The 107,302-nt window shown below is 44.4% G+C and overlaps 2 protein-coding genes across 5 annotated transcripts; one reads left to right on the top strand and one right to left on the bottom strand.

Moving 5' to 3' along the window:
- Positions 1-13,303: 13,303 nt before the first annotated feature.
- Positions 13,304-66,269, bottom strand: LOC109901661 (amyloid-like protein 1). 2 transcript variants are annotated; one of them, XM_031837998.1, is made up of 17 exons: positions 65,990-66,269; positions 29,265-29,444; positions 26,913-27,042; positions 23,850-23,962; positions 21,783-21,973; positions 21,348-21,706; positions 20,458-20,585; positions 19,857-19,931; positions 19,571-19,729; positions 19,006-19,134; positions 18,677-18,776; positions 18,164-18,331; positions 17,993-18,016; positions 17,822-17,886; positions 17,376-17,441; positions 17,078-17,221; positions 13,304-16,116 (listed from the first exon to the last, which is right to left on the bottom strand). In XM_031837998.1, the coding sequence occupies exons 1-17, from the start codon at positions 66,053-66,055 to the stop codon at positions 16,018-16,020; spliced, it is 2,196 nt and encodes a 731-aa protein (XP_031693858.1). In that variant the 5' UTR covers positions 66,056-66,269; the 3' UTR covers positions 13,304-16,017. The 2 variants fall into 2 exon arrangements, with proteins under 2 accessions (XP_031693858.1, XP_031693857.1); XM_031837997.1 differs by having other exon boundaries at positions 13,304-16,119; positions 65,990-66,265.
- Positions 66,270-67,312: 1,043 nt separating this feature from the next.
- Positions 67,313-101,679, top strand: st14 (ST14 transmembrane serine protease matriptase). 3 transcript variants are annotated; one of them, XM_031837994.1, is made up of 20 exons: positions 67,313-67,654; positions 68,526-68,745; positions 84,158-84,305; positions 84,906-85,066; positions 86,790-86,860; positions 87,168-87,337; positions 88,323-88,358; positions 88,938-89,169; positions 90,985-91,124; positions 91,239-91,342; positions 91,835-91,944; positions 92,105-92,235; positions 92,845-92,949; positions 93,962-94,069; positions 94,407-94,520; positions 94,921-95,040; positions 95,597-95,777; positions 97,310-97,578; positions 99,977-100,113; positions 100,283-101,679. In XM_031837994.1, the coding sequence occupies exons 3-20, from the start codon at positions 84,209-84,211 to the stop codon at positions 100,442-100,444; spliced, it is 2,448 nt and encodes an 815-aa protein (XP_031693854.1). In that variant the 5' UTR covers positions 67,313-67,654; positions 68,526-68,745; positions 84,158-84,208; the 3' UTR covers positions 100,445-101,679. The 3 variants fall into 3 exon arrangements, with proteins under 3 accessions (XP_031693854.1, XP_031693853.1, XP_031693855.1); XM_031837993.1 differs by lacking the exon at positions 68,526-68,745; XM_031837995.1 differs by lacking the exons at positions 67,313-67,654; positions 68,526-68,745 and adding an exon at positions 83,937-84,025.
- Positions 101,680-107,302: the final 5,623 nt, after the last annotated feature.

Raw genomic sequence — 107,302 nt, 5'->3', positions numbered from 1 at the left:
AAGTAGCCTAGTGGTTAGAGCGTTGGACTAGTAACAGAAAAGTTGCAAGATCGAATCTCTGAGCTGACAAGGTAAAAATATGTTGTTCTGCCCCTGAACAAGGCAGTTAACCCAGTGTTCCTAGGCCGTCATTGAAAATAAGAATTTGTTCTGAACTGACTTGCCTAGTTAAATGAAGGTAAAACAAACAAAAATGTTCTGTCGTGCCCTGTTCATGACTATCTTGGTGTGCTTGGACCATGTTAGTTTGTTGGTGATGTGGACACCAAGCAACTTGAAACTCTCAACCTGCTCCACTACAGCCCCATCTATGAGAATGGAGGCGTGCTCGGTCCTCTTTTTCCTGTAGTCCACAATCATCTCCTTTGTCTTGATCACATTGAGGGATGGCGTAGCAGTGCACACGTGGTTTGTCGTCCTCTCGTTTACTTTTTGTATGTATATATATTTTTGTGCTCCTTCACTGAACCTCCTTCACTCACGCCGACAAACTTACCCTAGTAAAATTGACTATCTTACCGATCATCGACTTTGGTGATGTCATCCACAAAATAGCTTCCAATACTCTACTCAGCAAACTGGATGCAGTCTATCACAGTGCCATCCGTTTTGTTACCAAAGCCCCTTATACCACCCACCACTGCGACCTGTATGCTCTCGCCGGCTGGCCCTCGCTACATATTTATCGTCAGACCCACTGGCTTCAGGTCATCTATAAGTCTATGCTAGGTAAAGCTCCGCCTTACCTCAGCTCACTCGTCATGATAACAACACCCACCCGTAGCACCCGCTCCAGCAGGTATTTCTCACTGGTCATCCCCAAAGCCAGCACCTCCTTTGTCTGCCTTTCCTTCCAGTTCTCTGCTGCCAGTGACTGGAACGAATTGCAAAAATCTCTGAAGCTGGAGACTTACATTTCCCTCACTAACTTTAAACATCAGCTATCTGAGCAGCAAACCGATCGCAGCAGCTGTACATAGCCCATCTGTAAATAGCCCACCCAATCTCCCTACCTCATCCTCATATTGTTTTTATTTACTTTTCTGCTCTTTTGCACACCAGTATCACTACTTGCACATCATCATCTACTCATCTATCACTATGGCCTATTTATTGCCTTACCTCCTCACGCCATTTGCACACACTGTATATAAACGTCATTTTATTTATACTGTGTTATTGACTGTACGCTTGTTTATTCCATGTGCAACTCTGTGTTGTTGTTTTTTGTCTCATTGCTTTGTTTTTATCTTGGCCAGGTCGCAGTTGCAAATGAGAACTTGTTCTCAACTAGTTTACCTGATTAAATAAAGGTGAAATAAATACAAAAAAAATGTAAAAATTAATTAAAGGTTGTGGTTGTTGTCCTGGCCCCACATGGCCAGATCTCTGACCTCCTCCCTATATGCTGTCTCATCATTGTCGGTGATCAGGCCTACCACTGTTGTGCCGTCAGCAAACTTAATGATGGTGTTGGAGTCATGTTTGGCCACGTAGTTGAGGGGCCCCAGTATTGATAGGCACCAGTGTTGAGGATCAGCTTGGCAGATGTATTGTTGCCTACCCTTACCACCTGGGGGCAACCCATCAGGTAGTCCAGGGTCCAGTTGCAGAGGGAGGTGTTTAGTTCCAGGGTCCTTAGCTTTGTGATGAGCTTTGTGGGTACTAAGGTGTTGAACGCTGAGCTGTAGTCAATGAACAGCATTCTCACATAGATGTTCCCTTTGTCCAGGTGGGAAAGGGCAGTGTGGAGTGCGGTTGAGATTGCGTCATCTGTGGATCTGTTCGGGCGGTATGTGAATTGGAGTGGGTCTAGGGTATCCGGGATAATGCTGTTGATGTGAGCCATGACCAGACTATAAAAGCACTTCATGGCTACCGACATGAGTGCTACGGGCGGTAATCATTTAGGCAGGTTACCTTCGCTTCCTAAGGCACAAGGACTATGGTGGTCTGCTTGACACATGTAGGTATTACAGACTCAGTCAGGGACAGGTTGAAAATGTTAGTGAAAAATGTTAGCTTGTCCCCTATCATTATACAATGTGACAGGATAATCAACTCATCTAATGGAGACAGCGGAAAAGGTCGAGCTGGTGACCATCGTAGAGACAGTGCAGCATCAAGAGGACTATCTCACCAGACTCGGCAGCACCATGGACAGCGTGCTGGCAACCGTCCTGCGTTTGGAGGGGAATGTGCAGTCCCTCTAGTCTCCAGCGCAGGTTTCGGTTCCGGCACCAGCCCTCACAGCACTACCTGCCTCCGTCCCATCTGAGCCGGTCCGCAGAATACCCCTGTCCCTCCTGGAGCGCTTTGACGGCGCGCCAGCAAGATACAAGGGATTCCTTCTGCAGGGCAACCTTTACCTCGCTCGCTATGCCGAGACTGTCCCTGGGAGAGACAGGGTTGCCACCGTCATCTCGGCACTGACTGTATGGGCCCTGGACTGGATGGGCTGCGGTCTGGGAAATGGGCGGACACGAGATCGAGTCCTATGAGCGCTTCACCCTCCTCTTCCGCTCTGTGTTTGATCATACTGTCGAGGGCCGAGAGGGGGGTGAGCGCCTACTCCGACTACGCCAGGGATCTAGGACCGTCTCGCTCTGGAGTTTGCTCTGGAATTCCGGACAAAGACCTGCGAGGAATCCGGAGCTCATGGCTACACCTGCTCTTTGGCCAGAGCCGATGAAGGTGGGCTCTGCACGTTTGCCCGAGGCAGAGTAGGAGAAGGAGGAATCTGGGCCTCTGTTCCTATTGTATAGAAACTCAGGCAGGATGCAAGATCTCCTCTCCTTTTCTTTCAACTCAACCAGTGTGTTTTCCTTGGTTCCACTACAGTCACCCATTCTGGTTTGAGGCCTGGATAATCATCCAATAGGCACAGGACTCGTACATCACATCACTGTTCCCGTTTCTCTGCTGACCCAGGACACTCATTTAGAACAGATCCCCTTTTTGATTATAGACACCCCCACGCACCTCATTGTTTTAGGTCTCCCCTGGTTGAGTTGGCATAACCCTGTTATTTCCTGGTCCGAGGGGAGACTGCTGGGTTGGTTGCAGGAGTGTCAGGCGAGGTGTCTCGTGGTGTCTGTCAACACCACTACGGTGGAAAATCCGGACCATGCCCCTCAAGTGGAGTTACTGGAGGAATGCCAGGATCTGCACTGGGTTTTCCCTAAGACCCAGGCTACACACTTGCCTCCTCATCGCCCCTGGGACTGTGTCATTGACCTGCTGTCTGACGCATCCCTCCCGAGAGGACATGTCTATCCCTTCTCCTATGCGGAGACCGAGGTCATGGAGACCTAGGTACAGGAGAGCCTCGGTTTTATCCACCCCTCTATGTCACCAGCCTCCTCAAGCTTCTTATTTGTTAAAAAGAAAGGTGGGGGACCGCGGCTTTGCATTGATTATCGAACTCTGAATAAAGCCACAACTAAGTTCAGCTACCCTTTACCCCTCATCCCAACCATCATCAAACAAATGCATGGGGCCCAGTACTTCACGAAACTGGACTTGAGGAGCGCCTACAATCTGGATGATGGCCTTTTCCACATCCACGGGCCATGGAAAAGACTGGGAAGACTGTTTGAGCATGATCTATATGCTCAAAACCAAATAATGTGGTGGACATTTTACTCAATCAGGATATTAACTTTAGTAAAGGGAGTTGGTCATCCCACCCACAAAGTGAGTAGAGTGAGAGCCCACTGAGTGGAGTGAGTCTCTGGGTTATATACTATATAGGTGTGTTATGACGTTGGCCTCTTTGGGTATAGCAAGCCCTATCCCCCTCTCCCTGCCTCCCCCTTGCCTCCTTCAACAAGGTTGCTGCGGTCAGAGAGACGTCACAAATTCCTGAGGATCTCCTCATGGACACACAGTATAGAGAGAGTAGATTTTCATGGAGAACAAAGGAATTCCTTCCACCTCACAGAACTTGAGGTACGAACAAATTTCATGTTCCGGAGAAAGTATAAAAGATTGATGAAAAATCCAGCTACGAACTGGTCCATTTGTCACGACTTGGGGAAGCTCATGGGAGACGGTGTGGCCACATTACCATAATGCTGTTTATATAATAGCCTCAGATATGAGGTTGACATCTAATTGTTGTATAAGATGAATGAGTGAGTATGATACTGTTTGTATAATTGTGTAATATGATTTTGGACTGTTTAATGAAGAAAAATACAATTCCCTTTTGATTTGAACTAAATCATAGGACCGCCCCTGAGCCCAGTTAGGGTCAGACATCCTGGGACAGCCCCTTTCGGCCCTTCCCCCCACTCGGGTTTGTGATCAGCAGACCGAGCTTACCTCAATTACGAGATGGCTAAAGGTTGCAGACCATGTTTTTCTCCATTAGGAGGGGGACAAAGGTTGTAGACCATTGCTGATTCTTTTAACCATACCACGTGGTTAAACTCTTAGTCTATCGATACCGACAGAATAAGAACAAGTATTTGATACTAATTACTAGTCTGCAGCTAGGAATTCGGTATCATTGAACGCGATGAACGACAACCGCCGAAACGAATGTCACTCTGAACTGTCCCCTCTAACCACAACCGAGAGAGAGAGGGAGAGAGATGGACAATTCTACAAAAGACAAACTTTTCACCAGCGATCAAGACGACACACTGAGCGTAAATACATATATATATATATAGATTGCAATTGTTCCCGAATGAGTGAGCGTTCATGTGTAAAGGATTAGCATTTCAATTGTTATAATTATCACTCTGTAGTGACTTCTTAGTTGACCCCCACTTCCCCTTTTGTCTAACAAGCCGCCATGCCGGTTTAGCCCACAAGGGCACATTCTCATTTCATTACATTTACCTTGTTTGTTTGTTTGTTTATGCATTTCTGTGAATTACTTAGTTAGTAATAAATAAATTATTTAAGACAATTGATGTATGGATGTCTCATAGTGAAGACTGGGTTCGTGCAGATAACCAACAATTTACAACGTTTGGAATGAGACTAACATGAGGTAAAGTAAATAATTCATTAATTCGAAGACTAATTGATCAGATAAAATATCTGATAAGTTATTTTAGGAAATGATAACTTTGTAATCTGAATATTTTTCCTTGGTGCCCCGACTTCCTAGTAATTACGGTTACATGATTAATCAGTCTAATCACGTAATAACTAATTATAGAGAATCTTTGATAAAAACTATCAGTCTTCAGTTAATGATAGTAAAGACACGACAGGTGCAACATCAGAGATGACGTTGCAATGGTTCTAGACACCAACCCCACACATCCTGTGCCAGACATTGGCCCCAAATATAAATATCTTGTTGTTTTGTTCACTACTAAGAACTTAAAAGGACATTTGTTGTTACTTAGTCTGCACCTTGCTGAAAAGGGAACTAGGGGAGAGAACAATCCCCCCAAGGCCCAAGGAGGGGGTGACTGATGCACAGACATTGTGGAGACAAGTGATTGGTTCCCCATTAATCACGCCATCCCTTCACATGGTTCGCAATAGGTAAAGACACATTTACATATGGAAACAACGTTCCCTTCTGACCACCTTTGCACTATTCTCTTTCTGATATTCTGCACAGCAACAGGGACATGTGATAGACAAGCCTGACTTCTCCCCTCTCTGGGTCCCAGGTGACTGAGGCCCATATGAGGGAGGAAGTGCAGTTGGCAAGACCAGAGTCAGAAGGGAGACAAGAGTTCAACAGTTCAATCATATAAGCATATTCTGCAGATAATACATCTTCATTTTCTATGTTACCTAGCTAATTCTGATTCTCCTACCACATTGTATGTGTACTTATTTTAGCAAATGTTGTATCCAACAATACAGTTAAAATCACACACAGCGTAGGCTACAAACATATTACGCACCTGCTAAAATGTCTTATTGAACATACTTCTTTCCATAAGAAACATTATAGTTTGATTACATTTTAGTTAAATAAAGGTAATTCAAAAAAATTGCAACACTCCCTGATCTACTGGGTGAGCAGACTTCTATTCCAGCCCAATAATAATACACATTACTATCAACTCATTAGGTTTGATAAGGTGTGTTAGTGCTGGGCTAGAACATAAGCCTGCACACCCAGCATACATGAAGTAAAAGGATTGGCCTGCAACAGTTGTAATATGTTTGTAGCCTACGCTGTGTGTGACTTTTAACTGTATTGTTGGATACAACAACTGTTGTATCCAACAATATAGTCCCTGTACTAAAACTGATATTTCTTATTTGTTTTTGAAGTTACAAGCCTGAAACCTTGATCATAGACTGCTGACACCCTGTGGAAGCCATAGGAATTGCATCCAGGGAGCATTCACTTGCCCTTCTAAGAGGATGGTCTCTCTCAAAAAAATTCTGGTTGGTTTTTCTTTGGATTTTCTCCTACCATATCTATTGTGTTATATTCTCCTACATTATTTTAATATTTCTACAAATGTCAAAGTGTTTTCTTTCCAATGGTACCAATTATATGCATATCCTGGCTTCAGGGCCTGAGCAACAGGTAGTTTACTTTGGGTACGTCATTCAGGTGGAAATGGAGAAAAAAGAGGCCCAGCCCGAAGAAGTTCTAAACTCTCTCTCATTGTTCTATCTGTGGGGACACCATATTCCAACTGATGGCCAAACTCAGGTCGTACTGCATTATTTCTGACTCATGTGTAACGGATGTGAAATGGCTAGCTAGTTAGTGGTGTTCGCGCTAAATAGCGTTTGAAATCGGTGACGTCACTTGCTCTGAGACCTTGAAGTAGTAGTTCCCCTTGCTCTGCAAGGGCCGCGGCTTTTGTGGAGCGATGGGTAACGACGCTTCGTGGGTGACTGTTGTTGATGTGTGCAGAGGGTCCCTGGTTTGCGCCCGGGTATGGGCGAGGGGACGGTCTAAAGTTATACTGTTACACATGCACCAATTGATGTTGTTACTCATTTGACCAGAGAAAGTGAAATATTCCTTGATATTAAATTAGACACAAGATGCTAATAATAACAGCGCAAGCGTATCGGAACACTTTGCTTTACAGCTGCAGTACTGGTTGTAGGGGGAACGCGCATTGTTTTTTTTACAAAAATGTTTGATGATCGACTAGGAATTCCTCTGAGATGGACCAGTTGATCGCTACCAACTGGTTTGTGACCACAGGCCTAGATAAATAATAATGTATCAAATTTTTTTTGCTCCGAGGTGGCATAGCAGTTCAGACGTCTTTTGTCCTCGTCTTGTCGTGTCCTGTATATATATATATTTACAACTTTTTCACATACATTTTATTTTTATTTTCCATCAACTCATCTTCAAAACACTCTCCTGCAACCCGCCTCACCAATGTATATTTATAAAAAAGTATTATTTACCTCAGATCTGTAATCCTCCAAGAAGCTAGCCAGAAACTCCAGGAGGCTGGCCTGAAACTAGCCAGAAGCTAATCCAGAAGCTAGTTCAGAAGCTAGTTGGCTCCTTTACTGGCAAGTCATTGGTGTTCAGCTAACCACGGTTTGTGGTCATCGGCTACCCTTTGGCTCGAAAGTCTATCGCCAGTTCTGTACGGCGCAGCGCGGCTCGGAGCGGAGCATACCGGACCAATTTTTCTCTCCATGTCCCTGGATTTCGACTGCTCTCTGGACATTCATGCCCGGATCTCACAGCTAGCTAGCTGCTATCCGTGTGACTGTCGGCCTTCGTCGATTCCGGAGCAAACATCAATTGTTCCGGAGCTAGCGGGCTCCGTCAATCACTCCTGAGTTCCATCAATCGCACCTGGGCTGCGGTCGCCTATCCGGACCCGTTTTGCTGCCTTCGCGGAGCCCCACCGGGCCTTCACAACTGGACTGCCGACGTTATCTACCCGAAGGAGTTATTCGGCTGGCTCCTCCGTCGCGACGTTACCTGAACGCCCATCTGCGGCCTGTTTTCTTCTTGGGCCTCTATAACTATATCTATTGTTTTTATTTTTGTTGTTGTTGTGTGATTTGGATTGATCCCCTCTACCACACGGAACCCCACTAATCTACTGACGGAGCGCAGGAGGTGGCTATCAACAGACCTCCATCCTATGCTAGCTTGCTACCGATGCCCTGGCTAGCTGTCTAAATCACCAACCAACCTCTCCACTCACCGGACCCTTTTGATCACTCGACTAAGCATGGCTCTCCTTAATGTCAATATGTCTTGTCCATTTCTGTTCTGGTTAGTGTTTATTGGCTTATTTCACTGTAGAGCCTCTAGTCCTGCTCACTATACCTTATCCAACCTATTAGTTCCACCACCCACACATGCAATGACATCTCCTGGTTTCAACGATGTTTCTAGAGACAATATCTCTCTCTTCATCACTCAATACCTAGGTTTACCTCCACTGTATTCACATCCTACCATACATTTGTCTGTACATTATACCTTGATGCTATTTTATCGCCCCCAGAAACCTCCTTTTACTCTATGTTCCAGACGTTCTAGACGACCAATTCTCATAGCTTTTAGCCGTACCCTTATTCTACTCCTCCTATGTTCCTCTGGCGATGTAGAGGTGAATCCAGGCCCTGCAGTGCCTAGCTCCACTCCTATTCCCCAGGCGCTCTCTTTTGACGACTTCTGTAACCGTAATAGCCTTGGTTTCATGCATGTTAACATTAGAAGCCTCCTCCCTAAGTTTGTTCTATTCACTGCTTTAGCACACTCTGCCAACCCGGATGTTCTAGCTGTGTCTGAATCCTGGCTTAGGAAGACCACCAAAAACTCAGACATTTTAATTCCAAACTACAACATTTTCAGACAAGATAGAACTGCCAAAGGGGGCGGTGTTGCAATCTACTGCAAAGATAGCCTGCAGAGTTCTGTCCTACTATCCAGGTCTGTACCCAAACAATTTGAACTTCTACTTTTAAAAATCCACCTCTCTAAAAACAAGTCTCTCACCGTTGCCGCCTGCTATAGACCACCCTCTGCCCCCAGCTGTGCTCTGGACACCATATGTGAACTGATTGCCCCCCATCTATTTTCAGAGTTCGTGCTGCTAGGCGACCTAAACTGGAACATGCTTAACACCCCAGCCATCCTACAATCTAAACTTGATGCCCTCAATCTCACACAAATAATCAATGAACCTACCAGGTACCTCCCCAAAACCTTAAACACGGGCACCCTCATAGATATCATCCTAACCAACTTCCCCTCTAAATACACCTCTGCTGTCTTCAACCAAGATCTCAGCGATCACTGCCTCATTGCCTGCATCCGTAATGGGTCAGCGGTCAAACGACCTCCACTCATCACTGTAAAACGCTCCCTGAAACACTTCTGCGAGCAGGCCATTCTAATCGACCTGGCCGGGGTATCCTGGAAGGATATTGATCTCATCCCGTCAGTAGAGGATGCCTGGATATTTTTTTTAAATGCCTTCCTAACCATCTTAAATAAACATGCCCCATTTAAGAAATTTAGAACCAGGAACAGATATAGCCCTTGGTTCTCCCCAGACCTGACTGCCCTTAACCAACACAAAAACATCCTATGGCGTTCTGCATTAGCATCGAACAGCCCCCGTGATATGCAGCTGTTCAGGGAAGCTAGAAATCATTATACACAGGCAGTTAGAAAAGCCAAGGCTAGCTTTTTCAAGCAGAAATTTGCTTCCTGCAACACTAACTCAAAAAAGTTCTGGGACACTGTAAAGTCCATGGAGAATAAGAACACCTCCTCCCAGCTGCCCACTGCACTGAAGATAGGAAACACTGTCACCACTGATAAATCCACCATAATTGAGAATTTCAATAAGCATTTTTCTACGGCTGGCCATGCTTTCCACCTGGCTACTCCTACCCCGGACAACAGCACTGCACCCCCAACAGCAACTCGCCCAAGCCTTCCCCATTTCTCCTTCTCCCAAATCCATTCAGCTGATGTTCTGAAAGAGCTGCAAAATCTGGACCCCTACAAATCAGCCGGGCTAGACAATCTGGACCCTTTCTTTCTAAAATTATCTGCCGAAATTGTTGCCACCCCTATTACTAGCCTGTTCAACCTCTCTTCCGTGTCGTCTGAGATTCCCAAAGATTGGAAAGCAGCTGCGGTCATCCCCCTCTTCAAAGGGGGGGACACTCTTGACCCAAACTGCTACAGACCTATATCTATCCTACCGTGCCTTTCTAAGGTCTTCGAAAGCCAAGTCAACAAACAGATTACCGACCATTTCGAATCTCACCATACCTTCTCTGCTATGCAATCCGGTTTCAGAGCTGGTCATGGGTGCACCTCAGCCACGCTCAAGGTCCTAAACGATATCTTAACCGCCATCGATAAGAAACATTACTGTGCAGCCGTATTCATTGATCTGGCCAAGGCTTTCGACTCTGTCAATCACCATATCCTCATCGGCAGACTCGACAGCCTTGGTTTCTCAAATGATTGCCTCGCCTGGTTCACCAACTACTTCTCTGATAGAGTTCAGTGTGTCAAATCGGAGGGTCTGCTGTCCGGACCTCTGGCAGTCTCTATGGGGGTGCCACAGGGTTCAATTCTTGGACCGACTCTCTTCTCTGTATACATCAATGAGGTCGCTCTTGCTGCTGGTGAGTCCCTGATCCACCTCTACGCAGACGACACCATTCTGTATACTTCCGGCCCTTCTTTGGACACTGTGTTAACAACCCTCCAGGCAAGCTTCAATGCCATACAACTCTCCTTCCGTGGCCTCCAATTGCTCTTAAATACAAGTAAAACTAAATGCATGCTCTTCAACCGATCGCTACCTGCACCTACCCGCCTGTCCAACATCACTACTCTGGACGGCTCTGACTTAGAATACGTGGACAACTACAAATACTTAGGTGTCTGGTTAGACTGTAAACTCTCCTTCCAGACCCATATCAAACATCTCCAATCCAAAGTTAAATCTAGAATTGGCTTCCTATTTCGCAACAAAGCATCCTTCACTCATGCTGCCAAACATACCCTTGTAAAACTGACCATCCTACCAATCCTCGACTTTGGCGATGTCATTTACAAAATAGCCTCCAATACCCTACTCAACAAATTGGATGCAGTCTATCACAGTGCAATCCGTTTTATCACCAAAGCCCCATATACTACCCACCATTGCGACCTGTACGCTCTCGTTGGCTGGCCCTCGCTTCATACTCGTCGCCAAACCCACTGGCTCCATGTCATCTACAAGACCCTGCTAGGTAAAGTCCCCCCTTATCTCAGCTCGCTGGTCACCATAGCATCTCCCACCTGTAGCACACGCTCCAGCAGGTATATCTCTCTAGTCACCCCCAAAACCAATTCTTTCTTTGGCCGCCTCTCCTTCCAGTTCTCTGCTGCCAATGACTGGAACGAACTACAAAAATCTCTGAAACTGGAAACACTTATCTCCCTCACTAGCTTTAAGCACCAACTGTCAGAGCAGCTCACAGATTACTGCACCTGTACATAGCCCACCTATAATTTAGCCCAAACAACTACCTCTTTCCCAACTGTATTTAATTTTTATTTATTTATTTATTTTGCTGCTTTGCACCCCATTATTTTTTATTTCTACTTTGCACATTCTTCCATTGCAAAACTACCATTCCAGTATTTTACTTGCTATATTGTACTTACTTTGCCATCATGGCCTTTTTTGCCTTTACCTCCCTTCTCACCTCATTTGCTCACATTGTATATAGACTTGTTTATACTGCATTATTGACTATGTTTGTTTTTACTCCATGTGTAACTCTGTGTCGTTTTATCTGTCGAACTGCTTTGCTTTATCTTGGCCAGGTCGCAATTGTAAATGAGAACTTGTTCTCAACTTGCCTACCTGGTTAAATAAAGGTGAAATAAATAAAATAAATAAATATAAAAAGTCATAATTAAAGCCTAATAACATTACAACCAAAAAACATGTGCTGAGCCTGCTGACACTTTTTAATAAAAAATAAAAAAATTCCACTAAGATGAGTTTCATTTGAAACAGGTGAATTTAACTTAGTAGACAAGCAAAACCATTGTCTATGGTGTTTAAGACAATATTGCTGCCGAGGGTTGTCATTTGGCCTAGAATAAACAATAAAACCATAACCATGTTGACTTCCTGACATTGCAGATAGTTTCAGTCTGTGACATTTTAAAACTGGAATGGAAATTGAGGTGAAAGAACAGGATGTGATGTCATTGTGCTTCATGTTCTGATGAAACTAAATAGGTGTTTGGTTGATGAGTGGTTATGTTCAACTTCCTGCATAAACACATTTTCACAACACTTGAGGTTTTATTTCCTTAACTATCAACGCTGGTTTTATTTTGTACAAATATGAAAGTGGGTTTCAATCAAGACATCAAACCCCAAATATGGCAGCAAACTTTATAGTGTGGCATACAGTATAGATAGATACCTTCACCAATCTAGATAATAAAATAGGCTATACCCCGCCACAATAAAAGCCATACTTTACAACACTCCACTTTCATGTGGGTGGTGTGTTTATTAATGTGTTATTAGAACCATAGACTATCTCTCTGGTCATAGCTGTGACAGAACACATGTGTCTCTCTTGATGACTCCATTCTGGCTGGTATTATAACATCAAGACAACTATCCCATCCTGTAGTCAGAGGGGAAGAACAGTGATTCAAGAAACAGTGTTTGTGGGTCATTTGTAATTTTATTACAGTTTTAATTAGCTTAATCAGATCTCCATTGCTCAGATTTCTTGCACATTAATTACATTCTACATAGCTCAGGACAATTGGCCAAATTAGTCAGTTGTCTGACCTCTTCTAGAGCGGAGTATGTCTTTGGTCAAGTTCTGAATATCAGCTCCCTCATTCCAATCAGAGTATAGTCAAAACGGTGGGAGTTCACATTATATACAGTCAGTATCTGTCTGACATAGAACAATATTTTGTTCAGTTGTGCTTGGCGCCACACCATGGACAATTTAGACTTTTTTAATTTTTAAATTGAACATTTATTTAACTAGGCAAGTCAGTTAAGAACAAATTCTTATTTACAATGACGGCCTACCAGGGAACAGTGGGTTAACTGCATTTTTCAGGGGCAGAACGACAGATTTGAACCTTGTCAGCTCGGGGATTCGATCCAGCAACCTTTCGGTTACTGGCCCAACAATGCACTTTGACAGTGTAGGTCTACTGTATCTGAATTGCAGGTTAGACATTTAACCTCTTTACGGTGCCTTAAACAAGCTACTACATTTTTCATACAGTGAGAAAACATGACCCTCAATCCAATTGATAATTATTCAAATAAAAAATACATAATTACATCCAAAACACAGCATTGTAAAAGGCAATAATGCAGCAATTAAACTCTCCATTTAATTGTTTATATTTTCTCTGGTGGGGAGGGGAGGAAGGCCAACATAGAAGTATCTTAATCAAGAGAGGACATACAAATGTGTGTTCAGTCACTACAGTATACACCATTCTACATCTACTAAATGCTGGTAGGAAAACCTTGAGTCTTTGGGGAAACATAGGCAAGCTTATTCTCTTCTATGGTTTCAGTAGTATCGATACAAGGTTCAACTGACTTAAACTGTGAACGTACCATGTTTTCATTCACTAAACGGACCTGTACAAATTATACAAAGCCTATCTCAGCTCTCTAATGATCTTGATGCAGTAACCACAACCTGTGATTCCTACAATCCAAAAGCAATACATGGAAAATTCAAATTTAGTTCAAGCATTTGAACTCCTCTTCCCATATTCAAAGCAGTGTTTGAATAAAGAAACAGAACGGTTTGAGGTGATGAGGGTGAGTCAGCCACATCTCTCCTCTGATGTGATCAATAATTTACTCCCTCGTGTCGCCAGTGGTTTCATGGAGTACACAGCAGAACAACCTAGCCATGAGTTATAAATAAACAACAAACATCTAAGGATGTTTCAGGACTGGTGGTGTTTTACAAAGTGCTATTTTCAGAATTCTGAGAGTAGTGAAGGATGATTGGTTTTGGTTAGGATCCTCTGTAGTACAGTAGGCCAACAGTAGTTGGAGTTGACACTGTAGATTACGAAAAACCTCCTACTGTGTATGTGACCATCCAACACAGAGAACTCTCTCTGGTGCCAAAATCATGTAGTGGAAAATAAATTCAACATAAAACCCATCCAAGAGGCAACAATCAGCCATTGAAAAGTGGACAATCCCTTCTTATCTATATACAGTGAATGATATTGATCATAATAACGGTGACAGATACTTCAGTGAGACACAACACATCTCCCTAGTAGACTAACATTCAACTGGTGTTTATACAGCGTCTATATGGTCTGTATTGTATGTTCATCCTGCCTGAGACCGGCTATGTCCCAAATAAAGATTCAACTTGAATTTGAAGCAATAAACTGAAAATAACTCACTAAGGTGTGCCAGAGCAAATAGTGTGGTCCCACCCAATCTGAGCAATAGTCCAGTCCTCGGCATACCTCCTTTACATGCAACTGTTACCCAATATCACCATGTTGCCAACATCACTATGTTCCCTAATGCTAAAGTCCATTGCACCACAATAATGAATGACATCCCACTGTTCTCATTCAGACCTGCAAATAGTGAAAAGAGACATCCAGTGTTAAACTACAGTGAGATAATGAGGAAGGTATTGGATATGTAGCTTGTCTACTGATTACCGGTTAGTCCTTGGGGTTCTACTAGGGGAGTGATGCCCTACCGAAGAAATGGAGTCTCAACGTCTACCTAAAATACATTCAGTCAGAAGTTAACTGTATCGTCTTGTGCTGGTTTTTTACAACAGTCCGTTTTCAATCAGCCATGTTAGGAAAATGTTCTCTCTCTGAACAGCACAAGGTATTTATTTTATTTTATTCCATTACACTGATGCAAAATCATTCTAGAAATGTCTATTTTGAAGATGTTTTTTTTTTCTAAAGATATTTACACTGTCCATTTTAATCTGTCACATTTCCATCTTATCAAAAGCAAAGAACAGGAACAGCACAAAGACGGTAGCATCATACACCAAATCTGCATGCTTTCATTAAAACAATGGACTTCTCATTACTTTGTTACAATTTTTTAGGTAGCAGTCATTCACTTAACGAAACATTTGGTACATTAGTTCAATTATATAGTTCACATCGCATAGAACAGGCTCTGGGTGCCAGTTGTGTCAGATGCCACAGACTGAAGGATGAGGTTGGGCTTAATATCAAAAGATCACCAACCCATATTACTATGGATTGATAATATATGTGGGTGTAAGTAATAACTAAGTAACAACTAAGTTAATCAAGCTTCAACACCTCACATTCCCAACCTCCTCATCTCTGCTTAACCTTTACAACTGTGCCTGGCTTTGAAAGAAGATGTCCTACATTGACTCATGGAGGTGGGGTTGGCTTGGTGGTCATCATGTCAGAGTCATTGGAGCTTTAGATAGAGAACCAGTTTGTATGGAGATTTAAATCAGTTATACTATAATCAGACAATATTGTTTGTTCACATTTTACACCATTTATCTGAACTGGAATATAATGAATCAGAGCTGTAACACAATCCAACAAAGAATAAACAGATGACATACACAACAAAGCAAAATGCAGTGTTCAACATTGAGTCAGTTTCTGACAAATATCAATCCATTTTATTAAGAATAAGGGGGTCAACTCAAGCCATTCCAATGGTATTCCTATCCAAGCAGACAGGAGTGAATCTCTCCAAAGGAGATTATTGTTACACTGTGGCATTAATGTCCATCCCTTTATTCTAGACCAGAAGAGTAAGAGGATGGATCAGCTGGTAATACATCTCTGTTACTGGTTTACATTCCAAAACTGATGTGGGGACATGGTTGGTCAGAGGTTTGGGGCATATACCCCCTATTTGCTTGTCAAGTTACATTAAAGTGTTGGTCGTAATGATACATCTTAATACATCATAGGCGGTGTGACTGGGACCACCTCTAGGAGGGGGACAAGGAAAGGGAGCGCCTCGTGTGATTGGGCATGACCGGGAGGCCACACCCATCGCCTCAGTTCATTTGCTCAAAGAATTTGTAGGTGGGGTTTTCGTAGCCGTGGTTCTGCATCTTGTTTAGTTGGCGCTCCTCTGGGGTCAGCATGGGGTCAACCTGCTGTGAGACATGGCGGGTCAAAGGTTATACTGATACAGTACAAGTAAATGCTACGGTATAAGGAAGTGCTATCAGCAGGAAGAAGGGGACACTAATGTGCTATAAGCATAAAGTGCCTCTCCTACCTGCCGCTGCAGGGAATACCTGCCTACGAAAAGCCAACTGACATTTACTCCTGAGGTATTGCTCTGCTGCGCCCTCTATAGCCACCATGATTATGATTTGACCCTGCTTGTCATTTATGAACGTTTGAACTTCTTCAAAAATTATCTGGCCTTAATGGCCACATGCATCTCCACCCGATACAGCCAGAAGAGGGCTGACCACCTCTCAGAGCCTGATTCCTCTCTAGGTTTCTTCCTAGGTTCCTGCTTTTTAGGGAGTTTTTCCTAGCCTCTGTGCTTCTACATCTGCATTGCTTTCTCTCTGGGGTTTTAGGCTAGGCATCTGTAAAGCACTGTGACAACTGCTGAAGTAAAAATGGCTTCATAAAATACATTTGATTTATTGATTGTGTTTAGTTTTATTTTGCATACAGCTAGAAGCTGTACAAACAATCAACTAATCAACAATTTGTGTGAGTAATGGAACTGGAAGGGATGATAATAAAGAGGTCTACTGGACTGCGATTTACTTGATTGAACCAGGAAGGGCTCATTGAAATTTGAAATCTCTTTTTCAAGAGTGTCCTGGCCAAGATAGGCAGCACCAAGTCATTACACAATTACAGACAGACAACATGAAAAACTACAAGTAGTCTCGTAAAAACCATAGAATTCACAAGAGTATAACAAAATCATAAAACAGCAAATTAAAACATTGACAGGTCAGGGAATCAGCCTCAAAATCCTTCATCAGTGATTTAAAAACACCAATCGGAACAAGTTGTTCCAGTTTACAAGTTTTGGAAGCATCAAAGTGAGCAGGTGTTTGTTCTTTCTGATTCCCTGCCTCCTACCTCCACGATGCCGTGGCTGATGGTGCCATACGGCTTCCTGCGCACCAGCAACAGACTGATCACCATCACCATGGCGATGGCCACGGCAACCACCAGCAACCCCACCATGGCCCCGCGGTTGAACGTCTCCAGGGCGTCTGGTTGCTAAGGACAGAAACAGAAAAGGGGAAGAGAGGGCACAAAGAGGGGAAGATGGAGATATTAGAGGTTGATATCATCATGGGAATGACTTACAATACCACAAGAGGGGACGGGTCCGCCCAGCCCATCCAGACACTTATCTAGGTAGCAGACTCACCAGTTCATCGGTCTGGATCTCAGGAGACTTGAAGACCACCTGCTTGAGCTCTAGAGAGGTGTTAATCTAGAGAGTGAGAGCAAAAGTGAGAGAGGGGGTAATTTAATAGGTCATTACAGAGGAAGTACCACATAATTAAATAGAACACATTAACTACATCTCTATGGGAGTTGACTTCCTGCTGTGGGAGGATGTTATAGTAAGTGAGTAAAAATGTAGCAGTTGATCATGTGGAGGCTGCAGTGCGACACAAGCTATTTTTCCATATAAGCTTGAGGAGGTGAGATACAAAGTGGGTTGGGATGGAGGGAGAGAAGGAGAGATGAGATGATTGACAATGTGTCAGCATAACTCTTGGCTGTGTTGTAAACACAAGTGCAAGTAAGGATACCATGTCCGTAAAGTGATGTGTATGTTGGTAATATTTAAAAAAACGATTTTCTTACTTTCTCCTCATATTCATATGTGGGGCTTCTCTCAGATGTGGCATAGTCATACTCGTCTGTAGAGGCTGAGTGCAGAGGCAGAAAACACAGATCAACTTCAACGTTTCTGTCTTTGAAAATGACATTTTGAAAGACAAATATCAGATTTCATGTCCCTTCCCTTTAACTCACCTTTCTTAGTGTTGGGCTGTGGGTCTTGACAGGACAGAAACAATAGAGATAAATAAAATGTTAACCTACTGCTTGTATTCAAAGAAATTAATTAATTCCTGAACTATTTGAAGAGGAGACATTTTGTGTGTATGCGTGCATTCATGAGTGTGTGTGTGTGTGTGTCCATACCGATGCGAGGTGGGTAGGGCCTGTTCTGGAAGGCTCTCTCCTCCTCCTCCTCGTCATCCTTCTCCTCCTCACTCTCGGCAGGAAGCAGCTCCTCGGTGGTGCGTGTCTCAGAGAAGGACGTGGTCATGAGCTCACTGATATCTCCTCGCTCCGCCTTCACCAGCTCCTCTACAGGGAGGGAGAAACAAGTAGGTTTTAAAAACAGGAAAGCTTGATATACAGTAAAGTATCATGTATTTACGGTAACACTGCGTTATTTACACCTTATATACACCAATCCTTTTTTTTCTGATTGAGAGTTCCCTAGAGAAATGTCAAGATAATAATAACCTACTAATAGATCATGTGAACTTGGAACATGCAATGTCTTACAAAATACATCATGATAAATGCTAGCTTATATCTTTCTAAATGTCTTATGAAGGAATTAAAACATGAATATAAGGACAGGGGCAGTAACTCCACATCCTGGTCTACATGGCTAACAGGAGAGTAGAGAGGAGTGTAGCGTACGGATATCATCGTGCAGCTCCTCAGCCAAGGCAGGAACCTTGTAGAGTAATGCCAAGCTTTGGTTCATCCTCTCCTCAATCACATGGAGGTGGGTGTAGACCTGTAACCCCAAGAGATCAATGCTGGTTAGGTTCATTACAAGACAAAGCTCCCTCAGCTTTTTACCGAAACGGGCGCTGGGTAACACTTGTTTTTATTGTTTCAACTGCTGATTGCCCCTTTAAGAGTTATTTTATGAGTTCCCTTTTTCATGAAGCAGCATCACTGCTTAAGGAAGAGGTACAGTATCTTTTCATCCTAGTATATTCCGGTATATTTTCATTTCACACCTGGAACTTCATCTGCTCAGCCTTCTGGGGGTCGACGGCCTCAATGTGCTGGTAGTGTCTCAGAGTGTGTCTGCGGTCCTTCTGCTCTGCTGCCATGTATCGCTTCAGAGCCTGCAGCACCCGCTCCGGCTGTTGAGAGGAGAATGATATTATAGTCAGAGAATGGAGCGGGTGGAGAAGGTGTGGTAGAAATTATCAATACACTACAGTCCACTCATACTCTCTGCCTAACAAATATACACTGAGTACACCAAACATAAGGAACACCTTCCTAATATTGAGTTGCACCCCTCCCTTTGCCCTCAGAACAGCCTCAATTCGTCAGGGCATGGACGAATTGAGGCTACAAGGTGTCGAAAGCATTCCAGAGGGATGCTGCCCCATGTTTACTACAATGCTTCCCACAGTTGTGTCAAGTTGTCTGGATGTCCTTTGGGTGGTGGACCATTCTTGATACACACAGGAACCTGTTGAGTGTGAAACCCAGCAGTGGTGCAGATCTGTACAGTCATGCTCTCTGCCTAACAAAATGTAGATATCCCTGCTGCCCCTGCTGTCTGCGGACCTGAGGGGGCTCGGCCTGCACAGCGGTCAGGTAGCTCTCCAAGGCCAGTCTGCGGTTGTTGTTGAGGGTGGCCACCACGCGGGCCAGATGGGTCTCCACCAGCCTCTGTCTCTCCCCTGCCACCTGCTCCTCCAGAGTCTGCAACACAGACTGGAAATGCTGGGGGGAGAGGAGAGGGGATCATTGTTGTGTTAATAGGTGTATGAGTGTCCATCTCCCATATTTTCTTCCTTCTTTAATCCCCTTCTCCTTTCTTCCATCCCCTCTTCCTATTCCATCTTCTTACCTCATTAAGGGCCTGGCGGTCAGACTTGGGCAGGTTCTTGGACTGGTTGTCAGCCTCAGCCCATTCCTTCATGATCTGAAAAGGCAATGTGCGTTAACGTCATTCACAAACACACTCAGAGCCAAGTACTAATTTCCTCAGACAGGAATCCACCGAGGACCATTCTGATATTTAAAATGCTCCATATCTGCCTCAAACTGCAGCTACTAAAAAAAGTATGTCTGTTCTTGGGTATCCACTTGGCTTGGTTTACTAGAAGTAATCAGTGGGACAATCTCAATTGCATACTCCTCGCGTCCTCTCTCCTCGCAACCTTCTCAAAACCCATTGGATGAGAAAGCCAGCGGTCCCGCCCTCTGACCTTCTCCTCCAATGGGTTTTGAGAAGGAGTTGAGGAAAGAGGACATAAAGAGTATTCAATTGAGATTCTCCCAATATATTAATATTGCATTAAAACCTCACTTCAGGTCCCAGAGCAATTTGCCCCCATCTGTCAACAGTGGGTTCTGTAGGAGATCACAGATATGGAAACCACACAGCAGGCCTGGCTTCATCTCATTGGTTCGTTGCCTGTCCAAACCCACCTCTCCACCCACCTTACCTCATTGATGCGTTTCATTCGCCGCTCCTCCAGGTCCATCTTGGCACGCAGGAAGTTGGCGTGTTCGCTGTCGTCCCCTGGCATCTCGAAGTAAACATCCACGCCATCTGTGGGGTGAGGGGTGGGTACTACAGAGGAGAAGGAGGAGAGGGGGATAAGGAGAGGAGGGGAACGAGAGGAGGGAGAATAAAGGATGGAAAACAGAGAAGGAGAGAAGAGAGAGAGATGGAGGTACAGAAAGTGCAGCAGAATGAAAGACAGGGGAAGGATGAGGGAGACAGAAAGATATCCTAATCACTGCCATTACCCAGAGAGACAGAGAGCCAGAGAGCCATTGATCCAGATAGTAGGGTGAGTGGTCAGCATTATTGAGTTGGAGACGAGTAGTGCTGTAAATACATCAGCCAGCCACTCCTATCTAACTCCTATATCCAGCCAGACAGATAGGCATGGTGAGTGTGTGTGTGTGTGTACGTGCCCTTGCATGCATGCGTGTGTGTGTGTAATCATCCTTAGTCTATTACAGAGAGATAGAGTGTGAGAGAGAAAGTATTGGAGATGCTAACTGGGCACTACAGTTCATTCCCCAGTAAGTAAGAGTAAGTGGGAGATGGGAGAGTGATGTCAGCATTTACCCAATTTTTTTACTGCCCTGTTAACCACTCTAAGGGTAGCAACTACAGACTATTCCCTTACGGAGACTGGCCTTTAGAAAGAAAGATCCAGACTAGACACAGAACCCTTGACACTACTTAATACCCCACTTCCTATAAAGTTTATGCCCATTAAATCCTCTCAGATCTAGTTGAGAGGTGGTAAGTAGGGGCTAAAGATTGTTTCTGGACAGGGCAAAGATGTAACTGTGTGATAGAAGGTAGAGGGTTACTCACGGCTGTCTCCCCTGGTCTGGGGTGGGGATGTGGAGGGGTTGCGACCAGCCTGACCCTGGCCTTTCTCATAGTAGAAGGAGTCTGTGTAGTCAGTAGCCTGGTAGGGGCCAGAGTCAATGGAGTACTCATACTCCTCTTTCACTGCTGCTGCTTCTGCAACCTCCTGCTGCTGCTGCTCCTCCTCCTCCTCCTCATCCTCCTCCTCCTCCTCTTCCTCCTCTTCATCTTCTACTGCCTCCTCCTCCTCCTCCACCACCTGCTCATCCTCTTCCACCATCTCATCATCTTCCTCCTCCATGTCTGCCGCGTCCACATCGGTGTCAGGAGAGGGGCTTGTGGTGGATGTTGTCACTTTGACTCTGGGAATGGGGTACAAGGTCAAACATTATGATCATCATCATTATCACCACAGAGAGAAGGGGTAATGGGACTCACCCTGTGTTGACTTTGGCATGAGGGTTAAGGGCCTGGGGTCCTGCTGGGAGAACATCCCCTCCCTCGGTCTCCCCCCTGCCACTGGACCCGCCCCTCCCCGGGCAGCACACATACTCCACCCCACGGAAACGGTCGCTGCACGGCAACAGCATCCCATAACTATGCAGCTCCAGACTGTCTGCTGTGCAGGCCTGAAACAGAAAGAGAGAGGATGAGAAAAATATGTTAAAACATGAATCAAGTTGGAAAAGACCAAGGTGAACTAGAGAGACATCAGGGGTGTATAGAAAAAGAGAAGAAATGTGACTGTGATCAAAGGGAACTAACTAGCAGGAGGAATGGAACACGACGGGGAGTAACCTCTTCCTCAGCATGATGAAGGTGAGTTATAAAAACTACAACCTACATCACCTCCTTGGCCTCTAATAAACTGTCTCACCTCCCCGGCCTATAATAAACCACCTCACCCCCCCTGACCTATAATAAACTACTTCACCTCCCCGGCCTATAATAAACCACCTCACCCCCCCTGACCTATAATAAACTACCTCAACCCCCCGGCCTATAATAAACTACCTCAACCCCCCGGCCTATAATAAACTACCTCAACCCCCCGGCCTATAATAAACTACCTCAACCCCCCGGCCTATAATAAACTACCTCAACCCCACGGCCTATAATAAACTACCTCAACCCCCCGGCCTATAATAAACTACCTCAACCCCCCGGCCTATAATAAACTACCTCAACCCCACGGCCTATAATAAACTACCTCAACCCCCCGGCCTATAATAAACTACCTCAACCCCCCGGCCTATAATAAACTACCTCAACCCCCCGGCCTATAATAAACTACCTCAACCCCCCGGCCTATAATAAACTACCTCAACCGCCCGGCCTATAATAAACCACCTCACCTCCCCGGCCTATAATAAACCGCCTCCCCTTTCTTGTATGTAATAAACAACCTCAGCTCTCTTGCATATAATAAACTTCCTCACCCCCCCCTCCGGCCTATAATAAACTTCCTCACCCCCCCCTCCGGCCTATAATAAACCGCCTCACCTCCCCGGCCTATAATAAACCGCCTCACCTCCCCGGCCTATATTAAACCGCCTCACCTCCCCGGCCTATATTAAACCGCCTCACCTCCCCGGCCTATATTAAACCACCTCACCTCCCCGGCCTATATTAAACCACCTCACCTCCCCGGCCTATATTAAACCACCTCACCTCCCCGGCCTATATTAAACCACCTCACCTCCCCGGCCTATATTAAACCACCTCACCTCCCCGGCCTATATTAAACCACCTCACCTCCCCGGCCTATATTAAACCGCCTCACCTCCCCGGCCTATAATAAACCGCCTCACCTCCCCGGCCTATATTAAACCGCCTCACCTCCCCGGCCTATATTAAACCACCTCACCTCCCCGGCCTATATTAAACCACCTCACCTCCCCGGCCTATATTAAACCACCTCACCTCCCCGGCCTATATTAAACCACCTCACCTCCCCGGCCTATATTAAACCACCTCACCTCCCCGGCCTATATTAAACCACCTCACCTCCCCGGCCTATATTAAACCACCTCACCTCCCCGGCCTATATTAAACCACCTCACCTCCCCGGCCTATATTAAACCACCTCACCTCCCCGGCCTATATTAAACCACCTCACCTCCCCGGCCTATATTAAACCACCTCACCTCCCCGGCCTATATTAAACCACCTCACCTCCCCGGCCTATATTAAACTACCTCACCTCCCCGGCCTATATTAAACTACCTCACCTCCCTGGCCTATATTAAACTCCTCTAGCTGCTCTCTCTGCTGATACAGTATGGTACTGTATGTTACACTATACCCAGCTGGGTACAGTTAGCTTCCAGCCCCAGTCTTTTACTGCAGTTTAGTTATTGACTCAATTAGTCTATGCTAACTCTCTATAAAGAACCCAATTAAAACTTAAGAAATTAATTGAAAAATGAACATGTAATATAATGTATGCATAATTTAATTAACTCTAATATAATCTTAGTTAATATAATGTCGCTCCGCCCGCACCTCCTTGGCTATGTTGTGCCAGTAGACGTAGCTCTCACAGACATCCATCTGCTCCTGGTGCAGGAAACGGCATCGGTCTGGAACCAACAGGGCTTCACTCACATACTCACCCACTGCAGAGCGAGAGAGCGAGAGACTTGAACTAGAAAGGTTCAGTATTATAAGATAATGCCAACATTACAGTGCCTCTGCATTATTTGAGCTGAGGACAAGGTGGGGAGTGGAGATTGATCCAGAACAACAGGGTGTGCTGCTGCATGCAGTTCTACTTTCAATAGCTGCAGGCAGCCAGTCAGTCAGTCAAGGACAGAACAATGTGAAATATGCTTAATTTCAGATTTTCATTTAAGTCATTTGATTACATCGGTCACAATAGTGAAAAAAAATGTTTTTGTACTTTACAGACTCTAGAGAAGTTAAAGTTGTATTTATTAACAAATAATCCATATATTATGCATTATTCAGGTGTCAAGTATGATTCAAAACCAAATAAAATGTTATTTGTCACATGCGCCGAATACAGTTTTTAGGGCCTTCCGCTGACACCGCCTGGTATAGAGGTCCTGACTGGCAGGAAGCTTGGCCCCAGTGATGTACTGGGCTGTTCGCACTATCCTCTGTAGTGCCTTGTGGTCGGAGGCCGAGCAGTTGCCATACCAGGCAGTGATGCTCTCGATGTTGCAGCTGTAGAACCTTTTCAGTCTCCTGAGGGGGAAGAGGTTTTGTCGTGCACTCTTCATGACTGTCTTGCTGTTCTTGGACCATGTTAGTTTGTTGGTGATGTGAACACCAAGGAAGTTGATGCTCTCAACCTGCTCCACTACAGCCCCGTCGATGAGAATGGGGGTGTGCTCGGTCCTCTTTTCCCTGTAGTCTACAATCATCTCCTTTGTCTTGATCACTTTGAGGGAGAGATTGTTGTCATGGCACCACACAGCCAGGTCTCTGACCTCCTCCCTATAGGCTGTCTTGTCAATGTCGGTATGCAGGGGTAGATCTGGTTTATATTAGTTTTGGGACTCAGTCAAAGATGTAGACCTAGTTTGTAGGAGTACTGGAGATGAGGTGTAGGGGTAGACCTGTTTTACAGTTTATAAGTATTCAGGCTTCGGTACATTTAGACCTGGCTTAGTTGACTAATTGGGTTCAAACACAGGTGCAGACTTTACAGATATGTACATTGGAGCTGAAGTACAGGCGTAGATCTGGTTTATATGAATATTGGAGCTGAAATGCAGAAGTAGACCTTTTATAAATGTTTGAATCAATATTGGGTTAGATGTGCTGGTGTACACCTGATCTGTAAGAATATTGGGTTAGATGTGGAGGTGTACACCTGATCTGTAAGAATATTGGGTTAGATGTGGAGGTGTACACCTGATCTGTAAGAATATTGGGTTAGATGTGGAGGTGTACACCTGATCTGTAAGAATATTGGGTTAGATGTGGAGGTGTACACCTGATCTGTAAGAATATTGGGTTAGATGTGGAGGTGTACACCTGATCTGTAAGAATATTGGGTCTGAAGTACGAGTGTAAACCTGGTTTGTATTAATATTGAGGCTTGGGCACTGGGGTAGACCTGTTTTATATAAGTACGCACATGGATTTCCCTTGTTTATCTGAGGAAAGGGGTGTACACTCTTAGACAAAAAGGTGCTATCTAGAACCTAAAAGGTTTCTTTAGCTGTCCCCATAGCAGAACCCTTTGAATGACCCTTTTTGGTTCCAGGTTGAAAGATAAATTTTGGTTCCAGGTAAAACTATTTTGGGTTCCATGTAGAACCACTGAGCGTTCTACATGGAACCCAAAAGGATTCTACCTGGAACCAAAAAGAGTTTTCCTATGGGGACAGCCAAACAAAGAACCCTTTCGGAACCCTTTTTTCTAAGAATGTAGGGTTGTTTAACCCTACATTCTTAGAAAAAAGGGTTCCGAAAGGGTTCTTTGTTTATCTTTCAACCAAAACTCCAGGCTCATACAGACAATGGGTCTGGATGGACGTCTATTGGCCATTCAAATACTTTCTGGCAACATACCACTGTACTATGAGTTTATCTATGAAATTATTAGCGTATACAGGTCAGAGGTCACAGGACTAAGATATGCTAATTACAGGGTTGGGGTGTGCAGCGAATAGCTGGATATAGGTTACTGTTGGTGACTTGGGGAATACAGGCCTAAGGAAAATGGGTAAAAGGGCTGAGATCGGCAAGTATCAGGGATGAGATGTAAAGGATCTGGGGTCTATGAGTAACAAATAGGGCACTCGGGGCTAGGATATGGGTGTATCATTCAGGGCTAGGATATGGGTGTATCGTTCAGGGCTAGGATATGGGTGTATCGTTCAGGGCTATGATATGGGTGTATCGTTCAGGTCTAGGATATGGGTGTATCAGTACTTGATTGTATCAATATTAGGGTATTGGCACGTGGGTGTTAGGGTTGGGGGTAAGAGGGATGGGGTGTGTGGGTAAATGAGCTGAGGTATATGCAGTAGATATTGGGGCAAATGTCTGTTAATGTTATTATAGGCAGAGCACTATGTTCCCATCAGTCACAATTATTTTTTACATACCTTTCAATTACTGTAATTTTTTAAAAGCAATTTGGATTACGTGTTAGGGTTACTAATGGTATAAGATGTGCATAGTGGCATGTTTGGAAATATGTGGGGACAAGTGGGTTAAAATTCAACACAGACTGAAAGACCTTTCCACCATTTTAATAGAGTGAAGCCCTTTGGTGCACCTGACAAAGCTTTGACAATGGAATCCATTCATATGAACTATTAGACATACTATGTCCGTTTCTATTATTACTTCCCCGAGGCGGAATTTGAAAGCTACTTAACCATATCATGGAAATGACATGCTTTGTATTAAACATAATGATGACATGATGTTACTTAATATAATAAAGTTATCCTCCGATATGGGGTGGGTGATCATAGGGAAGTTGTGCAATGTTTTGAGTGATGTTTGTGTAGGGATATGCTGAAGATTAGAAGGATGATGATGATGATGCTGAGGGTGCAGACATTGCCGACGTGTTGTTCTTACCCTGGCAGCGGTAGGGCATGACGATGAAGGGGCGTGTCTGGCAGTGGCCCCAGCCCTTCTTACACCAGGCTGGGATGGTGACGGGGTTGGAGGACTCCTCCACATGGGAGATCTGTAGGGCTGGGTACATCTGGTTGGACAGATGGACAGATGGACGGACAGACAGACGGTGGGAGAGACAGACAGAAAGACATAGGGAGGGAAAGATGGATGGACGGACGATATGGACAGACAGGACATCAGGGAGGAGTTAGGACAAGAGAGAGGAGAGAGGAGGAGAGGGTAAGAGGAGGAGAGGGAGAGAGGAGGAGAGGGAGAGAGGAGGAATGGAGGAGGGAGAGAGGGAGTGAGGAGGAGAGGGAAGAAGGATAGCACAATCAATAGGGAGAAAGGTAAAAAGGAGAGACTCATGCAACGGTCTGAAACACTTTGGCACTAAGGGTCTATTTTCTGACTATGCAGGTCGTACACTGATATTCTCCTAAAGTTGTATGGAAAATTCCAGGCTGAAAACAAGTTGACCTATACAATCCCACTTCCAATTATTTCAATAATCCCAATTTCACATTTGACTACTTTCAATTAAAATGTAGGGCAATGGCATAAGCACAGTCCTATAATGAGGTTTAATGGATTGAGAAATGTATTTGGCACGCTGTCTGAGTGCCCGATCCACAGACGTTGAGGAAAAATAAACGCTTTTGTGGAAAAGCAATCACAGACGCATAATGAGCTGGGTAATCACATTACAGCCATTTCAACTGTGTGACTGCTGTTTTCTTTACCCGCCATGCTTCATTTAGCCACCAGGTGGCGCATGATGTCCTTTTATAAAAAATGGCTCCTTGCTCTTGTTTCAGAGGGGGAGCAGCGAGTCTCTAATCAAACCAAGGCTGTGGCTAGGCCTGGTACGCCATTGATGTGCCTTAAGTTTGGCATGCAGGAGACTTTCAGGAATTAGGGGGATAAACGTGGCAGGAGGAAGACCGATGGATGGTAGTATTAATATTCAGGAAATATCAATAAATATTTCCTCCTGACCACCATCACTCCACTATATATACGGAAATATATAGATTTGATAGAACAAGACAAACCAAGTGAGACAGATTGGGAGATTAGGGTTGGTTACTACTACTCCTATTTGTAATGTTGTGTGAGGTATCTAGCTATCTGTTGTTACAGCCTGAATTTAAAATGGATAACATTTTTTTTAAAATGTCACAGGCCTACACACATAACACCCCATAATGTCAAAGTGGTATGATGTTTTTAAATGTTTACAAATCAATAAAAAATTAAAACACTGAAATGTCTTGAGTAAATAAGTATTCAACCTCTTTGTTATGGCAAGCCTAAATAAGTTCAGGAGTAAAATCTGCTTAACAAATCACATAATAAGTTGCATGGACTCACTGTGTGGAATAATAGTGTGTAAAATTATTTTTGAATGACTACCTCATCTCTCTAACCCACACATACAGATAATTGTAAGGTCCTTCAGTCGAGCGGTGCATTTCAAACAAACACAGATTCAACGACAAAGACCAGGTTTTCTAATGCCTCACAAAGAAGGGCACCTATTGGTAGATGGGTAAATATACATATATCCCTTTCAGCTTGGTGAAGTTATTAATTACACTTTGGATGGAGTATCAATACACCCAGTCACTAGAAAGATACAGGTGTCCTTGTTTACTCAGTTGCCGGAGAGGAAGGAAACCACTCAGGGATTTCACCATGAGGCCAATGGTGACTTTAAAACAGTTACAGAGTTTAATGGCTGGGATAGGATACAACTGAGGATGGATCAACGACATTGCAGTTACCATATGCCACAATATTAACCTAATTGACAGAGTGAAAAGAAAGAAGTCTGTACGGAAAACATGCATCCTGTTCGCAACAAGGCACTAAAGTAAAACTGCACAAAATATGGCAAAGCAATTCCATTTTTGTCCTGAATATGTTTGGGGCAAACCCAACACAACACATTACCGAGTACCACTCTCCCTATTTTCAAGCATAGTTGTGGCTGCTCTGTGTATTCTTTTAATCATTTGCAAAAACATGTTTTCACTTTGTCATTATTGTGTGTAGATGTAAAAAAAAAAAAAAAAAACTATTTTTATATCATTCTGTATCACAACAAAATGTGGAATAAGTCAAGGGGTATGAATATTTTCTGAAGGCACTGAATCTACCACTATCTTTATATCCATAAACCTATCTAAAGTATCTACTCTCTACTATGCTATTGCAGCAGCATTGGCGATGAGCTGAGCATTACAGTGCAGTAATAGTGCAGTATGAGGTCGATCAGATAACCATAGCAGTGTTGTTGGCTCCTACCTCTTGGCAGTAGGACAGGATCTGGTTGGGCTCTGTAAAGCAGCCCTGGCGGCCCTGAGGGTCAGGCTCCCATTGGCCAGTCTCAGGGTTCATGTGCAGCAGCTGACGCCCACAGAACATGGCAATCTGCGGCTCGGCCACCAGGGGCCCCGGTCCATTCACCTCAGCCACGGCCAAGGCCTAGAGAGAGGGAGGTGGAAAGAGAAAAGACAAGTTGAGAAATAGAAAGAGTAATAGATGGAAGTAGAGAGGAAGGAAGGCGGAAAGGTGGAGGAAAATAAATACTTTGTTATGGTTGTCCTGAGAGAGAGAGTGTGAGTTCAATGTTTACTGTTCATGTTAACACATGTTTCCCATGCCAATAAAACCATTGGATTGAGAGAGAGAGAGATGAAGAGCAGTCAATACAAACAAAGTGGTGGGATAATATCGAGTTTGAGAATGAAGGACAGGACCTTAGATTAGTCTAAATGTACCAGCAGATATAGTCTCTCTGATCTATCTCCCAACACAGACAATGGCTTAGCTGCAGTGAGAGAGAGAGAGAGAGTGTGTGTCTGTGTATACATCGTTGTATGCATTGTGTGTGTGCCATATTTGTATAGAGAGAGATGGACTTTCAAGCTAATGCATATACCATTTAGTCTCACACACTGTAGCTACAGTGATAGAGAATATTGGCAGAAACAAGGATCAGAAAATATTTATACCAGATCATGCGTTGAGTGACACCCAAAGCCGATGAAAAGTCTGACTTATCGACTGACAAACTACACCCTGGTTTTGTTAGCAATGTTAAGAGTTGAGAATCTAAAGATAGGGTGGATAAACAGGAAGTGTACAACTATATACTGTAAAGCCTGCTCCCATCTGCCCCTCTTTTATCTTCATTCTACCACTCCCCTTTATTCTCTCCATCTCTCCCCTACTGTCTCTCTCCCTTAGCTCTTTCTCTTTTCCTCTCCCTATCTCCATCCTCTTCTCCCTCTCTCCTTCCTACCCTCAGCAGCCTGCTAGGATGTTGTTATTGATCATGGGATCCGTTCCATCTGCCTGCAGCCTGGGGGTCGGGCCCAGGGGAGGCACCATGGAAGAACAAACACCAGCCGGCCCCAGCCACGCTGCTCCCAGTCAGGTGTTAATACTGGGGGTTGGGCCCAGGGGAGGCACCGTGGAGGAACAAACACCAGCCGGCCCCAGCCCGCTGCTCCCAGTCAGGTGTTAATACTGGGGGTCGGGCCCAGGGGAGGCACCGTGGAGGAACCAACACCAGCCGGCCCCAGCCCGCTGCTCCCAGTCAGGTGTTAATACAAGCTCATTGACCGCCGGGCCACTTCAAGTACATTAACACACAGGAAAGGGAGGGAGGAGGGGAGAGAGTAGGAGAGCAAGGAAGAGGAAAGGAGGAGAGTCGAGGGGGGGGGCACACACAATGATGATGTACACACTGCAGGAGATAATCTCCCCAAACGTAGAGACCAAACATGCTCGTTTTCTAACACAAGCCGAGTATTATGACATCAATGCCTCACTAGGATTATTTTAGAAAGGGACAGAGGGATGGAGTTATCAGGTGTTGTGTTCACACATACAGTATACATAGCACATAGTCCTCTTTGGTGCAGAAAAAGTAGGGGAATATTTCAAAGACATGCTTGAACATCTACCTAACAAATCATTTAGCTCAGTCTTGCCATTCTTCTGGCTTAACAGCCAAGAGACACGTATAAAAACTAATATGGTGGAAAGTTCAAACAATATCCCTATCCACACTGAAAGTGGCAACCCAGAACCCATTCAACCCGTCTTATGACTGGCCCGACTGCTTTAATCTCCATAGACAGACAGGCGGACTGACAGGCAAGAAGAGCAACACTCAGCCTATTAGCATCAAGATGCCCAGGGGTAAGAGGGAGAGGAGAAGAGAGAGAGAGGATAGCAGGACGAGTGGCATCTGATCAAAGGGAAGCTCTGCCTCAGCCGAAAGCTGCTAAAATGTTTCAAGTTCTAATTGAAATGTATAATATCGGAAATAAATATATAGAAAACCCATGAATAAAAATACAATAAATATATAGAAAACCCATGAATAAAAATACAATAAATATATAGAAAACCCATGAATAAAAATACAATAAATATATAGAAAACCCATGAATAAAAATACAATAAATATATAGAAAACCCATGAATAAAAATACAATAAATATATAGAAAACCCATGAATAAAAATACGATAAATATATAGAAAACCCATGAATAAAAATACAATATATACAAAACCCCATGAATAAAAATACAATAAATATATAGAAAACCCCATGAATAAAAATACAATAAATATATACAAAACCCCATGAATAAAAACAATAAATATATAGAAAACCCATGAATAAAAATACAATAAATATATAGAAAACCCATGAATAAAAATACAATAAATATATAGAAAACCCATGAATAAAAATACGATAAATATATAGAAAACCCATGAATAAAAATACAATAAATATATAGAAAACCCATGAATAAAAATACAATAAATATATAGAAAACACATGAATAAAAATACAATAAATATAATAGGACCGGAGGAGTCTGAGCATTAGAGCCCCACTTTAGATATGAATGGAAACCATGATAATGAGTTCATTGGATTATAATGAAAGTTGTATGGACGTGGCCGAGCGAGGCCTTGAGGAAGTGGGTTTGGAGCTCCCGAATGGTGCAGACACCCAATTCATTTGGAGTTCAGTGATAACCTTAGCTCTGTACTTTGTTAATTAAAGTCTCTCTGAGTGACTGCTGGTACTGTACGTGACTTTAGACTCAACTCCCCATATACAGTAAGTGGACATAGAAACTGTTTGCATATTATTAAGAGTGGTGCTTGAGATGTTGAGTTCTGCTGAACTGGCAGCTTTCTGCGAGAATGTTATTGATGCGTGTTAAGGAAAGTGTGTGTGTGTGTGTGTGTGTGTGTGTGTGTGTGAATTAAAGAGCTTGCTTAAGCTACACACCTGCTGAGGTAGTGGTTAAATAGATGTCTCTTTGACTCAGGGAAGGTCAACGTCACAAAAAATACTTCTGGATATTTGAAAAGATGACCTGACAGCTCTGCTGTGCTCCAGCCCACACCCCCTGCTCTCTCCACTCCAACAGAAAATCGATGATGTACGCCTGCAACTGGATCGCCATGCTCCCTCCGCCCTCCGATCAATAGGAGCCCATTTGGAGCCAGATGGCCTGACCTCCAGCGTGGAGAGGAGGCTCTGCAGCACCTCAGCCAATCCCAGCTCTCCCTGATTCCCCACCAGATTAGATGGGCCTGCCGTGATAACAAATACTAATCACAAACACTCACTCACTCAGGGAATAATCACTCTGCATTTCACCATCACACAAGGACTGACATCACACCCTCTCAGTCTCTCCTACTCCTCCGTGGTGTGACTGCCACTCTAAAACGCAGTGTCTCAGTATGGCGCAAATTGGGAAAAATCACAGGTTTGATGGCATGAAAGTACCACTGCAGGCCATGATAGTCCAAGTTTAAAATGTTCCAATCAGAGCTCCGTTGCATTCAGTTCAGTAAATAAAAGCCCTGGCATATTTGCATTATAGTCATTTTGAAACTCATAATTCAAATTCTGAATTGACAACAATGCTAAAAAGGTACAGTATCTCTCAGTGTGTTCATAAATGCATGAAATCAGTCCATTTCAATAGAGACCCAGGAGAGACAAACTCTCCCACCCACACACAGACTCATTAAAGAAGCCTTGTATCTCTGTTGTCAGTGAATCAGACAGGCTGACTAACACTGTTGTTGACAGAAGGAACGGTACAGTTACATGCGTGTGAACAGGAACTAGCTGCCGTCACGCTGTCATTTACTTATGACAATTGTTTAGCACGCCTGTTCTACAGTCACCCAGGGCCTGTTCAATCTGGTGGGTTGCAGATAGAAATGTACTACATAGACCTGGCATGACAGTGTATTACACATAATATAATGTCACATCTATTCTATACAATGCACCTCTATCTGGAACATTTTGAACATCAAAATCTTAACTGTTTAGGTCCCTGTCAGGAGATGGATTCTATATGGCTGTGATTGGTTGGTCAGACAAGACAGCATGCCCTCTGCTAATTGGTCTAAATGAGTTTTAGGAGGAAGTACCAAAAGCCTGAATGAAAAGGTGCTGGTGTGGTCTTGGCGTTTGCCTTGGCACGCTAGGGGAATCTGCCAGCCAGTCACTAATCCTGTTTAAATGGTAAATCAGTCAAGTGTAGCCCCCACCTAACCAAGGCAGTCAACTGAGAAGATGCTTTTGCTAAAGGGTAGCAGGAATAGACCGCTAGAGCAAACACATTTCCAGGTGTAATTCATTTTTCTATATATTCAGTAGACTTTTAAAATGAGTCCTAATGGAATTGGAACTGATAATTAGTCTCACATAAAAAGTATGTTGTCAGTTTTTGACTCCTTTTAATTATCTCTCTAATAGTCTTCGTTCTCTGCTCAGTAGAAAAGCCAGCCTGGGTTCCTCTGTCTGCCAGGACGGGGGCTTTTCATTCTATTTCTTAGTCAATTAGGCTTAAGACCACTAAGACCTCTCTGCTGTGACCACAGTGGCGTGAGCCTCTCAAACAGACACCCCTGGCCAGCCGGCTGGCTGACTGGTCTGGTCGGCTGGCTGAGATGTCCTGATCCACACTGCTTCACAATAACACTTCCCAATCTGTTAACAATTGCCCAGCTCCTCCATGGAGAGAGAGAGAGAAAGAGACTGAGGCTGGAGAGGCTGAGACTGGAGAGAGAGAGAGACTGAGGCTGGAGAGAGAGAGGGGCTGAGGCTGGAGAGGGAGAGAGGCTGAGGCTGGAGAGGGAGAGAGAGGCTGAGACTGGAGAGAGAGAGAGAGGCTGAAGAGAGAGAGAGAGGCTGAGACTGAGTCTGGAGGGAGAGAGAGGCTGAGGCTGAGACTGGAGAGAGAGAGAGGCTGAGGCTGAGACTGGAGAGAGAGAGAGAGAGAGAGGCTGAGGCTGGAGAGAGAGAGAGGCTGAGGCTGAGACTGGAGAGAGAGAGAGGCTAAGGCTGAGACTGGAGAGAGAGAGAGAGAGGCTGAGGCTGGAGAGAGAGAGAGAGAGGATGAGGCTGGAGAGAGAGAGAGGCTGAGGCTGAGACTGGAGAGAGAGAGAGGCTGAGGCTGAGTCTGGAGAGAGAGAGAGGCTGAGGCTGGAGAGAGAGAGGCTGAGGCTGCTCTGTTCTGTACTTTCCCCCCTGGGCAAACCTTAATTGGACAGTAAAGGCCTGGATGTCTCCCAGAGATGTACAGTGTGAGCTGAGGTGTGTGTGTGTGTTTGAGAGGGGTGTGTGTGGTGCCCCATCCCCCACCCCTCTCCCTCCACCTCCTTCAAGGCCCTCCCTCTCTCGCTCCCCCCCTTCCCCCTCTCTCTCTCCCACAAATCACACCTTAGTGCTGAGGGAGCTAAACACAGTGGACAGGAGAGGAGAGCTCCCTAACTCTACCACTACACAGAGGCAAAGAGCCAGAGCCCACCTCATCATTAATAATTGCCTGTTGACACAAGCCCAGAGACATCGATTACCTTTTTGTCTTTTCCTGGTTCCTTACCTCTCTCTTGCTCCTCATTCTCCCCTGATATTTCCCTCTTTTTCTCCATCATCCACTAACTGGGGATGGATGGACTCTACTCCTTTCATGAATTGTACTCCCTCGTCCCCATGTTCCCTATTCTCCAAGGAAGAAAACATCACAAGGAGGTATTGAGCACAAAGGGCAGAGGGAAGCACAGCGGTCTGGGAATATCCTAGCATAGCATGAAGAAAAAGAGAGACAGCCATCCTCATTTCTCAGATATACCTCTGATAGGAGGTAATTAAGCTGCAATGCAGATGCATGTGTGTGACTGAGTACAGGGGAAAAATAAAGAGACCAAACGAAAACCATAATCTTGCCCATAAATATCTCTGTGTCAGCTGGGTTTAGCTCATGCCAGGCCAGGGCCTCCATCAAATGTACATATTCCTCTGGCATCGCCACGGCCCACCCCCTTGTCTAATTAAATATGCAGCACCTGTTCCCCCCTGCCTGCCTTTTGTTGCAGGATGACTTCATCCTCTGATATGATGCAATCTCCAAGCCCTACATGGCAAGGCCAGGCAGCGGAGAGGGAGGAGCCACTCCATCGTCTGTCAATCCCTTTAATCCATCAGATGGCCCTGCCATAAATGTTAGCTGAGCTGCACGTCTGACACGGACTCATCTAGCTCATCACTTCCTGTGTGTGTAAATCAATGCAGGGGGGGGGGGGGGGGGTAGCCTAATGACTCTGATCTAAGGTCAATTTAGTTCTCTTTCATCTAGTGGATAAGGTTAGGACTTGGGGAGGGTCAGCTGATCTTAGATCTGTAGCTAAGGGCTGTGTGTTGAGAGGACCATGTTAAGTCTATGTTCACACTGGTGTAATGATGTTGATGGATGTTCAGGGGGGGGGTCGGGTGGTGAACCGGAGACATGGGACCTCTGAGGGGTTAATCCCTTGGCAGTAGGGATCTGGGTTATTTCACCTGCTAATTTGCATCCCTCCTCCCTGAGGGCTGGCTGGCCGGGTGACACTGCAAGGGCGAGGCGCGCACACACACACACACCACACACACACCACACACACATATAAGCACACATATACACTGTGATAAATACTGTGCAAATGTACTCACACACACACGGATTAAAACACATTAATGCACATGAACGGATGCACAGAAATGCATGCACGCACGTACACACACGCTGAAACGCACACTTACAAACACACACACAGCCTGAAGCCTTGCTGTGCCTGTGGTTCTCTGCAGCACAGATGGTCAGAGAGTGGGTGGCTGCCGGGCCCTGCTGCCCCTCCCTCCCTTCCAACTTCCCTCTACCCTCTGTCCTCTCCCTCCTATCCCAATCTTCCTTCCCTCCCACCTTCCCTCTGCTCTCTGTAACCTCCCTCCCAATCCCCCTCCACTCTCTGTCCTATCTTTCCCTCCTAGACTATCCCTCCATCCCACCCACATCCATTTGATCTCGGTCCTTTCTCTCCCTCCCTCTCAATCACCCCTCCACTCTGTCCTATCCTATCCTAGACAACCCCTCCATCGCTACCACATTTTCTTTGATCTCTGTCCTCTCCCTCCCGCCCTTGGTCTCAATCCCCCCTCCACTATCATTCCCTCCTAGACTATACCTCCATCCCTCCCACATTCCCTTTGATACCTGTCCTCTACCTCCCAATCCCCCCTCCATTCTCTGTACTATCCTTTCCTCCAAGACTATACCTCCATTCCTCACACATTCCCTTTGATCTCTGTCCTCTCCCTCCCTCCTTCTCCATCCCCGCCTCAACTCTGTCCTATCCTTCCCTCCTAGTCTATCCCTACTTCCATCCCACATTTCCCTTGATCTCTGTCCTCTCCCTCCCATCCCTCCCTCTCAATCCCCCCTCCACTCTGTACTATCCTTCCCTCCTAGACTATCCCTCCCATATTCTCATTGATCTCTGTCCTCTGTCCCTCCCTCCCTCCCTCTCAATCCCCCCTCCACTCTGTCCTATCCTTCCCTCCTAGACTATCCCTCCATCCCTCCCACATTCCCTTTGATACCTGTCCTCTACCTCCCTCCCTCCTATCCATCTTCCTCCTATCATCTCAATCCCCCCCTCCACTCTCTCTCCTATCCTTCTCTCCTAGACTATCCCTCCATCGATCCCACATTCCCCTTGATCTCTGTCCCCTCTCCTTCTTTCTCAATCCCACCTCCATTCTCTGTAGTATCCTTCCTTCCTAGATTCTCTCCATCCCTCCACCCCTCCCACATTCCCTTTGATCTCTGTCCTCTCTCTCCCTCCCTCCTATCCCTCCCTCCTATCCCTCTCAATCCCCCCTCCATCCCTCCCACATTCCCTTTGATCTCGGTCCTCTCCCTCCACTCTGTCCTATCCTGGAGTCTCTCGCTCTCTCTCTCTCCTGATCTCTCCAGCCAGTCTGTCCCAACCCAGACTCCCTGCCCTCCCTCCCCTCCACACCTCCCCTCCCCTTACCACCACACCTTCCCTCCCCAAACCAAACCACACCTTCCCAACCCACACTCCCTTCACTCCCCACACCACACCTCCCTCCCCTTACCACACCTTCCCTCCCTCACCACACCTTCCCTCCCTCCCCTCACCACCACCACACCTTCCCGTCCCTCACCACCACACCTTCCCTCCCCAAACCACTCCCTTCGCTACCCACACCATACCTACCTTCCCCCCCCTTCCCATCCCTCACCACACCTTCCCTCCCTCACCACACCTTCCCTCCCCTTCCCTCAACACCACACCTTCCCTCCCTCCCCTTCACCACCACACCTTCCCAACCCACACTCCCTTCGCTCCCGACACCACACCACACCTTCCTACCCCACCCCTCCACACAAAGCCCCACACTCTGCTGTTGTTCCATCCCTATTGCTGGGCTCAGACTAAATGGTGAAATACATTTGGGAGTATTCATCATAGTAATCACAGTGTTTAAAATTTTATTGGCTTTTCCAGGGTCTCTTCCTCATCTGCCAGGCAGTCTGGGCCCATGATAATGAGAGAGGAGCATCAGGCACACAGGGATGCAGAGAGTCTGGTCTGGTGGAGCATGGAGACAGTTAAGGTGTGTGTCACAAATGGGGGCCCTGATCACAAATAATGCACTATATTTATAAAATAAATATATATAAAATACATTTGACTATATAGGGAATAGCGTGCCATCAACATCAACCCCCATCATCGCTCCATACTAATTAAAACCCCACTGCTAAATTGTTGTTGTTTCCAGTTTGTGTTAGGTACCTAACACACCAGCTTAGTGGCGGATTGGTAGGCCCTTAACCTGCTGTTCTTAACCCCCAATGTACACTACCTTTGCTGAATGGCCAATTTGACATGCACAAAAGAGATCCAATTTGACATGCACAAAAGAGATCCAATTTGACATGCACAAAAGAGATCCAATTTGACATGCACAAAAGAGATCCAATTTGACATGCACAAAAGAGATCCAATTTGACATACTCAATAGCGGACAAAAGTAGACATCATGCCAGGGATATGGTTAAGAGGCCACAGTTCAATAAAAGCTGTCAGGTTCCAGGCTAAGACGACAAAAGATTATTGCACTGCAAGAACGCACTTCCGATGAATTCAATCAATAGAACAATGTTTACTATGATCTTTGTGGGCTATACCTAGCCTTGTCTCAGGGTAGTACGTTTCTGGTCTGATATCCTCCGGTGGTGTGGGGGCTGTGCTTTGACAAAGTGGGTGGGGTTATATCCTGCCTGGTTTGCCCTATCCGTGGGTATTGTCGGACTGGGCCAGTGTCCCCCGACCCCCCCGGTCTCAGTCTCCAGTCCTGTCTTACCTGGTGTCCTGTGTAGAGGTCTTCACGGACCTACCTGTGCCTGAATACATGAGACACGATCCAGGAGCGTGTGGATCCAGAATTCTAAATGTCACAGATCTGGGTTGGATCTGATATGATTGTCTCATGTATCATAATTTTAACTGACTTGTCTGGAAAGGAACGTACAGATCTGAACGTGACTGCTGCAGTAGTGAGATAATTTATGCTGCTACTCTTGCTTTTCAAGAGAGTGGAGCGTGTAGCTTGTTGTTGTTGGCCAATCATTAGTCATCAAAGCTGCAATAAGCTACAGTCATAGAGCCTCAGTTTGTGGCAAAAGTTAGGGGATATTTAATCAATGGAAGATGGAATTACATTTACTAAATTAAAGTTCAAGGAGAAGGATAGGCTACAACCAACAGGTAGGCTGCTACCAAAAACCAACAGGTAGGCTGCTAGCAAAAACCAACAGGTAGGCTGCTACAAAAAACCAACAGGTAGGCTGCTACAAAAAACCAACAGGTAGGCTGCTACCAAAAACCAACAGGTAGGTGCTACTTAATATTCTGAAAGGAGATGTTTAACTGTAGGATGAGAAAATGCATGCAGACTCAATTAGCCTAGCTAGCTAATGATAGCTTAACGAGCTTCTCCCGATTTGATGCATTCAAGACAGATACTACGTAATCATACTGATGATAAATAACATAGCTATGGCAACTTTAAGTCTACTATAGCACGAGTCGGCTTGGTTGGTAGCCGTCTCTCCCTCCCTCTTCCCCGTGTCACTCACTCCCATTACAGCCCCTCCCCCGCCTGCTAGAGCGGCATCTCTCTCTCGCGCTTTATCAGCTCCGGTTAATAAAATAGCTTTTTAAAAAAAAGACTTTTCTGCTGCTTCCCTCTTTCAGATCAGGTCTGGATCTGACCATGTCTATACAGAATGGTTCTAGTTGTCCTCGGGTCCATTCGGAACTGGTCTCTATATTAAACTAATAAAATGTATGCATATCAGGTCCGGTTGGGAAAGCCTAAGGTCTATTTCGGAACGGGTCGAACTATAGTACTGTGTGATCTTAAGTATGCTCCATCTAATTCGGCCATCTTTCTCTCCCCTCCGGAGAACCTGAGCCCAAGGACCCCGCCTCAGGACTACCTACAGAAGATAATATGGACTTGGTCTTTACCAAGTAAGGCGATGGCAAGAGCAGCTCAAATAAGCAAAGAGAAAAGACAGTCCATCCTTACTTAAAGACATGAAGGTCAGTCAATACGGAAAATTTCAAGAACTTTGTTTCGTCAACTGCAGTCGCAAAAATCATCAAGCGCTATGATGAAACTGGCTCTCATGAGGACCGCCACAGGAAAGGAAGACCCAGAGTTACCTCTGCTGCACAGGATACGTTCATTAGAGCTACCAGCCTCAGAAATTGCAACCCAAATAAATTCTTCAGAGTTCAAGTAACAGACAAATCTCCACATCAACTGTTCAGAGGAGACTGCGTGAATCAGGCCTTCAAGGTCGAAGTTGAATTGCTGAAAAGAAACCACTACTAAAGGACACCAATAATGTCACGTTCTGACCTTAGTTCCTTTGTTATGTCTTTGTTTTTGTATGGTCAGGGCGTGAGTTGGGTGGGTTGTCTATGTTTCGTTTTCTATGTTGTGTTTTTGCGTTTGGCCTGGTATGGTTCTCAGAGGCAGGTGTCATTAGTTGTCTCTGATTGAGAATCATACTTAGGTAGCCTTTTCCCACTTGTGTTTCGTGGGTGTTTATTTTCCGTGTTAGTGCCACACGGGACTGTTTCGGTTTGATTACTTCACGTTTATTGTTTTTTGTTCGGTGTTCATTATTTTATTAAAAAACATGCTTTGGTCCTCACCTTCTTCCACCACAGACGATCGTTACAAATAATAAGAAGAGACTTGCTTGGGCCAAGAAACATGAGCAATGGACATTAGACCGGTGGAAATTTGTCCTTTTGTCTGGAGTCCAAATTGGAGATTTTTGGTTCCAACTGCCGTGTCTTTGTGAGACGCGGTGTGGGTGAACGGATGATCTCCGCATGTGTATTTCCAACCGTGAAGCATGGAGGAGGTGGTGTGATGGTGTGGGGGTACTTTGCTGGTGACATAGTCTGTGATTTATTTAGAATTCAAGGCACACTTAACCAGCATGGTTACCACAAAATTCTGCAGCGATCTGCCATCCCAACTGGTTTGGGCTTAGTGCGACTATTATTTGTTTTTCAACAGGACAATGACCCAACACACCTTCAGGCTGTTTAAGGGATGTTTGAGAAAGGAGAGTGATGGATTGCTGCATCAGATGACCTGGCCTCGACAATCCCCCGACCTCAACCAATTGAGATTGTTTGGGATGAGTCGGACCGCAGAGTGAAGGAAAAGCAGCCAACAAGTGCTCAGCATATGTGGGAACTCCTTCAAGGCTGTTGGAAAAGCATTCCATGTGAAGCTGGTTGAGAGAATGCCAAGAGCAAAGCTGTCATCAAGGCAAAGGGTGGCTATTTGAAGAATCTCAAATATAAAATATATTTTGATTTGTTAAAAAATTAAAAATTGGTTACTACATGATTCCATGTGATATTTCATAGTTTTGATGTATTCACTATTAATCTACAATGTAGAAAATAGTACAAATAAAGAAAAACCCTTGAATGAGTAGGTGTTCTACAACTTTTGACTGGTAGTGTATATAAAACAAAACAAAACTAACTCGGCATCTCTCCCTGTAATGGAGGATTGCTGTCTTTCCTTCAACCCAGAAATTAGTGGACACCTTACACAATCAAATCAAATAAAACATGGCTTTAGATCATCCTGGTAGAGGCTCATATTTATGTTATGCTGTGACATCATTGTCTCCCAGCGACCCGGACTTCATCCAACCAGATTACAGCGGTGCCCCATCCAGCTGGGCCCACTGGGAGCAGATGGTCTATAAATCACCCCGCCACCCCCCAGGTCACGTAGGGCCACAGCACCGGCCAGAAACCAGCCAAAAGCCACAGAGCAACATTTAATTTAATTTCAGCTGACACAAACATCAGAGAGTCCAGAGATGGAGAGAGTGGTCAGCAGGTATATAAACCAGTTCATGACGGTGATCATCATATTTTGGGGATTTTATTTTTATGGTGGCTACACCTCTTAGAAGTAAACCTACAGTGTGTATAATTTTTCTGAGTCATATTTGCACTGGTCTCTACATATACAAAATCACAGGTACTTAGTAGAAAAAGCCTTACTACTAGCCTACAGCTCCATTCTCTGAGCGACTGCTTTTCATCCTGACCTATCAGGCGGTGGCTTGGAGAATAGGCAGCACGTTAAGTCGTGACTTACAGTCGTCATCTCTCCTCCGCAAATGTCCCAAACTTCTCCTGAAGTCATGAGGCTGTGGTTGGCTGACAGAGTCCTGTCTCCCACAGACCAGGCCAGGTCCAGGAGCATATCACCCAACAGACTTGTAGGCATCTCCTCCACAAAACTCCCACATTCACACAGATGGGTTCACAGCCGTGACTCAAACACACACACACAGTATTTGTATCAATGCTATAGTGTAGGAGCACATTTGAATCATTCCACTCAATGTATCCATCTTCTGTCCACATTCGGTTTCTCCACTCCTTTTCAGTGGTTTGTTTATGCATTCATACACTAAGGGTTTTATCTAGATGTTTTCTTCCATTAGAGGCAAGGCTTTAGTCATTTTAAATATGGACTTAACAAGCACTAGTGCACCACTTTTGTTGTTATCCATTTGTTTACCTAATACTTTCTCTCCCTTTACTAAACAATAGAACAGAGACTGAAGACACAGCACGAGTCATCCTAACAGTCAATGAAACCCTTACAATTCAATCAACACAATAACTCCCATTGACACTAAAATGATTCATCTGCTCTGGAATGTTTCTTATTGAGAGGCACTCATTCCCAGACTTGTTATATTGACGGTTCTATTGTAGTCAGGATTTATCTTTAGAGAATGTAGTGATTGGTTGAAGAGAGGCCACCCCACCTCCTTTCTCTCTCCCCCTCTCTGACTCCCACGTCTTGACAGATGCGTTCTATCTCTGAGTCATGCACCTTCGTCACACTAGAAGTGGGAACCTACATGCGTACAGTAAGTGTTCTGATCTTCAAATATAAGGAGGTCTGCCCAGAATGTCCTCCTGTGCCAACGTCTCCACTGACAGTACGGAGGACCTTGGACTTTGAAAACTGAACTTGTCTAACTTTGCATTAGTAGGCTGTAAAATGTTCCTGTGGTTCAAAAGGAGACTTCCTAACATGCAAGTCCAGCAGTCAGTCAATACCCATCAGAAGCTCAACATCATATCCACTGAAATTCACATTAGATAACCTGGTCCACTGACACAAACCATGAAATGCAATTTCCATGTAACATACTGGTCGTCCATGACAATGAACATCACACTAGTAATGTCATCATGTTCATGCCAAGTGTTGTGTAACTCTTCCAGATGTGACAAAGGCCTCCCAGCTAAAGTATTACAGATGTAGGAGCTTAACTCTTTGTTGCTGAGAATTGTATAACATACTATATATAATAATACTGGTCAAATTAAGATCCGACATCTGAACCCTCAGGGGTTTAAGGAATCAAAGGCTTAGCTCTCGTTGGAGCTCCACTGCAGATCTCTATGACTGCAACACCCAACTGTCAACTCATCTGCCACCCAATCAGAGATTGAGCACTAGAGACTTCACTCAGCACCTGGCTGATTGCCTCAGATAAAGACGGGCAGTATGGAAAGCAGCCCCAACATGTCTCAAAAGACAATATTATCCTTTGTAAAAGCTCATCTAAAAAGCTGGTGTGCAACAGAGATGATATGTTTACTCAATATGTCAATGGTTTAAATTGCTAGATTCAATTATTGAACCATTGTTATATGATACCATGTAAGATGCTTCCAGCTGTCCAGAGACGTCAACTGAAAGTCTATTTCACGTTGGTTCAACTTCATTTCATTGAAATGACGTGGAAACATTGTGGATTAACCAGTGTGTGCCCAGTGGCTTGTCTGTCATTTTATTGCATGTGTGTTTTATGCCATGGCCAAGGTGACAAAATAACATCCCGACAGGGATGAATAATGCATAGGCCTAATACTAATCTAATGTTCTGTCCCTATTCAAATGAAACATCAAAAATATAAATCCATAGATGGTCACATAGTGAACCAATACAGTGTGGGCTTCAGCTAAACAGGAGAACCAGGCCTCTAGCTGGAAAGGACAGCAGTCAGGACAGGACAGCCAGTACAAGACAGGACAGCAGCAGCATCTCCTTTCCTCCTCGATTTGAGCATGGTGAATCATCCGCCCTACGTTTAACTGGCTGACAGACAGTCGGTGCTTAGAACTGGGTATGTTACCTGCCACTTTCCATCCCAGGTTATTGGAGATTAGGGAAAATGCGCAAGATTTCATAAAAACAATTTTTTTGGGGGGGGGGGGGCGAAACTAAGATTTTATTTAGGTCTTTCTTTAAAATAAAAAGGTGCATGAGTGGCAGAGCCATTATAGACTACTGTACAGGGGCCAGGTTTGAAAAGGTGCATGAGTGGCAGAGCCATTATAGACTACTGTACAGGGGCCAGGTTTGAAAAGGTGCATGAGTGGCAGAGCCATTATAGACTACTGTACAGGGGCCAGGTTTGAAAAGGTGCATGAGTGGCAGAGCCATTATAGACTACTGTACAGGGGCCAGGTTTGAAAAGGTGCATGAGTGGCAGAGCCATTATAGACTACTGTACAGGGGCCAGGTTTGAAAAGGTGCATGAGTGGCAGAGCCATTATAGACTACTGTACAGGGGCCAGGTTTGAAAAGGTGCATGAGTGGCAGAGCCATTATAGACTACTGTACAGGGGCCAGGTTTGAAAAGGTGCATGAGTGGCAGAGCCATTATAGACTACTGTACAGGGGCCAGGTTTGAAAAGGTGCATGAGTGGCAGAGCCATTATAGACTACTGTACAGGGGCCAGGTTTGAAAAGGTGCATGAGTGGCAGAGCCATTATAGACTACTGTACAGGGGCCAGGTTTGAAAAGGTGCATGAGTGGCAGAGCCAATATAGACTACTGTACAGGGGCCAGGTTTGAAAAGGTGCATGAGTGGCAGAGCCATTATAGACTACTGTACAGGGGCCAGGTTTGAAAAGGTGCATGAGTGGCAGAGCCATTATAGACTACTGTACAGGGGCCAGGTTTGAAAAGGTGCATGAGTGGCAGAGCCATTATAGACTACTGTACAGGGGCCAGGTTTGAAAAGGTGCATGAGTGGCAGAGCCATTATAGACTACTGTACAGGGGCCAGGTTTGAAAAGGTGCATGAGTGGCAGAGCCATTATAGACTACTGTACAGGGGCCAGGTTTGAAAAGGTGCATGAGTGGCAGAGCCATTATAGACTACTGTACAGGGGCCAGGTTTGAAAAGGTGCATGAGTGGCAGAGCCATTATAGACTACTGTACAGGGGCCAGGTTTGAAAAGGTGCATGAGTGGCAGAGCCATTATAGACTACTGTACAGGGGCCAGGTTTGAAAAGGTGCATGAGTGGCAGAGCCATTATAGACTACTGTACAGGGGCCAGGTTTGAAAAGGTGCATGAGTGGCAGAGCCATTATAGACTACTGTACAGGGGCCAGGTTTGAAAAGGTGCATGAGTGGCAGAGCCATTATAGACTACTGTACAGGGGCCAGGTTTGAAAAGGTGCATGAGTGGCAGAGCCATTATAGACTACTGTACAGGGGCCAGGTTTGAAAAGGTGCATGAGTGGCAGAGCCATTATAGACTACTGTACAGGGGCCAGGTTTGAAAAGGTGCATGAGTGGCAGAGCCATTATAGACTACTGTACAGGGGCCAGGTTTGAAAAGGTGCATGAGTGGCAGAGCCATTATAGACTACTGTACAGGGGCCAGGTTTGAAAAGGTGCATGAGTGGCAGAGCCATTATAGACTACTGTACAGGGGCCAGGTTTGAAAAGGTGCATGAGTGGCAGAGCCATTATAGACTACTGTACAGGGGCCAGGTTTGAAAAGGTGCATGAGTGGCAGAGCCATTATAGACTACTGTACAGGGGCCAGGTTTGAAAAGGTGCATGAGTGGCAGAGCCATTATAGACTACTGTACAGGGGCCAGGTTTGAAAAGGTGCATGAGTGGCAGAGCCATTATAGACTACTGTACAGGGGCCAGGTTTGAAAAGGTGCATGAGTGGCAGAGCCATTATAGACTACTGTACAGGGGCCAGGTTTGAAAAGGTGCATGAGTGGCAGAGCCATTATAGACTACTGTACAGGGGCCAGGTTTGAAAAGGTGCATGAGTGGCAGAGCCATTATAGACTACTGTACAGGGGCCAGGTTTGAAAAGGTGCATGAGTGGCAGAGCCATTATAGACTACTGTACAGGGGCCAGGTTTGAAAAGGTGCATGAGTGGCAGAGCCATTATAGACTACTGTACAGGGGCCAGGTTTGAAAAGGTGCATGAGTGGCAGAGCCATTATAGACTACTGTACAGGGGCCAGGTTTGAAAAGGTGCATGAGTGGCAGAGCCATTATAGACTACTGTACAGGGGCCAGGTTTGAAAAGGTGCATGAGTGGCAGAGCCATTATAGACTACTGTACAGGGGCCAGGTTTGAAAAGGTGCATGAGTGGCAGAGCCATTATAGACTACTGTACAGGGGCCAGGTTTGAAAAGGTATTAAAACAATGTCATAATAGACTTAGAACATCCAGATAAACATTTGATCCACTCATTCATGTGTGTTTCCTGTCAGGCAGCATCTCTGATCTATCAGCTTTCCTTTCCTGCTCTAGGCCTTGGTCCCTGCATCTCTCCATCTATACTGACATCTCTATTGACGTCTTTCCCCCCTCTCCCAGGAGATGTCTTCTGTTCTGCTCTGTCTCTCTTAAAACGGATGTGTCATTTTCTCCCCTTCACTACTCGACTACCCGCATACTTTCTCAGTAAATGGCTTTCTGAGTAGTTCTCTACATCTTACTCTGTATGCAGGAGGTTTTCCACAGCAGGGCTACTTGGCGCGGGGGGTCCCGTGGGCCTGTGGTACGTGTGCATATTTAATAGATGGTGGTGGCTTTGGAATTTTCCTCCGCTTGATCTCTCAGCCCTGCCACAAACACACAGACTGACTCCAACATCACAGGTAGTTAAGATTGGAGGAGTGTCTCAGAGAGGGAGGGTGAGAGAGGGGGGAGAAAGCGTAGTAACTTGAGCAGTGCATGCACCCAAATTATTTGATCCTATATGAGATTCAGCTGAAGACTACAACTACACATTTTTACCTATGGGACTCATCCCGCTCTCCTTCACTTCTCCCCTGTTCTCTCTCTCTCCCTCCCCCCGTCTTTATCTCCCCCCTCTCCCTCACAAAAATGTGTGCTCCCACAGTTCTCCAGAGTGCCTGTATGGCAGATGCATGATATTGAAAAAGACTTTGAAATGAGATATTTCAGACAGTATTTGTGTGTGTGTGTGTGTGTGTGTGTGTGTGTGTGTGTGTGTGTGTGTGTGTGGGGGGGGGGGGGGGGGGTGGAGGTGGTTAAAATGAGAGATTATTCGACCATTGTGGCTGACAACACAAGATACAAAGCTGAGATCACTCCACATAGAGACACATTCACGCACATTCATACACTCTCAGACACACACAAGGCCAATACACACACAGTGAAGCCCATGGGAATTACACGCTGAGAAGCCCACACAACTCACAGGTTTGACCTATTGTCCCGGTCCATGCGTTGTATCATTTGAACTCTCACACAATACATTCACACTCCCCGGGGGGGGGGGGGTGAGTGAACATGACGTCCCCCTCTCCCAATGTCTCTCCTGTCCCCGCTACCCCAGCATGTTTGGCACATTGTTCATGATAGTAAAGGAGCTGCTAATGTGCTTTTAATGGACAGGAGGCAGAGCAGCTGGGGCTGCCTGGGAGAGAGCTGTGGAGAGGCTGGGGTCTCTGCTGTGCTCCACTGAGGTGACTAGGGGACTCATTTATAACCCTTGTGTAAATTTCACACCAAATATTGAGATATATAAACTTGGTGCATGCCATACATATGCATGTTTCCTGTTATAAATCAGACCGTTGGTAAAACTGTGTGCACATGAAAGAGCATTAAAACACCTGGAAAGCGCCTCCATTCACCTTTCATGGTGACAATAACACCCTTTATTTGCTGTATAATTTGGAACTATTGCCATTAGGCCACGGCATAGAAAAGACAAATTGTTGTTCAATATTTAGTTTATCAATAGATTATTGGGTTTCTTTACCCTGCCTTGGTATAGACGCTGAGATTAAATATGCAACGATATCGCACTCCTATTGCACAGCAATACTGTAGCCTACCTTACTGTCAACGATTTTACATAAGCTACTGGTCTATTTATGGTGTTGGCAGAATTTATGCTGTGTCTGGAAAAGGATTGTGTCAGTTTCTGAATGAGAAAACAATGGCAAAATGTCATGGACCTGTCAGAACGTTTGGAGAAAAAAATAAAATACAGTACCAAAAGTTTGGACATGTACTCGTTCCACAGTGTTTCTTCATTTTTACTATTTTCTACAATGTAGAATAACAGTGAAGACATCAAAACTACAAAATAACACATATGGAATAATGTAGTAATCAAAAAAAGTGCTAAACAAATGAAAATATATTTCATATTTGAGATTCTTCAAAGTAGCCACCCTTTGCCTTGATGACAGCTTTGCTCACTCTTGGCATTCTCTCAACCAGCTTCATGAGGTAGTCACCTGGAATGCATTTCAATTAACAGGTGTGCCTTGTTAAAAGTTAATTTGGGGAATTTAATTCCTTCTTAATGCGTTTGAGCCAATCAGTTGTGTTGTGACAAGGTAGGGGTGGTATACAGAAGGAAGCCCTATTTGGTAATACACCAAGTCCATATTATGGAAATAACAGCTCAAATAAGCAAAGAGAAATTACTTTAAGACATGAAGGTCAGTCAATCTAGAAAATGTCAAGAACTTTGAAAGTTTCTTCAAGTGCAGTCGCAAAAAGCATCAAGCGCTATGATAAAACTGGCTCATATGAGGACCGCCACAGGAAAGGATAACCCAGTGTTACCTCTGCTGCAGAGGATAAGTTCATTAGAGTTACCAGCCTCAGAAATCAGCAATTAACTGCACCTCAGATTGCTGCCCAAATAAATACTTCACGGAGTTCAAGTAACAGACATCTCAACATCAGCTGTTCAGAGTAGACTGTGTGAATCAGGCCTTCATGGTCGAATTGCTGCATTGAAACCACTACTAAAGGACACCAATAATAATAAGAGACTTGCTTGGGCCAAGAAACACCAGCAATGGACATTAGACCGGTGGAAATCTGTCCTTTGGTCTGATGAGTCCAAATGGGAGATTTTTGGTTCCAACTGCCGTGTTTCTGTGAGATGCAGAGTATGTGAACGGATGACCTATGCATGTGTGGTTCCCACCATGAAGCATGGAGGAGGTGGTGGGATGGTGCTTTGCTGGTGACATGGTCTGTGATTTATGTAGAATTCAAGGCACACTTAACCAGCATGGCTACCACAGAATTCTGCAGCGATATGCCATCCCATCTGGTTTGTGCTTAGTGGGACTATAATTTCTTTTTCAACAGAACAATGACCCAAAACACACCTTCAGGCTGTTTAAGGGCTGTTTGAGCAAGGAGAGTGATGGATTGCTGCATCAGATGACCTGGCCTCCACAATCCCCCAACCACAACACAATTGAGATGGTTTGGGATGAGTTGGACCACAGAGTAAAGGAAAATCAGCCAACAAGTGGCTCAGCATAAGTGGGAACTCCTTCAAGACTTTTGGAAAAGCATTCCAGATTAAGCTGGTTGAGAGAATGCCAAGAGTGTGCAAAGCTGTCATCAAGGCAAAGGGTGGCTACTTTGAAGATTCTTGTCACACCAGCCTTCGTTTTGTCTCCCCCTCCTGTCCAGCTCAGGCGTTCGGCGTTGCTGGCCTTCTAGCTGCTGCCGATCCTACTACTGGCAAACGCCCTTCCCTCATCAACCCCGGTCTTGTCACACACACACACACACACACCACACGGTTCGTTCCAATCCCCACTCTATCACTGTATATATACACTCCCTCTGCCATTTGTCTTTGTCGGTCGTTGCAAATGTTACTTGTTTTCCTGAGAGAAATCTCTCCTACTATTTCCTGAGTACTTTATATTTTGCACTTTGGGTTCACCCTGTGCCTTTTGTTTCTGAAGATATATTTTGAGCACAGCAGCATTTGGGTTCCGTCTCTCTTTGATCTATAGTGCTTAATTAAACTCAGTAGTTCTAAACCTGTAACTGCCTCCTGCCTACTCCTCTCTACACCAGTGACAAATCTAAAATATATTTTATTTGTTTAACACTTTTGTGGTTACTACATGATTCCGTACATGTTATTTCAATTTTCTACAATGTAGAAAATAGTAAAAATAAAGAAAAACCCTTGAATGAGTAGGTGTTCTAAAACATTTGACCGGTAGTGTATATAAAATCAACTTTTCCCCCAACCTAAATATGCCTGTGAATTCTGAAACATTGTAGGGTAGGCTACTCAAAAAAATTAATTACAGTACTTACAGTTCTATCTCATGCATTTTGTTCTACTTGACTTTAAAAAGAAAAATTGTACTACTGATATTCATTACTACATTGTTGGGAATGAGCAAGCAAGAAAGGTATTTCACTGTACTTGCGCACGTGACAGTAAAAACATGGAACTTGATATGTAGGTCTACCCCAACATTAAAGATCAGCTGTTAAATTCAACTGTATACTGGTAATATAAACAGTGCTGCCTACGATATTGCAAAAGTTTAAATACATATAGCCTATCTATTTACTAGGCTACTAGGTCCAATTAAATGAGATGTGCATGGTCTTTTGTTGTATGGCTCCTTCAGGAATATTAACCCATCACAGATAGAAAAGGTGAGGATTGCAGTATATTCTGCAATTGCTATAAAAATAAAAACAGGAAAAATATTATAATTATAAGATTCCTATATGTAATTATTTCACTAATGGCAAATGGTTGCATTCTTGTTAATATGTTTTCATTTTTTAATGAATAAGCTTTTCCTCATATCCCCCATTAGCACAAAATACATATGTCAGCTTTCAGTACAACATTTCAACCACTAGCGGATGTGCATACACATGGTCTAAAACTGGGCCCTCCAACCCTGTTCCTGGAGAGCAACTCTCCTGTAGGTTCACTCCAAACCCAGTTATAACTACCCCGATTCAGTTTATCAACCAGCTAATTATTAGAATCAGGTGTGGTAGATTAGGGTTGGACTGAAAACCTACAGGACAGTAGCTCTCCAGGAACAGGGTTGGAGAGACCTGGTCTAAATATTGCGGGGAGATGAGCACATTCTCAAACCTTTGTGTGAAAACGAGAGCACGTACATTGTGGGGTATATTTTGTACGTACACACAGTTTATAAATAAGACCCCAGGGTATCCCAGCTCTCACACAGTTCCTCTCACCCCTTCCATCTCTTTATTTGAACCCTCTCTGTGAAGTGAGGGTAAGACATTTCCATGAGGAGCGGAGGCTCAGCTAAATGGACTAATTAATGAAACACACATCACGGCACACCTCAATGACACACTCACACGTTTTTCATCAGCTTCCTCTCCTCCTCTCATCTCATTTAACATCCCCTCTCACATCACACACTTACGCATACATTTTCCACCCCCCCCCCCTCTCACTCCCTCTTCTCTTTCTCCCTCTCAGCAAGATCACTTGGCCACTGAGACCCGTTGCCGTGGAAACACCTCCCATCGGAGCTGGCTACATTCCCTGTTACTGTAGCAACTGGCTCCCTGCAGAATTTAAAAACACGCTACTTGGTCCCTCTCCTTTGCTTGCGCTCACTGTGTCTGATAATTGTGTCTCCATGTTTGCTTAGTGATATGGGCTCAGTAGGTCACTGATGGCTGGAGGAATGGTTGGTTCGGCATGTTTAGCATTGCCAGCTGGTTGTTGTTTAGTTTACACATCCATTCATTTGTTGGGAAAGACAACATCGGAATTTTTTTTTCAAGAATTCTGTCACGGAGCTGGTGTCAGTCCGTGCATGATATTATGAATGCTTACCCCAGGCGATGGTATGCTTTATGTTTCTTGCTAACCTGTTATTGGAGAGTGTGCATTTATAAAATGTCCATGGAAATGCCTGCACATGCCTTTTGGTCATTTCCTGTCTTTATTTCACGCCAGTGATATTTGATTGGTCAATATTGGTATGTTCCAGGTGGAACATATATCCCATGTACTATTTAAGCCTCGTCATTTATGTAACTGGCAGACATAGGTAAGGCTGGTATACTGCTGGTTCAGGCATGATTGAGGCCTGCGTTATTTGAGTTTAATGTATTATTTGATTTATTTTGTTATCCCCAGTTTATGATACCTATCTTAGTCATCGTCATTTTTGCTGTATACATATACACAGTGTAGAGTTTGCCACCCACTCTCCTGCACATTAAATAAAAGTCCTCCCCCTGGACATTGCACTGCTACAACTTGTCTGCCTCCTCTCTGAAACCTCCATCTTAAGAGTGCCTCCTTTACAAATTCCTAGAAACAATTGGCACATCATCAAAATAATTGAAATAATTATATGCAATTGACTAACTAAAATGTATCACCAATCTCTGAACAGAAATCTCCCATCCAAACAGCCTATCAGAGTTCTGCATGCCTAAGAGTCATGTTAATAGGAATCACATCAATGATTCAGGCCTCAGGTCCAGACTAATGAGTAGTAGAGGACACTAACAGAGTGGAGGATAGATCTGTTTTGAGCTCATGTTTTACCAACACTACTAATAAACAAACAAACTCATAACAGTCTGATTTGCTGAGCCTCAAATCAAATCAGATATTTCTTCTTCCCCGGTCTAATCACCCTGCTCTTCCCAGACGTGAGCCACTGGTCAGAGCCACTCCTGATGAACCCAATCCCTTATCTTGTGGCAACATCCCTTCTGTTCCCCCTGCCTCAGGGCACTGTGGAATGACAACGCATCTTGCTTCAGAACAGGCTGTGCCTCTCTTTCCTTATTTTTTAATCTTCCTCGCCTTCGATCTTCAAGTCTGAATCTGTTCTACTGACAGCTGCTGTGATATGCCACACACACACACCTCGTCTTGTATGACTCAACACCTGTACATTTCCTTGACACAGTCATTATCATGGAATCCACACTGCCACCCCTATCACCATGTTTGAACTGACTGCAGGTGACTCACCCTGTAGTGGAGGTAACACACCACATGGTAATAGCACAATAATATCAGTCACTCCACCACATGATAATAGCACAATAATATTAGTCACTCCACCACATGATAATAGCACAATAATATCAGTCACTCCACAACATGGTAATAGCACAATAATATCAGTCACTCCACCACACCCTCTATTTCTGAAACTATCCGCCGCCATTGTCGCAACCCCTATTACCAGCCTGTTCAACCTCTCTTTCATATCGTCTGAGATCCCCAAGGATTGGAAAGCTGCCGCAGTCATCCCCCTCTTCAAAGGGGGAGACACCCTGGACCCAAACTGTTACAGACCTATATCCATCCTGCCCTGCCTATCTAAGGTCTTCGAAAGCCAAGCCAACAAACAGGTCACTGACCATCTCGAATCCCACCGTACCTTCTCCGCTGTGCAATCTGGTTTCCGAGCCGGTCACGTGTGCACCTCAGCCACGCTCAAGGTACTAAACGATATCATAACCGCCATCGATAAAAGACAGTACTGTGCAGCCGTCTTCATCGACCTTGCCAAGGCTTTCGACTCTGTCAATCACCATATTCTTATCGGCAGACTCAGTAGCCTCGTTTTTTCGGATGACTGCCTTGCCTGGTTCACCAATTACTTTGCAGACAGAGTTCAGTGTGTCAAATCGGAGGGGATGCTGTCCGGTCCTCTGGCAGTCTCTATGGGGGTGCCACAGGGTTCAATCCTCGGGCCGACTCTTTTCTCTGTATATATCAATGATGTTGCTCTTGCTGCGGGCGATTCCCTGATCCACCTCTACGCAGACGACACCATTCTATATACTTCCGGCCCGTCCTTGGACACTGTGCTATCTAACCTCCAAACGAGCTTCAATGCCATACAACACTCCTTCCATGGCCTCCAACTGCTCTTAAACGCTAGTAAAACCAAATGCATGCTTTTCAACCGTTCGCTGCCTGCACCCGCACGCCTGACCAGCATCACCACCCTGGATGGTTCCGACCTTGAATATGTGGACATCTATAAGTACCTAGGTGTCTGGCTAGACTGTAAACTCTCCTTCCAGACTCATATCAAACATCTCCAATCGAAAATCAAATCAAGAGTCGGCTTTCTATTCCGCAACAAAGCCTCCTTCACTCACGCTGCCAAACCTACCCTAGTAAAACTGACTATCCTACCGATCCTCGACTTCGGCGATGTCATCTACAAAATTGCTTCCAACACTCTACTCAGCAAACTGGATGCAGTTTATCACAGTGCCATCCGTTTTGTCACTAAAGCACCTTATACCACCCACCACTGCGACTTGTATGCTCTAGTCGGCTGGCCCTCGCTACATATTCGTCGCCAGACCCACTGGCTCCAGGTCATCTACAAGTCCATGCTAGGTAAAGCTCCGCCTTATCTCAGTTCACTGGTCACGATGGCAACACCCATCCGTAGCACGCGCTCCAGCAGGTGTATCTCACTGATCATCCCTAAAGCCAACACCTCATTTGGCCGCCTTTCGTTCCAGTTCTCTGCTGCCTGTGACTGGAACGAATTGCAAAAATCGCTGAAGTTGGAGACTTTTATCTCCCTCACCAACTTCAAACATCAGCTATCTGAGCAGCTAACCGATCTCTGCAGCTGTACATAGTCTATCAGTAAATAGCCCACCCATTTTTACCTACCTCATCCCCATACTGTTTTTATTTTATTTACTTTTCTGCTCTTTTGCACACCAATATCTCTACCTGTACATGACCATCTGATCATTTATCACTCCAGTGTTAATCTGCAAAATTGTAATTATTCGCCTACCTCCTCATGCCTTTTGCACACGATGTATATAGACTCCCCTTTTTTTTCTCTCTACTGTGTTATTGACTTGTTAATTGTTTATTCCATGTGTAACTCTGTGCTGTCTGTTCACACTGCTATGCTTTATCTTGGCCAGGTCGCAGTTGCAAATGAGAACTTGTTCTCAACTAGCCTACCTGGTTAAATAAAGGTGAAAAAAAAACATGGTAATAGCACAATAATATCAGTCACTTCACCACATGGTAATAGCACAATAATATCAGTCACTTCACCACATTGTAATAGCACAATAATATCAGTCACTTCACCATATGGTAATAGCACAATAATATCAGTCACCTCACCACATGATAATAGCACAATAATATGAGTCACCTCACCACATGATAATAGCACAATAATATGAGTCACTTCAATATTTGACATAAAGGTCAACCATACAAAATTGAGTACACTATACAATTCAGATAAGGCTGCGTACAACCCTACATGCACTAGTCCTTTAACAGTAGGCTATGCAATTTAGACAAGGCTACATGTCACCATGTTACATGCTGTAGGGCTACAACAATCACTGTGAGAGGCTTGACACCATCTCTCCACTCAATCTGTCATCTGTCTGGAGCCTGTCACTTCCAGACACAGCACAGGGCCTCTTAATATGAACACTGCATTGTGTTATTGCCTTCCTGCTATTCCCCCTCTTTAAATCACAGTTAAAGAAATGGTTTGAGGGCTGGCATCTTGTCGTGACGCAAGATGGAAAAATATTCACTGCGGATAACAGGCCGGGAATAGTGTTATGAAACCATGCCAAAATGACATGTCCTGTCTTGTACTGCCCCGGTATGTGTGTGTAACTGCATGTCCTGTCTTGTACTGCCCCGGTATGTGTGTGTAACTGCATGTCCTGTCTTGTACTGCCCCGGTATGTGTGTGTAACTGCATGTCCTGTCCTGTACTGCCCCGGTATGTGTGTGTAACTGCATGCCCTGTCTTGTACTGCCCCGGTATGTGTGTGTAACTGCATGCCCTGTCTTGTACTGCCCCGGTATGTGTGTGTAACTGCATGTCCTGTCTTGTACTGCCCCGGTATGTGTGTGTACCTGCATGCCCTGTCTTGTACTGCCCCGGTATGTGTGTGTAACTGCATGTCCTGTCTTGTACTGCCCCGGTATGTGTGTGTAACTGCATGTCCTGTCTTGTACTGCCCCGGTATGTGTGTGTAACTGCATGTCCTGTCTTGTACTGCCCCGGTATGTGTGTGTAACTGCATGTCCTGTCTTGTACTGCCCCGGTATGTGTGTGTAACTGCATGTCCTGTCTTGTACTGCCCCGGTATGTGTGTGTAACTGCATGTCCTGTCCTGTACTGCCCCGGTATGTGTGTGTAACTGCATGTCCTGTCCTGTACTGCCCCGGTATGTGTGTGTAACTGCATGCCCTGTCTTGTACTGCCCCGGTATGTGTGTGTAACTGCATGTCCTGTCTTGTACTGCCCCGGTATGTGTGTGTAACTGCATGTCCTGTCTGTGTGTGTTATTTCAGCCTGTGCCGCTCTGGTGAGATAATGTGTTTGCAGGGTGCAGTCTGCTGGTCTGTCTCTGTGTGTGTTATTTCAGCCTGTGCCGCTCTGGTGAGATAATGTGTTTGCAGGGTGCAGTCGGTCTCTGTGTGTGTTATTTCAGCCTGTGCCGCTCTGGTGAAATAATGTGTTTGCAGGGTGCAGTCTGCTGGTCTGTCTCTGTGTGTGTTATTTCAGCCTGTGCCACTCTGGTGAGATAATGTGTTTGCAGGGTGCAGTCTGCTGGTCTGTCTCTGTGTGTGTTATTTCAGCCTGTGCCACTCTGGTGAGATAATGTGTTTGCAGGGTGCAGTCTGCTGGTCTGTCTGCGCTCCAGTCCCTCAGTAGATTAAACATTAGTATTATCTCATTTCCTCAGGCCATCAAATCCCTATAGACTGTCAGATGGGGGAGAAGAATGGTTGAATCATTCAGACGATCTGTAAAATGAACCATATATCTCCAGGCCTGGAAACCTCCATTTGAGCTTCTTGTCCTTTCTGAACTTATTTTTTTGCAGACAGTAGACCAAAAAATATCACATTTGTCAGTGGAGCTAGCGTGAATATTGGCTGGTGTGTGCAGCTGAGAACTTGGCCTCGACCATGGTGAGCTGGGGGATGAATAAAAAATTGAGCCGTCTCAGTCTCTGTCGGAGTCCTATTGTCACAGATTAAATACCTGAGACTTTTCATGAGCTGTTCCCTTCCATATCGTACCTACGTCTGTCACCTTAGCCATTACCCCAAAAGGTCTGAACATCTTGACAAGGTTGTAGGTGTCACTATAACATGTTTACAACCATGGTATCCTCGGTCCATACATTACTTCATGGCAATACAGTAAGAGGATATCTATCTGTCAACGCACTCTTTTGTTGGTGTAAAAATACGTGCTATGGCAATTAGAGATTTCTGTTGTGAGAACATACTGTATGTGGAGGATATTGTCTCGTTGGAGGTATGAAAAATGTACACAGACGAGCAGCAGTGAGATCTGATGAGGTTGGGTGAGGATGGACGACAAGGAAGATGGAGACAGAGTGTCTGTGTGTTGAGAGAGAACATAGAGGAGAGAGAGGTAGAGAGACAAAGAGAGGACAGGAGAGAGAGTGGGTGAGAGAGGTAGAGAGAGAACGGAGAGTGGGCGTGGAGGATGAATATTTCAAGAGCAAACATATTGTATGTGTAGAAAGAAAACCTGGAGAAGAGCTGGTGTACAGTCAGGATCCACTCTGAGGCTGGGAGGGGAGGACGGAGCGAGGAATGGGGCTGGGGTGGGTTCTGGGGAGGAGTGAGTGCGTGACAAGAGTTCCAGAGCTCAATCCAACAAGCAAGAGCCCAAACCTTTCCAAGACCGTCAATAATTGATGCAGCTGCCGCAGCGTGCCATCTTTTTAAAGCAGTGAGTGTGAGTGCCTGGATAGTATGTGTGTGTGTTGGATTACCCTGCATGTGTCTGGGCTGTTTGTCTGTCAGCGTGTGTGGAGGTGTGCGTGTCATTGAGGTGCATTGTGTACCCACGATCCCTTTAGTATTCATGTGAGCATAGGAAGGAGGAAATGAGTAGCTAGCTCACCCGCTTCACACCACACTAACTCACTCCCTGCCACCAGCTGCTGGGTTTGCCCTAGCTACCGCTGTGCCATGCTGCATCCCTCTGCTGCTAGAGATGGCAGAGAGCAGGGCACTGACACTGATCCAGACATCTCCCTCTATGCCAATCAACTCCACCTATCCAACAGTGTGTGGAATGTTAATGCACTGCTGATCAGCCTCACCAGACCCTCTGAAATCCTCCCCACACCCTGTCAGCCAGGCCATCCTCCTCCCCACCACTCCCTGTCAGCCAGGCCATCCTCCTCCCCACCACTCCCTGTCAGCCAGGCCATCCTCCTCCCCACGACTCCCTGTCAGCCAGGCCATCCTCCTCCCCACGACTCCCTGTCAGCCAGGCCAGCCTCCTCCCCACGACTCCCTGTCAGCCAGGCCAGCCTCCTCCCCACGACTCCCTGTCAGCCAGGCCAGCCTCCTCCCCACGACTCCATGTCAGCCAGGCCAGCCTCCTCCCCACGACTCCCTGTCAGCCAGGCCAGCCTCCTCCCCACGACTCCCTGTCAGCCAGGCCAGCCTCCTCCCCACGACTCCCTGTCAGCCAGGCCAGCCTCCTCCCCACGACTCCCTGTCAGCCAGGCCAGCCTCCTCCCCACCCCTCCCTGTCAGTCAGTCAGGCCAGCCTCCTCCCCATCCCTGTCAGTCAGGCCAGCTTCCTCCCCATCCCTCCCTGTCAGTCAGGCCAGCTTCCTCCCCACCCCTCCCTGTCAGCCAGGCCAGCTTCCTCCCCACCCCTCCCTGTCAGCCAGGCCAGCTTCCTCCCCACCCCTCCCTGTCAGCCAGGCCAGCTTCCTCCCCACCCCTCCCTGTCAGCCAGGCCAGCTTCCTCCCCACCCCTCCCTGTCAGCCAGGCCAGCTTCCTCCCCACCCCTCCCTGTCAGCCAGGCCAGCTTCCTCCCCACCCCTCCCTGTCAGCCAGGCCAGCTTCCTCCCCACCCCTCCCTGTCAGCCAGGCCAGCTTCCTCCCCACCCCTCCCTGTCAGCCAGGCCAGCTTCCTCCCCACCCCTCCCTGTCAGCCAGGCCAGCTTCCTCCCCACCCCTCCCTGTCAGCCAGGCCAGCTTCCTCCCCACCCCTCCCTGTCAGCCAGGCCAGCTACCTCCCCACTCCCTGTCAGCCAGGTCAGCTACCTCCCCACTCCCTGTCAGCCAGGTCAGCTACCTCCCCACTCCCTGTCAGCCAGGTCAGCTACCTCCCCACTCCCTGTCAGCCAGGTCAGCTACCTCCCCACTCCCTGTCAGCCAGGTCAGCTACCTCCCCACTCCCTGTCAGCCAGGTCAGCTACCTCCCCACTCCCTGTCAGCCAGGTCAGCTACCTCCCCACTCCCTGTCAGCCAGGTCAGCTACCTCCCCACTCCCTGTCAGCCAGGTCAGCTACCTCCCCACTCCCTGTCAGCCAGGTCAGCTACCTCCCCACTCCCTGTCAGCCAGGTCAGCTACCTCCCCACTCCCTGTCAGCCAGGTCAGCTACCTCCCCACTCCCTGTCAGCCAGGTCAGCTACCTCCCCACTCCCTGTCAGCCAGGTCAGCCTCCAAAATGTATCCATGCGTCCCAGTGCCATTATGGAAATGTCCTGTTGCAGTCCAGCCCCTCCTCACCCTCATCTTCACTGGCTCTCTGCGTGTGTGTGCGTGCACATGTGTGTGAATGGGTAATGACTAGGCTCAGTGCTATGGCCTGCAGGCAGTGTCCTTCCTCCACTTTCCCTGGGCCACCTATGAATACATATACAGTACATGACAGAGATTAATCTCTGCCTTTCAAGACACCAGGGCCAGAGAGCCTGTGGGTTTAGAGTTTCTCCTAGCACCAACTATGTGCCTTCTACTCCCCTCCTACCCACCAAGCCTATATCGCCACTCTCTCTCAGTAAACTGTCTCCTCTCCCTCTCTGTCTACTCTCTCTAGCCTCCCCCACTCTCCCTGACTAATGGAGGTCTCTCTCGCTCTCAACACAGAGGACAAATGTTATCACTCCACAGCAGATGTCTCACGGGCAGCTCTACTGAAACCTGCTGGCTTCAGCAGGGACCAGCCAGACCCACAGCTCTCTTTCGCTTCAACATTTTACAGCAGAAATGTTGCCAATTAGGCTTACCAGTACTAGCATTTGGGATTGGAGACCTTGGGTTGGAGTGATATCTCCAGCCTGCCAGAAGTTCTGACATGCAGGCAGGCACAGGATCCAGATGTGATCAGAGTAGCTATGGATGTACTGTATGCCTCACAATCCCTCTCTCTCTCCACACGTTCCCCTAACTCCTAAACATGCACACACAGTTTTAGAGAATCTTAGTTCCCATTCGTGCTGCACCCTCCCAATCTCCCTAGCTGTTGGATTTGCATGAGTCTCCCGATGGCCATTCGTACTTCGTGATACCATGCATGCACTTCCTTGAATGTCTGTCATGGCACGAATAACCCAGGTCGCTTGTTTAATGGCACATGTAACCTTTTCATTTAGCTGTCACCACTGGTAATGGCTTGATTGCTGAGGCACATTTCCAGCAATTATTTTATCTCACGCCTTTCCTTTCATTGTGCCTAGGTTAAATTTCACAATCAAATCAAAATCAAATCAAATTTATTTATATAGCCCTTCGTACATCAGCTGATATCTCAAAGTGCTGTACAGAAACCCAGCCTAAAACCCCAAACAGCAAGCAATGCAGGTGTAGAAGCACGGTGGCTAGGAAAAACTCCCTAGAAAGGCCAAAACCTAGGAAGAAACCTAGAGAGGAACCAGGCTATGAGGGGTGGCCAGTCCTCTTCTGGCTCTTCTGACAATGACTGTGCAAGATTTTGGATCAGGTCCTTGTTATGTGCTTTTCCCTTCAAAACGCTTGGAAAGAGCACAATAAAGAGAGGAGAAGAAAGATGGGATCCAATAAAATAGCACATGTCCTCTGGCACAGGCACAGGCACACGACAGAGCAAAGCACAAGGGAAACCATTAAGGAAACCTGATTATCTCCTGGCTCGGAAATTAATTAAAGGAGAAAGAAATAGACAGACAGACAGAGAGAGCTGCTAGTATCCTGTAACCGTGTCTACATATCCATAGCACTGCAGTCACAGGCAGGGGGAGTGGAGGGGTGAGCGTCTGTGTTCCAACACAAGGCCTGAAAATGCTGAGGGGGGGGGGGGGACATGCGCAGCAATTTAGCAACTCCCTGTATCCGTTTAATCTTCTTCCTCCTCTTCTAAACATACCCCACTATCATTCTCCACCTTCCTCCCTCATAAATTGGAGTACATATGAGACCCGGGGTTCCCTGGGTTCCAGTGGCCTTCTCTGCAGTCATTTATTTCCCCCAAAGCTTGCGGGTTACTGTACTCCTTTGTTATTTTTTTTACTTTTACCCCTTTTTCTCCCTAATTTGGTGGTATCCAATTGGTAGTTACAGTCTTGTCTCATCGCTGCAACTCCCGTATGGAAATCGGGAGAGGCGAAGGCCGAGAGCCACGCGTAATCTGAAACACGACCAAATCAAGCCGCACGGCTTCTTGATACAATGCCCGCTTAACCCGGAAGCCAGCCACACCAATGTGTCGGAGGAAACACTGTACACCTGGCGACTGTGTCGCGAGAGCGCGATGGGACAAGATCATCCCTGCCGGCCAAACCCTCCTCTAACTCGGACGCCGCTGGGACAATTGTGGGTCTCCTGGTCGTGGACGGCTGCGACAGGGCCTGGACTCAAATCAGGATCTCTAGTGGCACAGCTAGCAACTGCGATTCAGTGCCTTAGACCACTGCACCACTCGGGAGGCTTGTACTGTACTCAAATATATGCACGGACAGATAACAAAACCTACTCATTCCTCATCATTAATACATCACTTGACTCTGACACTTCAGCTTGAAACAAAACATGTCTTGGAGGAAACGTTCATCATCATTACCATCTTTCCATTTTCAGGCAGGTGGAAGTAGCATGAGGATGAAGTGCCGTTATAAACAGAATCTGTCAATGTTTAAGATCATCAACATAATCTTTTTATAGCAGTTATTTTCTGTCAGAGTCATGACACACGCTGTGTTATTGTAGGGAAGGTGACCTCTGCTTGCCTGACTACCAAAACTCCTTGCTCCGGCCAAACGCTACGCCCACTAGTTTCTTCTCTGCAATGAGTCTGATCTGAGAACCTCCCCTACAATTTCTAGAATGCAAAAATGTTCTAGAACGTCTGATTGGTCATTCTAGACAGTCTGATTGGTCTCAGAAACTGATGGGTTGGGCCCAAGGAGATATATCTATCTATCTATCTATATATATATATACACACACACATACATATACACACACTATATGACTGCTGTGTTGACACCACCGTGCCTCCATCATCATCAATATTTTGAAGATATAGAAATGCATTTTTTTTATGTCTACAGGCACCTTAATGGAGACACCCTAAGGCATACTTTTAAATTAGATTGTGAGCTAAACATAAAACATTTCAAATAAAAATGTATTAAAACAAATCCTTAAAGTACTTTAAAAAAAATGATGTTACTGTCCCCACTACAACAACAAAAATACATGTAATTTTGTCCTTGAAAATTGTATTGAAATACTGTATAATTCCATTGATTCTTATGGAGGACTGCTCCTACTGGGGAGTGCCAATATGGCAGACAGGTGACTTCAAAGCCTCTCAATGGCCAATACATAGCAACAGCAATCCAGGGTTGGGCCAGAGACAAAACACAGGTGGGTGAAGCAACATTTAGAAAATTCATCATTTTCCTTGATACTCTGATTGGTTAAAGATGATGGCTGCGGTTAAGGCACATAGGACAGTATAGATAAACTGTCAAAGTATCATGCTAGGAGTGTCACGCTACTGTGTCAGCTTCATGGACACTGAAGTGAAGAAAATGTATTCTACAATGCACTGTTCCCTGCTTTTAACACAATACACAGTAAGAACATCATACACAGTATGTGAATAGCAATCAAAATGGAGAACAAGGACAGAGAGCAGAAGTACACATTGCATAATGGTTGTGTTTCAGATAGGTAAATGTTGACTTTGCCCTTGTGCTTTGAAACTCTAATGCCTTCGTTCTCTTACATTTCATTCTCTGTAAACAAACACCATTTGTACTGCACCCTAAAGCCATTACATGATACAGACAACAGTTTGCCTCCATCTCATTTACAAAGGCATTATTAGACTATAAAAAAATAGAGTAGTGCCATCTACCAGCAATGCATTAATTGGAAAAGATCAGGCCGTAGCAACGCAAAATTGCCCAATTTCAACGTTTACCACGGAAATGGTGGCAAAATTCAAGAACCATCTTTAACACAGCTAATACCAGGATGTTAAGCCAACAGGCCAGCCCTCTTCAAAGTGTAATCTGGACTGTAAACCTTCACATATCTGCGGGTCTCCTTTTGTAAACCTAAGCATGGTTCCTCAGCATACAGCAGTAATCCCAGTAATGCTCTTACAGCAGTGGAATAATTCCACAATGAAAGGAACAGGTTTATGGCTAATAAAACGCACTGTGAGCAACCAGCGCCGATGGTTAATAAATACACATGCTAATCCTCTTAACATCTTCAGAATGAATCCTTACACACCCCACTATGATGATTACATGCTTTCTACTGACTGGAGATTGGGATTTCTAATACCTTCCAAGGGCATAATGTACAGTTGGTAGACAGTATATGAATAGATACAATAAATAGATAGAAAGATCGATGTGTAGATAGATAGAGTGACAGATTATGCATGTGAGCTAGTTCTAAGACTAGTTCCTCTAGTCTACCTACACCCTTACAATGCAACAGTAACAAAGAGAGGGAACAACTCACACTTCTATTCCCAGGTGGGAAGTAAGCTTGACCTGCACTGTAACTCCAGCTGAGGCTCCATGAGTCACTGCTCACGCCCCACTCTCCCCTGCTTTCCACCCAGCACGCCCTTCTGCCATTTTATACCTCCCCTCCACTCCAGATCCCCCACAGGGAGCCTGGCCTCCCTCATTAGCTGTGGGGCTGAAGGCCTCTGGGGGCTGGGTGAAGGCTGCGTCTGGGTCTAGTGGTCCCTGGAAGTCACCTCTTTCGCATTGGCACAGCTTGGTGGTGGGTGGCACAGGCTGAAAGGGCCCACGATGGCACATATCAGTCTGGAGTCTAGACCTTCACAGGTGTTCTATATAGAATAGCCAGATGTGAGAAAATTCTGCACATGTGCTATGGTTTCCCAATTAGCCTAGGGAGTGATTTGATCCTCTGTGGACAAGGTTAAATGTTATGTCTAAGTGTTAGCACTTTGAGATACACGAGCCGTTATATAAAAAGGTAAAACAGTAGAATAAAAAATAAATTACCCCATTCAAGTAACACAGCAAGGTACTAACAATTCAAACGTCATGATTTTGAGTTGGGAAACTAAAATAATTGGGTCTATTCTAGTGATCCATGGGGGAAATGGAAGAGTCATAGTCTGGAGAGTGCAGTGCTATGCAGTGGTAGATCTCATTAAAGTCTGCTGTCAGTGATAGCAGTATGGTGGGAGGGCAGAGTGACTGATGGCTGCCTGGTCATTACATTGATCTGGCCCCAGAACAGTCTGTCTGTCAGAGACTCTTATCTACAACACATGAAGCATGGTGAGATAGAGCCTGCTGAGCTGACCTGAGAACAGCCATTTGCATTTTTTTCTTCATTCAGTGCAGTGACAAGATGGAGATTAGTAGTGGCTCAGGCCTCAGCCTTAGTTCATTCTACATCCTGCTATACAACATGTAGTCAAATCAAACTTAGATCAAAGATGACCCCATATTAAAGCAGGAGGCTAAGGTGTAGGCTTACAGAAAGATCATTTGCACTCATTAAAAAAAGAAACAAGGGTGTAAAATGAAAAGCACCACATTTCACAATCAATACAGAATTTCTCTCTTTTTCCCCTGGATTCACAGTGGCGCAATAAAGGTTCAAGCACAGGCCTCCACTGCAGATAAATCTTATGCATCCGATGCAAGTCCCAGATTCAAGACATAGCCTGGAGAAGACTGTACATTTTCATTAAAATAGCAGGTGTGATGCTACACTCTCTCTGTAGGCAGCCGGGAAAGGCCTACTGCGTTCTCTCATTCAGCATTCCTAGCATGGGCATCATGACAAAGCAAGCAGGCAGCCAGTGGGGCTCCTCTACAGCCCCCCTACCTTCTATACTGATGGTATAAGGCCACCATTACATTCATGGCTCTGTGATGTTCAAACAGCACTTGATAGTGCATTATTTCAATAGACTTGCAGGCCTATAATAGCATATACCAGTCTATGGCCTACTGATATGATACTAACAAATTAGATGTTGCGTTGCATTCTTCTTTTTTCTTCTTCAATTAGACCAGAATAAAAACCAACAAAAAACAATGACCCCACCCCAGGCTAAGAAGACGTTCAGCACATTTATCTCTTTGTTCATCAAGGGTAGATCCCAGATCGTCTCTCTCTCTCCTGCTCACTAAAACCATGGGGAGAGGCTGACATACAATAGCCTAATACAAAATAAATGTATTGGCTTGAATACTTGGTTGGCATGACCAAATGTCTACAGATATCTTCTGTATTTCAATAATACAAATTTGCTAATTGGACAATAGCATTTATTCTGCGTAGGTAGGTTACTGAGCGTTCCTTCTTGTTGACGTGTCATTTATCATCTGACAGTCTGTGTGCGCATTCATTTGCTAATTAAATCTGTCCAAGATAACGGTGCGCGTCAGCAAAAAGGATACGAATTGATATTCATGACATGAGTGATATAGATATGAACATTTACAACACCACTTCGAGCAAAACGCATGTTTATACAACAAATATAAAGCAACAATGTGTTTATCATAGAAATTAAAGATACTACTATTGGGGCTTACCTCGACATTTCCCCACATGCAATGGGACAATACGGCCATCAAAATGGGTAACACTGTATGTCCCATTTTCACTCCTTCTTCTTCCGTTTCTCAATTGGAACGTTTTTTCTTTATAATCTGAATTGATTCCCAAATACAGTTAAATCAGATACTATGATGAGCTCTGTTCTGTTCGGTGCCTGCCTCCGATATCTCCTGCGTCTGCGTCCGTGCGCACTTGCTCTCTCCAATCGCAGTCCAGACTATTATGTGGCTGCAGCCTGGCTCTCAACGCCCATCTACGAGCTTGAATTGTACAATGGACTTTCCTCAAAGGGCCAACATTTTTAGATTAACTGCGGTTTGATTTGGTAGAGGGAGACACCCAATGGATATGAATGGGAAGTGCAGGCAGTGGATAGAAAATGGTCGATGTATGAAACTGCCTGAGCGTTTCATAATATGCGTCACGAATTCAGTTACAGCAGTTGTGAAAGAGGCTGCGTTCATGTGCTAGTCGGAACTAGGCAACTTTGAAATGTCCGAGTTGGGATTGGGAGATGTGACTTCGGAAGAGTTACATGGTGTGTTAAGTGGGGGTGTCTCACCCTTCCAGGCTGTTGGCCTGAAGTAGGACTAAATAGATTTAAATATTTATTTATTATATTATATATTTATTTATTTTATTTTTAGGTAGGATATTGTTTTTATTTTATAATTTTTTAGCAACGTATTATAGCAACGAGTTATACTCCAGTCTAGTAGGTGACGGTAATGCAATATTTATTGGATGGCAACCGCCGTTAAACCTCATCAAAGAAGAAAAAGAAGAACGCACCCTAAAAACACAATAACCTTCCAATTCACAATGATGTAATTGATCACAGGCCGATTAAAAAAATGCACGAAACGTTGTTTTTCCGATTGAATTGCAGTGTGTTTTACGTTGTAAGTATGGTCGGGTCCAAAAAATATTTCCTGGCCCAAGCATTCAGCAATGGACCCAGTCATTCATCATACGAAAGATAAAAACATTCCAATCCAAATCCTGTATTTGGTCAATAGGTGGCACACAAGGTAAGCTAATGGCCTCGTTCTCTACGATTTTTCTACTGCTACACAATATTTTTCTCAGCGTTATGAAGACGTGATATAGACCTATTTGTTACAAAACGTTGCTATCGGGAAGATATATATGTTTTTAGCCACGTACATATAGAGCTGATATAACAGAACCGCAACTGTTTACACAAACTACTTCTAATTTAAATGTTCTCTAAAATCGCAACTTCCTGATCTCACCTGGCGTTCTGGCCATTTTACAAGGCTGCACCAGGTGGGGGCGTGGCTAAATCTCGTGGGTGTGGATGGAAAGGGTCAGTTTCAAGGTGTACAATTGTTGACTGAAACAAAGACCTCAGCCACGACAACCATAACGTTTTCACACCTTTTAACCACAGGATTTGAGTCATTGAAGGAATTTACCAAAGGGACCGTTGCTACTTTTGATCAACATTTGAATTAATCTCCCTTGATTTGAAACTTCTTGGACCCCAGGGAGGGAGGACTATAGTCCTGTGCATTCGTTCAAGTGTCTAAATCGTTTTGTTTGATATAACTTTCTACCAACTGGATTTAACGCTGAAGTAATTGAATAACATGAATTCCGCAAGATTTGAATACGAGGTAAGTTTTGTTTTTGTGGAAATGTTGTGTAAACCAAACAAATTAGAAATGTCGGAACAACGATGTAACCAAGTCGCGCATGCGCCATTGCTGTCACTTTTGCATTTTCACAGTTGTATTGTTGTGAGAAACTTCATTTGAAATTCTATTACACAGACAAATGCATAGCGTTTAATTCCAGTCACCACCATGTTTCTGTTAAGGTCCACCTGTCAAACTCCGCCATATAGGCAAACTTACGCCAATTGACTTTTAGTGACAACATAGCACAAGTAAACACTTCCAGGAAGTACGTTGCTTTCTCACTGGCCTTCAGGTTATCCCAGTAATTTTTTTTATGTAGGGTAATTATTCATGATCATATAATTTGAAGATGGATGCGCATAATTACATTTTAAATAAAGGTTAAATCATTTTAAAATAAAAATTAGATTTGTTTTGAATGCGATGTCTTTTGAATGACTTAAGCAAAAATTGTGTTGGAGGAAGAAACACAGGATAGGATATGTTATTTTAAAATGTCATTTATTTAAACAGGGAAGTCACAATGAGAATTACATCTGTTTTCCCAGATGAGCCCTAGATAGCATGAATGAAACACCTGTAGACTAGTTAGCAGCGACCCTCCCCATCTTGACTGTCTGGATATTTCTCCAACCTTATGTTAATTTAAAGACCGTAAACACTTTGATAAGAGAGACACATGACAAGTGTAAAGGTATCAATTCATGGTATAAGTCACATCACTCTAATTAATATGTCAGCTCTGTGTACTCGATCTCTCCCTCACTGGTCAGGGCGGCCATATTGATTTCATATACCTGCAGTGTTCAGTGATCACAAACTAATTTCATGTCCCTGCTGTACTAAGGGCAGGCCCCAGCCCCCTGGTAACAGTACATAGTATTGAGTCCCCACTCCCAGCCCAGACAGTGCTGCCCTGCCCCAACTTCCAGGTATTCTGATACCGTGTGGATCCCAGACTTGTCCTGACTTGATCCCCCTCCAGCCACGCTGCTGCTCACCCACAGAGGAAGACTACTGAGAAGAAAGTTAGTCGCTGCACAGAGGAGTTTAGAGAGGGGGGGAAGGTAGGTTCCTCTATGGTATACCTCTTTCACACACTATACATTTTGATATTATTCTAAATGTTGGCTTTGATGTTTATACACGTACATAGTCATGTTGATTAAAAAGTGAGGGTTGAGAAATGCTACATAGTTTTGAGCTCAGTCAAAAATGAAACGCAAACAGGTTGGAGTCCTGAAAGAACATGCACTTTTTAGGGACCAGAAATGGATATCATATTTGTAAGGGAAAGGAACAACAATTCTGAATACTTGCTGGTATACTGAATAATATGATCAGTTTTCCCTGAGTGTCCTGATGAGATGGGTGCTTGTGCAGTTTTTCATGCTCAGGAATGTAGTCATAGTTTTCCTGGTTTGTACAGTATGTATTGTCATAGTTCTTGGACTGTCTCTAGGTTAACCGTAACAAATACAGAAATTATAGTAAAAACTCTGTCACCAGAGGTATTTAGTTAAATATTAGCTACACATAGAAGAGCTGGATTAAGTATTGTCTGTTGAATTGGGTCATTGAGATGTCCACACAGATATCTGGGTTGTCATTGATATGTTTCCAGGTTACACAGTAAGTTAGTAAATGCAGTAGCTTTTCATTAGTTGTGTCTAAAGGAAAATATTCCTTTGCTTCCACAAGTGTCGTTAAGAGCAGTTCCCTGATGAACACGTACACTACCTGACCAAAATTATGTGGACACCTGCTTGTCGAACATCTCATTCCAAAATCATGGGCATTAATATGGAGGCTGCTATAACAGCCTCCACTTTTCTGGGAAGACTTTCCACTAGATGTTGGAATATTGCTGCGTGCACTTGCTTCCATTCAGCCACGAGCATTAGTGAGATTGGGAGTGGATGTTGGGCGATTAGGCCTGGCTCACAGTCGGCGTTCCAATTCATCCCAAAAGTGAGGTTGAGGTCAGGGCTCTGTGCAGGCCAGTCAAGTTCTTCCACACCGATCTCGACAAACCATTTCTGTATGGACCTTGATTTGTGCATGGTGGCATTGTCATGCTGAAACAGGAAAGGGCCTTCTCCAAACTGTTGCCGCAAAGTTGGAAGCACAGAATCATCTAGAATGTCATTGTGTGCTGTAGTGTTACGAAAAATGAAAAAACAGCCCCAGACCATTATTCCTCCTTCACCAAACTTTACAGTTGGCACTATAAATTGGTGCAGGTAGCATTCTCCTGGCATCCACCAAACCCAGATTAATTTGTCAGACTGCCAGATGGTGAAGTGTGATATATCATTCCAGAGAACGTGTTTCCACTGCGCCGAACTCCAATGGCGGTGAGCTTTACACCACTCCAGCCGACTGCTCAGCCATGGCAACCCATTTCATAAAGCTTCCGACGAACAGTTATTGTGCTTATGTTGCTTCAAGAGGCAGTTTGGAACTCTGGAGTGAGTTTTGCAACCGAGGACAGACAATTTTTACAGGCTACGAGCTTCCCCTTCTGTGAACTTGTGGCATACCACTTCGCAGCTGAGCCAGATCTGCTGCTAGACATTTCCACTTCACAATAACAGGACTTACAGTTGAACGAGGCAGCTCTAGCAGAGCAGAAATTTGACCAACTGGCTTGTTAGAAAGGTGGCATCCTATGACGGTGCCATGTTGAAAGTCACTGAGCTCTTCAGTAAGGGCATTCTACTGCCAATGTTTGTCTATGGAGATTGCATGACAGTGTGCTAAATTTTATACAACTGTCAGCAGTGTGGCTGAAATATCAAAATCCACAAATGTTTAAAGCGGTGTTCACCTACTTTTTTTAATAAATAGTGTGTATCTTTTTATGTATGGCGCAAAAAAAGTATTTAGTCAGCCACCAATTGTGCAAGTTCTCCCACTTAAAAAGATGAGAGGCCTGTAATTATCATCATAGGTACACTTCAACTATGACAGACAAAATTAGAAGAAAAAAAATCCAGAAAATCACATTGTATGTATTTGCAAATTATGGTGTAAAATAAGTATTTGGTCAATAACAAAAGTTTATCTCAATACTTTGTTATATACCCTTTGTTGGCAATGACAGAGGTGAAGACTTACAGAAAATGTTTGACAAGGTTTTCACACACTGTTGCTGGTATTTTGGCCCATTGCTCCATGCAGATCTCCTCTAGAGCAGTGATGATTTGGGGCTGTTGCTGGCCAACACGGACTTTCAACTCCCTCCAAAGATTTTCTATGGGGTTGAGATCTGGAGACTGGCTAGGCCACTCCAGGACCTTGAAATACTTTGTACGAAGCTACTCCTTCGTTGCCCGGGCGGTGTGTTTGGGATCATTGTCATGCTGAAAGACCTATCCACGTTTCATCTTCGATGCCCTTGCTGATGGAAGGAGGTTTTCACTCAAAATCTCACGATACATGGTCCCATTCATTCTTTCCTTTACACGGATCAGTCGTCCTGGTCCCTTTGCAGAAAAACAGCCCCAAAGCATGATGTTTCCACCCCCATGCTTCACAGTAGGTATGGTGTTCTTTGGATGCAACTCAGCATTCTTTGTCCTCCAAACATGACGAGTTGAGTTTTTACCAAAAAGTTATATTTTGGTTTCATCTGACCATATGACATTCTCCCAATCTTCTTCTAGATCATCCAAATGCTCTCTAGCAAACTTCAGACGGGCCTGGACATGTACTGGCTTAAGCAGGGGGACACGTCTGGCACTGCAGGGTTTGAGGCCCTGGCGGCGTAGTGTGTTACTGATGGTAGGCTTTGTTACTTTGGTCCCAGCTCTCTGCAGGTCATTCACTAGGTCCCCCTGTGTGGTTCTGGGATTTTTGCGGTTCTTGTGGTTCTTGTGATCATTTTGACCCCACGGGGTGAGATCTTGCGTGGAGCCCCAGAACGAGGGAGATTATCAGTGGTCTTGTATGTCTTCCATTTCCTAATAATTGCTCCCACAGTTGATTTCCTCAAACCTAGCTGCTTACCTATTGCAGATTCAGTCTTCCCTGCCTGGTGCAGTTCTACAATTTTGTTTCTGGTGTCCTTTGACAGCTCTTTGGTCTTGGCCATAATGGAGTTTGGAGTGTGACTGTTTGAGGTTGGACAGGTGTCTTTTATACTGATAACAAGTTCAAACAGGTGCCATTAATACAGGTAACGAGTGGAGGACAGAGGAGCCTCTTAAAGAAGAAGTTACAGATATCTTGCTCGTTTGTAGGTGACCAAATACTTATTTTCCACCATAATTTGCAAATAAATTCATAAAAAATCCTACAATGTGATTTTCTGGATATTTTTTCTCATTTTGTCTGTCATAGTTGAAGTGTACCTATGATGAAAATTACAGGCCTCTCTCATCTTTTTAAGTGGGAGAACTTGCACAATTGGTGGCTGACTAAATACTTTTTTGCCCCACTATATATATGTTGGCAGCAGCCACTCTATGTTAGTGATGGCTGTTAAAGTCTGATGACCTTGACATAGAAGCTGTTTTTCAGTCTCTTGGTCACACCTTTGATTCACATGTACTGACTTTGCCTTCAGGATGGTAGCGGGGATAAACAGGCAGTGGCTCGGGTGGTTGTTGTCCTTGATGGTCTTATTGGCCTTCCTATAACATCGGGTGCTGTAGGTGTCCTGGAGGGCAGGTAGTTTGTCCTGGTGATGCTTTGGCTAGACCGCACTACCCTCTGGAGAGCCTTGAGGTTGTGGGCGGAGCAGTTGCCGTACCAGGCGGTGGTACAGCCCGACAGGATGCTGTCGATTGTGCATCTGTAAAAGTTTGAGTGTTTTAGGTGACAAGCGAAATTCCTTCCGCCTCCTGAGGTTGAAGAGGCGCTGTTGCGCCTTCTTCACCACGCTGTCTGTGAGGGTGGACCATTTCAGTTTGTCAGTGATGTATACGCCGAGGAACTTAACTTTCCACCTTCTCCACTGCTGTCCCATTAATATGGTTGGGGGGTTCTCCCTCGGCTCTTTCCTGAAGACCACTACCATCGCCGTTGTTGTTTTTTTACATTGAGTGAGGTTATTTTCCTGACACCACACTCCCTTTGTCATTATGGGGTATTGAATTCATTTTTGAATTAATGTACACCGTTTTGAATTCAGGGTGTAACACAACACAATTTGGAATAAGTCAAGGGTTATGAATACTTTCTGAAGGCACTCTATGTTATCCACCTTAGTATCGGGGAATGATGTCATAGTCCTGATTTGTGCTTTGTCATTTCCTCAGTTACCAATTTAGGATTTCCTGTGTGAATCCTCTTGAGTATTTGTATTTATTATGCCAGCAGCTTCTTTTCCTGGTGTCCATCCAAATTAAGGCAGTTTTATACATTAAAAAACATTACATAAAATTTCACAACAGATACACATTGTGTCCCCTCAGGCCACTACTCTACTACCACATATCTACAACACAAGATCCATGTGTACGTGTGTGTGTATAGTGCGTATGTTATCGTGTGTGTCTTCACAGTCCCCGTTGTTCCTTAAGGTGCATTTTGATCCATTTTAAAGTCTGATTTTACAGCTTGCATAAGTTACTTGATTTGGAATAGAGTTCTGTGTAGTTATGGCTCTATGTAGTCCTGTGTGCCTTCCATAGTCTGTTCAGGACTGTGAAGAGACCTTTGGTGTGTATAACAGTGAGTGAGTATTTACAAACATCAGAGTTTGTAATGATGTTGTTTATTTTGGCTAGCTAAATTGCGGGGGGGTGGAAGGAAGGTGTACTCATTGTATACCCAATAATTCTGGAAGAATATAACTTAGAAATCCCTTATGAGCTTAGTTCAACTGTCGTACCCATCAGAGCCCCAAATGTAAGCTTGTTTTAGTGCTATTGTTTGTAAACGTAAACAAACACTGTATAGTCTCAACATGGTTAAATCTATAATGGATTTGAGAGTGGTTATTTTTCTCCTGCCTCATACCTCAGCTTTTTACAATAACAGTGGCAGGGTACCCACTTTGTTATTGTTTGAACTGCAGATTGCCTGTTTTAAATTACACTTGAAGAAAGGTTTTCTAGAAACATAACCACCACCAACTCTGTTCTGGCCAGTAATGCGTATTGTTCACAGAAGATCTATTTGTACATGTGGAGATGCGTTACATCCATAAACAAGGTGGATCCCCAAATGTAAGGGCACAACAGCAATATTCTGATCTTAGGATCCCAAGATTGAGCTGAGGGTCAGGTGAGGTCAGTGTGACCGGTTCTTTTCCAGACAGGATCAGTGTCCGCAGTGGGGTGTGATTATGGAAGAATGTGGCTGTTTCGGTCAGATCAGAGTGAAAGGTGTGGGTCAGAGTGGAAGTGAGCAGTACGGGGACACCCAGGTAGGAATTCAACAAGGGAGTCTCCGACAGTCTGCGGTCTTATCTCTTGACTGTCCTGTGAAATGGCCCGTTAACCCTGCCTACTGTAGTCTCTCACACATGACCAGTAGAGCAGGTTGATTATTAAATTAACTCAGTCACCTAGTAACATCTTCAGGTCAGTTCCACATGGTGTCCAGGGAGAGAGTGTGAATTCTAACTCATCACAATGTGGTGATGTTATTGTACTTGAACAAAATAACCTGACACTTGTCAATACCATTTTCTACCACTTATCTGTAATCTAATGTTATGGGTTATTATATGGTCAAAGTTCCATAACATGGACTATTAGGATGCTCATTATCATAAACAAGCATAGCTATATCATGACTTTATTAGAACACTACATTTTCAATTTAAGTTAATGTTACTAGCCTGAGAAGGTTAGTGTAGTCATTTTGATGTGAAATGTACATAATATGATTTCACAAATGCATTACACTTTCATAAATAGATCACTTCATTTGTGAATTTTAAGTCATTTCAGATCTCGCGCTCCTCACTTTCTCACAATGTATTTGTCATGTAGTTTTAGGCTGAGATACCAACATGTTTCTAAAGTTCTGGTGGAGCTGACATTGGAAAGGTGCTACATAGATAATGATTGAGGGTTTAAATAACAACCATTCAGAGTCCTGGTTAATGTTTAAACAGATGGAATGCCTGTCTAAAGCGCAGTTGCTCTGCTTAGTTATATTGTGTAGGCCGAATCAGACTACTCATTGATTTGGTTTAACTTTCATTCCCACTCTCGAAAGCCACATCTTGTAATGTGTACTATACAATATGAAAAACACAGAGGATGCATATATGTATGTTTACATTACAAACGGTTGTGTGTGAAAAGGAGATTGTCATTGTTAGCTATTTCTCTGGACCACACCTCTCAGTACAGAACACCTCATTACCCATCAGTCTAACTGGTTTGACGAATATGCTGCTACCTTACTGTATGCCTATCAGTTCTACTATAGCTTGTTGTTTAGTTAATGCCATTAGCTCTCCAGATGTCCCCTCGTGCTTGTAGTGGTACCGTGCCTTCAGAAAGTATTCACACCCTTTGAGTTTTTCAAAAAGAAAAATAGTTTTACAGCATGAATTTAAAATGGATTACATTAGATTTTTTTGTCACTGGCCTATACACAATAAGTAGAATTATGTTTTTAGAAATGTTTACTAATAAATAAGAAATTAAAAGCTGAAGTGTCCATAGTCAATAGGTATTCAACCCCTTTGTTGACGCAAACCTAAAGTTTAGGAATATGACTTCCACCTTACCTGTCACCCTAGACACAGTTAAATTTGCTTACCGCCCCAATAGGTCCACAGACGATGCAATCGCCATCACACTGCACACTGCCTTATCCCATCTGGACAAGAGGAATATCTATGTAAGAATTCTGTTCATTGACTACAGCTCAGCATTCAACACCATAGTACCCTCCAAGCTCATCATTAAGCTTGAAGCCCTGGGTCTCAACCCCCGCCCTGTGCAATTGGGTCCTGGACTTTGACGGGCCGTCCCCAGGTGGTGAAGGTAGGAAACATCTCCACTTCGCTGATCCTCAATACTGGGTCCCACAAGGGTGTGTGCTCAGCCCCCTCCTGTACTCCCTGTTCACCCATGACTGCGTGACTATGCACTCCTCCAACTCAATCATCAAGTTTGCAGATGACACAACAGTAGTAGACTTGATTACCAATAACAATGAGACAGCCTACAGGGAGGAGACGAGTGCTCCCGGATTGTGGTGTCAGGAAAATAACCTCACACTCAACGTCAGCAAAACAAAGGAGATGATCGTGGACTTCAGGAAACAGCAGAGGGAGCAACCCCCAACCAAAGTTTTAAGTTCCTCGGCGTACACATCACTGACAAACTGAAATGGTCCACCCACACAGACAGTGTGGTGAAGAAGGCGCAACAGCCTCTTCAACCTCAGGAGGCTGAAGAAATTTGGCTTGCCACCTAAAACCCTCACAAACTTTTACAGATCCACAATTGTGAGCATCCTCTCGGGCTGTATCACTGCCTGGTACGGCAACTGCAGCGCCCACAACCGCAGGGCTCTCCAGAGGGTGGTGCGGTATGCACAACGCATCACCAGGGGAAAACTACCTGCCCTCCAGGACACCTACAGCATCCGATGCCACAGGAAGGCCAAAAAGATCATCAAGGACATCAACCACCCGAGCCACTGCCTTTTCACCCCGCTACCATCCAGAAGGCGAGGTCAGTACAGGTGCCACAAAGCTGGGACCGAGAGCCTGAAAAACAGCTTCTATCTCAAAGCCATCAGACTGTTAAACAGCCATCACTAGCACAGAGCAACTGCTGCCTACGTACGGACTTTAAATCATTGGCCACTTTAATAAATGGATCACTAGTCACTTTAATAATGCCACTTTACTAATGTTTTCATATCTTGCATTACTCATCTCATATGTATATACTGTATTCTATACTATCTATTGCATCTTAGCCTATGGTGCTCTGTCATTGCTCATCCATATATTTATATATTCTTATTCCATTCCTTTACTTAGATTTGTCTGTATTAGGCATTTGTTGTGGAATTGTTAGATATTACTTTTTAGATATTGCTGCACTGTCGGAACTAGAAGTACAAGCATTTCGCTACACTCGCAATAACATCTGCTAACTGTGTGTATGTGACCAATAACAATTTGAATTCAAATTTGCTGAACAAGTCACAAATTGCATGGATTCACTCTGCAATACTGTTTAACATGATTTTTGAATGACTACTTAATTTCTGTACCTCACACATACAGATAATTGTAAGGTCGAGCAGTGAATTTGAAATTCAACCATAAAGACCAGGGAGGCTTTTCCAATGCCTCGCAAAGAAGGCCACCTATTGGTAGATGGGGAGAAAAAAACATACATTGAATATCCCTTTGACCATGGTGAAGTTATTAATTACATTTTGGATGGTGTATAAACACCCATTCCCTACAAATATACAGGCATCCTTCCTAACTCAGTTGCCAGAGAGGGAGGAAACCACTCAGGGATTTCACCATGAGGCCAATGGTGACTTTAAAACAGTTACAGAGTTTAATTGCTGTGATAGGAAACAACTGGGGATGGATCAACAATGTAGTTACTCCACAATACTAACCTAAATGACTGAAAAGAAAGAAGCCTGTACAGAATAAAATTATTCCTAAACATGCATCCTGTTTGCAACAAGGCACTAAAGTAATACTGCAAAATTCACTTTTTGTACTGAATACAAAGTGCTATGTTTGGGGCAAATCCAATACAACACATTACTGAGTACCACTCGCCAGATTTTCAAACATAGTGGTGACTGTGTCGTGTTATGGGTGAGTGGCCGAGTTAGATTTTCAAGGAGATTTAAGTTAAAACTATGGCAAGACTTAAATGGTTGTCTAGCAATGTTCAATGTTCAACAAGCAATTTTGAAAGACTCATAGCTGTAACTGCTGCCAAAGGGGATTCTAATATGTATTGACGCAGGGGTTTGAATACTTATGTAAATTCAATATTTGTTTTTCGTTTTCATAAATTTGAAAACATTTTGAAAATCATTTAGTCATTATGGGGTCTTGTGTGTAGATGGGTCAGACAAATGTATGTAGTCAATGTTGAAATCAAGCTGTAACACAACAATGTGGAATAAGTTCGGGGGTGTGAATACTTTCCGAAGCCTCTGTATTTGACTTTTTGTGGTGTAATACTGTGATAGGCTTTTGCAGTGTTTTTGATTTGTTTTCTTCTGTTCTGTTTGTATTTGCCCACTGCATTCAACACCATTTCCTGTGTAATCATAGGACACTACTGAGGCCTGTAGTTGGAAAGACAACCAGCACAGTTTACAAATGGATCTAACTGGAGGGAGTAGTATTTTTGTTTGGGGGCAGAGAGATGGAGACGGGATATGACGAAAAGCATGTAATGGTTTTATTAGGCTGTGATCAGGGTGACTGATGGAGAGAGCGACCCCCCGAGCGCTCACTGACCCCCATCCCTAATGATTCCCTTAATTCCAGACCATGATTGCTGTTAGAAATACCCATTTAGGAGGCATGTGTGAGAGCCGAGCATCGTAAGAATGGCCTTTAATTGCGATGAGTTATCATCTAGACTAGTGTAATTGAGCCCCCATCTTAAGGGGCGGCACTTCTGACAAATTGATTTAATACCGAAGCGATTTTCCTGTCCCTAATGGTGGATCGGGTCTTTCTCCACACTGGGCCACAGGCGCAGATGCAATTGTGTGCGGTGATTACTATCTGCTCTGTAATCGCTCTCTGTCGTCTGCGTGTGCAAGAGGACTCTGACACACCCTGGACCCAGAGGGCACACAGATCTTAGCCTATGCCCCAGGTAGCCCTGAACTTACCCATCGTACTGTAGGGAGAGGGCTGTGATATGGAGAGTCACTATATGCACATAAGTCAATATGTCAATAGTCAATATTCAAATTTTAATGGTCACGTACACATATTTAACAGATGTTAATGCTTGTGTTCCTAACTCCAACAGTGCAGTAACATATAACAATACAAAGACAACTAAAAGTAAAAGAATGGAATTTAAAAAATATATATATATATATATATAAAAATATTAGTACGAGCAATGTCAGTGTGGCATTGACTAAAATACAGCAGAATAGAATAGTGTATACACAGTGCCTTCGGAAAGTAGTCAGACCCCTAGACTTTTTACGCATTTGGTTAGGATACAGCCTCATTCTAAAATGTATTAAATTGTTTTTTCCCACATCAATCAATACCCAACACATTTACATAAGTATTCAGACCCTTAACTCAGTTTTTTTCTTGATTCACCTTTGGCAGTGATTACAGCCTTGGAGTTTCTCCCATTCTTCTCTGCAGATCCTCTCAAGCTCTGTCAAGTTTGGAGAGGGGGGGGGGGGCGTTGTTGTGTTGCTGCACAGCTATTTTCAGGTCTCTCCAGAGATGTTCGATCGGGTTCTGGGCCACTCAAGGACATTCAGAGACTTGTCCCAAAGTCACTCCTGTGTTGTCTTGGCTGTGTGCTTAGGGTCATTGTCCTGTTGGAAGGTGAACCTTCACCCCAGTCTGAGGTCCTGAGCGCTCTGGAGCAGGTTTTTTATTAAGTATCTCTCTGTACTTTGCTCATTTCATCTTTGCCTCGATCCTGACTAGTCTCTCAGTCCATGCTACTGAAAAACATCCCCACATCATGATGCTGACACCACCTTGCTTCACCGTAGAGATGGTGCCAGGTTTCTTCCAGATGTGACGCTTGGTATTCAGGCCAAAGATTTCAATCTTGGTTTCATCAGACCAGAGAATCTTGTTTTTCATGGTCTGAGAGTCTTTAGGTGCCTTTTGGCAAACACCAAGCGGGCTGTCATGTGCCTTTTACTGAGTTGCTTCATTCTGACCACTCTACCATAAAGGCCTGATTTGGTGGAGTGCAGCAGAGATGGTTGTCCTTCTGGAAGGTTCTCCCATCTCCACAGTGGAACTCTGGAGCTCTGTCAAAGTGACCGTCGGGTACTTGGTCACCTCCCTGTCCAAAGCCCTTCTCCCCCGATTGCTCAGTTTGGCCGGGTGGCCAGCTCTAGGAAGACTCCTGGTGGTGTCTAACTTCTTCCATTTAAGAATGATGGAGGCCACTGTGTTCTTAGGGACCTTCAATTCTGCAGAAATGTTTTTGTACCCTTTCCCAGATCTGTGCCCCAACACAATCCTGTCTACCTCATCTACCTTCCTTCAACCTCATGGCTTGGTTTTTGCTCTGACATGCACTATCAACTGTGGGACATTATATAGACAGGTGTGTGTCTTTCCAAATGTTGTCCAATCAATAGAATTTACCACAGGTGGACTCTAATCAAGTGGTAGAAACATCTCAAGGATGATCAATGGAAACAGGATGTACATGAACTCAATTTTGAGTCTCATAGCAAAGGGTCTGAATACTTATGTAAATAAGGTATTTCTGTTTTTTATTTTAATACATTTGCAAAATGTTCTTGCTTTGTCATTTTGAGGGATTGTGTGTAGACTGCTGAGGACTTTTTAAATCCATTTTAGAATAAGGCAGTAATGTAACAATGTGGAAAAAGTCGAGGGGTCTGAATACTTTCAGAAGGCACTGTACATACATACATACCCACAGCAACTCGCCCAAGCCTTCCCCATTTCTCCTTCTCCCAAATCCGTTCAGCTGATGTTCTGAAAGAGCTGCAAAATCTGGACCCCTACAAATCAGCCGGGCTAGACAATCTGGACCGTTTCTTTCTAAAATGATCTGCCGAAATTGTTGCCACCCCTATTACTAGCCTGTTCAACCTCTTTCATGTCGTCTGAGATTCCCAAATATTGGAAAGCAGCTGTGGTCATCCCCCTCTTCAAAGGGGGGGGGACACTCTTGACCCAAACTGCTACAGACCTATATCTATCTTACCATGCCTTTCTAAGGTCTTCGAAAGCCAAGTCAACAAACAGATTACCGACCATTTAGAGTCTCACCATATCTTCTCTTCTATGCAATCTGGTTTCAGAGCTGGTCATGGGTGCACCTCAGCCACGCTCAAGGTCCTAAACGATATCTTAACCGATAAGAAATCGATAAGAAACAATACTGTGCAGCCGTATTCATTGATCTGGCCAAGGCTTTCGACTCTGTCAATCACCACATCCTCATCGGCAGACTCTACAGCCTTGGTTTCTCAAATGATTGCCTCGCCTTGTTCACTAACTACAAATCGGAGGGTCTGCTGTCCAGACCTCTGGCAGTCTCTAAGGGGTGCCACAGGGTTCAATTCTTGGACCGACTCTCTTCTCTGTATACATCAATGAGGTCGCTCTTGCTGCTGGTGAGTCTCTGATCCACCTCTACGCAGACGGCACCATTCTGTATACTTCTGGCCCTTCTTTGGACAATGTGTGCTCTTCAACAGATCGCTACCTGCACCTGCCCGCCTGTCCAACATCACTACTCTGGACGGCTCTGACTTAGAATACGTGGACAACTACAAATACTTAGGTGTCTGGTTAGACTGTAAACTCTCCTTCCAGACCCATATCAAACATCTCCAATCCAAAGTTAAATCTAGAATTGGCTTCCTATTTTGCAACAAAGCATCCTTCACTCATGCTGCCAAACATACCCTTGTAAAACTGACCATCCTACCAATCCTCGACTTTGGCGATGTCATTTACAAAATAGCCTCCAATACCCTACTCAACAAATTGGATGCAGTCTATCACAGTGCAATCCGTTTTGTCACCAAAGCCCCATATACTACCCACCATTGCGACCTGTACGCTCTCGTTGGCTGGCCCTCGCTTCATACTCGTCGCCAAACCCACTGGCTTCATGTCATCTACAAGACCCTGCTATGTAAAGTCCCCCCTTATCTCAGCTCGCTGGTCACCATAGCATCTCCCACCTGCAGCACACGCAGGTATATCTCTCTAGTCACCCCCAAAACCAATTCTTTCTTTGGCTGCCTCTCCTTCCAGTTCTCTGCTGCCAATGACTGGAACAAACTACAAAAATCTCTGAAACTGGAAACACTTATCTCCCTCACTAGCTTTAAGCACCAACTGTCAGAGCAGCTCACAGATTACTGCACCTGTACATAGCCCACCTATAATTTAGCCCAAACAACTACCTCTTTCCCTACTGTATTTTATTTATTTATTTTGCTCCTTTGCACCCCATTATTTTTATTTCTACTTTGCACATCTGCAATTTGCATTGCAAATCTACCATTCCAGTGTTTTACTTGCTATATTGTATTTACTTTGCCACCATGGCCTTTTTTTGCCTTTACCTCCCTTATCTCACCTCATTTGCTCACATTGTATATAGACTTGTTTATACTGTATTATTGACTATGTTTGTTTTACTCCATGTGTAACTCTGTGTCGTTGTATCTGTCGAACTGCTTTGCTTTATCTTGGCCAGGTCGCAATTGTAAATGAGAACTTGTTCTCAACTTGCGTACCTGGTTAAATAAAGGTGTGTGTGTGTATATAGATAGATATATCTATCTATCTATCTATCTATCTATCTATCTATCTATATATATATATATATCTATATATATATATATCTATATATATATATATATCTATATATATATATATATATATATATCTATATATATCTATATATATATGAAATGAGTAAAGCAGTATGTAAATATTATTACAGTTGTTTACAACAACTGATTACAGTTGTTTACATGTCTGTGTATATACAGTGCCTTGCGAAAGTATTCGGCCCCCTTGAACTTTGCGACCTTTTGCCACATTTCAGGCTTCAAACATAAAGATATAAAACTGTATTTTTTTGTGAAGAATCAACAACAGGTGGGACACAATCATGAAGTGGAACGACTTTTTTAACAAATCAAAAACTGAAAAATTGGGCGTGCAAAATGATTCAGCCCCTTTACTTTCAGTGCAGCAAACTCTCTCCAGAAGTTCAGTGAGGATCTCTGAATGATCCAATGTTGACCTAAATGACTAATGATGATAAATACAATCCACCTGTGTGTAATCAAGTCTCCGTATAAATGCACCTGCACTGTGATAGTCTCAGAGGTCCGTTAAAAGCGCAGAGAGCATCATGAAGAACAAGGAACACACCAGGCAGGTCCGAGATACTGTTGTGAAGAAGTTTAAAGACGGATTTGGATACAAAAAGATTGTGTGTGCAGACCACACCACCCTCTGGAGAGCCCTGCGCTTGTGGGCGGTATAGTTGCCATACCAGGCAGTGATACAGCCCAACAGGATGCTCTCAATTGTGCATCTGTAAAAATGTGTGGGTCTTGGGGGCTGTTGCGCCTTCACCACACTGTCTGTGGGTGGACCATTTCAGAATGTCAGTGATGTGTACGCCGAGAAACTTAAAGCTTTTCACCTTCTCCGCTGCTGTCCCGTCGATGTGGATAGGGACGTGCTCCCTCTGCTGTTTCCTGAAGTCCACAATCAGCTGCTTCGTTTTGTTGATGTTTTAGTGACATGGTGAGGCAGGGGCTAAGGAGTATTGTTGTTGTCACCAAGTACTTGCTCACCGTTGGCTGTTCCTTAATGAATGTGAAGCATATACAGAGCGCCATGGAAGTCTTCTCTGCCGTGCAACGTCTGTGCTCTCAGGTCACTAAACTGGTTGGGCCTGTTTTTACGTCAGGATTCGTTCTGAGCCTGTTTAAACTTGTCAGTGATTCTCCCTAAACAAAAACATGAAAAGTAATGTAAAACAGACAGGTTATTGTGAATCCGTCTTTGCAATTCACCATAAGTCTAATACAGGGTGATGATCAAGATGGCGGTCAATTTCACAAACAACGCAATTGTCTGTCTTTCCCCTGCTGACCTACACACACCACACATCTGACTACTACACCGATAGACACACACTGAACTTTCCATGGCAGCACCTCAAGGACATCTCCCCCTCTGTCTCTCTGCGTTCATGTCTTTTTAAATGCTTTAGCCTCCAATGTGAAATGAGAAGTATGGCATAGTTTATACTAGTGATACATAACCCTTCCTGATGAGAACAGTGATTTGGATCAGTTCATCTTCGGGATAATGCAACTGCGGTTGCTACTTGATTTTAGTTGCCGAGCCACAGAATTTTAGCTTTCATTTAGCTTTTTGTTACTGTTCGAATGTTGACGATGGGAACTTTCTGATGCCAGTAACAGAATTGACACTTTGTTTCTAGTGCCTTCGTTGATGTCACAGGCTTTTCCTTTGTAGCTTTTTACAAGTCCACTGTCATTACTTTCAACTCGTATGGTAAGACTGGAGTCTGGAGGTGGCTATAGCTACTGTCTTGCACTTAGTTTCAGGATGATTTTAGGAAGAGACTGAACACTATGATCTCCTAACAATCTCCATGTCCTCCAAGTTAGGTGACTCACACACTACACTGGATATGTTATTGTACTCCTACGTCTTGAGTATTAGTAATCTCATCATATAACTGTAGGTAAGTAATGAACTTATCTCCCTCTTTTTATGTCTGTCTGCCTCTGTCTACCTAGGGGCAGAACGGGCGGCATGAGCAGGTCACCTTCCTGGATAACAAAGAGAAGATGGCATCGAAGAAGAAGACTGGAGTGATAGTGGGAGTCCTCATCGCTCTGCTTGTCTTGGCAGCCGTGATGGGAATCCTCATCTGGCTCTTTGTTAGTGAGTACAACTTTGCTATGTAGTCTGAGACTAATGCATGTAATAATCATAGACTAGGTACTATCACTCAGTCTAAGTGAAAATGCAAGGGATGCCCCAAAGTGGCTCAATAACTCCAACTGTACGAATGTTGCTAATTTCCAACCCTCTCAGTTTGGCCTGGAGTATTCTGGGAGGTTTGTTTCTTCTAATGTCTGAATATAAAATTGATACCTGAAATGTAAATAATGGCAAACAGCTTTTTATAATCTACCCGGAAAGACTTGAGTTACAAATATCCAAATTAAGTGTGAAGTTTTTAATTTGACATTGATAACCTGTTTGACAGGCCTTAATTTGGTTGGTGTTAATAATTCAGGGGAGTAAAGTGGCGCGGTGCAGAGTAGACGAAACATCCTGACAGTCACACACACGCTCACTCTACAGCCTGATCAAAGAGGCTTTTACAGAGAGATAATCAAAAGATAAACAAACTCCTAATTCTCCTAAATCCCTGTTCTCTTTTTATTAACCATCTCTGGAAGTTTATGAGGAGGCATTGGTGTTGCATGTAGAATTTTATTAAATGACTTGCTCTTTCTCCCACTCTCTTTCCCTCAGTCAAAGGCAGGGAGTCGGCGGCCACCATAAGTATGAAGCGTGTCCCAGCTCAGCGGGTGTATAGCGGGCACATGAAACTGGACAACGTGCCCTACAACCAGAATCTGGAGGACCCCACCAGCACAGAGTTCCAAAAGCTGGCAGATGACCTGGAAGAGATAGTGAGTTTGACCCAGGTTTAGGCTCAGATACCACATCCTGGTGATGTTCTGTTAAAAAAAACGATTGACATTATTGTTTTTCTATGGTGACAGACAAAAGTGATGAGATGACAGACAGACCTCAGTCATTTCCCATCATTTTCCTGCCTGCGTCAAAAGTTGAAATTAGTTGAGCTTTTGATAGATAGGTTGATGACTGGCCCAATACCCTTCTACCAAGTTAACCTCCACCCACAATACCCTTTAGGCCAGGTATGGTATTAAGTCAGGTGTCAGAGTTCAGAACTGACTGAGATTCAGTTTCTCTCTCTTGTTTGTTGTAGCTATCTGCCACAGCATGTTTTTCTCCTGGTGGAAGGAGATTGCTAAAGGCATATTTGTGTGGGTGGACTGGAAGAGAGAACATCATTTAGTTACTCTGTTATTTCCTCGAACAACATTTCCTTTCATTGGAGTTATGGAGATGTGTGTATCGCCACTTGGGAACATGACAATGATAAACTGCTATTGCTAAACCCCCGGTCAGTGTGGCATTGCTTTAGAATGTATGGCTGCATGAGTGACAATATAAGGTAGGTGGTCTGAATGGAATTCTAGATGACTGTTCAATGAGCATTAATGTGACAGAACACACCCCCACCATTATTCGCTCTGCTCTGTAGATTCAGTTATTCCTCTGGCCATGTATTGCAGATGCAGTAGAGCAAAGTGTCATTATATGTTGGTGATTGGGTCTACAGTATATACAACTGAACTAACAAAGCCAATCAGAAACCAACACACTATTGGCTCCACTGGCAAGACTAAAGAATACAGAGTTTTTTTTTTTTGTTTTTTTTTGAGGGAACAATGCACCTCTGTATGTTGGAGGTGCTGTGTGGTCGACTTGGTAGTCTGCTGTTACCTGCTGTAGAATATGTTATTTGTGCTTAGAAACAGCTTTGAATAAGGAAATCCACACTTAGGAGACACTGTGTCTCTCATCTGAGCTCTGCAAACTGCCACCTGATCACATTCTACACTTCTGGGTTCAACTTCAGTGGATCACTCATTTTGCTCTCCTCTGGAATTGTTAATGGACTTTCTCCATTGTGGTCCATTGAAAAGGTCTCCAACCCATTTCTCGGTTCTCAATGTGGTCTTATCAGAGTCGATACAGATGAAGATCGTTCACTATTCTCTTCAGTCTGTTTCAGGGAGCTGAGGTGAGTTCAGCTACACTGCCTTTTATAATGTACCTTTTTGGATTTAACATTTACCAGCCTGATAATTGCATGTCCGCTACATGCGTTCTTATTCACAGTCTGAACTGGAGTTTAACACACACACACAATATGAATAGACAGCATGATTAGTAACAACACATGCTAGGATTAGATATCCAGTTTCTTTCTACATTTCTTTCACATATCTGTAGCTGAAAGCACTCGTCCACCATGGGATCTCCAATGAAAACCCTGTTATTCATGGCATGCAGGCAGTTGGAATGCAAGCATACACACTTGTTCTCAGGGGCCTTATTGCAGACTCGCAGACAAGCTTTTCTTGGTATCGAACTGGCCAATACCTGGAGCACTCCCAACACCATGGTAACCTTGATCAATTAAACCTTATATGGAGGATTCGGCTGAACTCTGAGGTCATATCTTCGCCATGGTAACAGCAAATGGGTTGTCAGGTAACCTAGTGAATGCTAATTTTTATGTTGGCTTTTTTTCACCAGCTTAAGAGCAACTACAAACAAGTTGAGTTCCTCTCCAAGTACTACACCACATCTGTGGTGACCGCCTTCAGGTAGGAGAGTGTTCTGGGATGTGGAGTTTCTGCATGTTGGTAATGTACAGTTGGCCATAAAGCTAGTCATGAGATCACTTTGTTTATTACATAATATGAATCTTTGAAAATGCTTATGGGACAAGTGTGATTTGGACAATGGAACGTCCATTGCAGCAACTCAAAACACCAGCTGTTCCTGAGGAGATGTTTGGTCAAACCTGCACAATATAAATGTTGAAGTGCATGACTGTGAGTGATCAATGAAGGCCTCAGTCAGCATAGTTTGGTCTTCTACTCCTTCCTTCAAGTCCCCCTCTCTCTCCAGTGAGGGGGTGCTGGCCTACTACTGGACCCAGTTTGACATCCCGGCAGCGGACCTGGAGATACTGCCAGAGTTCTCTGAGGAGCGGGTCCTGGAGGTGCTGTGGAACGGCATTAGGGAGCAGGGCAAACGCTCCGGCCAGAGCCTCCACATCAGCGAAGTCACTGCCTCACGTGAGTTAGTAGTTAGTACAACCCACTCAAGACCAAACCAGGGGGTCTAGTCTCTGGGGCAAGGGGTTAAACCCTAAGATGCTTAGGGTTTAAACTAAGCAAGCAGTGACCCACCCACCTGGAGAGTTACTCTGAGTCCTGCAAGCTTCCACTTCAACCCAAATCCAAAACCTTCATTCTATTAATTGGCTGCTCACCAGGACCTTGATCAGCTGAATGAGGGGCAACAGAGTTGGATCAAAAGCCTGTGCACCCAGTAGCTCTCCAGATGCAGGGTTGGCCTCCCCTCAACTAAAGGGTTATGTTTAATGAAGACAAATGTATTGTCTGAAGAAAGCCCCCTCTGTCATCTTCCATAAGCATTCATATCTGATATGATTTCTGCATTAATGGCTGTTCTATGCCAGCTAGATGTCTCTGACATGCCCTAATAAGATAACGTGAAGGTATAAGGGACGCCACTCTGTTTGTATTGTATCAGTGATTGGACACTTTATGTAGTTTGGGTCCTCTAATGACGTTATAGTAGTTGGCCCCTGGGCTGCCCTTTAGCTGCCTGGCTCTAGCCATTATCATTATTCTAGCTCCTGTCTACTTCACATTGCATTGCAAAAAGGTCACCCTATATGACTTAGTGGTTTTGCTCTCTTTTAAAATGATTTCTGTTTATATGGTTTGATGTGGTTGTCAGATGGAGATTTATCCCTGGGCTCCGTGGGGCAATGGGGGGGGGGGGGGGGGGGGGGGGTAAAAAATACTCCATTGGCAGCTCTTTCAACAGCAGTGTGTACGGTGAATTGGAACAGTAAAAGTGCAACCCAAATATTATACACCTGTGCATCAAACTCTATCAGCCTCTCAGTAAGGTAACACTCTCTTAACCCTCCCCCTTATCTCTCATTTTCCCTTTCTCTCTCTCCTCCTTCTCCCTCTTCTCCCTCCCCTGCTTACTCCACCACTCTTCTGCCCCCTCCCCTCTCTCCAGGCACAGACCCCAGGATGGCCAGGAACCCCAGAGCCGGTGAGTAAACCCACTGTCTCCCGTTTCAATCACACGCCGCTGTAATTTTCCAGCCCGCTAGATGTTCACCCCGCTGCTGCCATTCTGTGACGAATGCCTGCCCCGCTTGATACATAATGCTGCTGCTGCTCCATTCATGAAGAGATTGAGAGCCCTGGCTATATAGTACATGAGCGGACTACTGAATAAAAATGGATGTTGGCCTATTTCACTTGTCTTTTTTTACCCTCTGTGTTGATGCGTAATCCTCAAACGATTTTGTGCATGTTACATTTAATTTCAGATGAGAGTTGATAGTTGACATTGCATCAACAGATGACACTGGATGATGAACAGTGTAGTAGATGTGGTATAAGATGTGTACATTTCTCCTCACCATGATATTACATTTTGATTGATGCCATACACACAGCTCTTTTTTCCACTAAGTTATCTGCCTTGGCGTTTGCACTTTTGGGACTAAAGTTCTTCCTTAGCATGTGAGCTGACCAGGGAAAACCCACAGCCTTGTTGGGCTACTGTACCTGTATGTCTGTACATCTACTAATGTAATCTGTTATGCTGTTTCCTGCCCGTCAGATTACGAGTGTTTCTTCCGGTTGGAGGCTAACACTTTAGCTCAGAGCTTCCAGTCTCCAGGCTTTCCAGATCAGTACCCGGCCCAGTCCCGCTGCCAGTGGCAGATCAGAGCCCCGGAACAGAACGCCATCTCAGTCCGCTTCTCCCACTTTCACATAGAGGACGACTGCTCCGATGACTTTGTGTCCATATATGACTCCCTCAGCCCGGATGAGTCCCAGGCCATCACTCAGTGAGTGCTCTCACAACCACTACTGTGATGATGATGATAGATAAATAATATTAATAATGCATTGATTTTTTTATTAGTGCATTTCATGGAGCCAAAGACTCTAGTACAGGGATGGTCATGAGAGAGGCTGAATCAGGCCAATGTTTGTCATAATGCCACTATTCTCCACAGCCCAAGGAAATCTGTGACAAACTCCATCTTAATATCAACAGTGATACACAGACAAGTGAATTAAGTTGTAAGATTGCAAATTTGTGTGAGACATATTGGCTTTGTTCAATCGAAGGTGGTTACCTGGTGTCTAGGCTAAGTGTAATTGATAGGTTGTTGTGCTGCGAGAATGCGGGTTTGTTTCCAATCGATAAGGTTATTTTAACAGTGGGGGAAAAGGAAGCAGGAAGTCAACTTCAAACTTGCTTTCTTTTAGCACAATAAATAATATATTCTTCATCTTACCAAGATACATAGACAGGTTAAAGAATGATTTTTAAGCAAAGTGAAATATGGATTGTGTGTGTCATTCATTTGGTGAATGGACAGGACAAAAGATTTAAGTGCCTTTGAACGGGGTATGGTAGTTGGTGCCAGGCGCACTGGGTTTGACTGTGTCAAGAACTGCAACGCTGCTGGGTTTTTCACGTTCAACAGTTACTTGTGTGTATCAAGAATGGCCCACCACCCAAAGAACATCCAGTCAACTTGACACGACTGTGGGAAGCATTGGAGTCAACATGGGCCAACATCTGTGGGCAAAAGTGGGCGGTACAACTCAATATTAGGATGGTGTTCATAATGTTTTGTACACTCAGTGTATCCCACTTGTTTACAACCTTTTATTAATGTAGGGTCTAACCAAGACATGCATACTACCAGTACCAACATATGCTTACTTAATGAGGAAAGAAAGTACAAGTGTGTCATGTAGTTTTCCAGGAGGGACCGGAACATCACTTTGTATTTGGCTAAGGCCCACAGTGGGAATAGAAAAATGTGGGAGAAAACGGTCGTTTTGAAGTGTTGCGAATGCCGAGGACTTCATTCCCAATACATCATTGGTGATTTTAGCCACTTGTTGGGATCCTGGTGCATTTTAGCCCAGCATGTCGTCTTTCATTGTTAACATTGGGGACCTTCAGTGAGATTGAGTTGGCTCAGAAGGACCTCTCTTTTCCAATCTACCAGGGGTGCCACCCAGCAGCCATGCTGCTGTGTGTAATTGTGGTTGGTTGTCTGTTGTGGACTCTGTGGGCGTCCGTCTCTCTCACTCTCTCTCTCCCCCACTGTGGCAACCTGAGTGCAAATCAGTGGGGGCTACACTGCAGGCAATTTCAAGTTCCAAACCCTTCGTCCAACAAATGCGGGTAGCCAGGCGCTGCATGAGATTTTTATATTGCTGCTCAGCCGATCAGCTTTATCCAAGGTGACACCAGGTTTGAGAGCCTTAATGCAATAGTTTCTAATGGCATTACGTTGCTGCAGGTAGATGTAGTGCTGCTCTTGCAGGTAGATGTAGTGCTGCTCTTGCTCACCTTAAAAGGTTGACTTAATGCGTTTTGATGTGTGGGTGCTCAACAGTTATTTAGACATTTCAAATGTATTTAATGGGCTTCTTTGGGTTTCTGATTCATGTGTTTTATTAAAAGTGTACTCTGTCACTCTAACAACAAAGTGTAGATGGTATACTGATGGTTTATGCCTTTCATGCCTGCACCACATTCTGTCAGTGAATGAATTGAAGTATCACACCTTGACCAGTGTTGCCCAGCCCTGACATTGATTGACGTCTCAATTCCCTGTATGAATCGCATCCTATAGCAAGTGTGGTCAGAGGCCTCCCAGCAATCCCCTGGAGGTGGTGTCGTCCAGTAACATCATGCTCATCAACCTCATCACCGACAGCGCTGTCCAGAGGCCCGGCTTCAGTGCAGAGTACTCAATCATCCCCCTAACAACATGTAAGATAACATCACACAGTCATCCCCTTACCAAGATGTATAACGACAATACCAGTCAAACAGTCCATATTTCACTAAGTTAACATGATGAACACTCTAATGACCCCATTTTAGCCAAAAGTTGTGGAGGAGTCCTGAGTGATGCTCAGGGGAACTTCAGCTCTCCCCATTACCCCAGCTTCTATCCCCCAGCCCTGGACTGCAAGTGGACCATCGAGGTTGGTGATCCTGCATCATAGCCCCTTCTGTTACCCCCTCTCTCTGCTACCTCTCTATTTACCCCTTCGCTCTCTGGTCCCTCTCTCTTGTCCTCTCTTTCCTGCACCATCCATAGCTCTGTATGAGGGGAATGCTGAGGCTGCAGAATGTCAGCCAGGCTGTTCAGTACCTCTTCCATCTTCATATGTCCTATTGCAGCAGCAGTCCTTAAGGTTTTGTGTCTTGGGGGAGGAGGTGGGTTAGGTGTTCTCTCACAGTTATTGTAGTTTGAATTCCAATTCCCTACACCTCCCACTTGGTCCCGTTCCCCTTGTGGATTACAAATCATCGAATTGGTTTAAGCAGGCTTGAGGGACCACTATATTTTGTACACCATTTATTTAGAAACTATGAGGAGGAAGGAACAAGTGCGTACATCTAAGGAGCAGGGCATAGGGGAAAGTGGTGGCATTTTCCAACTTAAGACTCACGTGAACACAACCCTGTCTCAGGTCCCTGCAGGGAAGCAGGTACGTGTGAAGTTCACCATGTTCCGTATGAAGGAGCCGAGAGTGGACCTCAGGGTGTGTCACAAAGACTACATAGAGGTCATGGGCACCAAGTAAGAATTGTCCTCTACTTACTGGAGCTCTATAGAACAGTATGACTTTATTGATTATCACAGGATGAAGGAAATGTGTCCTCTGCTTTAAACCATGACATCCCATTAACATACAATGTCAGTATTTCCACTCAAATAAACTTTGTGTGCTTTGTTTCAGGTACTGTGGGGAGCTGTCTTCTCTGGCCCTTACCAGTACCACCAGCTCTCTGGCTGTGATGTTCCACTCTGATGAGTCCTTCACAGACAAAGGCTTCCAGGCTCAGTACAACGCATACGATCCTTCCAACCGTGAGTGGTTTCTCTCTGGTGTTATATATGACTCTGGATTGTATGAAACGTCCTATGAAGGTGTTACCATTTTATGGTGCTGTTTTCAAACTCCTCTTAATCTCCATGGCAACTGATATGGGAGTGGTGGTGCTATTCAAGTGAAAGTTGCTATATGACAGAGTTTTAGTGACGATTACAACTGAACTAGTGCCCCAAACCCAGTGGCACACTGACTGACACTCAGCCAGAGACTGTTCAATGATGGAGGTTTACAGACTGCAGCTCTGACATCACAGGTCCACCAATCACCATGAGAGTGTGTTCATCGTCTGTTTTATCAGTCAGGAGCACTTCTAGTCTCTGTCTGTCCCCTCCACTCTCCTCGTCCCCTCTACCCTCTGTAGTGCTGCTCTTTCAGAGTTTGGGCCATAATGGATTTCTAATTGCTTTGATCAATAGGGACGAGCAGATTGCAACAAGACGGATGGGCCGGAAATACACTGTCATTCCCTCACACGCCTTCTGTCACTTGCTCTCTCTCATCGCTCACTCTCATTCGCCTCGTCCCCCTGTCTCCCTCTCTCCCTCCTTCCTTCCTCATTCCCTCCATTCTGTTACTGTGTGCAGCTTGCCCCAACCAGTTTGCCTGTGGCTCTGGGTTCTGTATCAAGAAGGAGCTGCATTGTGATGGCTGGAATGACTGTGGGGACATGAGTGATGAAATGAACTGCAGTAAGTAGATTCTGGCCTTGCTTGGCCTCACCCCTACCTCACTCCCCTCCCTCTTTTTCCCTCACTTCGCGTTCACCCCTCCCTACCTCGCTTCTCCCTTCAACCCTCCCTCACCACCCTTCAACTCTTCCTCACTTCCCCTTCAACCCTCCCTCACTGCCCCTTCAACCCTTCCTCACTGCCCCTTCAACCCTTCCTCACTTCCCCTTCAACCCTTCCTCACTGCCCCTTCAACCCTCCCTCACTCTCCCTTCAACCCTCCCTCACTGCCCCTTCAACCCTCCCTCACTGCCCCTTCAACCCTCCCTCACTGCCCCTTCCTCACTTCCCCTTCAACCCTTCCTCACTGCCCCTTCAACCCTTCCTCACTGCCCCTTCAACCCTTCCTCACTGCCCCTTCAAACCTCCCTCACTGCCCCTTCAAACCTCCCTCACTGCCCCTTCAAACCTCCCTCACTGCCCCTTCAAACCTCCCTCACTGCCCCTTCAAACCTCCCTCACTGCCCCTTCAACCCTTCCTCACTGCACCTTCAACCCTTCCTCACCTCCCCTTCAACCCTCCCTCACTCTCCCTTCAACCCTTCCTCACTGCCCCTTCATTCCTTCCTCACTGCCCCTTCAACTCTTCCTTACTGCCCCTTCAACTCTTCCTCACTTCCCCTTCAACCCTCCCTCACTGCCCCTTCAACCCTCCCTCACTTTCCCCTTCAACCCTCCCTCACTGCCCCTTCAACCCTCCCTCACTGCCCTTCAACTCTTCCTCACTGCCCCTTCAACCCTTCCTCACTGCCCCTTCAACCCTCCCTCACCGCCCCTTCAACCCTCCCTCACCGCCCCTTCAACCCTCCCTCACCTCCCCTTCAACCCTCCCTCACCGTCCTTTCAACCCTCCCTCACTGCCCCTTCATCCCTCCCTTCACATACTTCTCACCCCCCTCACAATCCTGTGTGTGTGCATGTCTGGGTGATAGAAGCCTCTGACACACTGGACATTTCCTCTTGCTATTTTCAGAATGTGAAAAGGACCAGTTTGCCTGTGACAACGGGATGTGCAAGCCCAAGTACTGGGTGTGCGACCGTGTCAACGACTGCGGTGACGAGAGTGATGAGAAGCACTGCAGTGAGTAGCCTCCTAGAGAGGGTCTGGCCGACTATCTATGTAATGCCAGTCTGCGGGCTATACGGACCGCTAATGCCATGCTAATTGTGCTAACATTAAAGGCACTAATCGGTGGACACTGGCTCCTAGCTCGGCTGTGTGTGGTCATTACTTTATCAGTAATGTGGCTTGTTGGAAGCCTTGCCCAATTTTCTCAGCCTCCGTCTAGACTCTTAATCATGTATAACGCATTCAGCCTTTTAAAACACAGAGCAGGGGAGAGATGGAGGGAGAGCAAGCATCCAGTCTGACCACATCAGTAAAAATGTCTCTTTCTCTCTCCTCCCCCCTTTGCCAGGCTGTGCTAAGAATGAGTGGAGGTGTGGCGACGGGACCTGTTTGCCTCAGGATGTGGTGTGTGACACTAAGATGGACTGTGTAGACGGGAGTGACGAGGCTTCCTGTACCATCTGTAAGTCAACACACACCAGATTCACTCATTACGTGACAGGACACACCTCTCTTTTGACATACATTAGCTATGTTTATGCTACTGCACACACTTTTCCTCACATTAAAAGCCTGTCACTCCTTTTTAATCTCAGTTTTGTGGATAAAGTGGGATGTTAGACTAAACCATCTCAATCAATACAGCCAGTCAATGTTAACCACAGCACCATCACTATGTATGGTGCACTGCATTCTAATGCCTGACTGATTGGAGTGTCTTTTTCATCAAACCTGGCCTAGCACTGAAATAGGTTTATGAAAAATGGGATTGTTTTTTAATATCAGAAACGTGTTGTCTTATGAACTCTTCGTGGGTTTTGACTTTTTATTTTACATTTTTATCCACGTCTCTCTCTGTGCAGCTCCTGGTATCTGCTCTGACTTCAGCTTTAAGTGTAAGAACGAGGCGTGTGTGAACAAGGTGAACGCTGAGTGTGACCGGGTCAAAGACTGCACCGACGAATCAGATGAGGAGGGCTGCGGTAAGACAAGACAACCCAACATCAAGCTCTTTCATTCCTCCTCCTCATTTACGTCTTCACTCGCTTCCTATTCTCTGGGCATCTCTCTCTCTGTCTTTGTAAAAACATCCATGAGTTTGCATGTAGTTTTAGAACTCCTGTTTGATGCGAAAACCTTGACTAGCACATGAAACCAGTTGTAAATGTATCATTGTCACTCCTAACAGTGAGCTACAGGACAGCAGAGTAGTGGGGCTGGGATAACGTATGACTGGCTACTCGTCTACAGAGCACCAAACAAGCCGGAGGGCCTCCGTCCAGCACTTTTATTTATTTCATTCTTCTTTGGAGAACTATTGACATCTGTTTGAATATTTTTGTGTTTTTCCTTTCCTACAAGCCTCGGGGTCTGGTAGTGTTTTTTTGATAAGCAAATGTCGGTACCTTATTATAATTTCAACGAGCCGTGCGGTTCAGCGCCAAGGCTGCGGTGTCAAGTTGAAGTTATTTTCTCCTTCTCTTCTCTCTGTTCATTAACGCTCGTCTCACTCTTCCTCTCCGACATACCTTCCAATAGACTGTGGCATCCGGCCATACAAGCTTAACCGTATTGTGGGCGGGGAGAATGCGCAGCTGGGGGAGTGGCCCTGGCAGGTGAGCCTGCACTTCCAGACCCGTGGGCATGTGTGTGGCGCGTCAATCATCTCCAACCGCTGGCTCCTGTCTGCCGCCCACTGCTTCAAGACCATCAGCCCTGAGTGAGTTCCACATACACAACACTGCTCTTCCTTCCTTACTCTTCCTTCCTTCCTTCCTCCCTGCTCCTCCTTCCTTCCTCTCTGCTCCTCCTGCCTCTCTGCAGGTTGTCCTTCCTATTGTTTCAAATGTCCTCCCTTCATCCCTCCCTCCGCCTCTCTTTTGTTCTCTATGCCTCTTTTTTGGGTCTGTCTATCCCGTCATGCCTGTGGGTAGTTTATGACTTCTTTACCGTACTGAAGCTTCTTTCAAGATCTCCAGCCCTGTATGTGTACATGGCACCCCTCGCACCTCTTCTGGTTTCTGATTCACAGACAGATCGTCCCATCTCTGCTTCTGAAGCCACTGATATCTCCCTCCTCCCTCTACTCTGCTTTCAAACATCTTTCTTTTTCTTTTTTTTACCTTTCCCATGCTCGGGGGTAGTTTTATGGCCACTCTGCTGTCTTTCATCTACTTCACTGAGTTAACTTAGTTTGTTGGTGCCTCATTCTCGTTATTATTATTATTCATTATTCCAGAGGACATCGTTTTAGGGATCCTGTTAGTATTACATGAACAAAGGGGCTCTTCATTCTGTAAAGCTGAAGAGTTCCAGGTTCCACAATAGAAATGTAAAGGTATTGAGCCAACATGTGCAGCGTTTACCATGAATGCGTTCTCCACTAAAGTGGAAACATTGCCTTTACATTTCAATCACGCTGTAAAGCTGAATTTCCTCAATGCGGCTTGAACAGAGCCCTGTGAGTATGATGGGTAAACGGTGCTTTACACAACACAGGAGTTTTGATCCACCGCACAAGGACTGAGAAAATACCCCTTGATTATACTGTTTAGAAGAGATGCTTCAGGGCCACATTTACATCGAAGCAGCTTTATAGTGTGTATATACTGGGTGTAATTAGCTGGGCTGCCAGTAGGTGGAGCACTATCCCTGCACTAGAATGTGATCTGGCACCGCTGTGTTGGGATGGATGTGGTCTTTTCCATTTAGAGCCAGCCACTGTAGGGGATGATGTAGCTGTGCACTGCGGCAGTTTCATGAACAGTACAGAGATTTACAGAGCTCTGCTGCTAGCATTGGTTCCTCTCACAATCACACAGTCAGCTTGGAAGAGAAATGGCTTCCTTTGTGTTTACAGACAGCATTCTCTTATGCTGTGCAGAGGCTCTATAGGAGTAGCTCAGGCTCATATCCTATAGCAGCAGTAGGCAATCTTAGGCTCAATCTTACACGGCCGATTCAATCAATTGAGTCTTTATTAAAGACTAATTAGTTCATTATTTGAATTGGGTGTGTTGCTGCTTTGGCCGGAGCAAAAGCCTGCCCCCACACTGGCCCCTTTCAGATAAGACTGCCAGCCCTTGGCCCTGTAGGCTGGTTAACATGCCCACAATCAATTCTATCCACTCCTGTACTTTGTAAAAAAAAAAAAACACTTTCAAGTGAAATTTCAAAGGCAGAGAGGCCAGCAGAATAACTGAATAATGTTAACATCCCATGCTCTCTTTCTCTCACTCACACCGCCTCTAGAAACCACGTGGCCTCCAACTGGCAGACGTACAGTGGCATGCAGGACCAGTATAAGCAGGATACTGTTCAGAGAAGCTCGGTGAAGACCATTATCACCCACCCAGACTACAACCAGATGACCTATGACTACGACATCGCCCTGCTGGAGCTGAGCCAGCCACTGGAGTTCACCAACACCATCCACCCCATCTGCCTACCCGCACGCTCCCACCTCTTCCCTGCTGGCATGTCCTGTTGGGTTACAGGCTGGGGCACTCTCCGCGAAGGAGGTGGGCGATCATATAGTTACACTGTTGTTCTTATAGACCTAGGTCATATACAATACATATGTTGAATAGTTCCAAATGCTAATGTTGCAATTGATTTAGTGCATGGGGTCAAAGTTAACATACATTTACTTCTATTTATGCTACAGAACTCGGTCATACTAGGCATGGTCATTTGAAATGTTTTTACTGTTAAGAGTACTCTCATTATTCTTTTTTTGTACTAGAGTATTCAAGTTTTAAAAAGTATATTAGAACACACTTGAGGAAAATATGTGCATGTTTATCTACATGCCAACGGCGTGCAAAAACGCCTAATTTATCATAACCTTCACAGATAACATGCTCTATATAGCCTAGTATATTCAGTCAATAAAAAACCAAGTGCCATTTTAGAATCATTAATTTGAAACCATAATGAGCTGTATTACCTGCTCGGCTCTGGCTTCACCTAGCAGTGGCAAAATATAAAAGAGAAAACGCATAAGGAAATAATCTTACTGCGTTTTCTAAACACAGATCTAAATGCTCGGCATTAGACTGCTTCTTCACTCTGAGAATTCACCAACTGGCATTCTATCAGCAGACAGCACTCTGACTGATCTGTAGCTACTTTTCTCGTAGCTTCCTTTTCTCTGGTAAAATGCAAGATTAACTTCAAATAAAACATTTGATTAAGAAATGGAGCTGATAAACAACACTAGAAATGTATATGATGGCAATGCATCACTTTTGCAAAAAATTACCTTGCTCATTGGAAGCTCATTTAATTGTGTGGCTGCTAGCCGAATAGTGTTGTACTTCGCATGTCATCTGATGAAAATGAAACTATTTCCTGATGAATGTGTTGTGCAAATGTATTTTCTGTGAAGGATATAGTTGCTCAACCCTGATCACTCCATTGGAGAAAAAACACGACTTCCAACATAAAACGCAGGTGAAAGGGTTTAAACTCCACCACCTATCCCGGTGTTCGGCCTAAGTAATCCACATCTGTGCGCACTCGAGCAATACTGACAAGACAGAGATACCAGACATGTTGACATAAAACTGGTAAATATGATTAATAAACCACAACTTCGTCTCCACTACAAGAAGGAGAATGGTGTGCCGGACTAAAACATTGAATTAACAGAAATGACCGTAACCAAACATTCTAGATTAATGGGGAAATTGCAATGATTAACGGGAGCCTACATTTACTGCTGGTGATACTTTTGAGATATAGCGGGGAATTCATAAACTTTCACAAACAATTCACACCATGAAAACAATGATTGAGCACAAATTGTCGGGAGAGTGTACATGGAGAGAGATGCACACTACCGCCAATCTCTGGTTAAAGATCGATTTTTGACATCCGTTCGAGTACTCAATTACTCATGCCCATCCCTAGGTCATACATGTTGAATACTTTAAGATAGTTGAGCTGTGTTTGATTTAGTATTAAGGGTCTCATTTAGACCAGCACTACTGTTCTCATACGGCAGACTTGGGTCAAATACTGCATTAGGTCAAGTATTTCCATATGCTCGAGCTGCACTTGATTTTGTTTGAAAGGAAAGGAGCCAGGAGACAGTGGGATAGTTGAAGAAAGTGCTGAATCAGCTCACCTCGCATACTAACCATTTGGCATAGTATTTGACTCCGTCAGGTGTGTTATATAACTCCTCTGTGAGGTGTGTATGTATATGTGTGTGTGTGTATATATGTATATATATATATATATATATATATATATATATATATATATATATATATATATATATATATATATATATATATATACACACACACACACCTTTTATATATCTCTTTCTTCTTGGCATTTTGCGCTTCCCTCATCTTGACATTCCTCGCGCTTTCTCTCCATCCCTCCCTCTTCATCCCTCTCTCATCTCTCCCATCATGGTGTCTTTCCCTTCATCGCCATGGCATCCTTCTCTTCCCTTCATCCCTCTACTCCTGACGTCCGTCTTCCCTCACCCGCTCCCCATTTTCATTCTCAACCCTCATCTCTCCCATTCATGACATCCCGCTCTGTCTCCCTTCATCTCTCATGACGTCCCTGTCTTCTGTCACCCCGTTCCCATTCCTTCTCCCTCATCTTTCATCCTAATATTTTCCTCATCTCTCTCATCATGTCATTCCTCTTGTTCCCTTCATCTCTCCCACATATTTTTCCTATCATCCCTCTTCCATTACACCTTCCTCCACACCCATATTTCATACCAGACCTCATCCCTCTCTCTCCCTATTTCTCTTGAGGGATCTCTTAACTGCCCATTAGCCAACCCAAAGCCAACTCATTAGCACCTGGGTTGTAGGCAGTAGCTAGTGGACATGAAGGACGTCTCCTGCTAGTTATAACCACGTGTCCTCTCTTTCTCGTGGCGGTCAGGTGCCATAGCACGGCTGCTGCAGAAGGCAGAGGTGAAGATCATTAACGACACGGTGTGTAACGTGGTCACCGAGGGTCAGGTCACATCCAGGATGCTCTGCTCCGGCTTCCTGTCTGGAGGTGTTGACGCCTGTCAGGTGGGAGGGATACGCATGGCAGGCTACATACTACACACACACACACAATGCAAAAACTTGCAATTATAAACAGAAACATATGGCAGACACCTGCATCTTAAAACACTCCTAAACACGTTTCCTTTGTGCCCAATGTAATGTCTCTGTCCTCTGTTGCTCTCATCACAAGGGAGACTCGGGGGGTCCCCTGGTGTGCTTCGAGGAAAGTGGGATGTGGTTCCAGGCAGGCATCGTGAGCTGGGGTGAGGGCTGCGCTCGTCGGAACAAGCCCGGCGTCTACTCGCGTGTCACCAAGCTGAGAGACTGGATCCGCAAGAACACGGGGGTTTGATGATGATGGAACATGGGGGAGGGGGAGGGACAGCGGGTAGACAGTTTGGGGGTCTGACAGAACAAGACAAAAATAAGGAATATGGAACATTGAGTCTGATTGAGGACGAGTCCCCCCATGATGACCAGAGCTATCCATCCATCTAGCCAGCCTCAACCAGCCTCCGACACCCACTGAGGGCCTGCATGGGGCTAGCTACTGCTCAGATGAATGATTTCAAATGGGTTTTGGATTCGATTTTTCAATGTTTTTATGCTGTACTGATGCAACCCTGGTTCTCAAAGGCTCCGAGAAGCAGCAAGACTCCTGCACCTCCATCAATCATGTCATGTTCCACTGGTTTGATTAATATTCTCCCAGTGTAAATAATGGAAGATGTATATTTTGAAGATGCACTTTGTTTTTAAGTGGTACAGTATTTGCCAAATCTCCACCATTGCTATGATGTGAGATCACATCTTCTGTTAGACAGACAGACATACCAAATGAACTGAGGGAATTAGAATTGGAACAGAAGTAGAATAGTTGGTTGTATTTTTACAATGTATTTCTTTACCAGCTGTTTTCACCTGCCAATTTTCACTTAAAGTGCCAAGTGACAAGAATATGGAATGTTTTATAAGTCAGTGTGATACTGGTGATATTAGTAATTCCATATTTTGTTACAGCCTGAATTAAAAATGGATTAAATATAAACTAAAATCTATACACAATACCCCATGATGACAACGTGAAAACCTATTTTTAGAAATGTTTGTACAGAAATATCTCATTTACATATGTATATTCACACCCCTGAGTAAATTCATGTTATAATCACCTTCGGTAGGGATTACAACTGCGAGTCTTTCTTGGTAAGTCCCTAATGAGGTTTCCACATCTGTATTGTACAATATTTGCACATTATTATTTTCAAAATTCTTCAAGCTCTTTCAAGTTGGTTGTTGATCATTACTGGACAGCCATTTCCAAGTCTTGCCATAGGTTTTCAAGTCTATTTTAATTTAAAACTGTCACTAAGCCACTCAGGAATATTCAATGTCATCTTGGTAAGCAACTCCAGTGTATATTTGGTCTTGTGTTTTAGGTTATTGTCCTGCTGAATGGTGAATTTGTCTCCCAGTGTCTGTTGGAAAGCAGACTGAAGCAGGTTATCCTCTAGGATTTTGACTGTGCTTAGCTCTCTTCCATTTTGCCCCCCCCCCCCCCAAAATACTCCCAAGCTCTATCCAAATGACAAGCATACCCATGATGCTTGAAAACATGAAGTGTTACTCAGTGTTGTTGGATTTGCCCCAAACATAACTCTTTGTATTCGGGATATACACTACCATTCAAAAGTTTTGTCACTTAGAAATTTCCTTGTTTTTGAAACAAAAGCAATTTTTTTTTGTCCATTTAAAATGGCATCAAATTGATCAGAAACACAGTGTAAACATTGTTAATATTGTAAATTACTATTGAAGTTGGAAAGGCAGATTTTTTTTTTTATGGCCAGCATCCCTGAGTCGCCTCTTCACTGTTAACGTTTAGACTGGTGTTTTGCGGGTACTATTAAATTAAGCTGCCAGTTGAGGACTTGTGAGGTGTTTTTCTCAAACTAGACACTAATGTACTTGTCCTCTTGCTCAGTTGTGCACCAGGGCCTCCCACTCTTTCTATTCTGGTTAGATCCAGTTTGCACAGTTCTGTGAAGGGAGTAGTACACAGCATTGCACGAGATCTTCAGTTTCTTGACAATTTCTCGCATGGAATAGCCTTCATTTTCCAGAACAAGAATCGACTGGCGCGTTTCAGAAGAAAGTTATTTGTTTCTGGCCATTTTGAGCCTGTAATCGAACCCACAAATGCTGATGCTCCAGATACTCAACTAGTCTAAAGAAGGCCAGTTTATATTTGAATGAGCACAACAGTTTTCAGCTGTGGTAACATAATTGCAAAAGGCCTTTTATAATTATCAATTAGCTTTTATAAAATTATAAACTTCGATTAGCTAACACAACGTGCCATTGGAACACAGGAGTGATGGTTTCTGATAATGGGCCTATGTAGATATTCCATAAAAAATCTGCCGTTTCCAGCTACCATAGTCATTTACAACATTAACAATGTCTACACTGTATTTCTGATCAATTTTATGTTACTTTAATTAACAAAAACAATGTTTTGCTTTTGCGAACAAGGACATTTCCTAGTGACCCCAAACTTTTGAACGGTAGTGTGCATTTAATTTCTTTGGCACATTTTTTTCGCAGTTTTACTTTCGTGCCTTATTGCAAACAGGATGCATGTTTTCCAATATTTGTAGTATTTTTATTCTGTACAGGCTTTCTTCTTTTCAGTCTGTCATTTAGGTTAGTATTGTGGAGTAACTACAATGTTGGTGAGCCATCCTCAGTTTTCTCCTGTCACAGCCATTAAACTCTAACCGTTTTAAAGTCACCATTGGCCTCATGGTGAAATTCCTGAGCGGTTTCCTTCCTCTCTGGCAACTGAGTTTGGAAGGATGCCTGTATCTTTCTAGTGACTGGGTGTATTGATACACCATGCCCAAAGGGATACACCATTCCCAAAGGGATATTCAATGTCTGCTTTTTTTTAAACTCTTTTTATTTTATTTTTACACCCATCTACCAATAGGTGCTCCTCTGCGAGGCATTGGAAATCCTCCCTGGTCTTTGTGGTTGAATTTGTGTTTGAAATTCACTGCTCGGAATCTTACAATTATCTGTATGTGTGGGTTATACAGATGAGGCAGTCATTCAAAAATCATGTTAAACACTATTATTGCACACAGAGTGAATCCATGCAATTTGTGACTTGTTTTTATTCCTGAACTTTGAGTTTTTCCATAACAAAGGGTTTGAATACTTATTGACTCTAGACATTTCACCTTTTAATTTCTAAAAACATAAATCCACTTTATTATGGAATATTGTGCGTAGGCTAGTGACACAATCTCAATTTTAATACATTTTAAAATCAGAAAATAACAGAACAAAATGTGGAAAATGTCATAGGGTATGAATACTTTCAGGAGGAACTGACAAGATATTTGAGTGACCGCTCTAACAATGGAAGTACATGTCCTCAAAGATGAAAGGCAGGCAGGAGGAGGCGAGATCAGGTGGGACCATTCTAGCCAATGAGAGGGCCAATACGTGTGTTTGTGCACAACAGGCCATAGAGATAGATGTATGACTCACCTTGGAATCTGTGCTACTATAGTGTCTGTTCACACACGTATCAATGGTGCTTCCCATGCTATCTCTAGGGTTGGGCGGTATCCAGATTTCTATACCTTCATACTGTGCCATCCCGGGATACATGATATTACCAGCAGTGCAATTTATCTTATATTTGTGTGCCTGTGGATGTATTTCAAGGCCTACCTTCAAACTCACTGCCTCTTTGCTTGACACCATGGGAAAATCAACAGAAATCAGCCAAGACCTCAGAAAAAAAATGTGTAGACCTCCACGAGTCTGGTTCATCCTTGGGAGCAATTTCCAAACGCCTGAAGTTACCACGTTCATCTGTACAAACAATAGTACGGCAAGTATAAACACCATGGGACCACGCAGCCAGTATACACCTCAGGAAGGAGACGCGTTCTGTCTCCTAGAGATGAATACTTTGGTGCGACAAGTGCAACTCAATCTCCGAACAACAGTAAAGGACCTTGTGAAGATGCTGGAGGAAACCGGTACAAAAGTATCTATATCCACAGTAAAACGAGTCCTATATCGACATAACCTGAAATGCCGCTCAGCAAGGAAGGAGCCACTGCTCCAAAACTGCCATAAAAAAGCCAGACTACGGATTGCAACTGCACATGGGGACAAAGATCGTACTTTTTGGAGAATATCCTCTGGTCTGATGAAACAAAAATAGAACCGTTTGGCCATAATGACCATCATTCTGTTTTGGAGGAAAAAGGGGGAGGCTTGCAAGCCGAAGAACACCATCCCAACCGTGAAGCACGGGGTGGCCGCATCATGTTGTGGGGGTGCTTTGCTGCAGGAGTGACTGGTGCACTTCACAAAATAGATGGCATCATGAGGCAGGATAATGATATATTGAAGCAACATCTCAAGACATCAGTCAGGAAGTTAAAGCTTCCAAACGGACAATGACCCCAAGCAAAATGGCTTAAGTACAACAAAGTCAAGGTAATGAAGTGGCCATCACAAAGCCTTGACCTCAATCCTATAGAACATTTGTGTGTGAGCAAGGAGGCCAACAAACCTGACTCAGTTACACCAGCTCTGTCAGGAGGAATGTGCCAAGATTAACCCAATTTATTGTGGGAAGGCTACCTGGAACGTTTGACCCAAGTTAAAACAATTTAAAGGCAATGCTACTAAATACTAATTGAGTGTATGTAAGCTTCTGACCCATTGGGAATGAGATGAAAGAAATACAAGCTGAAATTAAAGTGGTAATCCTAACTGACGTAAGAGAGGAATTTTTACTAGGATTAAATGTCAGGAATTGTGAAAACCTGAGTTTAAATGTATTTGGCTAAGGTGTATGTAAACTTCTGACTTCAACGGTATTTCAAAGTGCAGTTTTCAGACCACAAAACTAATTTTAGACCACAGGGATCTTAGTTCAGGAGGGGATTGTCTCTGCTGCTGTTACCAAAAAGCTTGATCTTTTAAGCTAATGTTAGCCACTTACATTATTTCCAGGTTTTGCTAACTTGATAATGCTATTTGGCACATCTTAGTTAACTTAATAGTAATAAGATATCTAGCTGGCAAACAGTACATTTCCTGTAAATTGACCACCTCACTTAAAATGGAAATATGTACTTTTTTGGGTACCTGATCAAATTCACATAAATGTGAGTTATAGATTGATCATTCTGCTTGAAAGCAAGTCTAAGAAGCGGTAGACCTGTTCTATGTGGGCTATTTCTATGCTACTCGTTATTAAGTTTTGTTTTTGTGTCTCCAACTTTCCGTTTTGTATAACAGCATCAAACCACAAACAATATTCTTGGTTATGGAAAATGCTGTATATTTCACAGATGGTGCAATGATTCTCTGCACTATACTATCTTATTTTGTTTGTCACACAAACTGAAATGAGGCAATTATTTAGTTTTAGCAACCAGGAAATGGTGAAGCAGGAGTGAATCATCTCACAAAGCTCCTGTTTTCTTTGTTGTGCTTCTTTGTAAACAAGCACTTGACTGGCTCAAACAGCTGTTTTGTGAAACTAGTACATGTAGGCTTCATAGTGAAAAATAATTTAACGGGAAATTATGAATGCGATCTGCTTTATCTATTACCTAGTGCATAAGTTGAATGCAGATATTTATTTAAGAAGTACAAATATTCAAAAAACACTCAATTGGAAAATCATACCGAGCGTATTTCTAAATACCCCGGGATACCGTATACTGCTTAAACCTAGCTATCTCCATTTTAAAGTAGTCAATTTTCTTCTTCATTGGATGATCGCTCCCAACTCTCGAATCCCCACCCAGTTGACTAATTTAAAATAGTGGAAGCCCTCAATGTTAATGCCCATGATACAGGGGTTATATCTATGATGAGTCCTCTGTGAAAATAGGCACAACTCTGATATAAAGTTGTTTTGGGGTAAGTTGCAGAAAAGCCACATGCTTCCACTTATATCAGTACATTCGTAATAACCAAAGTATTACAACACGTATATTTGATCAAATAAGAGGCACGTAGCAAATTAGCAATAAAATGTTTGTTGACCAAATTCGACACCTCATGGACTTATTTTCGTGGACAGATTTTGACCAGAGTAAAACCTCTCGCTTCGCCTCTTCCTCTCTGAGGGTCAATGGGCACAGTGCAATTTGGAGGTTCCTATCAATTCCTATAGATGCTTGGCCATTTGACTCACATTAGTATTCTAGGAGAACTCAATATACAGGCTAGCTAAAATGGTCTCCATTTGCCAGTTGAGCTGAGGGTGATGCGGGTCTTCACTCCCCTACGCACGGCAGTTCAAGAAAATCAATTGGGTTTAGCTGTTTGCACGGAGCAACACAATGAGTTCTCACCCCTCTCAAACAGTGGACTTTTTATTGGACAATCCTGGTCCTGCTTTTAACTGTTCAGATTCTTCATTGGTTTTCTTTCACTCTCCATTTTGTCTTGTGTTTGTACATTTACTGTGACTTGAAAACCCAAAGATCTCCATTATGTTTGTAAATGATGAAGTGATTTTAATTGTTAAAGGTTGAAGATATATTTTTTTGTATTCCTCATTTTTATATAAAATATTTATGAATCCTAGACAATAAACATACTTTACCTGAATCTTCTGCATGTTAATTACCTCCATTTGTAATTGACCGATTCGTGTCTCTATAATTGTTTTAATTAGATTTATTTAACCTTTATTTAACTAGGCAAGTCAGTTAAGAACAAATTCTTATTTTCAATGACTGCCTAGGAACAGTGGGTTAACTGCCTGTTCAGGGGCAGAACGACAGATGTGTACCTTGTCAGCTCGGGGGTTTGAACTTGCAACCTTCCGGCTACTAGTCCAACGCTCTAACCACTAGGCTACCCTGCCGCCCCATAATATCTATTGCATAGTAAGTATTATGTGAGTCTATTGTGGGGCCATGTCCCTTTACACAGCAGCCTGTTGTGAATGTGGAGCTCTCATAGCACTCATCTCCTCCCTGCTGTGACGAGCATGTCTATCTGGAGATGAGATGTAACAAGAGACCGAGGTGACATGACAAGCTGATATTGTCACATTATACCTAGCTTTGTCACAGCAATATCCTGTTACCGGGGGAGCTGGGCGTGTGGGTGTAAGCAGGTGGATACACAGACAGTAGGAGATCTACAATCACAT

The sequence above is a fragment of the Oncorhynchus kisutch genome, linkage group LG13 (assembly GCF_002021735.2).
Source record: "Oncorhynchus kisutch isolate 150728-3 linkage group LG13, Okis_V2, whole genome shotgun sequence".
Classification (NCBI taxonomy): domain Eukaryota; kingdom Metazoa; phylum Chordata; class Actinopteri; order Salmoniformes; family Salmonidae; genus Oncorhynchus; species Oncorhynchus kisutch.
Note: the sequence above shows the minus strand (reverse complement) of the source record. Positions and strands in the feature narration are given on the sequence as shown.

What these genes read in the sequence shown, in the direction of transcription:
- LOC109901661 (XM_031837997.1), bottom strand. Translation starts at nt 66,055, where the DNA reads ATGGGACATACAGTGTTACCCATTTTGATGGCCGTATTGTCCCATTGC. An exon ending in GCATGTGGGGAAATGTCGAG is followed by an intron (nt 29,445 to 65,989) that starts GTAAGCCCCAAT and finishes CCCTCTCTCTAG; the next exon opens with GCCTTGGCCGTGGCTGAGGT. An exon ending in CATATGAATATGAGGAGAAA is followed by an intron (nt 17,442 to 17,821) that starts GTAAGAAAATCG and finishes CTCACTCTCTAG; the next exon opens with ATTAACACCTCTCTAGAGCT.
- st14 (XM_031837993.1), top strand. Translation starts at nt 67,628, where the DNA reads ATGAATTCCGCAAGATTTGAATACGAG. An exon ending in TCTGTGGTGACCGCCTTCAG is followed by an intron (nt 86,861 to 87,167) that starts GTAGGAGAGTGT and finishes CTCTCTCTCCAG; the next exon opens with TGAGGGGGTGCTGGCCTACT. An exon ending in GAGTGATGAAATGAACTGCA is followed by an intron (nt 92,950 to 93,961) that starts GTAAGTAGATTC and finishes TGCTATTTTCAG; the next exon opens with AATGTGAAAAGGACCAGTTT.